At 44.0% G+C, this 141,484-nt stretch overlaps 5 protein-coding genes across 8 annotated transcripts in view; 3 read left to right on the forward strand and 2 right to left on the reverse strand.

The window, feature by feature from the left end:
- Positions 1-3,183, reverse strand: part of slc25a22a (solute carrier family 25 member 22a) — a 27,473-nt gene extending 24,290 nt beyond the window's left edge. Inside the window, exon 1 of one of the 2 annotated variants that reach the window (XM_084334685.1) lies at positions 3,056-3,183. The gene's annotated coding sequence lies outside the window, so the exon portion shown is untranslated. Of the gene's footprint in view, positions 1-3,051 lie in introns of both variants that reach the window. The other variant, XM_084334686.1, reaches the window with a different exon arrangement.
- Positions 3,184-3,647: 464 nt separating this feature from the next.
- On the reverse strand, positions 3,648-56,262 carry pidd1 (p53-induced death domain protein 1). The gene is given in 16 exon segments (XM_084335356.1): positions 3,648-4,526; positions 10,602-10,798; positions 12,835-12,942; positions 16,735-16,850; positions 17,527-17,650; positions 24,971-25,121; positions 25,214-25,349; positions 34,691-34,838; positions 36,340-36,513; positions 39,340-39,489; positions 52,210-52,411; positions 52,510-52,561; positions 53,426-53,578; positions 54,663-55,057; positions 55,059-55,074; positions 55,312-56,262. Coding segments are annotated over 16 exon segments (3,072 nt in total). The 5' UTR covers positions 56,024-56,262; the 3' UTR covers positions 3,648-4,288.
- Positions 56,263-60,604: 4,342 nt separating this feature from the next.
- pnpla2 (patatin-like phospholipase domain containing 2) lies at positions 60,605-85,208 on the forward strand. Its single transcript, XM_084334421.1, is given in 10 exon segments — positions 60,605-61,045; positions 61,048-61,213; positions 62,166-62,398; positions 68,685-68,750; positions 72,009-72,218; positions 72,650-72,710; positions 73,358-73,555; positions 78,757-78,889; positions 80,735-80,857; positions 82,418-85,208. Coding segments are annotated over 10 exon segments (1,515 nt in total). The 5' UTR covers positions 60,605-61,012; the 3' UTR covers positions 82,710-85,208.
- Positions 85,209-85,689: 481 nt separating this feature from the next.
- On the forward strand, positions 85,690-121,001 carry LOC311245363 (protein phosphatase 1 regulatory subunit 12A). Its single transcript, XM_084335206.1, is given in 26 exon segments — positions 85,690-86,004; positions 96,028-96,158; positions 96,820-96,938; positions 97,644-97,800; positions 98,030-98,177; positions 98,511-98,585; positions 98,731-98,807; positions 102,031-102,281; positions 102,511-102,620; positions 102,754-102,954; positions 103,089-103,171; positions 103,277-103,366; positions 103,558-103,659; positions 103,802-103,906; positions 104,064-104,154; positions 104,285-104,458; positions 105,853-105,955; positions 109,787-109,799; positions 109,802-109,883; positions 110,195-110,221; positions 111,300-111,322; positions 111,424-111,487; positions 114,947-115,051; positions 117,274-117,324; positions 117,578-117,628; positions 119,547-121,001. Coding segments are annotated over 26 exon segments (2,796 nt in total). The 5' UTR covers positions 85,690-85,728; the 3' UTR covers positions 119,634-121,001.
- A 15,582-nt stretch (positions 121,002-136,583) lies between these two features.
- The window catches only part of pgghg (protein-glucosylgalactosylhydroxylysine glucosidase), a 12,028-nt gene continuing 7,127 nt past the window's right edge, over positions 136,584-141,484 (forward strand). Inside the window, exons 1-8 of one of the 3 annotated variants that reach the window (XM_084334416.1) lie at positions 136,623-136,722; positions 136,996-137,039; positions 137,288-137,547; positions 137,898-138,108; positions 138,230-138,665; positions 138,909-139,028; positions 139,165-139,296; positions 140,057-140,168. In XM_084334416.1, the coding sequence (XP_084190542.1) occupies positions 136,996-137,039; positions 137,288-137,547; positions 137,898-138,108; positions 138,230-138,665; positions 138,909-139,028; positions 139,165-139,296; positions 140,057-140,168 (1,315 nt within the window). In that variant the 5' untranslated portion in view covers positions 136,623-136,722. Of the gene's footprint in view, positions 137,040-137,287; positions 137,548-137,897; positions 138,109-138,229; positions 138,666-138,908; positions 139,029-139,164; positions 139,297-140,056; positions 140,169-141,484 lie in introns of all 3 variants that reach the window. The other 2 variants (XM_084334417.1, XM_084334415.1) reach the window with 2 other exon arrangements.

Below are 141,484 nucleotides of genomic sequence, written 5' to 3' on the forward strand. Positions count from 1 at the left end.
AACTTGTTCCTGTTTGCGGACGACTCAGCCCTGCTGGTCTCTGACAAGAACAAATTACAGGTTGAAAAAACCCTCAGCTCGGAACTAGGCAAAATCTGCATATGGCTCGCCGACAACAAACTATCATTACACATGGGCAAAACAGAGTCCATTCTCTTCGGTTCAAATAACAAACTCAGCAAAACAGACGGCTTCTCAGTTACAGTGGGTGACAATATTGTCACAAGGAAAGATGAAATTACCTACCTGGGTTCCATCCTAGAGGCTAATCTTTCCTGTGACAAAATGGCATCCAATGTAATAAAAAAAGTCAATCAACGAACTCGATTCTTGTACCGGATCTCCTCCCTGGTAAACAAGAATACCCTGAAGACTCTGGCAGGAGCACTCATTCAAGGGTACTACGACTATGCTTGCACCTCATGGTACCAAAGCACCTCAAAGGCACTAAAAACCAAATTACAAACATCTCAAAACAAACTAGTCAGACTACTGCTTGACCTGACACCTAGAACCCACCTCACCCCTGCACACTTTGCCAACCTAGGATGGCTTAGAGTAGACGACAGAGTACAGCAACTTGCAATGGGCCTGGTCTACAAGATACACTACACGACCAAGGTACCCATGTACATGTCAAAATACTTCCCAAAGGTCAGTGAATACCACGATCACAACACCAGAGGGAGCTCCACAAATCATGTAAAACCCAGATTCGGCACAAACAAGGGACTAAACACGTTTCGCAATTATGCCACAACAATGTGGAACGCCCTACCCAAAGCTGTAAAGGAATGTAAATCACTACCCACCTTCAAAAACTCTCTCAAAGAACACCTACGGGAGACTGCAATTCAAAACTGGCCCCTACAAATGTCCTAACCCAGTTGTACAATAAAGACCAAGCATGGCTTTGTCAGTATTCCAATGTACAGCCCCACCCAACCCAACACCTACCCAACCTCCTCCAATGTACAGTTTCCATGTCAAATGTATGTCAGTATTCCAATGTACAGTGTGTCCCCCCCCCCTACCCAACCCCCCCCCCCCCCCCCCCCCACCTCCAATGTACAGCCCCACCCCACCTACCCAACCTCCCCCAATGCACAGTTTCTATGTCAAATGTATATACTCTTCTTCTGGATTTTTTTAGTATCACAAACAGTACTGTATTTGAAAATCTGGTATGTCATAAATGTATAGATGTAGCAGTACTGTCTATCTGTATGTCATGTGTGTCATATGATGAATTGAAAATGGGGGACCCTGATGGAAACAAGACGAAAGTCTTTCTCAGGTCTGCATCCTCTTAACAATTGTATGTATTGAGCTGTACTGTACCCATTCTGCAATCTGTTAATAAACTTTTCAATCAATCAATCAATCAATCAATCAATCAATAGCAGATTGTGAGGCTACCAGCCCACAGCTTCATGTAATTTACATTCTGTGCACATGTTACGTGTATGTTGCTGAAATTTGTTTGTCCTTGCTTCAGGGGTTTTAATGGTTTTTACCAGGATTACTTGACCACAGGCATGTAGTCCTAGCATGCAGAGTAAATTAACATTCCACACAGACGAGCTAGAGATGACACATTTCTGTTGACTTATAGCTGTGTGCTGGGTTAACGTTTACTGTCTGAAAGGCTTCTTTCCATTCAAAGGTATAGGGTGTCTCTGCCCAAGGAAAGTTCACCTCATCAATTATTTCATGCCTGCAGGAATGCTTCATTACATGGGCTGCACTGAAGACATCAACCCTATCAATATCACTTCAATTGAAATGTTGCTAGGCAGTGTGTTGGGGAAGCTCTTATAACACAATAGGCTCAACACAAAATGAAGTGACATGATTTCAAAATATACCATTCAATTGAAAGTCTCACAGCTGTCTGCAAGCTATTAAATAACCATATTATGTGCATTGTGCACTAACCCAATTTTTGGTGAGGTTTTAACCAAAGACACTTGCAAATTATGTCAAACAAGTGGTATTATTTAAATATTAACTTGTTTATCCGAAACTGGTTTTTAGACAATTTACTAACATTACCATGGTCTTGTCTGTTAGCTTGTTGTCAGTACAGATAACTTGTACAACAGGGAGAGAGAAGGGGGTTGGTCAGGGGGGGGGTTATTATAGTGCCATATGTCAACACTTTGGTACAATAAATAACACTTAGCAAGCTACTGCAAAAACATTTAGTTTACTCTCCCCATCACTGTTGCTTGGTGCATAACTGTGTGAACCCCGGCAGACAGCAGTTGAATGTGTCGAAAAATAAATAAATACAATTTAAATACATACAAATAATTAAAACAAAATTCATTGGATGCATGTGTCCTTATGTGCGCCCGTCTAAATCGAGGCCCCCGGCTACTAGGGGTTGAGGTTCATTGTGGACGGACCACTACTAGTATAAACGAGCCGGGCTCCGTGGAGGTCCGAGAGGAAAGGAAAACCAGAGCAGGTCCAGCTGACCAGTTAATCCGGGATAAACAGCACAGAAACACCAGCTAGAAAGCCAACCGTATTCACCCACAGCAGCCTGACAGTGTTTCGCCGTCACTCCACCTGAACCCACAACCCGTCGCTACTGAGGTACAAATACTACCGATCATCTCACATGCACGTCGCCGGCTGGAACGTCACACGCACGCCGACACCTAGCAATACGTTATAACGGCCATCGCCTCGAACGTGTCGGTGATGAATACGTTGTAAATTAGTCACTACACCCCGTGGTGACGAGGATGAAAACGCCAGGCTATAGTTACAGGGAACCGAACGGCCACATAACGGGAAATAATTCGCCCCTATCGTTACATCGAAGCAGCAATATTGTGTCGCTCCCCAAAAACACAATAAGTCAATAGTCTTAAATATGTCCTCACGTCACATTATTCTGACAAGCTGGTGTATGACTAATATAAGGTATCCACATTAATCTCAGGTGGCTTCAATGCAAATACCTTTTGTAAAGAATACAACCCGCTGCTACCCCAATGCACGCCAGTGAGCTATTCTGGGAGTCGGACAGTTACACACCTACCGTAGAGAGCCGTGTCCGTTATCCCAGAGTTATGGATGGTTTTCTGGGTTGAAATCGAGCGTTTGCGCCCAACGTCTTCAGCTGACACACCGTTAATAGCTAACCTACCGGTGTTAGTAGCGTTTGTGTCCCTTGAAGGGAGTTCGAGAGGGTGGGGAGAGAGGAGAAGCACGGAGGGAGGGAGGGAGGCAGGCAGGCTAGGAGGAGGAGTTGCCTAGTGATGGAGAATGATAAAGGCCCTCTAGTGGTTTGTAGCGGGACGTGCAGCCACAATTTACAGTAACAGTGCGACTGTAAAGGTGTGCGTGCATGTGTTTGTATGTGGGGTGGGGGGGGGGGGGGGTACAGCGTCATCGTGACGATTTCTCTCAACCCAATGATGACCTTGAGCACAAAAATAGAAAAATGGTAGATGATGTATCAGGGGGGATGCTGGCATGAATAAAAAAAACGGATTAAAAGGTTACAGGTGACTATAAATCTCTTAGTAACAGAATCTACATCACATGAGACATATTTCTTTGCATCTGTGTGATTTACTTAAAATTTACATTTCATTGAAACATTTAAAATAAAAATTTCACAGGCAGCACAGGCCCATTTCACTGAGATGATGCTGCAGCTAAGATGGCTGCCGAGAGAATGAAGGCACACAAGAGATCAATCGACTATAAATACAGCTGCATCCTGAATTGATCCTTGAATGGTAAGAAGAGGACGGTTCACAGCCTCACAGTTTGTGAGCGCAGGAAGACAACTCTACACCTTACGGTGCCATTCGTCTCCCAGCGTGACGAGGGAAGACATCTTCAAATGTTTTACGACGCCGCTGATCCATCCTCTTCATATAATCCTAGGATCGATCCTCCTGTCAAATCCCACAGTGTTCTGTCCACCTCCTCTTTGTCTAAAGAGAGTGGATGTTGATGTCTGGATACCCTTGCACCACAGGACGGGTATGAGAAAGGTTTAACGCCGTCATCTTCGAGTCATGTGAGAAGACTTTTCAGCATGTAGATAACTACCCTGACCATGTGTCTACTGCCAACTCTCAGTGTGAATGGAGGAGGTCTGACCTTCCAGACCCACTACCCTGACCATGTGTCTACTGCCGACTCTCAGTGTGGACGGTCTGACCTTCCAGACCCACTACCCTGACCATGTGTCTACTGCCGACTCTCAGTGTGGACGGAGGAGGTCTGACCTTCCAGACCCACTACCCTGACCATGTGTCTACTGCCGACTCTCAGTGTGGACGGAGGAGGTCTGACCTTCCAGACCCACTCTCCTCAAGGATTCTGTGTACTTCTTCCTTCCCAGGCTGACTATGTCCTCGATCTCCTCTGCCAGATCCTTCCTGCCACTCTCCACCATGGCCTCCACCAGCCTGGGTACTGCCCCTGGCCCCGCCCCCTTCTGCGCTCGGGCCCAGTGGAACAACATGTCCATCACCAAGGCTCCCAGGTTGTCCCTGGAGGAGAGAGAGAAGATGCATTAGATCACCTCAAGTGGCACTCAAGAGATTCCGATGTTGTCACATTGTGAGGACAAGGCTTAGAACTCACATACTATGCTCCAATAATACACCTTAACCCATTGACTGCCACGCTGTTTTCCCATCTTTACTCAATGGCGCCATTTTCAAAATGGCTAAACATTTTGACCATTTTCGCGATGTTTGCAGACCCATCGTGTGTTCTGTATTATAGCTATGGAGACAATAGTATGGCTAATTTGACAGGCATTGTTTATAGTCCAACGCTGACAAACCAGTTCATTTCTACATACTTTAGTTTGTGCGCTATTCCACGCTAAACATCGCCCCTTTTCAAAATAATCCAGTCTTTTTCTAGATCGCAAGATATGACGTGTTATATGCATATGCCCAAATCGTTCGGGTTGCTCGCCTGAAACCTATATTATTTCCAAATCAAAAAGGTATATACCATATATATGTTTCTTCACAAAATCATCAAGGGGGGGGGGGGGGGGGGGTTACCTCGAAGCAGCTATCGTTACCAAAAGCATGTTTTAGGTTCGGTAAAATACGACACTGATCAATACCAGTGGGACTAGTCAGCAACAATGACGAGTCGGCGTACAGAGAGGAGGTCCAGTACCTAGCTCTGTGGTGTGCTAACAACAACCTGGCCCTCAACACCAAAAAAACGAAGGAGATAGTGGTGGACTTCAGGAAAAATAAAACAGGCACGCAGAGCCCCATCCACATCAATGGAGAGGAGGTTGAGCGGGTCTGTAGTTTCACATTCCTGGGAGTCCACATCTCCGAGGACCTGTCCTGGACCACCACCACCTCGACCCTGGTCAAGAAGGCCCACAAGCGCCTCTTTTTCCTGAGAAAGTTGACCAAACTCCACCTACCCCCTCCCGTGCTAGCAAACTTTTATCGCTGTACGATTGAGAGCATCCTCACCACCTGCATCTCAGTCTGGTACGGCAACTGCACCGTTAAGGACCAGAAATCACTGCAGAGGGTAGTGAAAATAGCCCAACGCATTACCAAGACCCCACTCCCCCCATCTCATCAATCTATGAGAAGTGGTGCACACGGAGAGCACGGAACATAATAAAAAACGCTTCCCACCCCAACCATGGACTGTTCACCCGCCTGCGGGGTACTCGCTCTGGGGCACGCTAGCGCAGCCTCCCAGGCAGAACCAACAGGACCACGAATAGTTTATTCCCCTCAGCTGTCAGACATCTGAATCAAAACTCTACTTAGCCCACTGCACCTCTCACTGTATACCTGTGTGTATATAGCCATAGTTTATGTAGACTTTATTCTAATGATTATTTTAATTATTATTTTGTATTCTCACCATTGCACATTGTGCTAACCATTGCACTTTACTGTACAGTTTTATTTATATGTGTCTTATATTGCAACTGACTGTTAATTGTCACATCCTGGTTGGACGTACACAATCTCGCTGCACTGTCTCTTGTACTGTGTAATGACAATAAAGTGAATCTAATCTTTTTTCTTTTATCTACTTTTCCCCCCTTTTTTCTGTATTTTTCTCCCATCCCAATTTTTTGTCGTTATGCCAATTCACTTCCCTCCCTTCCTGGTCGTTGTGCGCATTTGCCCCCCACTTGCCGGTCTATGGAGGGTTGATAGATACTATCACATGTCCCCTCCGATACATGTGGAGTCAGCCAGCCGCTTCTTTTCACCTGACAGCGAGGACTCTCACTGGGGGAGCGTAACGCGTGGGAGGCTCACACTACTTCCCCCAGTTCCCTTCCTTGCTGAGCAGGCCCCCCGACCGACCTGTAGGAGTTGCTGTTTACAACGACCAGGATACACACCCCACCGGCTTCCCACCCGCTAACACTGCCAATTGTGTTCGTATTGACGACCGACCAAGCCGGAGGTCTCGCTGACAGCTGGATTCGATACCAGTGTCTCTGCGGTGGTAGGCAGGTGCTTAGTCTCCGCTGCGCTACCCAGCCGCCTTAATCTAATCTAATACAATAGCATGTTTTAGGTTCGGTCAAATAGACCTAAAGCTGACCTTACCTTAGTCAGAAGGTACTCCAAAATGAATAATCCCAGTCATTCCATCGCGATCGCAATTACTTGTGTGCTTTGGGCATGGCTATCATACGGGAAACAATAGGTTTCAGCCGATCAAATCTCCGACAGATTGCCGTGTTCTGATTCACTGTTAGGGGGAGGGGTTCCTGCAGCCAGATGCACAGAGAGAGACCCAGAGACTAGAGACCCAATTCAAAAGGTAGGCGATACTGCCACCTGGCAGGATTCGATCGCCATTGCAATTTTTAACGTAGGCAGCGGTGCCAGGGAGACACAGGCAGGTCCGCGCGAGTGTTCAGAATGGGGACATCGAAAAAAAGATCAAAGGATCTAAAAACGTGAAAACAAGGGCTGAACAGTTGGATTTGAAACATGAGAATACTCGTATCTGTATGGTGATAGACCTACCTTGACTTTATATCTGGCCGTGCAAACAAAAATGTTGCCTCTTTTAATACGTACAAATTGTGAACAAGTCAGCAGGAAGGGTACATCTCAAGTTTATCACCACAACGGCAAAAAAAAAGAAAAAAAAAAAAAGTAAACAAAACAAACATTTTAAAATCTAAAACAGTAAACTATGCTCAGGAAAACGGTCTGGGTAAATGTAAAATATGTGTGCAGAGTAGCTAACGGGTTAAATGTCATATTTAGACCGATATACCGTAGTCCTTTAATTAATTAAAAAGGTCCATATAACATTTATGCAAATAGGGAAGCTTTAAAACATCAAAGGTGTATTGGACCATAGTGTGCAGGTATTATGCCCTGTTCTTACATCCATCTTCATACCGACCCAGCACTTAAAGGATCATGCCAACATTATGGGTAATGTGGTTACAGTCTTCTAGCTTAGCTTGAATGGAAGCGAATAAGGACCGCTAGCCGGGTGAGGTGTTTTTGGCCAACGGCTAGCTGGTCTGTATCCGCTTCCATTCATTTGTGCTAAGCTAGGCTAGCTTGCAGGCGGATATGTTTTCGACTGAATGCACAGAGAGGAAATTGGCATCTATCTTCTTGTCCGACTCTGGAGAAGACTGTAAGTCCCCTTCTCATAATGGTGATGTGTTCCTTTAAAGGGGAACTATTTTACTATTTCTTTCACTATTTGGGCACTTTTACACAATTCCTGTGAGTCTATGGAACACCTCTGTAATATATATATTTTTTTTATTCATTGTTTTGTATTTCTAATCAAGTCCTCAAAAACAGCATTTTTCTACCTCAAGATCTCGAGCCGTTTTGAGCTGACTGTGTGGAGTGGGTACAGAACTGTGTGCAGCTCATCTTGTATCTCTCCATTATCATGCAGCGGTGTCTCTCTGACATCACAAATCGCGCACATTTTCAAATGACTCAGTTCAGTGAGGGTGAATATTGTGAGAGGAGAATTGGAAGAATGCGCCAATATGAGAATTTTGAGACATAGATCATATTAATATAAGTTCACATAGCTAGGAAACAATGCTAAACACTCAAAAAGGCCATTTATAAGATAGTTCCCCTTTAAGATAATTACATATATGACTGATCAATCTTCAAGTTTTCAGTCAGAAGATAAAGGGAAGCATATAAACTTGTAATTTTCTGATGTTAAATGAAATAGTGGATGTATAGTCCAAGTGGGGGTCCTGAGGGGGGGGGGGGAAGGGGAAGGAAAGAAGAGCGAGCAAGAGCACATGTATTGTATTTAAAAATTGTATGTCTTTTAATCTACATTCATTTTGATTTAATTACTGGACTTGGTTGTTATTATTATTGTTATTATTATTTATGTCATTGTCCTGTGATTTATCATTGATTATTACTGTTACTGTATTGTTTGTCTAGTTTCATGTTAAAAAGGGGAAAATAGGGAGCTCCAGTAGCTCACCACGTACCGCGAGTGCTATTTCAGCGCCGTGGACAACCGCGCTCGCGCGGATCTGGGGCTGAGCGCGTTCGAATCCCGGACGGCAGCCGTGCCTTTCCCAGAGTGTCTTTCCCCCCCATCTGAACCCTTTCAGCCTGCTCTGTCGGTCGAACTTGACCAAGTATGAATGCGAAGAAAAAGCGATAAACGCTAAAAGAACCAGGTGACTGGTCAAAAGTTTAAAAAAAAAAAAGGGGAAAATAAAAAACATTTGTTCAAAAAAAAAAAGTTTTCAGTTACATCGTTCCCATTTAGACCTGCCATTAAAATCCCAACGTAAACTGAAGATATATCTTAAGATTCTCTGCGTTGCTACCGGCTTGGCCGGCCGTCATACTAACACAATTGGCAGTGTTAGAGGGTGGGAAAGCCGGTGGGTGGGGATTGGACGTTGTGGACAGCGACTCCTACAGGTCGGTTGGGTGACGCCGGTGCGGCGGAAACAGGAAGTATTGGGGGCAGCGTGAGCCTCCCACGCGTTACTCCTCGCCACTGAGAGTTCGAGCTGCTGCGGTGAAAAGATGCGACAGGCTGCCTCCTCGTGTACCGGAGGGGACACGTGATGCAAGGCTTCTATTCTCACTACAGCCGACCAGTGGGTGGCATAGTCTAGCAACGTTCAAGACAGGGGAGGGAAGAATTGGAAATACGAAATTGGGATGGGAGAAAAATAGAAAATGGGGAGAAAAGGTGGAGAAAAAAATAAAAATAAAGATATATCTTAAGATGGGAGCATGAGTCCCATAACTAAGATTTATGGTGTGAGCACTGGTTTTCATGTGGAAAATTCCCCTGTGCGTTAAATCTGTTAGCACCAAGGTTGTCGTTTGTATTTTGCGTCTATGCGTCGATACATCCAAATCTGACACAGTAAACTGCCTACTTGACAAGTATAATATCACATAATCCAGTGTTTCTTCTCTCCATCTCCAGCGAGCCTCATGAGGAGAGCAAGCGTGAGTGGTTTTCTGAGCGAGAGGAGAGGAGGGAGAGGAGGGAGGGAGGGAGGGCCAGCGGTTGTCTGTGTGTGTTAATCTCCTGCAGTATCCCAGATGGCTTAGTGACGGCTGACAGAAAAAAAGAAAAAAAAGATTAAAACAATCAGAATTCTCCACCAGCCTTCTGCCTCCAGTCACGTCACATCTCACTTCCATCTTTGATTATGCTAATACACATGTGGCCATGAATTGAGCCACTCGTCCCGGAAATACACACAGACAAAGAAAAGTAATTTGCATCCAAATCTCTTTTGCTGGTTCGCTCATTTCCTCTGCCTTTGAACAAAAATCCCTCATTTGATCTCTAAAAAGGAGAAGAGCTACGTATATTAAGGTCAAGACATAACTAGGTTGGCCGGCTCTATTCGTTTAAGCTTTATTGTGTTTTTTGACATTTCCCCTCATGAATCCAAGTGCTCCACCCTACTCTGCATAATGATGTAGCTCAGGCAATATCAAAAGGACAGTGTGCGAGGCGGCTGGGTGGCGCAGTGGACATTGCGCTCGTCACCAACGCAAGGGACACCGGGTTCAAATCCGGCTGTCGGCGTTGCCTCCGGCTTGGGCCGGACGTCATACTGGCTCAATTGGCGATGGGTGGTAATCTGGACGTTGTGGACAGCGACTCCTACAGGTCGGTTGGGGGACACCTGCACAGCAGAGACAGGAAATAGCAAGGGTAGTGTGAGCCTCCCACACATTACACCTCGCCAATGAGAGTCCGCGCTGGCAGGTGAAAAGATGCGACAGGCTGCCTCCTCGTGTACCGGAGGGGACACGTGATGCAAGGCTTCTATCCTCCCTACGACCGACCTGTGGGGGGCATATGCGAGCAACGTTCAAGACAGGGAAGGGGAGAATTGGAAACAGCGAAATTGGGATGGGAGAAAAATAAGGAGAAAAGTGGATAAAAAAAAGGGAAAAAAAAGGACAGTGTGGCACTCAGATCTAATGCTCAACAATATGAGATATTCTAACAGCCCACTGCTTGCCTGAGCTGTGAATATCCCATATAGGCAGACTCAGACTCAGAATGCTAAAAAACTTTAATTCAACCTGGCTTATTGTGCCCACCTGTATTTGTACTGGATGCGGTCCAGCTCCTGGTAGCTTAGGCCCAGACAGATGCCAATGGAGCGCCAGTCCTGTCCTATCTGTAGAGAGATGGACCGCAGGTTGACCTCAGTCAGGTAGCCGCTCTCTGGGTCGCCCAGGTTCAGAGGAGGGTGCTGGTAGTCCTCCATGACATAGCTATTCTCAGAGTCCAGCGCCTGAGTAAAACAGAATGGACATGTGTAGAATGGTAAGAAGAGTCAGTATCTGCAGATACGCGTCTATAGATGAGATGCATGTCTGTAGATGAGATGCATGTCTATAGATGAGATGCATGTCTGTAGATGAGATGCACATCTATAGATGAGATACACGTCTATAGATAAGATGCATGTCTGTAGATGAGATGCATGTCTATAGATAAGATGCATGTCTGTAGATGAGATGCATGTCTATTAAGGGTGTAACGGTACATGTATTCGTCCTGCGACTTCACGGTACAGACGTCACGGCTCGGTACATCCAGCCATATGAATAATAATAAAAATAATAATAATAATAATAATAAAACGGTAAACGTTTATGTTGTACATTATCTAACGTTAACACGAACCTAAACTAACGTTACAACTAACCTAAAGTTAGTTTAGGTTCGTGTTAACGTTCGATAATGTACAAAATAAACGTTTTCCGCTGCTATAAACGTCGCACTTTTATTTTGAAAACCCCAGAAAGGAAGTAATTATATATGCTTTACCATCCTGTTCTGTGTTAGCTCCGGTTAGCTCAGAGCGTCCAGTAGTTAGTAGTAGGTATATTATCAATACCAGCCATTGGATTACTGTTTTCTAAATTGGGGAGGCTTTTAATAGTCAAGGTACGAGGATTTTAAGTCATGGTATCCATAAACTTCGGTTCGGATCCTTTGAATGAATGAGAATGTCAACAACCCTGAAGAAGGCCATGTAGGCCGAAACATGTCGGTTTTTTTTAAAAAGATTTTTCTAAATAATGTAAGCCAATAAATAAACGTTTTTAAAAAAAATTTAGAGCCGCCTTGGATCTCAACCTTTCTTTTATAAGCGAATCCTACCCCGGATTTAATCCAAAGAGCACCTACCTGAAACAAAATAAGAACGCTGAAGCCCTCTCCATATCCTCGGTTTTGTTTTTAATCACGACGACACGTTGAAATCACTGACTGCGCTCAGAGAGGAGTGGTTAGGCAAAAAATTGTTCAGAGTATATTTGCTTATAAAACGTAATTGTCTAATTCAATTATTTTTTATTTCTCCACGTGGTGAATACACAGGTCACAACATGTTTACATGAACGTTTTGGAGTTGTATTTGGAGTGTATTTCGTGACTGTATACAGTGTAAGGGAACGTCAGGCTCCGGATCTCCCCCACTTCCAGTGATGAAGCTCCGGATCTCCCCCACTTCCAGTGATGAAGCTAAGCTACGCTAACGGAGCGACTGTTCCCAAAGCTAAATGCACGCACAGAGACAAAAAAGGTATGTATCTTCTTGTCTAACTCCAGGGAAGATGTTAAATAAGCTAATTTCCCAAAATGTTGGAGTTTTCCTTTAATAAAAAAGTATTATATTTAATAATAATTTATAAATATATAATAATTATTACAAATATTTTTTTCCTGTTGTACCGAACTCGTACCGAACCGTGACACCAAAACCGAGGTACTTACCGAACCGTGGCTTCTGTGTACCATTACCGTTACACCCCTAATGTCTATAGATGAAATGCATGTCTATAGATGAGATGCACATATATAGATGAGATGCACGTCTATAGATGAGATGCATGTCTATAGATGAGATGCGGGTCTATATACTGTAGATGAGATGCATGTCTATAGATGAGATACACGTTTATAGATGAGATGCACGTCTATAGATGAGATGCAGGTCTATAGATTAGATGCATGTCTATAAATGAGACACATGTCTATAGATTAGATACATGTCTATAGGCTGCCCGTCTAAAGCGTCCCTGTTTGCTGACTGTAAAGTTTCCTGGTTTGCTCAGAACCGACCATGGGACTGTGTAAGTAAGCCAACAGCTTTACATCCACTATAATACTGGAGTATTTTATACCACTATGCAAATCTATGCTGCTATTTTATGCTACCTCTATTGGTTTCTTTTATTGCTTGCTGTTCAGAGAATTTCCCTCTCGTGTACTGGTGTATGAAGATGTGACAGTGCTGAATGTGAAGGTGTTGTCACTCACAGGAAGCTTCAGTGGTAAACTTGCCAGCCACTGGCTGTCATGTCCTTTCCTCTTTTTTGCCACTTCCTCTGGCAGGTCACTGGGAATCTCCCCTCTATAAAAAGACACCTGTAAGATGGGATATGAAACATATACTTTTACTAGTCATACATACCACTAGTGTCTTTATACCTGTATCACTGTACATAATAATACTATAACACTGTATATACTTCTGATTAGCACTATTACTCATTTATATATTTTATACCCAGATTACTTGCCTGTACATTGTATATTAGTATTGTACTTTACTGTTACATTTGCACTCTGGTTGGATCCCAAACTTCTTCTCGTTGTACTGTACTTGTGCTGTATGACAATACATTTCTAACTAATCTAATCTACCGTAATATTCTCAACTCACATTTGACAAATTATGACATTTGTAACCGTCTGTCCTCCATCTCCTCTCTTCACTGTGTCTCTCCTACCTGTCCTCTCATCACGTGTCTCTCCTACCTGTCCTCTCTTCACGTGTCTCTCCTACCTGTCCTCTCATCACGTGTCTCTCCTACCTGTCCTCTCATCACGTGTCTCTACTACCTGTCCTCTCTTCACCGTGTCTCTCCTACCTGTCCTCTCTTCACGTGTCTCTCCTACCTGTCCTCTCTTCACCATGTCTCTCCTACCTGTCCTCTCTTCACCGTGTCTGTCCTACCTGTCCTCTCTTCACTGTGTCTCTCCTACCTGTCCTCTCTTCAGTGTCTCTCCTACCTGTCCTCTCTTCACTGTGTCTCTCCTACCTGTCCTCTCTTCACTGTGTCTCTCCTACCTGTCCTCTCTTCACCATGTCTCTCCTACCTGTCCTCTCTTCACGTGTCTCTCCTACCTGTCCTCTCTTCACCATGTCTCTCCTACCTGTCCTCTCTTCACCGTGTCTCTCCTACCTGTCCTCTCTTCAGTGTCTCTCCTACCTGTCCTCTCTTCACCGTGTCTGTCCTACCTGTCCTCTCTTCACTGTGTCTCTCCTACCTGTCCTCTCTTCACGTGTCTCTCCTACCTGTCCTCTCTTCACTGTGTCTCTCCTACCTGTCCTCTCTTCACTGTGTCTCCTACCTGTCCTCTCTTCAGTGTCTCTCCTACCTGTCCTATCTTCACTGTGTCTGTCCTACCTGTCCTCTCTTCACTGTGTCTCTCCTACCTGTCCTCTCTTCACCGTGTCTGTCCTACCTGTCCTCTCTTCACCGTGTCTCTCCTACCTGTCCTCTCTTCACCGTGTCTCTCCTACCTGTCCTCTCTTCACTGTGTCTCTCCTACCTGTCCTCTCTTCACCGTGTCTCTCCTACCTGTCCTCTCTTCACTGTGTCTCTCCTACCTGTCCTCTCTTCACCGTGTCTCTCCTACCTGTCCTCTCTTCACCGTGTCTCTACCTGTCCTCTCTTCACCGTGTCTCTCCTACCTGTCCTCTCTTCACAGTGTCTCTCCTACCTGTCCTCTCTTCACTGTGTCTCTCCTACCTGTCCTCTCTTCACCGTCTCTCCTACCTGTCCTCTCTTCACCGTGTCTCTCCTACCTGTCCTCTCTTCACCGTGTCTCTCCTACCTGTCCTCTCTTCACCGTGTCTCTCCTACCTGTCCTCTCTTCACTGTGTCTCTCCTACCTGTCCTCTCTTCACTGTGTCTCTCCTACCTGTCCTCTCTTCACCGTGTCTCTCCTACCTGTCCTCTCTTCACCGTGTCTCTCCTACCTGTCCTCTCTTCACCGTGTCTCTCCTACCTGTCCTCTCTTCACCGTGTCTCTCCTACCTGTCCTCTCTTCACCGTGTCTCTCCTACCTGTCCTCTCTTCAGTGTCTCTCCTACCTGTCCTCTCTTCACTGTGTCTCTCCTACCCGTGTCTCTCCTACCTGTCCTCTCTTCACCGTGTCTCTCCTACCTGTCCTCTCTTCACCGTGTCTCTCCTACCTGTCCTCTCTTCACCGTGTCTCTCCTACCTGTCCTCTCTTCACTGTGTCTCTCCTACCTGTCCTCTCTTCACTGTGTCTCTCCTACCTGTCCTCTCTTCACCGTGTCTCTCCTACCTGTCCTCTCTTCACCGTGTCTCTCCTACCTGTCCTCTCTTCACCGTGTCTGTCCTACCTGTCCTCTCTTCACCGTGTCTCTCCTACCTGTCCTCTCTTCACTGTGTCTCTCCTACCTGTCCTCTCTTCACCGTGTCTCTCCTACCTGTCCTCTCTTCAGTGTCTCTCCTACCTGTCCTCTCTTCAGTGTCTCTCCTACCTGTCCTCTCTTCAGTGTCTCTCCTACCTGTCCTCTCTTCAGTGTCTCTCCTACCTGTCCTCTCTTCAGTGTCTCTCCTACCTGTCCTCTCTTCACTGTGTCTCTCCTACCTGTCCTCTCTTCAGTGTCTCTCCTACCTGTCCTATCTTCACTGTGTCTGTCCTACCTGTCCTCTCTTCACTGTGTCTCTCCTACCTGTCCTCTCTTCACCGTGTCTGTCCTACCTGTCCTCTCTTCACCGTGTCTCTCCTACCTGTCCTCTCTTCACCGTGTCTCTCCTACCTGTCCTCTCTTCACTGTGTCTCTCCTACCTGTCCTCTCTTCACCGTGTCTCTCCTACCTGTCCTCTCTTCAGTGTCTCTCCTACCTGTCCTCTCTTCAGTGTCTCTCCTACCTGTCCTCTCTTCAGTGTCTCTCCTACCTGTCCTCTCTTCAGTGTCTCTCCTACCTGTCCTCTCTTCAGTGTCTCTCCTACCTGTCCTCTCTTCACTGTGTCTCTCCTACCTGTCCTCTCTTCACCGTGTCTCTCCTACCTGTCCTCTCTTCACTGTGTCTCTCCTACCTGTCCTCTCTTCACTGTGTCTCTCCTACCTGTCCTCTCTTCACAGTGTCTCTCCTACCTGTCCTCTCTTCACTGTGTCTCTCCTACCTGTCCTCTCTTCACCGTGTCTCTCCTACCTGTCCTCTCTTCACTGTGTCTCTCCTACCTGTCCTCTCTTCACTGTGTCTCTCCTACCTGTCCTCTCTTCACTGTGTCTCTCCTACCTGTCCTCTCTTCACTGTGTCTCTCCTACCTGTCCCCTCTTCATGTGTCTCTCCTACCTGTCCTCTATCTTCACAGTGTCTCTCCTACCTGTCCTCTCTTCAGTGTCTCTCCTACCTGTCCTCTCTTCACTGTGTCTGTCCTACCTGTCCTCTCTTCAGTGTCTCTCCTACCTGTCCTCTCTTCACGTGTCTCTCCTACCTGTCCTCTCTTCACGTGTCTCTCCTACCTGTCCTCTCTTCACGTGTCTCTCCTACCTGTCCTCTCTTCACCGTCTCTCCTACCTGTCCTCTCTTCAGTGTCTCTCCTACCTGTCCTCTCTTCACTGTGTCTCTCCTACCTGTCCTCTCTTCACCGTGTCTCTCCTACCTGTCCTCTCTTCACCATGTCTCTCCTACCTGTCCTCTCTTCACGTGTCTCTCCTACCTGTCTTCTCTTCACCGTGTCTCTCCTACCTGTCCTCTCTTCAGTGTCTCTCCTACCTGTCCTCTCTTCACCGTGTCTCTCCTACCTGTCCTCTCTTCACTGTGTCTCTCCTACCTGTCCTCTCTTCAGTGTCTCTCCTACCTGTCCTATCTTCACTGTGTCTCTCCTACCTGTCCTCTCTTCACCGTGTCTCTCCTACCTGTCCTCTCTTCAGTGTCTCTCCTACCTGTCCTCTCTTCAGTGTCTCTCCTACCTGTCCTCTCTTCAGTGTCTCTCCTACCTGTCCTCTCTTCACCGTGTCTCTCCTACCTGTCCTCTCTTCACCGTGTCTCTCCTACCTGTCTCTTCACCGTGTCTCTCCTACCTGTCCTCTCTTCACCGTGTCTCTCCTACCTGTCCTCTCTTCACCGTGTCTCTCCTACCTGTCCTCTCTTCACCGTGTCTCTCCTACCTGTCCTCTCACCGGCGCCTCCTGGCCTTGGGCTGGACAGATGTAGACCTCCTTGAGATTCTTAAGACTGGAGTAGAACACAAAAGAAAGTCTTCCTGCCACGCAGTCCGGTCTGTCTGGAGGAAGTAGTACCACATCAGCTCAAAAACTATTTGAAGTACAGTACTTTAAGAAAAATACTTAAGTTACTTCCCACCACAAAAGAATTTAGCACTGCACAAACACGTCGCAAGATCTTGATTTGTGTTTTAAAGAGGACAGAGCTCTCTCTCTCACATTATGTATGTCAACAACACTCCTTGTTTTATTTACTATCATGTATGATTCACTTTGTTAGCTCGCCATTCTACAGAGAACTAGGCTATAGCTCCATTGTTGTAACCTAAGTCTCTCCATGTTGCAACATGTCAAATTCTTCAAATTCCTCTGGGTCATAACCTGACCTATAAGAAACACAAAGAAAGTGAGGAACACCATCAACTTCAACATTTCCAACTTCAAACTAATACGGCCCTCCCTAACACTTGAAGCCGCAAAGACATACCTACACTGTATGGTCTTCTCCCACATTGAATATTGCCTTCTAAACTGGTCATTTACTGGGGCCACAGCCATGAAACCCATAGAACAGCTTTACAACAGAGCATTGAATAATTTGCATTGTCCTTAATAAACAAATCTTAAATGTCATTCTGTTAGTAAACTCCATCTTTTATCAGACAGTTTTCTCAGCCTCAGTGAATAAACTGTTCCACATCTTAAGAGAAAAGCCTTGTAGAGCTGACTCCAGACCTGCGCTGATATCCAGGCCCCTCTCAAAGCCAGCGAAGAACTGCTCTCCTTCCAGCAGATCAATCAGGTCTGAAGGCTGGGGTCCGTCATACTGCTCTGACAGGGACTGCACTCTGCTCTCCATCTAGGGAAGGGACATCGTTTAAGCAACCCAATGTGAGGGAGCGGTGCGCCAAGGTCAACACTAGCCTCCAGAGCAGACGGCCCTGTGGATCAGGGGTTCTCAAAGTGGGGCTCTAGGAACACCCAGGGGTCCTTGGAGGGGTCCCAGGGGGTCCCCAACTAAACAATTATAAACTTTATTTGCAGTCCGATATTGGCATTAAAATGTGATATCGAAAATTATCGGTATTGGTTTAAAAAAGAATAAAAAAAAAATACATTTATTTCACCTTTATTTACCCAGGCAAGCAAGTAAGAACAAATTCTGATTTTATTTATTGTCAAAAGTATGCATAATGTTGTGTTAATTCCATGACAAGATATATGTAATGTTAATTACCTGAAATTATTCAGTTTTTGGGGGGGGGAAACCTTGCATATATCAGTATCGGTTGATATCGGTATCGGAAATTAAGAGTTGGACAATATCGGTATCGGTAAAAAAGCCAATATCGAGCATCCCTAGCCCAAAGTGCTTCACAGCGGTAAAAACAGACATACAATTAGCATAAAATAGATGACGAATAAAAGCAATGCAGAGAATAAGAAAAAGGGTAAAAGCAATCCGGGTAATAACAATACAAATATTGACTCACCTGAGTCTTCACCGTTAGATGGTCATAAAACACTTTAGTTTGAAGTTACTTGATTTATTTAGTCTGTTTTGATTATCTTGTCATTCATTTAGTATATTATTACCCTGTCTTTTTGTCTTGTTGTATTTCTTATATTGTAATTTATTTTTTTACTCTTTCTGCGCCAAACCCGACTTTACTCGATGTAGGAGCCAAAGCTATATATTTAGGTTATTGTATTGTATGAATGTTTATATGTTTATTTTTATAACCTTACATTGAAACGGCATTAGGAATATTGATTGGATTTAGATAAAGTCATTGAACCGGCTTATTTTTGTCATAATAGAACATTCTAGAACATTTGTGATGTCACAGTATGATGTCATGACCGAACGTTCTAGAACATTTGTGATGTCACAGTATGTCATAACCAAACATTCTAGAACATTTGTGTCTCTATATATAGTCCACAATTCTACTCTGCCGGAAATTCAAATAAGAAGAAGAAGAAGAAGGCCAGTATTGATCAGTGGGCCAGGTAGTTGAGATTGCATCAGGGGGGAGTGGCGGAGCACACTCGGTGGCTATCAGTGCCATTTTGGCTAGTGCCTGATCGAGTCATTGAACTTAGGTTCTTGAAGGAGGAGGATGAGGGCGAGATTGTGGAAGAAATAGAGAGGTTCCTTCTGGACTCAGGGTCTCTGGAGGTGTACACTGATGGCTCTGTGGATCCTGAAAGTGGGAGGGCAGGTTTTGGGTGGTGGGTGCCTCGGTTAGGGATCGGTAAGGGACAAAGAATATCCGATGGCAGCTCTGTATTTGTGACAGAGTTGCTTGCCATCCTCTGGGCATTGTGGTGGGTGGAGGAAGTGGGACCAAGCCAGGTGATTATATGCTCTGACTCGGCTGCTGCACTGATGGCTCCGAGTGCAGGTGGGTCTAAAGCTCGCCCTGATCTCATTCAGGAAATAATGTTGGTTTTATATAGGATTGCGAAGGCAGGCTGGTCAGTGGAGTTTTGTTGGGTCCGGGGGCACGCTGGGATTGCGGGAAATGAGATGGCTGACTCCCTTGCCAAACAGAGCCTGGGAAGGGAGGAAGAGATAGGCATTTCAATGGGAAGAGTAGAACTCAGAGAGAAGATAAAGAAAGGAGTTGAGGCTGAGTGGCAGGCTGAGTGGGAAAGGGGGACCAAGGGAAGGCACTATTTCTCTCTGCAGCCTCGGGTCAAAATCAAGGTGGATGGATATGGGTCAAGGAGTGATAGGGTGAAGATGTGTAGACTGAGGCTGGGACACTGTGGGTTGAACAGTACCTTGTGCATTGTGGGCAAACATCCAGATGGGGTGTGTGAATGTGGAGAGACTGAAACTGTCGGGCATGTCTTCCTAAAATGTGAAAGGTATAGGAAAGAGAGGGAAATCTTTTATAAAAGTCTGGTAGAGTTGGGAGTCTCTTCCTTCTCTCTTAAATCATTCTTTGGCATGGATAATGAGAACCACCAGCTGATCACAGAGGCAGTGCTGACATTTCTGCATGCTTCAGAGTTGTACCAGAGGATATAGCGTTAGTGTATGTATTAGTATTGGACAGGCAAGAGGAGCAGAGAAGAAGGAGAAAGTGTGTGTTGAAGAGGCCTAAAGATGGCACACCGCTAGTGTAGTATAAGAACTGAGGAGGGAAGAAATACGCCAAGAAAGAAGAAGAAGAAGAGACCATCAAAAGAAGTGCGGAGGGCAGTAATACGCCACGATGCGTCTACACTGCCGGAAACTCTAAAGAAGAAGAAGAAGAAGAACAGAGTGTGTAGCTTGAAACAGGACTGAACAGGACTGAATGGATAGACTCAACAATAAAGACTGAAGCCTGCATTTCTCAACCAAGGTGCCAAGCCTTCCGGTTTGCTGTGGAAAGAGCCGGCAAGTGGATTTACGGCTTTCCAGTGTGGAGGAATTTTCATGTGTCGAGTCGGCTGTGATTTTGTAGACTGGGAAAATACAGTTTTCTTATCTTGTAGTAGTGACGTGAATATTTAGGAAAATTACTTAGGACCACTTCTGTAAAGAAAGACTTCGCTGTGGAAAAGAAATAAACCATTTGGATATCTTTGTTTTACACTGGAGCGGCTGTGGACATTATTTTTCTTTATCAACGAACGTACTACTCACGAGTAAGCAACTTTAACCAGTAGAGTGGAACGTCGGCCCTCATACTCTGGTTTCGTCGCCAACCGTTGAGTGTCAAACCCGACTATACTCGGGTTTTAATCCTTTGATCTTTTTCCTCTGATCCCCATTCTAACCACTCGCGCAGACCTCCCTGTATCTCCCTTGCACCGCTGCCTACGTTAAAATTGCAATGACGATCAAATCCTGCCAGGTGGCAGTATCGCCTATCTTTTGAACTAGGATAGTTTAGTGTGGGGAGTGTCTGCAAGAACTCCTCCCCCGATCACAGTGTCGTATTTTACCGGACCTAAAACATGCTTTTGGTAACAATCGCAGTTTCGAGTTAAAACGACCCCCCCCCTTGATGATTTTGTGAAGACACATATGTACACGTTATATACCTTTGATTTGGAGTTTCAGGCGAGCAACCAAAACGATTTGGGCATAATGCATTTAACGCGTCATATCTCGCGATCTATGAAAAAAGACTGGATTATTTTGGAAAGGGGCGATGTTTAGCGTGTAATAGCACACAAACTAAAGTATGTAGAAATTAACTGGTTCATCAATGTTGGACTATAAACAATGCCCGTCAAATGAGCCATACTATTGTCTCCATAGCTATAATCAGTGTTGGGACTAACGTGTTACAAACACGTTACAGTAACGCCGTTACTTTTGGCGGTAACTAGTACTCTACACATTGCTTTTGAAATTCAGTAACGCAGTTACCGTTACTGAATGGTTCGTTACTGCGTTATTATTTTTTTTTATCCACTTTTTCTCCTCTTTTCTATTTTTCTCCCATCCCAATTTCGCTGTGGCAATTCTCCCCTCCCCTGTCTTGAAAGTTGCTCGCATATGCCCCCCACTGTCTGGTTGTAGGGAGGATAGAAGCCTTGCATCACGTGTCCCCTACGATACATGTGGAGGCAGCCTGTCACATCTTTTCACCTGCCAGCGCGGACTCTCATTGGCGAGGTGTAACGTGTGGGAGGCTCACACTACCCCCGCCATTTCCTGTCTCTGCTGTGCAGGCGTCCCCCAACCGACCTGCAGGAGTCGCTGTCCACAACGTCCAGATTACCACCCATCGACTTCCACCCGCTAACTCTGCCAATTGAATTAGTATGATGGCCGGCCAAAGCCGGAGGCAACGCCGACAGCCGGAGTCGTTACTGCGTTATTTTTATGTAGATTGGTAGCGAGCAGTAGCGATCCAGCGCAGTCCTCCTCTCCTGTCTGTGTGTCACCTCACCAGCGGGGACACGCTGTGCTGTGGGCGTGTTTTGTTTACTATAGACTAGACTGTCATGGCGGCTCCCACTACTCGCGTTTCTACACATGGATATTCTCACTATTTCTATTTTGTCGAGCACAAAGAAAAGAATGTTTTAGTTAAATGTAATTTGTGTTTTGGCTCAAAGATCCTATCTACTGCCCATGCTTCAACGAAGCTAGTAGCTGAGTCTAATGTTAACGACCAGGATTCATCCGAAGCCACTCGCCACTCGTTTTCAGGGATCTACTAGTTAGCATGATACCAGGCGGCACACGGCAAATGGGACGGAACACTTTTTCCAACTACTTGGAGAGAGAATACAAAATGGAAATGAGATAAAGAAAATGTTTGAGGGGCTGGACTGAGTGCAGCGATGTGCAAATTAATGGAAACTGTCAAGTTGATCAACAGATTTTGACTGTAAGAATCTGCAAGGGAATCTCATCAATACTAATCAAACAATATAAATATAGTCCTTTCATGCACAATTGATATCCTAACTATTCTAACGTTGCAATGCACGATTGATATCTTAAACAACGTTGCAAGAACAGACATCAAGGCTGTTCCTTCAACCTAAGCGGTGATACAATTAGGCACGGCGCATTTCTTATTACGTCGGGACTCTGTGTCTGACATTTGTGTTTGTGTCAGATTTGTGTTTGTATAGATCACATTGCTTAGCAGAGTTCAGTGATGTGAATGGAAACTGTCAAGTTGATCAACAGATTTTGAGTATCTGTAAGGGCGTGGGAGAATCTTTTTTTTTTAAGTAACTAAATAGTTACTTTTCACAGTAACGCATTACTTTTGGGTGTAAGTAACTAGTAAAGTAACAGAGTTACTTTTGAAATTAAGTAACTAGTAAAGTAACTGAGCTACTATTTTTCAGTAACTAGCACAACACTGGCTATAATACAGAACACGCGATGGGTCCGCAAACATCGATAAAATTGTCAATAACGCTGGCACCATTGAGTAGAGATGAGAAAACAGTGTGGCGGTCAATGAGTTAAGATATATTTTTTGTAGGCAATTTTTTTAAGTGCATTTTTATTGATAGGACAGTTTGGAAATTGGGAGAGAGATAGAGATGGGGAGAACATGCAAAATGTTTCATGTCCTGGGCCGGATTCGAACCCAGGACGTTGCGATTACGCTGTGTGTATATACGTGGTGTGCCACCGGGGCGCCCCAGTATTTTGCACTTGTGTCGTTATCAGTCTCTGTGTTCAACACGTAATAAATCACCAACAAGGGGAACAAAATTGCACTAATATTTGATTCACTAGAAGTTATAAGAATGACTGATCATAAATTTTATCCAAAAAAAAGAATGACTCTGATCATAGGTATCACTCTCTCCACTGCGATCTCCCCGCCTACAGACGGTATTGGAATTCTGGTCTAAATCACATCTAACAACAAACATCTTCTCAGATAGGGTCCCCAGAGAAAAGGTATTATCAAGCCCACCCTATTTTCTTGATCCGCCAATCACAACTGTTGCTTCCCTCTGACAAACTCTGAATAATAATAATAATAATAATAATAATAATAATAATAATAATAATAATAATAATAATAATAATAATAATAATAATTGTAACTGAGGGGTACAATTCCCTGACTGTATTGATAAGTATGGTATCATTAAACCACTACCGCTTTATGTACTTTAATTACTGGCCATACAGTACATGATATATAAATATGATGAACACTTCCCACAATAAATCGGTTCCACACAAAGTTATAATTAAGTATTTATTGCAGCAAAAGGTACATAATATACTTCTCTATTATACTTTGAATGCACTTGTAAGGCAAAGGAATGTGCGTAGGCAAATCAATAATGAATGTCCATTCTCTGGTTACGCAGGAGGTAATTATACGACCTGAATCTTAGGGAATTATATCTATGGTGCACTGGTAATATATATAGCGGGAGATACTGAAGGGTCCCCCCGGTTGTAAGCCAGCAGGGGTAGAGGATCTGTCGGTAGTAGAGAGTCTGGTCAACGATGACTAAGGAGACTCCAAGTACAGGAGACGGTGCAATAGTCTCTTGATCCACAGACGAATACAGCTGTTCTCCGTAGACTGTAGCTCCACAGTGAAGAAAGCTAGCCTGCCTTAGGCTCTCTGAGGCGCAGACTCGACGTGGCTCCTCACAGGGTAAATCCCACACACGTGTAGGCGTCGGCGATTCTCCGCTCCATAAATCACAGGACCAAAACAAATATAATCCAGCCGTAAATGGCTATGCAGTCGTCGGGTAGATTAATCCAGTGTACATGTCCACACGATCCTCGTCTAGGTCTCCTCGGGTGAAAGCGCCATGAAAGCAGCCCAGCCTGGATAAGCACTCTAGCTGGTACGAGGAAGCGTTGGTGATGCTGGTCACTGTAGAACTTTAGCCGCACGATACACTATACACAAATAGACTATTACTGACTTAATAGAAATATGTCGCACTCGACGGTATAGCGCCAAACTCTGACAATTCAGTTATTAATTCGCACGCGGTCTCAATGCTCTCTTTGGGGCCAAACAGGCCATACTTCACCGCACGGAGTATCGTGGGTGAGGCTTCAACTTATTGGTAACTCTACTTCTGTATTCACCTGCGCCATATTTATATGCACAGCGAACAATCTAGTGCCAACCGCATTTCTGTCTCGTATTCTTGGGCAAGGCCGGGCATGTACAGACATGTCTTGACGGTGGCTTTGAACCCGACTCTGGAGGCATGGCCCTGGCGCCTGTGGACCGCTGTCCAATAGGAGAATGAAATATTATGGTCTGTACTAGGCTAAAGGGATATTCCGTGTATATGTACAAGGAATATACAAGGGATATCAAACGATATACAAATACTATGCAATATATATCAATCAATAAATATATATATTCGGTTTAATCTGATCCTTTGTAACAATAATACTCAATCTGACAATAGCTACAGTATGCAACATTTCAACTGTAGGGAGTCTCACAGACTATACTGTTCAAATGTAAACAAGGATATCTGAAATTGATCGTGAAAAGCAACGTAGAGTAACACAGTGATGGGGCACCGGTGATGTCACTACAAATAACCTCACAGCTGGACCATCTCTCGGCCAATCATATTCCTTGGTTTCAAGACATGTACTCTTTACAAATACAGTAGTCACAGTCATTCACAAAATATATTTCACATTTTACTCATTTGTTTCACAATATATACATATTTGAGACCTAGAACCCACCTTGTTAGAAGGTACACACTGTACAAGAACTTGTGTGCGGTCAGTCTTCCTTTGGAGAGCCAGGAACTGGACTCTGAATTGTTTCAGCCTTTGATAGATCCTCCTGGCGGCTCCACTGACACAGCGCTGAGTCGTGTACCACAGCCAGTACCTGGAAAATGGAGAACAATGTCAACAGTCAGACAAACTGTAGATACGTAGATGTAGATGATAAACGTAACGATTGTAGGAACTCAAACTCACCAGGAGAAATGTGTGATGTAGAAAATGGCGTAGAGATGTGTGACGCAGAGAGAGACCTGCGAGGTGATGTCGGTCCAGGTGTGGGCACTGGGGTCTCCATGGAGCAAGTGAAGACAGGACATGTCCACTGTGTGGCCTGCAGGAGCACCAGATATGCTGAGTATTAGGGACACACAGATACCGACCGTTGTGGGACTTGTACAGCACTTTGCTCAACTATGTCAGTGCTGTAAAGTTTAAACCTTTTTAAATCTTAGACAAACAAAACACTTTGCTTTCATGAAATATTGTAAGCCGTCATTTGAGGCTTTATAAAAGCAGCACAATGAACACAAATAGTCAGTGCCGAGTCCGACCTCATCTTAAATAACAAACAGCATTGCTTGTTGTAGTTGACAAAGAGAGGCAGAGTTGATTTTGCAAAAATATTAAAAATAAATAGATTTAATTTTTTTATCCACTTTTTCTCCCATTTTCTATATTTTTCTCCCATCCCAATTTCGTATCATCCAATTCAACCCTCCCCTGTCACGAACGCTGTTTCTTGCCTCCCACAAGCCGGCTGCAATGTGGACTAAGTCATACATAGCACAAGTCCCCTCCGGTACTTGAGGTAACAGCAGTCGCATCTTTTCACCTGCGCAGCTCGATCTCTCAGTGGCGAGGAGTAACGCATGGGAGGCTCACGCTGCCCCCGACACTTCCTGATTCTACTGCGCAGGCGCACCAACCGACCTGTAGGAGTCGCTGTCCACAACGCCCGATCCCCACCCATCAGTTTCCCACCCCCTAATACGGCCAATGTGTATTAGTATGAACGACCAGCTAAACTGAAAGCAATGTGGAGTGCTGGGCTCGAACAGGCGAGCCCAGCGTCTCTGCATTCGTGGCAAGCGCCTTGCCCACTACGCCACGTAGCCGCCCCAAATAGATTTTCTTTTTATATATATATATTCAAATTTTATTTTCCCATTCGAATCCCATGCCCATCGAACGAAGCTTCGAAGCTTCGAAGTATTTAAGACAGCCCTAGTATCGGGACTGAAAAAGTTGCATCGGTGCATCCCTACTGACTACTAACTACATGCAAATAGAATCCTGTACTAAACATGTACTGGTATCAGATTATTCGCCTTATACGCCCCTCCCACTTCTGGCGTTGTTGGGTTATTAGCTGAACTTCGTGACAAAGATGCTAGCTCTCCCTGAAGCATGCAGGTAAGATGGTGGCCGACACCTACCACCCCGGTCACAATCTGTTTCAAACACTCCCCTCTGGCACAAGAATAGCTTCTACCCCTCTGCAGTGAGCCTCATCAACAAGAACAGCTTCTACCCCTCTGCAGTGAGCGGCGACCTCATCAACAAGAACAGCTTCTACCCCTCTGCAGTGAGCCTAGTCAACAAGAACAGCTTCCTCTGCAGTGAGCCTCATCAACAAGAACAGCTTCTATCCCTCTGCAGTGAGCCTCGTCAACAAGAACAGCTTCTACCCCTCTGCAGTGAGCCTCGTCAACAAGAACAGCTTCTACCCCTCTGCAGTGAGCCTCGTCAACAAGAACAGCTTCTACCCCTCTGCAGTGAGCCTCGTCAACAAGAACAGCTTCTACCCCTCTGCAGTGAGCCTCGTCAACAAGAACAGCTTCTACCCCTCTGCAGTGAGCCTCATCAACAAGAACAGCTTCTACCCAGGGCGGCTACGTGGCGTAGTGGGCAAGGCGCTCGCCACGAAATCTGGAGACGCTGGGCTCGCCTGTTCGAGCCCAGCGCTCCACATTTGCTTTCAGTTTAGCTGGTCGTCCGTACTAATACACATTGGCCGTATTAGGGGGTGGGAAACTGATGGGTGGGGATCGGGCGTTGTGGACAGCGACTCCTACAGGTCGGTTGGTGCGCCTGCGCAGTGGAATCAGGAAGTGTCGGGGGCAGCGTGAGCCTCCCACGCGTTACTCCTCACCACTGAGAGATCGAGCTGCGCAGGTGAAAAGATGCGACTGCTGTTACCTCAAGTACCGGAGGGGACTTGTGCTATGTATGACTTAGTCCACATTGCAGCCGGCTTGTGGGAGGCAAGAAACAGCGTTCGTGACAGGGGAGGGTTGAATTGGATGATACGAAATTGGGATGGGAGAAAATATAGAAAATGGGAGAAAAAGTGGATATAAAAAAAAAAAAAAAAAAAAAAAAAAACGTCTACCCCTCTGCAGTGAGCCTCATCAACAAGAACAGCTTCTAACCCTCTGCGGTGAGCCTCATCAACAAGAACAGCTTCTACCCCTCTGCAGTGAGCCTCATCAACAAGAACAGCTTCTACCCCTCTGCAGTGAGCCTCATCAACAAGAACAGCTTCTACCCCTCTGCAGTGAGCCTCGTCAACAAGAACAGCTTCTACCCCTCTGCAGTGAGCCTCGTCAACAAGAACAGCTTCTACCCCTCTGCAGTGAGCCTCGTCAACAAGAACAGCTTCTACCCCTCTGCAGTGAGCCTCGTCAACAAGAACAGCTTCTACCCCTCTGCAGTGAGCCTCGTCAACAAGAACAGCTTCTACCCCTCTGCAGTGAGCCTCATCAACAAGAACAGCTTCTACCCCTCTGCAGTGAGCCTCGTCAACAAGAACAGCTTCTACCCCTCTGCAGCCTCATCATACTACATCCTGCACAATTGTACAGCCCTGTCCTATATTCTATTGTATTTTTTATTCTAATTTAGATTATATATTCCATTTTATTTTATTATACTTGTCTGTTAACACATTAGGCTCCGGGGGTTGTGCGGCTGCCCATCATTGTACCCAGTCTGCCACCGTTGAAAGCCTATGGAGATGTTTACCTTCTTTGCAGGGCTATACCTTTTTAAATTGTATTGCTATATTGACATTACTATGGCCCATTCAACATCGATTATCTATCGTTCAGGATGTGGGAACGTTATATTTTTTCATTCATACATTGTTGTGTTAATACCATCTAGAATATAAGTATGTTTTTAAGGTTTTCTGCTGTAATTCCAAAAACGAGAGTTATAGGCCCTGACGCATATGATAGATTATCGATTGGCGTTTCTTTCCTATACACGCTATATTAAAAAATTCAAATGTATATGATCGGTATACATTATGCTTCATCATGCGTGAAGGAAAGGGGGGGGGGGGGTCGTTTATAATTCCTTGATAGTCAGTAACGGCTTTATTTAGTATGGGTTGATATATTGATCCGATGGTTTGCAGTGAAATGAATAAACAAATCGGGCTGAAAATAACGTTAGTGTCTCTCTTACCGTTCGCCGATAAGACTGGAGGAAAAAGATCCCAATTATTTGACACCGATCTCCTAGATCCATTTCCGGTTTGTATGGCGCAATAAACGCCGAAATCATATCGATTATTGAGTTTAGAAAGCGATCCAAATGCACTATAGTGTTTGTCTGGATCCACGTAACAAGATATTACTGCCGGAGGGATTTCCTCGATGCACCAACGGCACTTCCGGTTTTGGCGAGAGTGTAACTCGCCCGACCATCCACCAGGCGGTAGGGATGGGAATCGAAAACCGGTTCCCATTGGGAACCGGTTCCTAATTGGCCGATGCCTGGAACCGTGTGGCTCCCGTGACTTTCGATTCCATTATCGCTGCCAGGTCCTACAGTTGCGCAATAACGTTAGCACGTAGCCATGGCAGACTCTATTTGATTCCTTAAGGGCTCGAAATTGCCTGGGTTTTGGTAATATGCTCCCGAAATGCTCCCGCTGTTTGGCTACTTCTATGTGCAGTGAAAACTACTTGAATGCTTTAGAACCTAGTCATTGATTTAGTTGAGGGTGAGCTAAAATTAGCCGCGGAGCTAACGCTATCTAACGTGAGCTAACGCTATTTAACCCTTAGGGGTCACGCTGGAGCTTTGAACCCGTCGGCGGACAACAAAAGAAATTAGAATCCCTCTTAAATGCTCAAAAAGGACATCTTTTCAGAAATCGATAAAAATAGAAAAATTGCCATTTCTAGTGCTTTGACATGTAAGGTATACGTCCCCCAACTTGCTAAACCTAATACGAATTGTAAATACATTTAATTCTTGCTAGATGGCATGATTGTAATAATCTCCATTTGCGATAAGAACTACAATCGCGTCACGAAACGCACATACATGGACGCGCGCACACACACAATAGCGGCGTGTGCGCTGTGAATAGGTGTTACACTTACACCCCCGCAGAGGCGTGAGACTGGTATCAGAGCCTACCCCCCCATCCAAATTCTAAACATAATAATGTATGAATTATCTGTTGCAATAATATCCACGGGACTCGACTTTTTGCAGTCGTTTCTCCTCTCCTGCGTGAGGAGTCTGAGGACATTCGCGGACATTCTCTCAGATAAAAAAAAAAAAGCTTACATACACATACTGTACACACACTCTCGCTCTCTCTCAATTCAAATGGGCTTTATTTAACATTAACTACTGTATGGCAGAGTGCGTCTGTGTATACGAGGTATGAATGATCACTGGCTGCTGTGTGACGAGTTTGCTCATCCGCGCTGTCGCGCTATATAAATCCAAGTCATTATTATTATTATTATTAAACACGGACCGCTTTAGTTGACAAAATTACATACATTTCGGGTCATTTCATAATAGCAGTGTGGACCAGCTCTGTAACCAGCTCTGTAACAAGTACAACGCATCTCGCTAGTTGACAGCTTACGCATGCACCCGCGCTGTAGTAAACACGGTGCTTTAGTTGACAGCGTTCGATGCGCTTTGTGAAGGAAAGATGACGTCGCCTCTCTCTCTCTCTCTGTCTGTCTGTCTGTCTGTCTGTCTGTCTGTCTGTCTGTCTGTCTGTCTGTCTGTCTGTCTGTCTGTCTGTCTGAGAACCCAGGTTGCTTTCTAACCTATATATATATCTCTCCCTCTCTCTCTCCCTCTCTCTATCTATATCTCCCTATCTCCCTCTCTCTCCCTCCATCTCTCCTCTGTATCTCCCTCTCTGAGACTACTCCCGGTCTGAGTCATGTAAATCACAAATCATGTAAAACACAGATTCGGCTCAAACAAGGGACTAAACACGTTTCGCAATTATGCCACAACAATGTGGAACGCCCTACCCAAAGCTGTAAAGGAATGTAAATCACTACCCACCTTCAAAAACACTCTCAAAGAACACCTACGGGAGACTGCAATTCAAAACTGGCCCCTACAAATGTCCTAACCCAGTTGTACAATAAAGACCAAGCATGGCTATTCCAATGTACAGCCCCACCCAACCCCACCCCACCTACCCAACCTCCTCCAATGTACAGTTTCCATGTCAAATGTATGTCAGTACTCCAATGTACAGTGTCCCCCCCCCCTACCCAACCCCCCCACCTCCAATGTACAGCCCCACCCCACCTACCCAACCTCCCCCAATGCACAGTTTCTATGGCAAATTTGTAATGACAGTACCAGAATGTTTGATAGGACATTGATTGAAAACTATCGTCTCAAATTTGACAATTGATGGCTTATTTTGAAGGTATGAATCTGTAATTTTATATTATGTAACAAAAAAAAGGGGGAAATTCTCAGGAGGAGGAGCTATTTAGATTAGACTATTTGTTGGGGTGTTGCTAATTGGGCAATTCAGTTAATTCTCCTCAGATCATTCATGATGGAACATAACGTGATGAAATCATGATATTGTGATACACAATTATATCTGAATTGGTAATAACAAGCACATAACTCGCATTTCTCAAAATATCTGATATATTGGAGGCTGTCGTGTCACAAGTGTTAATAATCTGGTAGATCCTGATGCCCATTTGGCCCAGTGCAGTTTCTAACAACCCACATGTCTGTTTCCATCAAGGCAGCCTACCTTCTGTAAGAGAATCGGCTGGGTTTTCATGGAAAAGCCATCCATTCTGGCTGCTCAGTCCTGATCCAGCTATAAAGACCACAACATATCTAAAGGCTCACTGTGCATTACACCTCATAGTCCACTGTCCATGTGCCTGACATTTAAGGTGTGTATGTGTGTGTGTGTGTGTGTGTGTGTGTGTGTTTTCAAAATATATATCATTTGAATATTCATATAATATGTACACTTAAGTAAACACATTTAGATGGTAAATCAGACTACAGCTTTGCTATTATGGAACGAAATGTAAAATATTGTAATGTAATGTATCAACAAGCTTAACAAAATAACTAATACTGTCTCATTCGCTAAATGCATCATGTAAAAGAGTTCAGTTTTATCAAAAGCCTTCTCACTATCTTTTTTTACCCCAGGAGGTGAAGAAATTCAAGCTATTGCGATGCTATAGCAATATAATAGTGCTAGCAATTGTTTTATCATTATAATACTTTTTAAACCGATGTAATACAGTTCTTAGCATAGCTATTGTGTTATTTTGTTAGATGATAGTTTACTTTCTCAGAAATCTAACATTAGCTACTAGCTAGGCTTAGTCTATTCAAAATCATTAGATGTCTGTGGGGGGCGTATTACCCCAAAACAGGAGAGGCATCTTCCCTCAAAGGTCCTATTCTTACACTTTCATGGATGACAGTATGTCGGTTAGTATGTTGGGAGTTGGATGTGTGTCTGAAATCTTATACACCAGAAGGTCTTACAAGAGGGTACTACCAAAGTCTGTCTAGAGAGAAGATGGTTCACTCTGCTTCATTGTTGATAACAGGGACTAACAAGATGAACAAGATCTGTGCCCTATCTCTTTGAATGGGGAGTACTCCATATTTAGTGATAGAAAAATGCCTTTTCCCCCAAAGTAGACCAGCTTCTATGCATGCGCCACCTTCCTTGTGTGATATTCTATTCCAGTTGTCTTTGATCTTGTTTTCTCTGGTTATGATCATGTTATTAGTGTGTGTGTGTAAAAAAACTAATAATATAATTATTATAAATGTCGCTCTCTCTCTCTCTCTCTCTCTCTTGAAATCTACAGTTACACATTTAGTATGTATTTAGTGAGGTAAATGAGTACAAGACATGTTTCACAGACACACACACACACATACACACACACACATACACAGACAGACAGACAGACACACACACAGACAGACACTGCGCACTTACCCCCCAGTCGGTCTGGGAGAGTGGAGGCTATCACGTGCTTCCTCCGACACACGTCCAGCCAATCAACCGCTTCTTTTCACCTGGCAGCGCGGATTCTCATTGAGAGGGCGTAGCGTGTGGAAGGATCACACTATCCCACTCAAGTCCTATCCGCGCTTAGCAGGCGCCAGTGCATGTGAGCGGATCGGAGCGTGAGCGGCGCGGGGCGCGGAGCGGCCGGTTTTGACGTGAGCGAGGAGTGGGTTTTAAAATGAGTCGGCGCGACGTCCGGAGCGAGAGTTCTCCTCCGCTCCAATCCACTCCAGGCCGCTCACAGTGGTTTAACACTGATGTAATATATACATGCAGTACAATGCCAAAGCAACAGATGGCGATGTACAAACATGAAGGCCATTTTCAACCAATGAGAAGGGTGAACCTGTGATAGGCTGTTCGTTCAGGCTTTGTCACTGTAGAGACGCCCACACTCACTCCAGTTAGAAAAAGTATATCGACGCCATTGTTGTTGACGTTAGCTTACATGCTAACGTTAATGGCAGCGACCATAGCATTGTGGCTCGGCTAGCCTATCATCGCTTAATAGAGATAGTGAATGGATAAACAACGTTATTTAACATTGCAGAATGGCTACAATTACAATGCGGCTCAATACAAACAATTGTTAAGGGGCCCAGGGGGTGTAGACTGTTGTAGTTTGAGCTCATTTACACCATGCTCCAAAAAAAGAAGAAAAAAAACTGCCGAGCGATCTGGCGCGGGGAGCGCTCGATTCAAGGTGAGCGGGGAGCGAGCGGAGAGCGACTTGGGGGCGGGGTCAACATGAGTGATTAGCGGAGCGGACCAAGCTTTAAAGAGCGAAGAGCGGATTTCTCGGCCGCGCCGATCCGCTCACGTGGTCTGGCAGGCGCCCCGACCGAACTGTAGGAGTCGGACCCACCCCGCCAGCTTCTCCCACCCTCTAATACTGCCAATTGTATTAGTGTGAACGGCCAGCCAAGCTGGTGACAACCCCGGAGCTGTGAGCTGGATTCGAACAGGCGAATCTAGCCGCTCCGGGGTTTGGTGACGAACGCAATCTCCGTTACGCCACCTGACCGCCCGCAATAAATTCTGGGCTAATGTGGATATTCACCAACCGAATAAATAATGCTTCTATAAAACACAAAATAGTTTCACTAGCTCAAGAATTATCCTTGAAACAAAGACATTTGTAAAGAAATGGAACAATGGGCTTGACATTTATTTTTATTTTTTGAATTATCTTTTTCCACCTTTTTCCGTTTTTTCTCCCATCCCAATGTTAGTCGTTATGCCAATTCCCAATCCCCCTCCTGGTCGTTGCGCACTCTACCCCCTACCGTCGGTCTGGGAGGGCGGAGACTATCACATGCTTCCTCCGACACATGTGTAGCCAGCCCACAGCTTCTTTTCACCTGGCAGCGCGGACTCTCACTGGGAGAGTGTAACGTGTGGAAGGTCACACTAACTCTCCTAGATCCTTCCCTTGCTGTGCAGGCGCCCCGACCGAACTGTAGGAGTCGCTGTTTACAACTACCAGGACCCACCCTCGCTGGGTTTCCCACCCGCTAACACTGCCAATTGTGTTAGTATGGACGGTCGGCCAACCCGGAAGCACCACAGCTGGATTCGATCCCACTGTCTCTGTGGTGGTAGACAGACGCTTAGTCCGCTGCGCTACTCGGCCACCCCGGGCTTGAGATTTTTCATTACAAACGCATAGGTCAATGAAAGGTCAAACTGAAACACAAGGCGACTACATGATGTCCTGTACTAGGGGTGGGAATCGCCAGAGACCGCACGATCCGATACTATCGCGATACTTGCGTCACGATACGATAGTATCGCGATACTAAATATATCGCGATACGCCGAGTATTGCGGAATCTTTTTTTCTTTTTTTGTATCAAATTTAATTTATTACCTTTTTTCAACTGCAAAGTAAAACTGTCAACATGTTTTATCTAATAAAATAAAGTTCAGTCTGTTCATCTCACTGCAATAATTTTTATTGCAGAACATGGTATTTTCTCAAGCAGACAGATGTAAACACTGTAATCTGTGTTGCATGTACCTGACAAACTGAACTGTTTGTATTACAGTCATATTCCAACTTAACTGAATGCACATGTGTGCGTGTGTGTGTGTGGACTACTGTACTATTACAGGTATTGAAATTAACAATGCAACTTCCTTATACAAAAAGAAAAAAACAAACACTTTTTGTTTGTATGAATAATTAAATATCGATACTTGGCGTCCCTGTATCGATACAGTATCGCCACGCAAAGTATCGCGATACTACTACGTATCGATTTTTTCCCCCACCCCTATCCTGTACCCTTGTTGCTTAGAAACATGATGCCCTGTACCCGTGATTCCGGACGGCAGAGGGACCTGGACCTTGATGGGCAGCAGGAAGTGCATGCTGGGAGTCTGGGAGAGGCAGAGGAGGGGGCTGACGCTGGCCTGGGGGTCACCACACAGCACCTGGACCTCCGACACAGACACCTGCAACACCTGGAGAGAGTGGAGACGAGCTGTGGTGTTGCACCATACTGGTTGGCAAAACGACATCACGAGACATGCTATATGAATATTAGGGGTGCGACGGTACACAAAAACCACGGTTCGGTTTTGAAGTCACGGTTCACGGTTAATTTCGGTACAGTGGGGGAAAGTTTGCAGAACGTGGCTTTCCATGTTCCACTCGGCGGTGACGTAGTGTGCAGCTATTGTTAAGTAGAGCGGTCAACAAACATTCATATTCAAATAAAAAATAGGTAGGTCTTCTAGCTCAGGCTTGTCGTTCGCCATACTATGAGGCTATGCTAAATGACAGGTAATCAGTGGTGTGCGTAGGCTGAACGAACAACATTTTAATGAAGTTCCGCAAGCTAAAAATGGTTCTGCACGTGCGTTCCTTTAGTGTTTAAACTAAACTAACTAAAGTAACGTTGCATTCGTTTGGTACACAGCGCGTACTGAACCGAAGGTCCCGTACTGAAACAGTTTGGTACCAATACCTGTACCGTTACACCCCTAATGAAAAGAACAATAACGGTTATGAGACTGGCACAAATGTTGGTTAGCATCACTACCATGATCACCGTTGACGTAAGACATGGTGGAGAGGGTGCACATAAGGCTACGTTCACACTGCAAGCCTTAGTGCTCAATTCTGATATATTACTCGGAAAAAAATTTAAAAAAATTTGCGTGGCTGTTTACATTCCTTTTTAAATAAAAATAATAATAAATGTGGCCAATGTGAGATTCCAGTGTGAACTGGTCACACTCCTGAACTGACCCACATGCGCAAATGAACAATAACGAAGACAGACGTAAACATGGAGGACTAACATGAAGTTTCATTAAGTTGATGTGCAGTGGAGCTAATTCAGATGATAATGGGGGGGGGGGGTGTAAGAGCCATTTCTTCTTTCAATATGCTTTCAAACACAGAGCGGTTATGATAAAGAATCTGGTTTTGCTTGTACAGAAGTATCACCCCAAATACTTATAAGGTAAACACCTCACTGTCCCTCCACTGACCACCTCTATCACAGCTGTCTTCCATGTTTGTATTCACTGAGTGACTCTCGCCACAGAATTATGATGAGTGTCAATCTAGAGTGACATGAATTTTGATATGCCTGTTCAGACTGAGGTCTGTGGAAGAAGTGGCCCAATTCTGAATTTAAAAGATCAGATTCAATGTGATTTGTGCTGTTCACACTGTCATGAAAAAAAACAGATCCGAGTCACATATGAGCAAAAAAATTCTGATTCGGGCCACTTCCGTCTTCAGTGTGAACGTAGCCTAGAGAATTGTTCTGAGTGATACAATAAAATGTGTTTCCTTCAATGCAAAATGTGGTGCATTGATTGCAGTCTATTTTAGTGCCATTTTGTCCAAGACATTTGGCACGTGCCTACAGGAGACCAAACCACAGCTCTGACAGCTTGAGCTGGAAACAGGGAATCTGCTGGTCATTTCCACACACCGTCCTCCTCGTACCTGTAAAGTAATGGTGCGGGTTTGCAGAGTAGAGTCTGGAGGGAAGTGCAGTTTGATTCCAGGGTCACAGCTGGACACCAACAGCGCCCCCTCTGGGGTGACAGAACAGCTGTCCCTCACTGGGCGAGAAACTGCCACAAACCAGGAGAACTGGCCCACAGAGCAGCAGGCCAGCTATAGGGAGACAGATGAGGACATATCAGTGACCTACAGAGCAGCAGGCCAGCTTTGCAATCCTCCCCACGTCGCATTAAAGACGTTAGCATAAGCTGTACTGTACCCATTCTGCAATCTGTTAAAGTTTTCAATCAATCAATAAATAAGCTAACAAGCTAACCCTGATCAGAGCCGAGAGAACAGCAGAGTGGGGACTGGGGAAGGTCATTCTCTAGACCCTTTCGTGACTGCTGATGCACGCCTTGCTTTGAATACAGCAGTCACTGGCTCGAGCTAACTAGCATGGGAACATTCACTCTGAAGCACTGGTTATTTACGAACTGTTCGTTCTAAATTGATCACAGAGAGATGTCAAAGGTACTCACAGTTGCACAAGGGTTTCACACACAAAACCGGGGTGGTTTGAAAGCTTGGCGTTGCTAATAAACATTTTAAATATTTTTTATAAACTGATCAACACTGCATTATTTCCGGCGTTGGGTGCATGATGCGCATTTTACTTGAAGTTTAAAGCTCAATATATCAAAACGTGGCACTTTACAGTGAACAGGAGGTCTATTTGTATTAAAAACAATAGATTGTTTTTAATTTAAATGTCTGGAAGAGCTAAAAAAAAAAAGTCAAATGATATTTCCGTTGCCTTTTTTGAGTTGATCTAAATGTTACTGATTGTGTTAAATGGGCATATAATATCGTCTCATATCGATTGCAGGCACCTGAATCTAATCGTATCGTGGCAGACTTTGTGATATCGGCAAATATCGTATCGTTGTCCAAAGAATCGATATCGTATCGTGCCGTGATGAAACTGGTGATTCCCACCCTACAGAGCAGCAGACTGCAAAATGAGAATTCTTACAAATCCAGCAAATGTCACAATACAGGTATCATTGTATTGATATAATCACTGAGGATAGATTGTGATATTAACCAATACTGTATAAATATTTTGCCCTAAAACACGAGATACACAATGTTTTTCAGTGCCTTAATAATAATAATAATAATAATAATAATTAATTACATTTATATAGCGCTTTTCTAGACACTCAAAACGCTCCCCACAATGTAAGGTGGAAATGGCCTCCTTCACCACCACTGGTAGCACCCAACCTTGGGCTACGCAGGCTCAATGGCTGCCATACACTGGCACCAGGCACACATCACACTACACAGTGGCTGAACGGCTCAGGAGACAGGGTGTGATATCAGCCAATTAAGGGGAAGGGATGATTAGGTGGCCTTGATGTCAGAGACCTGATTGGGAATTTGAAGGGAACCCCCTACTCTTTGTGATGGGCATCCTGGGTTCTTTAGCGACCGAGATTCAGTCAGGACCTCGGTTTAGCGTCTCATCTGAAGGACGGCACTCACAGCTATACAGTGTCCCCATCACCGTAACAGGGGCATTATTACTGACTAGTCCAGAGGACAGAGTGCCCCCTGCTGGACAACAACACCACTTTCCAACAACGGCCTTGATCGGGGCTCAAACCGGTGATCTTCCGATCACGATTCCGGAGCTCTACTCATGTAGCCATTCTGCCGGACAAATCCGGCATAATCCCTACCACTGTAATCTGGATTAAGGAAAACAGGACAGGGTTCCCACTCCCAATAATTTTCCAGGACATTTCCAGTAGTTGACAATCTTGACAATCCAAAGGACAGCACTTGCTCACAAACGGTCATATAATTTACCATTATGCCCAGTACACATTTATCCTCAGTTTAATTCCTACTTTTTTAATGATGCAGGGTTCATGATGAAGTGGCTCACGTTCATTACAGGTGACTGCTACACCCATCACAGAATGTAAGTTTTGTAGTCAATACTGATGTTACAGCACTTAAAAAAAAGAAATAAAAAAAAGGAGGATAAGCATGAGCTTGTCAAATGACATGGCGGCATAAACAAAGGGAGCGTGGATCAAACTTGGCCTGCAGGCTACAAATTGCAGCAGTGCTGCTATGATCAAAATACACACCCATGTTTACATAGGCGATCCGAGTGAGGTGCTAAAATACTATTCAAATCTTCCAGAACATAGATTTTTTTTGCTCTAGGATATTTGGTCATTTTAGTAGATTTTCCATGACTGGAAATCTAGTCTCTGAATTTCCAGGGATTCCAGGACGAGTGGAAACCCTGCAGGAGGAAGCATGTAGAATAATGTGACATTGGGCGCTTATTGTGATTTGATGAAATTCAAGGCATGTCAGACTCCTATGACCATGATAATTTTACACATCTTCCTACAGAACCCCTACCATTGTTATTTCAGCACAATCTCGCTTAAAATATGTAAATAAAGTACTAATTGACCACAGGAAATAAATTACATATTGTAGTATATGTACATATTTTATAGAAAATATACAATGTGTACATAATATTACAAATAAGTACATCAATACATTACAGAAAATGTACGCTTTTACCGTTTTCAGAAAACTCTTTCAGAAGACTGTATTTGTATCAGGGTGGGTGGGTGGCTTAATCTAGTGGTGAGAGCACTCACGCAACCACAATCATTGCTGGTTTGACTCCCGGTTGCAGTTTTTATTTTTTTACTTTTGCGGATACAAAACATATATAATAATATGACTTATACAAGAACATGTAAATATATTACTTCTGGCTATAACATAACGTACATCATATACATTGTTTGCTGTGGTCAATTAGTACTTTATTTACGTTTTATTTACCAGACTTTGTTGGTTATTTTGGATTAGGAAGATAGGTAGGCTTGGAAATCATGCAGAATGATGTGCAACCGGAAGCATTTGCAGTTTTACCAGTATTATTTTTAGACATACTCTGGCTGAATGTCCCCCAGGGTGGCTGCTGTGATTCTGGCTTCCGCTCCTGAGGACAGTAGTCAGTGTGCTCCATGACTGCCCGTCAAACCTTCGCACAACTACCTGTCTTCTTCTGCTCCGGTGGTAAGGCACGCACACTTCCACTGGCTGCAGGGGATGTCAAAGGCAGAAATTAAGTAGTTAAGGTTATGTATTTAATGTAGTCTTTAACATGTATGTGTTATGTAGAAATCCCTGCCAAGGTAGAGATTTGACTCTACTGGATGTACCGGTAGCTACTTTTAGACCTTTTCACATTTACAAATGTAACACATAAAGCTAACGAACTGCACATTGCTATTAAAATATAACAACCCCCGCCCCCCCTTCCCTTGGTTTCCCTTACTTACTTCCCGACTGTCTCCCCTACTGGCTCCTGTATTTGTTGTCTGTTACTCATGGTTTTATGTTCTTGTGTGTATTCATATTGTTCCCGGTGGTTCTGTTTCTTTGTTTCTTTGTTTTTTGCCTATTGTACAGCGACTTTGGGTCATTGAAAATCGCTATACAGGGGTGCCAGAGTGGCGCACCACGTTACTGCACAGCAGACCTACGCGGTCGACCCGGGTTCGTCTCCCGAACCCAACGTACATTTGCCGCATGTCTTTCCCCCCCATATCTTCTCCCGACGGTCCTCTCTCTGCTCTGTCGGTCATGTCTGACCTGAAAAAGCTGTAAAAATGCAAAAAATAAATCTTAAAAAAAAGAAAAGCGCTATACAAAATGTATTCTTATTATTAACTTCTTAACTCATTCAGCGCCATACCCGAGAAAAGTCAAGTTATCTCGCCATGCGTTGAGCGCCAGAAACCAGAGTATTCTCGGGTTTTGATCCTTTGGTCTTTTCCTTTGATCCCCGTTCTATACGGTCAACTGGAGCCCTCTAGGTGTCTCTGATTCATCTCCCTACATTGGAATTGCAATGACGATCGAATCTCACCAGGTGGCAGTATCGCCTACCTTTTGAACTCGGATTGTCTGGACTAAACTGTCTCTGTCCTGATCCCTTTCTTTCCTGACTCACTCTGAGGAGGAGGAGCTCTTGCAGAGCAATCGCTAGGAGATCTCCTCGCCTCAAAACCTATAGTTTCCCGTATACACAAGTAATTACATATAAACGAGTAATCGCGATCGCCGATGGGATCATTGGAATTATTCTTTTTGGAGTACCTTCTGGCTAAGGTAAGGTATATTCTATGTCTATTTTACCGAACCTGAAACATGTTTCTGTAACGATCAGTGTTGTATCTTACCGGACCTAAACCAAGCTTTTTGTAACGATCGCATTTTCGGGGTAAGACTAATAGGGCGATGTTTAGCGTGTAACAAACTATAGTGTGTAGAAATGAACTGATTAGTCAGTAATGGACTATGAACAATGCCTGTAAAATGATACTACTATACGATGGGTCTGCAAACATCGCTAAAATGGTCAATAACGCTGGCGCCATTTAGTAAAGATGGCGAAAGCTGGTGGCAGTGTGACGGATACGTCTGTGCACCGCACCCGCACATGTTAACCGTATTGTTTGTACACGTTTACATTCATGATACACATACACAATTTCTATTTCACATAATGACACACGACACATAGACTTGCGTACTGATATCATATCCATTCTTTATTATTTGACTTACATGGTTAAGTGCATGCATGTTGTTCATTGTTTGTTTTCTCCAACTCTGCAGCCAGCCATCCCCACTCTGGGCAAACAGAGCAGCTGTGACTGATCGGTCCTAAATGGCCGGATGGGGGGGGGTGGACCAAACCATGTTGCGGGAGATGCCGGGGGGGTTTATTGTATTGTAATTTAGTTTGCTTATATGTATTTCCTTATTAATTAAGATTATTAGTTGTGCAGTTTGGTAGTTGTGTTGTGTGTTGTGTGTGTATTGTTTGTTAGATTCATTAGAAGTGTAAGATATTATTTAGTAAAATATTAATTATCAATTAGCCCACTTAGATTAGATGTATCTGGCCAGGGCCTATATATAGTTTTGAGTTCTTAGTTGTCATGGTCTTCCGTTCTGTTCAGGTCTGGTTTTGTCCTGCTGTATTATTTTGACCATTTATGTTATATTTAAATTATGTTTTTGCATGGGTAAATAAAACCCTTATTCTTTGGCTGTTTTTGAAATGGGTAAAATAAAACCCTTATTTTTTGGCAAAACCACTGTGTCCTCCTTGTCTGGCTGCTTGGTCCCTTACAAATGGTGACAGCGGTGGGATCAGCACGCCGAGGACGGTGTTTTTTTTTGGAATGACTATTTACATTTTTTTTCTCCCTTGCTTCCCTGAAGAAAATGCCACAAGGAAGGGGAAGGGGGAACCCCGGGCAGCGGTCGGCTGTACCAGAAGACAATGTGGAAAACGACGATGGGGAAGAACCTGGAGCAACTGGAGGGGCCGGTGAGCCACCTGGAGGTGTCAGTGGAGAACCCACCCTAACAGACCTATCCAACATCCTCCGAGCCTTTATGGGCCAGCAACAGGTCAGGGAGACCCGAATGGAGGAAGAAGCGGCAAGGCAAGGGCAGTGGGTTAAAGACATCCAGTACCAGTTCTCTCTACTTCAGTTGGAAGTCACAGCACGTACCTTCCCAGCCACGTTACCACCCCCAGAGGACTCACCTACAGGCGTGGAACCACAGCGTGACTCCTCACAGGCAGAGTTACTGTTTGGAGCCAGCCAACACACGGGCAGCCTCTCTGGTCAGTATCGAGTTCCCCAGGAACCCAGACTGGAAAAATTGACTGATTCAGATGATATTGAACATTTTCTAGTAACTTTTGAGCGCATTGCAGGTGCCTGTAGGTGGCATAAAGCAGATTGGACCTTTCGACTGGTTCCTCTACTCACTGGTAAGGCCAGGAGTGCCTATGTAAACATGGATGCTGATGACTCACTTGATTATGACCAAGTCAAAACAGCCATTCTCCAGAAGTATGATATTAACCCAGAAACATACAGACAGAGGTTTCGATCATGGGAGGTGCAGTCCAACGAGACCCCTAAAGAGCTTTATGTAAGGCTAAAAGAATTGTATGACAAATGGGTCCAGCCTAAAGGCAAGACTGTGAAGGACATTGGAGAAACCATGATATTGGAACAGTTTCTGAGAATGTTGTCCCCTGAGCTACAGGTGTGGATCCGGGAACATGACCCTGGCACGGCAGCAGAAGCAGCTCGTCTGGCTGACATCTTTGTGGCCGCCAGACGGAATAACCAACCGTGGACCAATGCTGCATGGAAGGTAGCCAAGGAGCCGTGGCGACCGGGTTCATTCCCGCAGGCCACTCGCCAAGCATCCACCGATGTGGGTAAGTTTCCCCAAAGGGGAAACCCGCCAATGACTGTCAGATACTCCAGCCCAAAAGTGCCTGTTTGTTATCTGTGTGGGCAGGAGGGGCATACCAAGCCCATGTGCCCTAAAAACCCTGTCAAGCTGACCCAGTTATGCTATGCTCCACGATACAGGACTGAGCCCGAGTGGAAGTATGAGCAGCCCACAAGGGAGATCACAGTGGAAATCAATGGCCAGGAGCTCAGGGCGTTGATTGACACGGGTAGTGCACAAACTCTGGTTCATCAGCAGTATGTACCACTCCATCAAGTGCGCACCTCAGAAACCGTTCCCATATGTTGTGTGCACGGGGATGAAAAGGCATACCCCACTGCTGATCTGTATATTAAGGTACAGGGACAAGCTTACCTGCTCACTGTTGGCATTTCCAATAACCTACCCTTTCCTGTCATATTAGGAAACGACTTGCCGGTGCTGTTTGATTTGCTGCAGTCCCGTCAGACCTGCAATGCTGCCCTCACCCGAGCTCAGGCTAAGCAGACGACCGAACCTGATCAGACACTTGCGGTGCTGCCATTCTATGATGTAGAGGTGGGGGCAGAACCAGGTAAACCACGGAAACCCCGCAAGCAAAGGAGAGGAGAGAAGTTTCAAGGTACTGTTGTCCATCCCCAAGGTGAACCAAACCCAGAGCTTCCCCTAGGCTTTAGAATACCGACCAACATTATTGACATGCAACAAGCAGACCCCAGCCTAGTTGGCTGTTTATCCAAGGCTAAAGGGAGAGGGAAAGTTGAGGCTGGACTTGAGAGTGGCCCTGATAACTACTTTTTACAGCGAGGTATCCTTTATCGCCAGACTAAGTCCACTGAGCAGATGGTGGTTCCAAAAGCAACCCGGGAAGTAATACTTGATCTGGGACATTCCATTCCCTGGGCTGGCCACCTAGGAAAGCATAGAACCACTGCCCGCATACAGAGACAATTTTTTTGGCCTGGCCTACGTAGAGATATCGCTGCCTACTGTCGGAGCTGCCCTCAATGCCAGTTGACCGCAAAGCGGGACTATGCCAAAGCACCTCTCCAGCCATTACCAGTTATAGGCACTCCATTCGAACGACTAGGTATGGATGTGGTCGGTCCACTAGAAAAGAGCAAGTCTGGTAACCGGTTTCTGCTAGTCATTACAGATTATGCCACAAAATATCCTGAAGTGTTCCCCCTCAAGTCAGTCAAAGCCAAGACTGTTGCATTCTGTCTGGTGCAGTTCTTCTCCAGGGTAGGGTTCCCCCGGGAAATACTTACGGACCAGGGCACAAATTTCATGTCCAAGCTCCTGAAGGATGTATACCAGCTGTTGGGCATCAGAAGCTTAAGAACAACACCATATCATCCACAGACCGATGGTCTAACCGAGCGTTTCAATCAGACCTTAAAACAGATGCTCCGCAAGTTTGTCAGTGACTCTGGTTCTGATTGGGACCAGTGGCTCCCCTATCTGATGTTTGCTTACAGAGAAGTACCACAGGCCTCTACCAGCTATTCACCTTTTGAGTTGATGTATGGACATGAGGTAAGGGGGCCTCTTTCACTCCTGAAGGATGTCTGGCAGAGGGACCAGGAGGTAAACGAACCCTGTGATGTTGTCTCTTATGTGATTCAGATGCGGGAGAAGCTGACAAGGATGTCTGCTCTGGCCCAGGAGAGTATGGTGGTGGCCCAGCGACGGCAAAAGACCTTGTATGATCGGTCTGCCGGGGAGAGGAGCTTTGAAACAGGCCAGGAAGTGCTGGTCATGCTACCTACTGAGGAAAGCAAGCTGCTGGCAAAATGGCAAGGGCCCTTCAAGGTAATCAAGAAACTTGGTTCCACCACTTACCAAATCTCCACCCCAGGTCGTGGCCGTTCTACCAAGAACCTACATGTCAACCTACTGAGAGAGTGGGTCCCCCGACCAAAGCCACCAGACAGTCTACCAGTGCTGCTGATCCGGAGGGTAGAGGAGGATGATGCTGGAGAGCAGTACTTACCGGAGCCTACCTCGCCTGTCCTCGATCTACACCATCTGTCGCCAGAACGACAGGCTCAGGTACAAGCTGTATGTGATCCAGCGGTGGTCCAGGAGAACCCTGGCCGTACACAGGTAGTAGAACATGAGATTGTGCTGAAGGACAATGCTGCTGTTAAACGCATGAGTTATCGCATTCCTGAACGCTTGCTAGAGTCCCTCAAGAAGGAGATTGACCTCATGCTGTCCCTTGGCATCATCGAGCAGTCCCGAAGTGAGTGGTGCAATCCCATTGTTCTTGTTCCAAAGAAGGATGCATCGATCAGGTTCTGTATTGACTTTCGTTATTTGAATTCAGTGTCAAAATTTGATTCTTACCCAACACCCCGTATCGATGACCTGATTGACCGTCTGGGTCAAGCCAAATATTTGACTACCATTGATCTATGTAAAGGATATTGGCAGGTTCCCCTTTCCCACAAGTCCCGTGAGCTTACTGCTTTCCGGACACAGTGGGGCCTGTTCCACTTCACAGTGATGCCCTTTGGATTGCATGGTGCGCCGGCCACCTTCCAGCGGCTCATGGATGGGGTCATCAGTGGATTGTCAGAGTTTGCCTCAGCCTATCTGGATGACATTGTTGTTTATAGCAACACCTGGACAGATCACATGGGACACCTGAAGAGAGTCTTTCAGTGTCTCAAGGAGGCTGGCCTCACCATCAACCCCTCCAAATGTGCATTCGCCAGAGTCGAGACCGAGTACCTGGGATATGTCATCGGGAACGGGGTCTGCCGGCCTCAGGTCCACAAGGTCCAAGCCATTCAGCAGTGTCCCCTGCCACAAACCAGGAAGCAGTTGAGGTCGTTTTTGGGCATGTCAGGTTGGTACCATAGATTTGTGCCCAACTACTCTGCCAGGGCTGCCCTCCTCACTGACATGCTCAGCCAGAACTGTCCTAACCCGTTGAGGTGGACAGAAGAGGCTGTTTTGGCCTTTAAAGACCTTCAGCAAGCTCTAAGGAGTGACCCTGTGTTGTGTTGCCCAGATTTCACTAAGACTTTCTTTCTACAGACTGATGCCTCAGATCGGGGTGTAGGGGCCGTCCTTCTGCAGGGCCCGCCTGATGACCGACACCCCGTGGTTTTCATCAGTAGGAAGCTGTTTCCTAGAGAGACGAGGTACTCCACCATCGAGAAGGAGTGTCTGGCAGTCAAATGGGCCATTTCCTCTCTGAAGTACTATCTTCTGGGACGCGAGTTCATTCTGGAGACTGACCACAAGGCGCTGACATGGATGGAGAGGATGAGAGATTCCAACAGCCGGATCACTCGCTGGTATCTCGACCTGCAGCCCTACAGATTTCGTGTCCTCCACATCCCGGGCAAGGACAATGTGACTGCTGACTACCTGTCCCGCTGTGCCAGCGGGCTTCCAGAGGAGGGGGAGTATGTGACGGATACGTCTGTGCACCGCACCCGCACATGTTAACCGTATTGTTTGTACACGTTTACATTCATGATACACATACACAATTTCTATTTCACATAATGACACACGACACATAGACTTGCGTACTGATATCATATCCATTCTTTATTATTTGACTTACATGGTTAAGTGCATGCATGTTGTTCATTGTTTGTTTTCTCCAACTCTGCAGCCAGCCATCCCCACTCTGGGCAAACAGAGCAGCTGTGACTGATCGGTCCTAAATGGCCGGATGGGGGGGGGTGGACCAAACCATGTTGCGGGAGATGCCGGGGGGGTTTATTGTATTGTAATTTAGTTTCCTTATATGTATTTCCTTATTAATTAAGATTATTAGTTGTGCAGTTTGGTAGTTGTGTTGTGTGTTGTGTGTGTATTGTTTGTTAGATTCATTAGAAGTGTAAGATATTATTTAGTAAAATATTAATTATCAATTAGCCCACTTAGATTAGATGTATCTGGCCAGGGCCTATATATAGTTTTGAGTTCTTAGTTGTCATGGTCTTCCGTTCTGTTCAGGTCTGGTTTTGTCCTGCTGTATTATTTTGACCATTTATGTTATATTTAAATTATGTTTTTGCATGGGTAAATAAAACCCTTATTCTTTGGCTGTTTTTGAAATGGGTAAAATAAAACCCTTATTTTTTGGCAAAACCACTGTGTCCTCCTTGTCTGGCTGCTTGGTCCCTTACAGGCAGTCAAAGAGTTAACAGGTGGGCAGAAAAGTGAAATATATTTTACTTGATTTTGAGGACTGCATACTTTTTTTTGCAAAGCTCATCTTTATACTTTATGCTTATAGCACATGCATACGCCTGGTCTCTTTTGAAAGATAACATTCTGAAGTTACTAATGCAAAAAAGGAAAATCACTTTTAGTGCTAATGAAATGTAACATAGGGCTGAACTTGAATTGAACTTGAGTACTCACATTTTCTGTAGCAGTTGCAAAACAATATATAAAAAAATTATAATAGGCATAAACTGGAAAACACAGCGGATCCATAGCCTGAAGTCTTATGTAGTACAAGTCCAAATTTTATAAAGATCCGTTCAGAAATGAGTCTTCTAGAGAGATCCGGGCAAACCGTGTGCCAAAAAAGTTCTCCGGTATTCCATTTCCTCATCCACAGCCATTAATTCAGAATGTTTTTTCACTTCTGGTTTTCACTTGTCAACTTTCACCTAGATCCCTTATTCACACACCCCCACGTGGGGTATCATTGGAAAGCTACACTCATTGGCTACAACCCTGTCCAATCATTTTCGCAAATCGGCGGAGTTAGAGCGTCGGAAGTCCGGGGTGGTAATCTGACACTTTCGCGTAAAAAGTTGCACGCCTGACATATCGTCATGTAACTCGAGAACCGAGGCACAGATTTTGTCGAGTGAGGTGGCGTTCGAACGGCAATTCGGTAATTTATATGTTCGGCGAAAAATGCAGCCCGAGCCGTTAGATGCTCGCAAAGTGCCGTGACTTTCGTCTGTTCCGACGGCGGGCCGTTGCATGTTAACTATTTGACTGCCATGCTGTTTTTCCATCTTTTCTCCCTGACCATTTTCACGATGTTTGCAGACCCATCGTATATTCTATATTATAGCTATGGAGACAATAGTATGGCTAATTTGACAGGCACTATTTATACCAGCGTTTCCGTTAGCCGGTAATTACCGGTATTTGACCGGCAAAATCTGTTGAAGTCCGACATATTTAATCTCTCCGGTCTTAATGTCCGGTGAAAATAATTCCCTCTAAGCACAATTTGATTGAATTGTATTAAAATAGGATAAAATTAAATAGCCTATGCGATGAACGAAACAATCATTACATTTGTTTCATCGTTGCTTCACCAAGCAGGTATAATAATGACACCGCTGTGTCAGCGGGAGATTGCTGCTAGATTTGCGACTGCATGCAGCTGCAGAGCCACAGAATCCACCATAACCCACCCATTTGTACTGGCACAGTGCAGTACTCCAATTCAGCCATTGGCAATTCAGCTGTTGGGTGGGGGGCGCTGTTGAGCGGTCCCCAGATAGAGCCTTAAAACAGCTGAATCTGCTGCTTTGCAGCGACATACTCTTTGCAAATAAGTCGTTGCGAGGTGGAGAGTCATCACGCAAACCCACGATAATGTTGCCGTCTCTCTCTGCCAAATTTCTCAGTTCTTCGCTTGATATAATTAATACAAATGTCCAATATAACGGAATTCGTTAGCTCATAAAAATGTGATTATAACAGACTGCTGTTTATTAATGTCGGGCGACTGCCCACAGACACCTATTTGATTTAAAGTCGGCAGCAGCACGGAGTCTCTGGACTTATTTTATTTGGAATATAATGACTGTATACCCAAAAGTAGCCTAGTTTTAAGTTAAAATATTATAAATCTACATGCCTTAAGGATAAATTGGGATGGGAGAAATATAGAAAGAGAAAAAGTGGATACAAAAAGATAAAGGAAACTCGACCATATAGATGTTTCTATTCCGAAAGGGGGGGGGGGGGGGGCGTTTTCTGAGACTGGGATCGTTAAAAAAGCATGTTTTATGATGGGGTACGGTCAAATAGACGTAAAGTAGACGTTACCTTTGTCAGCAAGTACTAGGGGTGGGAATCATCAGTTTCATCACGATACGATACGATATCGATTCTTTGGACAACGATACGATATTTGCCGATATCACAAAGTCTGCCACGATACGATACGATACGATTCAATTCAGGTGCCTGCGATCGATATGAGGCGATATTATGTGCCCATTTAACACAATCAGTCACATTTAGATCAACTAAAAAAAGGCTACGGAAATATCAATTGATGTATTTATTTTTGAGCTCTTCCAGACATTTAAATGAAAAACAATCTATTGTTTTTAATACAAATAGACCTCCCGTTCACTTTTGTTTTTATATATTGAGCTTTAACACACACACAGACACACACAGACACACACACACACACACACACACACACACACACACGCAGTCCCCCACAGCCCCCACCCCTCCTCCTTCCAAGTCCCCTCTTCACTCTCCTGTTCTCTCTCACGGTTAGCTGCTTAGCTTTTAAGCAGCCAACGCGACGTTCATTTAGATATTTAACGCGACGTTGGCATAAAGGAATGCCTGTTATATGCATTTGACCCGTTGCGGGGAAAAAACTGCACAGACTTATATCTGCTCGCAAAATAGACGCTCTGTAGTGCTTTACAGCAGACGCAAACACTGCTGTAATGTGTACACGGAGTTTCACAATATTATACTGGGCGCCGGCGGATATGACTCGCGGGGATTTTCAAAATAAGAGTATCGCAATATGAATCGATCTTTTTACGTTGCGTCGATCCTATTTGATTATTGATAATAGATCGATATATCGATCTGGATCGATGTATTGTCCCACCCCTAGCAAGTACTCCACTCTTGCTCCAAGTGTCTTGGATCAGAACAGGATCAATAACTATAACGTTAGATGGCCCGCCAGCAGCGCCAGGGTAACGATCCAGATAACAGCCAGGTATCGTTACATCCAAACAGCCCGTCTGAAAATACTAGAATCCAACATACCGGTAGTCTGGTGAAAACGCACCTTATCATACATAAGTGCGATTGTTTTGTCTTCTTCATAGTTCTCCAATAGTTCCAATAACGGTCGCCATTACCGGTAAAGTCCTCAAGCCTCGGAGTGCTCAGGCCCGGTGCCGACTATAACACGGAACAGAATAGGTTACAGACTATAGTATTTCTATGATTTACCAGAAGTGCTGAGTCCAATGTAGTCCGGTGAAAACGCACGTTATCATCCATAAGTGTGATCTCTTGAATCTTGAAAAGTGTGATCGTTTTGTCCTCTAATAGTCACCACAAGTCGTGATCACCATAGCTCAGTGCTGCTCGCTCTCTCTACTTTGAGTGCTAGACACTCCCCACACTAAAGTGGCCCCACACTAGCCCAGTTCAAAAGGTAGGCGATACTGCCACCTGTCGGGATTCAATCGTCATTTCAACTTTTCTAACTTACATAGAGGTCTCTAGAACACACAGCAAGGTCCGCGCAACTGTTTAGAATAAGAAAATCGAGCGGCTAGGTGGCGCAGTGGGCAAGGCGCTCGCCACCAACGCAGGAGATGCTGGGTTCGAGCCCAGCTCTCGGCGTTGCTACCAGCTTGGCTGGTCGTTCATACTAATACAATTGGCAGTATTAGGGGGTGGGAAGCTGGTGGGTGGGGATCGGACGTTGTGGACAGCGACTCGGTCGTTTGGTGCGCCTGCGCAGTAGAATCAGGAAGCAACGGGGGCAGCGTGAGCCTCCCGCGTGCTACTCCTCGCCGCTGAGAGATCACGCTGTGCAGATGAAAAGATGCGACGGCTGCCTCCTCGAGTTCCGGAGGGGACACGTGATGCAAGGCTTCGTCCACATTGCAGCCGGCTTGTGGGAGGCATGGCCTAACAGCGTTCGAGACAGGGGGAGAAGAAGTAGATAAAAAGTAGATAAAAAAAACAAAAGAATAAGAAAATCGAGAAAAAAAATGATCTAAAAACGAGATATCTCAGGTTTGGCGCTCAACGCTTGGATTTGAAACACGAGAAATCTCGTGTTTGGCGCTGAATGAGTTAAGAGGTTTTAAACTAGTTTGTGGAAAAAGACACGTCACAAAGTTGGTCCATTATTGGCTAACAAAAAACACATGAGTAGTGCAAGATAACCCTCGACATAAACAAATGTATGCTTTCTGAAATAGAGGGTAGCAAAGGTGATGTGGGAAAACATTACCTCCACTCAGTCTGCACTGTTGGGTCCATGTTAGCACAACTCAGTTTAGTTAGCCACAACTTCAGCATGTCCATCCGTATCAAATAGTAATAATTAACATTACTTTACCTCCACTTTGTCTGCACTGCAACAGCTCTCTCCATTTATTGAATGGCAGATTTCTTCAGTAAAAAGTATTTTGGTGTAGCACAACAGCTAGACACAACTTAAGCGTGTCAGTCCGTATTAATAGTCTATGAACGTTATGCGAAGTATGTAACATGGTTGACATAATTTGGAAACGTACAAACACAAATCATTGTCATCTTAGATGATGCTAAGGTAGCTGTATACCAACACAACAAATGTTACTCCAGTCCTCTGTTTCCTGGTTCACACATGTACGCACGCACACACACATCTCGCGGATCCAAGGTAAATACACACACACACACACACACCTCAAGGGATTCCAGAACAGACTTCTTTTTAGATAGATTTGTTTCAGTGGCAAAAACAACCACTTTTAGTGGACGTACGCTACGCTACTTGGTAACTAAATAAAAACAAGAGTGAATATTTTCACAGGACATTATGACCACTTGGAACCACATTAAGTAAAATATTTTTCTAAAGTTAAGTCTTGTACTGCTCCTAAACCATTTGTTACTATTATTATAAGAAAAACAAATATACAGTGATATAGATTTTAGGCCATACCGCCCACCCCTACCTTCACCACTAATTTCATCTTCCCAAGCAAATGTGTTTGCACAGCTATGGACTAGCTACTACAAGTGTGCAGAGGAGAAAACATAATCACTTATATAGTCTTATTAACACATAATACTGTTATGTTAAGCATTGTACAAGGGCCGTATTACCTATTAACTAACACTTATTACAAGGACCTTAATATAACGCGTTTCCTAATTTCTATATTTCACTGTAAAGTACATGTATTTGACTAATAAACAAACTTGAAACTAATTCTGCTTCCACTTTTCCATGTTGAGCAAAACAGTGGTCTTGGTGGATAGAAATCAACTAAAAGTGTTCTAATTTGTACTTTGCAATTGTTTTTTTCTGCGTTGCTCGGTACAGAACAAAAGCGGAAACAATATTGTGTTTGATCTTCTTTCCACCATAGAAGCTAGTTGTCATTTGTATATTCATGTGTATGTCTGAGGATATGAAATTGGTAACACGTAACAAGACGTATTTCATGCAATGAATGGACATCAATCACACCCCTCTTGTCGTACCTTTAAAAACCTAACTCCGTGTGGAAGAAGTTCCAACGGTCGACTCAACAGGATGTCATGCTCCTCTAGCCACACCCACTTCCTATCTAGCCTCCTCTCGAGCCACTTCAGCCTTGTTGTTATCGCCAAGCAACCGGGGGGGAACAGTAGCTCCGCCCCCCCAGGGAGGAACGCATGACACCCAGCAGATGACACGCAGAAACTAAAGAGCAGAAAGATGGGGGGGAAATGGCAGAATTTATATCACTATGTATATGAAAATATATGAGAATGTTTGCATAATGTTAAGTGAAACTGTACCTGTGCTGATTGAACCCAAGATGCAACTCTGGAATTTTTGTTTCTGTACGATCTGAGAGAAGAGGCAGTGGTGCAACTTAAAGGAACATGTCAACATTACAGGAAACACGGTTACCGTCTCCTCCAGAGTCAGACAGGAAGATAGCTTAGCACAAATTAATGGAAGTGGAGACGGATCAGCTAGCCTAGCTGTTGGCCAAAAACACCCCTCCCAGAGTTTTAAGCTAGGTTAGTGATCCGTATCCGCTTCCATCCATTTGTGCTAAGCTAGGCTAGCTTGCAGCCAGATAGCTTTCTACTGAATGCACAGAGAGGAAATTGGTATCCATCTACTCTGGAGAAGAGGGTAATAATAATAACTACCGTAATATCAAATCAACTACGGCAGTGGTTCTCAAACTTTTTACACCAAGTACCACCTGAGAACGTAGCTGGCTCTCCAAGTACCACCATATGACCGGCGTTAAAATACAGTCTATTCAGCTATGCACAGTTCACGCAGGAGGCAAATGTATTCCTAATACCATTATTTATTGTTAACTTTTGTCAGACACAGCCATTTGATTTGATTTAGCAAGTGAGAAAATTAAGAACAACTGTATTTCAGCAAATGTACTTAATTCTCTCTCTATCTCTCTCTCTCTCACACAGCAAGCAATTGTCCGTCATTCTCTCTCTCTCACTCAACCAGAAACACTGGCCTGCCTGGCCTGCTTCTAAGTTCAGTGGCCTGACTGCAAAAAGAAAAAAAAAAAAAGAAAAGGGTTTTTTGTGCTTTTTTGTAAATGTTTTCAAGTACCACCAGCAGTACCACCAAGTACCACTAGTGGTACGCGTACCAGTTTGAGAACCACTGAACTACGGTATTCAACTCTGAAGGGAACTGGAGTTAAAAGACTCTTGTTTCCATGCTCACCAGGCGTAGGGGGGAGTGGAGGAGGTGTTGGAGGTCGTCCCAGAGGATTGTTACGGACATCCATCTTGAGCAGAGGCAAGGTGCTCAGGCACTGCGGAATGTGGCGAAGGTCATTGCTGTGGACAAACAGCTCCCTGAGTGAGAGGAGAGAGCCTGTGAGACAAAGAGGACAAAATTAAAGGTGCTATAGATAAAAAAAATTATGAAATCATTAAAACAAAAACATCCAGAGCTTTTAGAAAGTAAGTAAAATAAAAAATAAAAGATGTGCGAGTCCAAAATGAATGTTGTTGTTTACATGTTGTGTGTATGTATCCAGTCCCTAATTCCCATTTCCCCACGTGGAATGCACCCGATTGGGTAAACGACATGCTGGTGCTCTAGTGCGATATCTAGTGGCTGAATCTTATCTATAGCACCTTTAAGCTTTCTCTTGTTACCATTCCTTTTGATTCAAACACTCATTTTAAAAAGGAGCACACAGTGAGATTTCCAGTCATTTGGAATGAGGAGTGTGTATGCTCAACCACCTACAATTCACAGGAATAAGCACAGAATGTAGGCCATCAGTGCAAGGACTGTGTAGACTCAACTATTAAATTACGTGCTTATTCCATGCAATAGAGGCCTTTCACAGAATGTTTGTGTAGTTATTTTTCTTCCAGGATGGCTGCCTGTAACCATTGATAACCCCTTTCAAAATAAAATGCCTGTGCAGTGGTAAAGTAGGTAAAACACTGGAAAAGCACAATATTACTATTCTACTGTGATTATTTTACAAGATCCAGTAATAAGACACCAAATTATGTTTTTGTTGATATATTTCTCATATTATCAACATGTAGCAAGTCAACCGTTGTTTTGCACATAGCAACCGTTGCCATGTACAAAACAATGGTTGCTATGTTACAGGCAGCCATGTTGGAAGACAGAGATCTACACAAACATTCTGTGCAAGGCCTCTATTGTATGTGTTTGAGTCTACTACTACACTACACTATCTTCATTCCAAATGATTGAAAAGCTTACAGAGTGCAAATTTAAATTGGAGAGCCATTGTGGTGTATATGTCACATTAGTGGCATTTCAAAGACTGTGTCCCAACATCTTTTTGGGGACGGTCTGGTCTAACTGGGGGCGGTGAGTTCATCTTTCACTCACCCTCGTGCTCTTAACCATGGTCTCTCACCCTCGTGCTCTTACCCATGGTCTCTTACCCATGGTCTCTTACTCTTACCCATGGTCTCGGGAAGCTGCCTCAGCTCGTTGTGGGACAGCTCCAGCTTAACGAGAGCTCCCAGGGTGCCGATCTCCTCGGGCACGCTCCGGAGGGAGTTGTGCGAGACGTCCAGCGTCTCCAGAGCTTTCAACCGGCCCAGACTCTGGGGGAGAGAGATCAGCCGGTTCCCCAGGAGAGAGAGGTAGCTGAGGGAGGACACGTGGCCAATGTCAGGTGGCAGAGCGGAGAGGCAATTGTGGCAGAGGAGCAAGGAGGACAGTGCGGGCAGGCCAAGCAGGCAGCGGGGCAGGCAGGAGAGGCGGTTGAAGGATAGGTCCACGTGGACCAGGAGAGAAAGGGAGGAAAAGCAGGTGGGTAGAGCAGTGAGGAGGCCAGGCAGTGGGGCACCTTGAGTCGTAAAAACGGTGCCCTTGAGACAGAAGGATGAGGCGTGGAGAGCAGCAGGGGGGGGGGGGGGGGGGGGTTAAGAATGACAATGAGGGGAAACAGAGAATAACAACAGGGGTTATAATAGATCGTAGACACTATTATCCACTGCTTACATTATCCACTGCTGCATAACTGCTAAGACGGAGAAACCGAGACACATCTCTTAAACACATGAAAGTAGTCTAGGTCAACAACTCAAGTGTATATTAGGAAGTACCTCGAACAGCCAGCGAGCGCAGCTGTGTGAGGTGAGGTAGGGCCTCCAGCGCTCCCTCCAGCGCCACCTCGTCCTCAGAGCCCAGCCTGAGGTACTGGAGGCCCCTCAGCCGCCCCGGGACGGACCCCCACAGTATCGGCAGAGCGGCTGCACCTCCCCGGTAGACGTCCAGGGTGAGGCGAGTGCCGGCTAACACAGCCGAGAGCTCCACAGAGGGGGGGAGGGGAGGAGTGAGGGACAAGATTGGAGAGGATGAAGAGGAAGAGGAGACAGAAGGGGCATGGTGGATGGTGGGAGAGGGAGAGGAGAGGTTTGAGATAGAGGAGGAAGCCCAGGAGTCCATGAAGCCAACCGACGGGGAGATGGTCCTCGGCTCCCAATCTCTCATGGGTTGTTTCTCTGTTGTTTCCGTCTGACCTTCAGGCATTTCATCACCTGTATTGCTCAGTCCTCCTGTGTCAATGTCCTGGTCATTTTTTAGAACTGACACAGTTGTAATTCCGGAGTTCCTCTGTTCTTGACCTTGAAGTCCTCCCCAGAGCTTGAGGGCCATCATGTTCATAGACAGGTCTCTTGTTGGTCTGTCTGTGGACATTGTCCTTGATTGATCACGTGTCATTTCCATCTCATCCTCCCATCCTCGCCCCGTCCTATTGGCAGCTTGATGTCCGCTCCCTTTCTCTTCACTTTCCCCTTTGCTCCTTCTCTCCATTTTAAACCACAGTAGAAAGTCCAGTGCTGTCCCGTGCTACGGGTTTTCCTCTGCATAACTCCAGCGCTAAATGTGTACATGCGACATGTTGATATGAGTTCATCATGATCATCACAACTAACGTTACGTTAGCATAGTTAGAACTTCGTAAACTAACTAACTCGACCCGGTTAGCTAAACAATAACTAATAATGCAACTTTCTCTCTGTACAAAACATTAACGCTTCGTCTAACATTACATTACGTTAACTGGCGTGACGTTAACGTTACTGTTTTTAGTATAATTAAAGATAGCTACTTGTTAGTTTCTCCTAGTTCTGTATCGATCCATGTTTCCTGTCCAAGTCCCAGCAGCTACTGTTGTTGTTGTCCGAGAGACCTTTTTCAAACGAGAGATTTCTCGATTTACGCCACAGACAGCCTTTCGATTTTCCTCACAGGGCCGTCCCGTTGATGGGGGTTTCCTGTTTTTCTGCGCCACGTTTGAAAACCCGGTCTATTGCGGTGTGTAAAACGAGCGCCTCCATACTCACCCCGCCAAAGTGTCAATTGAAGGCGGGACATGGTTCTGCGTTCACGTTGCCCACCTGGTGGCGCTAAAGGAACATTTTCCCTTCGCTCACAGAACTCAGAGAGATTTGGTCCTCATCAACAGTCTATATGAATTGGAAATGGGGGACCCTGATGGAAACAAGACTAACGTCTTTCTCAGGTCTGCATCCCCTTAACAATTGTGTGTATTGAGCCGTACTGTATTGTACCCATTCTGCAATCTGTTAAATAAAGTTTTCATTCATTCATTCATTCATTCATCTGAGCAACCTCCTCTGCCTCAACCACATGTTTTCCCCTATGGTGACAGATTCAGATTCAGATTCCTTTATTGTCACGTATTTTCAGTACCTTACAGCAAAGAAAGAGTGAAATTCAATTTCGACCATAGCAGCTTCCAATAATATAAATACAGTAAAATTAGCATAGAATAAGAATAAAATATGACTAAAATAAAGATGCCTATATAAAGTTATAAAAAGTGTGCAGTGCAGATAACAGGATGTAGATATTATACTATATACAATTTAAATAACAATGGGATACAGAAAAACTGAAGCAGGAAAAAAAAGTTAATGACTCAGTGAATATGTTTCAACATAAAATAAAAGTGTATACGTAAAAATAAATAGGGCCCTGTGTATTTCAAGGGTGTCCAGAAATAGCTCCATGGTGTCCAGGGGGACATAAGAACATGCCTGGATAACTGACGGGACAAAACAGGCAAATACCCATTCTCTCCCAGGGTTATAATCCAACCAGGCTTCAGACAATTATAATTTCCAGAGCTAAATAGTTTAATTTGCAATTTAACGAAAGTATGAATAAGAATGACTATTTTGATCCACTCTGTGTTAATCATTTCATAATTAATCATCTAATCACCTAATTGTTTTCATAAGTGGGTCCCTGGAACAAATTCTTGTCAAAAAGCTGTGGTCCATATCTATTTTGGCATCTGTAAGGTTGTGAGAAGCGGACTCCAGCAGACAGAGCATTTTTCAGGCAAATATGAAACAAAGAGATGAGACGACCCAGGGTTCTTGAAACTTGAACTTGAACTTGAACTTGTTCTGGGAGGATAGTGGGTGAGGTTTATTCCTGCCAAGTTCCAAGGAGCAGGTGAAAAGATGGTAGAATCTCTTTGGGCATAACCTTTTTATAGGAAGACATTGTCTCAAATATTTATAGGGCTATGCAAAGTAGCAAGATATTGTCCAATGAAAATACAAATAAGTCAGGTAATCTTGACACATAAGGGAGTCAGGTCTGACCCTGAACTCATTGAACCTGTCAATCAAAGTCTAGCGGAGGAGAGAGACTAGCAGTGAACATGCTTATCATTACACAGCAGTGTGGGGGGGGGGGGGGGGGGGGGGGGGCGGTCTGACACATGAGGTCAACAGACACAGACAGTGCTTCTTGTCGCAGAGGACAGTATCGGTGAACATGACCAACTCTCTCACAAAACTCTCACAAAACTCTCAATCAAGACTGCCCTGAAGAAATGTGAATCTGGCTCTTTAGTTTACAGTGTCTGTGTTGAAAAATAAACGTTTACAGGATGCATAGAAAAGCCCATCAGACATATTTTTTGTATTGCTTCCTGCTCCTCCTTGCTTAAATAAGGTTTGCTTGATCTGAGAGGGGCACTTGCATGGGCAAAGTATATAAAAAAGGGCAGTTGCCCCCCCACCGCCCTCTGCACTCGACTACCTCTAAGCACAACATGTCCTCAAGAGATTTTGGGAACATTGCCAGTTAAATGATGCTGTTGACAGGAACATAATTCGTTGGAAGAGCTTTTGGAGAGAATTCCCAGAAAAGGGCATAATAGAATTGCACATGTGCCGTCATGCATCAGTGGTGGCGTTTTACACTCTTTGACATCGGATTTGTCATTTGAGGATACTGCTTTCAAAATATTTTTGTATTTTGTAACCACTACTTAGGAAACATTTTAAACTTTGCACATACTTTATTGACTATAGCCTATCATGACTCAATTCCACTATCTATTCTCTGAACAAAGTCCCTCATAGATAATAAGGCAGATTATTGTCGATATGTTATTGAATATATTGAAAAGGCCTTTCAGGCGTTTGTGTGCTTTAGGGATAATCTATTATAGCTGTTATTTGTCACACATACATCATGTCTTCAGAGTGTTTTGTCTCTGTAAATCAGATAACATGAATACATGAAGGAACATATACAAACAAATACGAGTGCAAAGACAAATAATAACATAATAACCAACTCTCGTGTCTTTGGAAATCAATACAATAATACAGTCTGTACCTCTCTGATATTGGTAATACTACATGTGAAACACTACAGTACATGTGAAACACTAGATGTGAATCACTAGATGTAAATCACTAGATGTTAAACATTACATATAAAACATTTTATGTGCAACACTACACCAAATAATAACCAACTCTCGTGTCTTTGGAAATCAATACAATACTAGTGTAACTCTCTGATATTGATAAGAGTAGATGTGAAACAGTAGATGTGAAACAAATACTAGATGTGAAACACTATGTTACCATATGACTCCTTGGAATCATATTCCTGACAATATTAAACTGAGTAAAAATGTCACAGTTCAAAATGAAATACAAAAGAGCAATTCTTGAAATGTACAGTAAAGAAGAGGGAGGTTGTAACTTATTAATGACTTAGTTCAAGTTTAAGTTCAAGTTCTTTATTTGTCAAATACACAACAATACAGGGGCATTGCAGGTAATGACACTTTTGTGTTTCAAGCTCAGACTCAACAGTGCACAATTAAGAAACAACAATGAATACAAGAATTGTAACAATAATGAACTTAATGAATGAATGATTACTACCATATATATGTCACTGTATATATTATACTGTACATACATCTGATTAGCACTACACTCAGTAATACTCATTTGTATATTTTGTAACCAGTTTAATCCCCTGTACATTGTATATTGCTGTTGCACTTTACTGTTACATTTGCACTCTGGTTGGATGCCAAACTTATTTTCGCTGTACTGTACTTATGCTGTATAATGACAATACATTTTAATCTAATCTAATGAGGATGTTGAAATTAAAGACTTGTTAATTTGTTTGTTTTGGTTTTTGTTCTGATCTACTATAGTCAGTATAGAATACAATAGAATAGATCGAATAGAATAGAAATACTTTATTTATCCCGAGGGAAATTCGGCACAGATCGCTCACAGTACCTTCTGACAGTAGCCTATTGATTGTCCAATAACTTATTATTCATTAACAGTAATGATTGAATATTAACTTGAGTGATCTTGTTTGAAGATTCATTTGTTGGAAGACATTTGAAGATTGTGTTTATGTATCTCAGGACTAATGATGATGTGGTTGATATTATCGAAAGACTGAAAAAAATATATAATTTTGTTATGGGTTTATTGCAATAAGGGGTAGGACCTTCTTTTTTATTGCTTCTTCCTATTCCTTTTTATTTTATGTGACTTCACAGCAAATTATGTTTGTATTTGTATTTATTGATTATTTTTAATAGTTCGAAATAACTATTCATTCATTCACTTCCTCTTACTTCTAAAAAATGACAGTCAGACAGGTATCAATTAAGAAAGAAAGAAAGAAAGAAAGAAAGAAAGAAAGAAAGAAAGAAAGAAAGAAAGAAAGAAAGAAAGAAAGAAAGAAAGAAAGAAAGAAAGAAAGAAAGAAAGAAAGAAAGAAAGAAAGAAAGAAAGAAAGAAAGAAAGAAAGAAAGAAAGAGGTGGGTTCAGCCTTAATTCAGGCCAACAACATGTTTGTCTTTTAAACAAAAATGTGACCATAACATACTGCCATGGGAAATAAGGGACAAAACAAGTGTTCTAGTCAAGGCATCCCCTCTGAGAAGTGGGGGTGACGAGGAGGTCGCCTCCACGCCGGGAACGTCACATGTTCAACGATGGAACGCCGCCCAACTCTCTGTGTAGGAGTGTGGCTCTCGGGTATAAACCCTCCTCCTTCCTTATTCCAAACAAATGGACAGAAGCAGACTGAGAGTACATGGATGGAGCTTCGTACCAGTTCAACCAGCGCATATTTGACTAACACACGTTCTATTTTAAAAGCAGTTTTTTGTCCTCGACATCAGTAAACAACTTTAAAGTAATGGAACGCCAGCTTTTTTAGCCAGCCCGACGCAGCCAAGCGGACAAAAGTGCCCAGGAGGAGATTGGTACATCTAGTTAACATACCTGCTGGCTGACCACATCACCTAACGCTATTTGGGTGGGACAGCATGGGAACAAAAAACAAGCGACGTGGAATTCAAGAAAAACAGACACATTGTTGAGCCTAGCCGTCAATGTTTGTTTGCAGCGTCACTATCAACAAACCCAAGACCCAATCCACAAGTTTGCGCCTCAGGACTTGCCAGTCGGCCACAACACCAGTATGTTTCCTTTAGACTCGCCATGGAACATCTCCTTTGCAGGCTGTGGTTTGCAGGCTGTGGCTTTTTGGGAATCTACCACGTCGGTGTTGCAAGTTGTCTGCTGGAACAGGCTCCTTTTCTTGTGCACAATGCTCGGCACATATACGGGGCATCTGCGGGGGCTCTTACTGCCACCACCCTGGTCTCTGGAGTGTGTCTAGGTAGGTCGCTGGCTCCTGGGTCAGCTGCTCACTATAGCCGTGTGGACCCGACTCTGTGCTACAGGGACTGTACAGTCGGGAACCGGTTCACCCCAAACACGGGAGAGACCCGCCTGGAGGCACTTATTTGTTTGATTTGTTCATCTATTCCAATATACTCCAAAAACGCACCACGGATAGTCCAAAGCCTAATTTCCATAAAAACAGTCACGTTTTAGTCCATAATTAATGGTTTGTTCACCATGTTTGTTCACAATGTCAATATCATATATGTCATATATGTCCTGATGAATTGAAAATGGGGGACCCTGATCATGTAAACAAGACGAAAGTCTTTCTCTGGTCTGCATCCCCGTAACAATTGTGTGTATTGAGCTGTACTGTATTGTACCCATTCTGCAATCTGTTAATAAAGTTTTCAATCAATCAATCAATCAATCAGCTCGGCGTTTTCTCTGACCACCTGCTGTGTATAAATTGAGAACAACACTTGAAATACACACAGCCGAGGTCTAGCTACATTATCCTCTTCTCCTATCCAACGAGTCCTTCTTCTGAGGGCGTCTATAGGGTTCCCACATCGCTTGAAAATACTGGAAAAGTTATGGAATTTGAAAATGTGTTTACCAGGCCTGGAAATGTTCTGGAAAATTATTATATATACCCATACACTTTTGGACATTTGAAATAATGTTCATACAGTCATAATTCATTTACATTTAAAGGTGGGGGTTACAAGGTGAAAATAGGTCAGGTTGTTTTTGTGTAATTCCCATCTATCTACAGTAAAGCTTTTATAACAGGTTTATAATAGCAGTAAAGTAATGTGTTTTTTGTTTGCTTATTGTCATTCATTACTCTTAAATAGTCATGGTAAATTGGTAAATAAATATATATATGTGGAAATGAGCACAGGAACCCTGTGTCTAAATCTTTCATCTTGTCTTCACAGGAGCAACTGGTGCAGGGATCATTGATGTGGCGAAAGAGGCCAGGAAGCGGTTCCTCGGCCCCTTGCACCCCTCGTTCAACCTGGTGAAGATGATGCGGACGATGCTGCTCCGCGTGTTACCAGACGATGCCCACCACAGAGCCACGGGCCGGCTGGGCATCTCCCTCACCCGCGTGACAGACGGAGAGAATGTGCTGGTGTCTCAGTTCAACAGCAGGGAGGAGCTGGCACAGGTGAGCATATATAGGCCTACAAGGTTTGTGTGTGTGTGTGTGTGACTGATTCGCCTTTCCCCCCTCAAAACACTGCAGACTCCCTCAGAACCTTCGGATGACAATGAGGTGGATGCCCTCTTGACTCTAGCTAGAATTTGTCGTTGTTGAACTGGTGTTCAAATACGTTTTCTTTTTGGTGGCACCTTTTATTTTATTTTTTTTTATCTACTTTTTCTCCCATTTTCTATTATTCTCCCATCCCAATTTCGTATCGTCCAATTCTACCCTCCCCTGTCTCGAACGCTGTTAGACCATGCCTCCCACAAGCCGGCTGCAATGTGGACGAAGCCTTACATCTCGAACTCGAGGAAGCAGCCGTCGCATCTTTTCACCTGCACAGCGCGATCTCTCAGCGTCGGGGGTCTGCGTGGGAGGGCACACCGCCCCCGTCTCTTCCTGATTCTGCTGCGCAGGCGCACCAACCGACCTGTAGGAGTCGCTGTCCACAACGTCCGATCCCCACCCATCAGCTTCCCACCCCCTAATACTGCCAATTGTATTAGTATGAACGACCAGCCAAGCTGATAGCAACCTAGCCGCCCCCTGGCACTTTTTTTTTGTATGATTTTTTTTTTAGCGTTTATCGCTTTTTGCTACTGGGCAGTCCAGTAGAGAGAGAGAGAGAGAGAGAGAGGAGGAACGGGAGACAGAGTGGGGGGAAGACATTCGGCAAATAACGACAGGTCCGGGAATCGAACCCGGGTCGGCCGTGCCGCGACTCAGCGCGTTATGTGGTTCGCCACTGGGGCGCCCTTTTTGGTGGCACTTTTAACAAAATGTAGAATGTTTTTTTTTCTTCAGTTTTTATATAAACCAGAATTAGTTTTTAATTCAAACACTATTTATCCAAGTTATTAGGTTAGTCCCATAGAGATTGGAAATCTCTTGCGAGAAAGATCCAGCCAAGAAGGCAGCAGCACACACAGACTGTACTATACAACATTATCATATGGAAATTGCGATCTCAAATACCTCTATGAAAAGTCAGTGAGAATGAATGTGTGAGTGAGTCCAAGAGAACGAGTTGTAGTGAGCAGCTCCACAGACAAGAAGAAGCCAGAGAGGTTATTCATAGCGCTGACGTTTGAACTCAGTGAGAGAAACTAGGCCCTGTTTCAGCAGCTCCTGTGTGGTCTCAACTCCAGACAAGGGTGCAGGGGCCACAAAGCCCTTCTAGTCCATCGTGATACAAGCTTTGGGGCCAGCCAGCAGAGCAGAGTCTTGGGATCGTGAACGCTATTGACCTCCACATGTTTCTGTCTTATTATATCAGGACTCTGGTGCTGCAAATTTTCCAGGCCATACATAACACATGAAAATAAACGATATATAGAGGCTTTTGATTGATCACCTAACATACAGAAAGTTCAGATGGCCCGTGCACTTTCTATTCTCTAGTTTTCCTGTGGAAGTCAATTGACCTTATTCACACAGGTGGAAAGGAATCCCAACGTGAGAATGACATAGGCTTTGACTATTTTCGCTTTTGGGGAAAACACAGACTGTTCCTATTGACCGCCATTGTATTTGGCCTGTATTAAAAACTTGTCAGCACAACACTTACATTGTTGGAAACATTTTGTTTTGTTAGTGCATCATGTTAAGTCAAGGTAAAGGTTTGTTTAGTTTGTGCATCATGTTAAGTCAAGCAATTACTTACCAACACTGGCCGTGTTCGTGCCATTGTGTAAAGTTAGGTTTTGTTTTGTGTCTATTTCCCCAGTCAGCTGCAGGATATTTCCTCATTTCCCTACATGGACATTTAATATTATGCTTAGTTATGAGTCTCCAAGTGACCTAAAACTAAGAAGTAATGACTATTTCTGGGCCTTGATGGTCTTTGGCGTGATTTATATCTATGTATTTTTTCCTAAAGTTGTAGTTCATGAACAAACGCCATCTAATCTCTGTTCATTCCCTGAGTTGTGCCGATGACGTATTGCTAGTCTGATTAATTCTCTTGTATTTAACTAAATTATTCCATATATCAGACCAGATAGAAACATGTATACACATTTATCTATATCTGTATATACTGTATATCCATAGTACCTAACTCATATAAGTTATTGAGAGTTAATGAGTTTGAATATGGCCACCAGTGATGTCATCGGGGGTATTGAATCCTTGTGTCGTGTTAATTACAGCTTGATGAAATTATAAGGTGCCAGTCCATATAAGACAAGAGGTGTTGCTATTTGTTCATGGAGCTGTAATTAACAATGCAAGCCATTTTCTGAAGAAGGTGTGTTTCACACATAAACGTCATGATTTCAGGCTGCCAATACATTTGAAAAACCTGAGTGCGTGCCTGGGCTTGTTTCCCTATTTTTTATGTAATTAACACAACACAAGGATTCAATGGGTCTCATTCACCAACTGATTTAGGACAACAGATCTATTAATTCATCATAATTTAAATAAATATGACAATATTTGTACGATAAAAAAATTACACATTTGATGTCGGAAAAATAAATAATAGCACTACAAACACTGCAAATGACTTTGAATAAATAAATAAATCAGATAATTGTTGTTATTATTTATTGTTGTTCTTATTTATTGTTTTGGACATTGCTTATTGTATACATTGTAAGAGCCAGTGGATAAACATTCCACTGCTCATCTTACCGGTATGATGTTGCGTGTGAAAAATTAAACCTTGACCTTGTAGGTGGACTTGAACAGCAATCATGTACATGATTGAACCCTGCCATCCAATTAACAGTGAGCAATCGCGCTATTTAAATGGTCAACTCTGCACCCTAGGCTTACACAATCCGGGTGAAGACGGAATTCTATGGCATTGAAATGACAGTGGATAAATAAATAAGAACTAAAGCTAATCGCGTGGATATATCTAATAGTGGAATAGACTATTAATATTCCATATTTATACCGTCTTGTTCCCTCCTGCCTGGCCACCTGTTCAGCGCACGCGCACACACACACATTGTGGGCATCACAGCTGGGATCGTTTTGGCCACTTAAGACAGGCTCTCAACGCATTGGTGAATCCGGGTGTAATTGTCGGCAGTTTTGTCTTAGGTGGTTCCAAGGTGGTTGCTGTAAGAGAAATCTTATGGCAATGTTGGTGAATGAGACCCAATGTCCCTGATGACATGTGAATGAATAGTTTATTTCAAACAATATAAAACAATCAAAAAACAATAATGAAAAAATTCAAAGATAATTTGATGTGGAAAAAAAGGATAATAATAAACAAAACAGTCTCTTGTCCAAAAAGGAATAGGAAGAATAATAATTTTTACAATCAATGGGCTACTGTCCATCCAGTATCTTTAAGAAGCAAAACGTATCTGCGGACTAGATCAGAACAAAAACTGTAACAAACTAATATAAGACACGTCATTCATTTCAACATCTCCATTAATGAGTTACAACCTCCCTCCTCTTTACTGTACCTTCCAACAATTGCTCTTTTGTATTTCATTTTGAACTTTTTTACTTTTAGTTTAATTTCGTCATCTACCGTAATCTATTCCAGAGAGTCACCCCACAAACGGAAATACACATGCTTTTAAGAGTAGTGCGAACACACGGCTGTTTTAAATAAAATGTCCCTCTTAAATCATAGCCCCCCTCTCTATCCAAGAACATTTCTTCGATGTTGCCAGGAAGAAAAAGTTTCTTGCTAAGCTTGCTTTGTACATTATTTGTGCTGTTTTAAAATCAACCAAGTCCATGAATTTCAGAGCATATGGATTTAGAAACAGTGCATTGGTGTGGTCATGGTAACCTACATTAAATACTATCCTTATAGTTTTCTTTTTTAAGTGTGCATATTGTTTGTAGGGTGCTTCTGTAGGTGTTTCCCAGACCTCCACACAGTAATTCAGATATGGTAATATGAGAGAACAGTTCTCTGTATAATGTTTTATGGTTCAGGACTGGTTTATGGTTCAGAACCACATCACTGTTCTGGCTCGTACCATATTCTCAACTCTCTTTTAAGTGGACTGTTTTGCACCATCTACCCTGTTCCTCTGTGCTGGAGGGCCCATTTGAAAGCCACTTAGTGCCACTAAGCGAGAAAGAGGGAATTAGGAACAGTTTTGAATGGGAACTCTTATTCAAAACCCCACAACTACAACCTGAAGAGAAAATCTGAGTAGAGTCAAATGGGAAATAAATTGCTGCTGAAATGTTTGTTATGCAATTAAGCCGTTGAGAAACTTTAAAAAAAACAAGTTTTTCTGTTATTCGTTCCTTTTTATATACATTTCTGAAATGTCCTTTACAATTTGATGAGCTAAATTGAATACCTTTTGTAGATGTCAGACAAAAAAAACACAGACTTTAATAGCGCAAGAAGAAGTGGGTTTCTCCTGTTAACTCTTTCCCTACCACACTACAGAAGGTTAACTCTTTCCCTACCACACTACAGAAGGTTAACCTTTCACTACCACATTACAGAAGGTTAACCTTCCACTACCACATGACTACAGACAGTTAACACTAGAGACAACACTAGAGACATCATCACCAAGTCTCTCAGGGGATCGATGCGGCAGAGCTCTCTACACTAAACATGTTGGTGATGTTTATGTCCAATTATCACATCCCCCTTGCAACACAACAATTCAGTTAAAAAATCTGTGACATGTGCCTTTTTATAGGGTAAGCTCAGAAGTTTGGACCTCTAGCCCTATTTCCTATTCATCAGTGATGTTATCAATGAGTCCTTTCTCAGCACAATCTGTGCTGTTCTTCATACTGGATACTCAGCTCTTGTATGTAGTGTAATGTCCAGTGATGAACAGCATGGACTGTGCTGAGAAAGGACTCTACCGATTAAAATCATCACTGATATTTACCTGCACATATCATCCATTCATTTATTCACATCTTCAATCATATTTGTATACGCACATTTATATGTACTGATAATATGTTGAATCTGTTTATTTACACCAGGGTAGACTGAGACTTAGTATGGAGTATTGTATATTTATTTGTACAGGGTAGACTCAGGTTAGCTATATTTGTACCTGGGGTTGACTTAGGATAGAGTATGTCTATTATACCAGGCTGGGCTGTACATACGTGCATAGTGATATTATTGATAGAGTTAATATGTCTCACCTGTTCAGTGATCACATAGTGATATTATTGATAGAGTTAATATGTCTCACCTGTTCAGTGATCACATAGTGATATTATTGATAGAGTTAATATGTCTCACCTGTTCAGTGATCACATAGTGATATTATTGATAGAGTTACATATGTCTCATCTGTTCAAGTGATCACATACTAGTGATATTATTGATAGAGTTACATATGTCTCACCTGTTCAGTGATCGTGATATTATTGATAGATTAACATTATGTCTCACTTGTTCAGTGATCACACAGTGATATTATTGATAGAGTTACCTGTTCAGTGATCCAGTGCAGATCAGACCTTTATTTTTATTTATTTATTTATTATCATTATATTATATATTATATCTTATTCTTATGTCCTTCCTCTACATCTCCTCTCCTGTTGCTGCTATGACACCCACATTTCTCCACAAGGATAAATATAGATAATGATCTTATCTTAATTACCACCTCATATCATAATGGTGTTGGAGTGGAACTCTGGTCCCTGTCTACCTGCTCAAATGACTGGCTTATGCTTAAGGTCTGAACTTGTAAAGTCAACCTTTCGTTTTGATCTCCCAGCTTCTTGGAATGACCTTCAGCACACACAAAAAATCAATACTCCACTATCCTATGGACAATTTAAAAACATGATTACAAACCCCCCTGCATCCGTATGCAACAATCTGAGCTGACTGAACTTGCTTCCCCCCCCCCATCTGTGTATCTGTGTTTTGTTCTGTTTATTCAATGTGTAACTATTTCATTGATCTCTTTCCTTGTATTTATCTGTGTTTATTTGAACTTGCTTTTAATCTCGACCTCACTGCAAACGAGGGCAACTTCCAGTTTAGATAAAGGTTGAATGAAGGAATGAATGAATGAATGAAATAATAAAGTAATAAATAGGGCTAGGGGTCCAATATTCTGAACTTACTCTTTAAGACTGTGCAACATAAACATGAGCTGTAAAATATATTTATGTAGCCGTACTTTTTCAAATTTGATATGTAATTGCTGTATTGCGGAGAAAAGGCGATGACATCATGCACATGCTTCTGACTATTTTCATTCCTAGTCATTCTGTTATCAGTGCCATGCTGCTCGTCATCATGGTTTTTATTTCACAGGCGATCGTCTGCAGTGCATACATCCCTGTGTACTCTGGCCTGATTCCTCCGACGCTTCAGGGTGTGGTGAGTATTAAATGTTGTGCCAGCAGCACGAGTGCAAGTGGCAGAATGAGCGCATCACATATCACCGCACATGAGTGCACTTTCTTTGTTCCCAATTTACCTATCTCAAGCCCCGCCCCCTTTTATTGATCCTCCAATCAAAACTGTCATGGGGGCTTGATAAGTACATTTCTTATTTGCATACATTTTGGTTAATTGGAATAATTGACTTTCATGATCTGAAACATAATGTAGCTTTGCTCTGTCAGACACATGGACCTCTCACACACATTTCTGAACGCTTTTTGAATCCACCAAATAAATATAAATATAAAATACAAAATATATTATACTGTACATGAAGATTTAAATACTCAAGAGGTTCAAAATGGTTTTAAGGATATTTAAACATATTTCTCTTTGGTTCACATTATTTTATAAATGTGGCCAATATCAGATTCCAGCGTGAACTAGTTATGCTCCTGAAATGACCCGTATGCGCAAAAGTTTTGCTTGTACAGAAGTATCACCCCAAATAATATGGTAAACTCCTCACTGTCCATCCACTGACCACCTCCATCACAGCTGTCCTCCATGTTTGTATTCACAGAGTGATTCCCACCCAAAAAATCTGACCTGTATCTGATACTACTGTATCGGTCCCTATCCCTTACTTACTCTTACTAGTTACCACTGGCCAGTATGACTTACTACCATAGTGTCTTTATACCTTTATCACTGTACATAATAATACTATAACACTGTACATACATCTGATTAGCACTATTACTCAATAGTACTCGTTTATATATTTTATACCCAGTTTAATCACCTGTACATTGTATATTGCTATTGCACTTTACTTTTACATTTGCACTCTGGTTAGATGCCAAACATATTTTCCTTCTTACTGTATTTGTGCTTTATGACAATACATTTGAATTAGGGATGTCCGATATTATCGGCCTACCGATATTATCGGCCTACCGATATTATCGGCCGATATTGGCATTAAAATGTGATATGGGAAAATATCGGTATCGGTTTAGAATTTCTTTATTTATTTTTTGACATTTTTATAACCTTTATTTACCCAGGCAAGCAAGTAAGAACAAATTCTGATTAAATGTATTGTCAAAAGTATGCATAATGTTGTGTTAATTCCACAACAAGAGATATGTAATGTTAATTACCTGAAATTATTCAGTTTTTTGGGGGGGGAAACCCTGCATATATCGGTATCGGTTGATATCAGTTGATATCGGTATCGGAAATTAAGAGTTGGACAATATCGGTATATCGGTATCGGTAAAAAAGCCAATATCGAGCATCCCTAATTTGAATCTAATCTAATCTAATCTAATCAAATCAAATTTAGGACATATGATAGTGGCGGCCTGAATCAGAATTGATTCCATGTGATCTGTGTGTTATGAAAAAATCTGATCTAAGTCACATATTAGCAAAGAAAAGTCTGATTTGGGCCTCTTTCCCCTGCAGTGTGAACTCAGTAGGCTATGAAGTCACTGACCTTTCATCTAGTGTTTCCCTCCCTTGCGTCCTGGTGTTGTTGCTCTTGGCACAGTGTTTTCCAAACATCGCTCACCCATATCATACCCCCCCCCCCCCCCCTTTCTCAAGAATGTGTTTATTTTGCATAAGCAAGATTGGGCAAGATTAGTGATGAATCTTCTCAGAGGAGATCATTACGATGACTCATGGTATGAAGTTAGAACACGTATAACTGCACTCGACTCGTCTCTTGGCACAAAGCTGCGTTCTAAGAAATGTCATTGAAAAAATGTCAAAGTCTCCACCTCATCTCTGTGGTCTTTGTGACAGATTTGTGTGCATACGGTATATAAACAGGAGTGTGTGTTTGTGCTGAGCCTGTGACCCAGGCCTGGACTGGCTATCTGGAGCCCTGGGAGTTTTCCTGGTGGCCTGGCCTGCTAAGTGGCCTGCATGCCCCTCTGTCAGGCCACGTTTCAAGTTTGAAGTTTTGTTTTTATTTGTCACATATAAGGTACAGGTATATTACAGTGAAATGCTTGGTTCTGTATGAGCCTCCTGAGATTGTGCTTCATACAGTAACAAAAAGTAAAAAGAATAAAGACCAAACACTATACAAAATATACAATATACAAAACTAAAGTACAAAATGCAAAGAATATGTAGAGATGTAGTGCAAATCTTTTAGTAATAAATAGATAAAACAGATAAAATATTGTGTAGTGTTAAAAGTGTTTCTAGTTGCGATGGCTGATAGTAAAGATGAGTTGGTGGGCCTCTCAGTGTATTATTCAATAAATATTAGTTACATGTTAGTTCTTGTGTCGTCTCCCTCCTTAATAATATACCTTTAAGTTTTATTTGAGGCTTATAACAGTAGATTGTACTAAGAAGTTGTTGGCTCATTCGTTTGTGATTCACATGCATTCAAATGAACTAGAATGCAGGAAATTAAGTCTTTGTAACTAACATTTTCCTAGTGGGGGACCCCAGACCCACAGACTAGACCCCTGCTTAGTGTCCTGACTGGGGCTGTATTACACATTATATTTCCCGGCCTGAACGTACAGTCCAGCCCTGGTGTGCCCAGAGAGTGATGTGCCAGTGGGCAGTGGCAGATTAAACTACATTGGCCCAGGGCTTCAAGATTCAGTTTCTGTTTTATTCGTAGGAGATTAAAAACACAATGTCAATACACAGGGTTCCCTCGCGTCCTGAGAACCCTTGAGGGCAGAAAACCTGGAAATCATATACTGTACACTAATACAGTCCTGGAGATGTCCTTCTCAAACTAAAGGCTCCTAGAAATGAGAAATTAAAACTTTTTTTTCTTTTTTTAACAACAACAAAAAAAACGACCCCATTACCCAGGAAATTTGAAGGATATTATCGATCCATTTGTGAATGAATAACGTGGGAGCACCTGATACAGTTATGCTGCTTCAGATATTCCAAAACAGCATAAGGTGAATTAATTTGGAAATGTTGTTAGGATCAGGTGCTTCCACGTTATTCACTCACAAATGGATCGATAATTTTCTTGAAATTTCCTGGCAGGTGATTCCTTGAAAAGAGTGGGATATCAGCATAAAGAATACGGGTGAATGCTATTAACACAAATAAAGAAATGTGCTTAAACTGAGTTTAGACTTTACTCTCTACTACGTGCCTGATGTCAAGCCTATGTGTTACTGGCCTGTGTGAGTCTTGACAAAAGGATTCCTACTGGTAGTTAGTAACATGTCTTTATCTTGGATTATCGCCCAGCGCTACGTAGACGGAGGGATTTCAGACAACCTGCCACAGTACGTGCTGAAGAACACCATCACTGTGTCGCCCTTCTGCGGCGAGAGCGACATCTGTCCCAGAGACACGTCGACCAACCTGCACGAGCTGCGCTTCACTAACACCAGCATCCAGTTCACCCTCACCAACCTCTACCGGGTCTCCAGGGCTCTCTTCCCCCCAGACCCCATGGTGAGACCTGGCCTGGTGCCCCACTGACGCACACACACCCACCACATGAAGAGAAGAGACATACTGTACATTCAAATATTACAGAGGTTCACACACACACACAGCTTAACCCTTTCACTGCCACACACACCAAAGGGTTAACCCTTTCACAACCGCACTACAGAAGGTTAACCCGTTCACTACCACCATCTGTAGTGTGGTAGTGAAAGGGTTAACTGATTGGTAATTTGCAGGATGGACTTCAGTGAACTGTCTGGACATGTCTGAGTAAAGGAAGGTGTGTGTGTGTGTGTGTGTGTGTGTGTGTGTGTGTGTGTGTGTGTGTGTGTGTGTGTGTGTGCGTGTGTGTGTGTGTGCGTGTGTGTGTGTGTGTGTGTGTGTGTGTGTGTGTGTGTGTGTGTGTGTGTGTGCGCGTGTATGTGTGTCCATAGGTTATGAAGGCCATGTGTAAACAGGGATATAAAGATGGTCTTCGCTTCCTAAAGAAGAATGGTAAGAAACATTAGCTATACTATATATGAAGCGGCTTATATTATATATGAAGTGGCTTATATACTATATATGAAGCAGCTTATATACTATATATGAAGCAGCTTATATACTATATATGAACTAAGCACTTTATTTGTTGGTGATAGAGAATCTGGTGATTGGTCAGAAATAAGTGTATTTTGTAGACAGGTTTGTGATTTAGGCAAACTTAGTTAGTGGGGTTTTCTGTTGCTGTAATTTGTGTTTCACATATTGTAAAATATGCCATAAAATAGTATAAAAGTATAAATGTGAATTACATTTTTAAGGCTTGTACTGCCCCCCTGTGACTACCTAGCATATTTCATGACCAACCTCAGTTTGATCTTTCAACTTTAAATGATGACTATAATAATAATAATAATAATAATAATAATAATAATAATAATAATAATAATAATAATAATAATAATAATAATAATAATAATAATAATAATAATAATAATAATAATAATAATAATAATAACAATAACAAATTGATACATTTTAAAGGCATGCTTTAATGGAAATATGTTTAATTAATTCAGTGAGTTCATTATCCAACATAACTGGTCTGTAATGTAATAACTTAATCAAACAGAAAAAAAAACTTTCATATTTACTTTCAGGATTGCTTGATTACAATGGACCTCACAGACCCAGACCCCTGCTGGTAATTGGGGATGAATACGAGGATGATGACTGTATGGATGAGGAATACGAGAGAGAAGAGCAGCCGCGTCTAGAAAACAGAGCAGTAATGGTTGACTGCAGTTCCTCAGCAGAAGAAAATATCTTTGAACACCTTCCACCCAGACTACATGAAGGTAACATTAGAGTTAAACACCCTCCACCCAGACTACATGAATGTACCATTAGAGTTAAACACCCTCCACCCAGACTACATGAAGGTACCATTAGAGTTAAACACCCTCCACCCAGACTACATGACGGTAACATTAGAGTTAAACACCCTCCACCCAGACTACATGAAGGTACCATTAGAGTTAAACACCCTCCACCCAGACTACATGAAGGTACCATTAGAGTTAAACACCCTCCACCCAGACTACATGAAGGTACCATTAGAGTTAAACACCCTCCACCCAGACTACATGACGGTAACATTAGAGTTAAACACCCTCCACCCAGACTACATAACGGTAACATTGGAGTTAAACACCCTCCACCCAGACTACATGAAGGTAACATTGGAGTTAAACACCCTCCACCCAGACTACATGAAGGTACCATTAGAGTTAAACACCCTCCACCCAGACTACATGAAGGTACCATTAGAGTTAAACACCCTCCACCCAGACTACATGACGGTAACATTAGAGTTAAACACCCTCCACCCAGACTACATGACGGTAACATTAGAGTTAAACACCCTCCACCCAGACTACATAACGGTAACATTGGAGTTAAACACCCTCCACCCAGACTACATGAAGGTACCATTAGAGTTAAACACCCTCCACCCAGACTACATGACGGTAACATTAGAGTTAAACACCCTCCACCCAGACTACATGATGGTAACACTGGAACACCCTCCACCCAGACTACATGACGGTAACACTGGAACACCCTTCACCCAGACTACATGACGGTAACATTAGAGCTGGATGCATCCAGGGTTCCTGCAGTCATGACAAGCTTGTAAAAGTCATATTCTATGTTAAAAATAGAATCCTTCTCGACTTGGGGTGTTCAGGTTGCTCCTCCAAAAATGCAAGAGCCTTGATTGATAAAACAAGATAAGATATTATTTTATTGATCCCATTGGGGAAATTCAGGCATCATAGAAGCATGGGGGAGGGGAGGTACAGGTATGGGCAGGGTAAAAGAAGAAAGACATAAATATACAGTAGGCAATCAAATGTAATCTGAATATAGAAATATGAGAAAAATAAACAGCGTAAAAAAGGTGTAGATGAGGGTCTGTATGGCCTATCGGTTATAATATACGCTACAATAAATATAGGCAATAGAAATTGTTGTTACCTTATTTAAAGAGGTGTATGTAATGTATGTACAATATGTGTACATTTTCTGTGGAGCTTTTTACCTACTTCCTCCTGAATAGATAGTGTTTCCCTGATGTCTGTTGTCTACTCAACTCAAACACAGATTTGAACTTTGGAACAGATTCGATTTTAACATCCAAGCATTTTAATTATAGCCCGCCAATCATTGGACGCCAACAACGAGTATACTCGTTATTATGGTTGTTATTTATTTTATTAGCTATTTCCATTCATGATTCATCCTGCTGTGCTGTAGGACTGTGTGGCACTCTGTCTGAGACCGCAACGGTCCAATACCGCCGCCTAACGCCTTGCGGCCGCTATTGCACTCCATTTGTAACTGTGGTTTGTTTTCCTGGCAACGTTGGACACACGACCGCGACCAGTATTTGGAATGGCGATCAGATCATTGGATTATTCTTTTTGCAGTACATCATAGACAAGGTAAGGACTATATATTATCAATCTTGCGTTGATCCGATAATTTTTTTCCCGCGATCGCAGCATGTGTCTGTGGTGTGTGTGTGGGCCGTGTCTCGTTGGCTGCGATCAAAGCACGGTATAAAACGGAAATGGATGGATGAAAAAATAATCAGTTTTTTGCATGTTGATCGGAAGAAACTCACTGACAATCGACGTTGTTATTAGATCCATAGCTATAATATTTAATATAGTTTTAGCACTACAAACACCGGCATCTACCCCCATTGCATTACAGCGCTGGCACAAACGGCCAGCGCCATCTGGCACTCAATGTGTTAAGCATAGTGATATATTGAGGAAAACGGTTTCATTTAATTTCAAACCTTTATTTAGACTCAAAGAGATTGAGGTTTCCCTTATTTCCAATGCTGTCGAAATTACAGGCATATTTATTTCCCCAAGGGGATCAATAAAGGAATATTGTATCCTATCTTAAATAACAATAAGGAAAAGAAAACATGTTTAGATAATTAGACATTGAATAAATAGGAAAAAACACAGATGAAGAAAGAAAGAAAGAAAAAAAATTGTTACAAACTGAAGCAGGGATATTTGTAATCATGTTTTTAAATTGTCTATAAGATAGTGTAGTGTTGATTATTAGTGTGAGTTGAAGATCATTCTAAAAAGCTGGGGCATTAAAGAAAAGGCTGACTTTCAATGTTCAGTCTGTGCTCATGGGACCTCAAGCATCGTCATTTGAGCAGGTCCATAGTTCCAGTCTAGCAACGTTGTGATATAAGGTGGTAATTTACCGGCAATGGCCTTTAAATATGAACAGATACCAATGTAAAACATATACCAAAATAATAAATCTGTGATCAGAATGATAGACCTGTCTAGAGGTTTCAGAGTGGAAGGAGCAGCATGTCTATAAATCACATCTCCATAATCCAAGAGAGAAGAACTGCTTCAACGACCCTCTTCCTACTAATCATTGCCTGTTGCCTTGTGAAAACCACTGTACTGAAATAACCCAGGTATCACTGGGTGGACACATTTTTATAAGGACGTATTTTATAATCTGTAGGATATAATAGTAGGAAATGAGTCAAATGACTTACTCACTCTGTGGGTCCGGTTAATAATAAGGTTTATTAGCCAGATAGATCAAATATATACAAGATAGTTAGAGAAAATGGCTGAGGCTTCGGCCCAGGTAATCAGCTGAAATGACCCAGGTGAAGAAGAGTGAATCTTGTGAGGAGGGGGTCTTTATAGTGTGAAGGGGGAGGGGGGGACCCAGGAGAGGGGACAAAGGAGAAGGAAGGGGGATGTCTTTACATGAAAGTTAGGGGCTCCTCACAATATATTATTCCACAGTTAGTCCCTTCTTTCTCTTTATAATGTGGGTGAGACCAATATACGTATATAATATACCAGGATTATTAGGAACAAGTAAAATAATGAAAAGTGAATAGAAATGGTAAAATTTTGAAAGAATGAGATCGCTGTATTTAGTCATCATTTTCGTTGACAAAATGAACACTGTGAGTAGGACTATTGTTCCCAGACATTTGTCCAGAAGATGTATTCACAGAAAAGGTTGGAGGTTGGCATGTGCCTTCATAATAATAATAATAAGGGGGAAAAAGCATAAAAACATATTTTTCAGAAACATCTTCTTCTTCTTTGAGAAGCTGACGTGTATTGTTCATCAACTGATACTGTCCATTTGGTGTTTGGGAAGCAGGAACCAGGGTTGGGGGTTAGAAGGGAAACGGTAGGTTGATGGAGACAAGGTTGAAGGTCAGAGGTTATCAGCACGTGACCCCTACCAGAGGACAGTCTTTGTCACTGTCACGTCTCGTCCTCTGAATATCTCTGCATCGTTGTTTGTTGTACTGTGTAGCAGGAAGTTGGGTTAGGAGGGGAGGCGTCCGTAGCCGCATTTCTGCAGGACGCTCTCTGATTGGCCGACGACAGTTTCTACACTGGTTAGGCTTAGGCACTCTTTCGAAGTAGGTTAAGGTTAGAGTTTGTCTTAGAGCGTGACGGCAAGTTCTTTCGACGGTTAAGCTTAGGCACTCTTTCGAAGTTGGTTAAGGTTAGAGTTTGTCTTAGAGCATGGCGATAGAACGCCAGGTAGTTTGCAGGCTGTTCGACGCGGAAATGGGCAAAGACACAGCTCGTCACGCGATTGGGCAAACATGTCAGTGGCCAATCAGAGAGCGTCAGTCAGTGGCCAATCAGAGAGCGTCCTGCAGAAATGCGGCTACGGAAAGTATAGACGCGGAGGGGAGTCAAGGTTGGAGGTCAGAGGTTACCATCACGTTACCCCCACCAGAGGGCAGTATCTTTACTCGGTTGTAGAGAAGGTGGCATCTTCACCCTCTCCTTCTCTGGTGTGTGGTTTCCTTCTAACCCCAGGTGATCGAAGGTGCATGTCGTCCGTGGGGTAGTGTGGCCACTGTTCCAGGCTTTGTAGATGAGCTGTTCATATTTGGCACTCAAGGCCACACCACGTATCATTTGCCAATAAGGATTCAATTAACTTGAGCATGATATCATCCCGAAATAGTTACCAATTGTCAATACCAGCCGGGCTGGAGTTTAAGGGCAGATGGTTCCAACCTTATAATAAAAATTACCACACACACGCTCCTGTCCACAGCTAACAATGAATAGGTCATCTATTCCTTTGATGGATAAAACGTATAGCTAGGAGAAAAGTATGCATAGCCATAGACCATTCAGGAATGGTTTATGATCAAAGGATTAACCATGTGAATATAGAATTTGTCTATATGCTATCGCTACAGACTAATCACATGGTTTAAAAATGATGAAGCTAGGTCTACTTCACGTGATGGTGTAATAATAGTCATTAGAAATGTTGATTAAACAAAGGGGTGAAGTCTATTTCGACCTGTGGTGGTGTGTAGACCATAAAAACTGGACATCACCCTAAGATGTTCTGTCTCACGTCGTCTTGTCCTCAGCTGAGGGGATAGACAATTGCACCATTTGGTTAGGATGAGTAGTCTACCCAAACTCTTGATCAAGCAAAAACAAACATATGATTTGGCATTATAAACTCATCACTGTCTCCTTCTAGGAACATGGGTCGTTCACCAAATTGTAGGATATATCAATAGTAGGAAATTAGTCAAATGACTTACTCACTCTGTGGGTCCGGTTAATAACGAGGTTTATTAGCCAGATAGATCAAATATATACAAGATAGTTAGAGAAAATGGCTGAGGCTTCCGCCCAGGTTATCAGCTGAAATGACCCAGGTGAAGAAGAGTGAATCTTGTGAGGAGGGGGTCTTTATAGTGTGAAATGAGAAGGGAGGGGGATGTCTTTACATGAAAGTTAGGGGCTCCTCACAATATATTATTCCACAAATCCATATAGGTTGTGTTGTGTGTTTGTATTATGTCATTAATGTGTGTGAAGGTGTGGAATGTATATGTGTTTTGTATACATGTATAGTGTAACTGTTTCTGGTCATCTGTATTATTAAATGTGTGGGTTTTCAGTCACAGTGTCTTTGTCTCCCTCTGCAGCTCTTCTGGAGGCTTGCCAGGAGAGGAGGAGCCTGGGCCAGTCGCTAAGCAACCTGCTGCCTGTCAGGATGGCCTCGGCCATGATGCTCCCCTACACCCTCCCCTTGGAATCTGTCATGTCCATGAGTGTCAGGTAGGACTACACCATTACGTCTGTGTCCAAGGGGCCCTGCCGCTTCCATGTGCAGTGGACAACCCAACGCAGCACCTCGTCTACATGCATTTAGATTAGATTATACTCGGATCTATTGTCATTATACAGCACATGTACAGTATTTTGGCATCCAACCAGAGTGCATATGTAACAGTAAAGGGCAGTAGTAATATACAATGTACAGGTGATTAACTCATTCAGCACCAGTCACGATGATAGTCGGGTTAACTCTGGTAGAAAAAGGGGGTAACCACTGCGCTCAGACAGGTGCGTAGTCCAACATTAATTATGCAAAAAAGGGAGGTAGGGACCGCACTCGGAATATCGTTGTTTTTTATTTTACAAGTTGTTTAAAGGGCACAAAACGTTTTCAGCCATCCGGCCTTCATCAGTGTAACTCGCCATCACTTGAGCGCCAATCCAGAGTATAGTCGGGTTTTAATCGTTATTTCTTTTATTAGCGATATCCATTCATTTTCATCCATCCAGCCTGATGTTATCGTTGGGAATGGGTCTGAGCTCGCAAAAGGGCAAACACAGCCGCCTACGCCTTCCAGCGGGTATTGCACTCCACTGGGAATGGTGTAGTTTCTTTTCTGGCACAATCCGAGCCGTGCGGGCCCGCCCCTTATTGTGAAACGGTCGGTAATGTGGTACGGACCTCCGCGAGCAGTATTTGGAATGGCGATCAGATAATTGGATTATTTCTTTTGCATTACATCAGATACAAGGTAAGAACACTATATATAAATTTGATCGTTGATCTGATATTTATTTCTACCCCGATCGACGCTGTCTCTGTGTCTGTATGTGTGGCTGTTTTCCGTTGGGTGCAGGAGGGGGGGGGGCGCCGGTCTAAACCACATTGCATGCTTGCACGAGGAAGGATAATAATGATCTAGCGTTGATTTCAGGAAGATTCGATAATCAGGCGAAAAATTACAACGTGTTTAGTGTATTCCACTAAAACGCTATTATCGCGTCTTTCTCTGGAATGACTCAGAAGCACTCAAAGTTATACTCATATTCAAAAGGCTATAAAACGGAAATGTACAGATGAAAAAACAATCCGTTTTGTACATGTTGACTGGATGCAACTAACTGATAATCGACGGGTGTATTAGACCCATAGCTATAATTTAAGATATCTTTTAAGGACTCACAAATCTCACAGTCCCCCCATTGACTTACAGCGGTGGCGTACTAGCGCCATCTCGTGGATTAAGCGATGGCGCAGAATGAGTTAAACTGGATATAACATATATAAATTAATACTACTGAGTAATCGTGCTAATCAGATGTATGTACAGTGTTATAGTATTATTATATTATTATGTACGGTGATAAAGGTATAAAGACACTGGTAGTAAGTCATACTGGCCAGTGGTATGACCAGTAAGAGAAGGTAAGGGATATATACAGATATAGATATAGTATCTACTAGGGCTGACCTCGAATAGTCGAATAGTCGACTAATCGATCGAAAGGATCCATAGCAAAGCAAAGAGGCCTAGAAGCGTGGCTAACGCTAATGGTGCGCATACAGGAGAGGCTAACTGCCTAAGAAAACAGGCACAGAGGCACTGAAAGAGGATTTCACCCGTCTAATGAACTACCAGTCGACTATCGGCAAATTTTGGCCAATCAAAGTTGACTATACAAATCCTTAGTCGGGGACAGGCCTAGTATCTACAGAAATGTAGAAAGGATTATATGCAGGTATATACAGACAGATGTTTAAGTCAATGGGTTTAGCCTACTGTGACACAGCAGCACAGGGACTCATTTCAGCCTGTCCTGCTGTGTGTCCTGCTGTGTCCACAGACTGCTGGAGTGGATGCCGGATGTGCAGGAGGACATGGGTTGGATTCGAGAGCAGATGGCTAAGATGCTGCAGTGTGTTTTACGTCAGGCCTCCAAAAGCATTTCCCAGCATGTATCTGCCAGGTGAGGGGTCATACAGACACACACACATGTGCACACACACACACACACACACACACACACACACACACACACACACACACACACACACACACACACACACACACACACACACACACACACACACACACACACACACACACACACACACACTGGTCTGCATCCCCTTACAATTGTGTGTATTGAGCCGTACTGTATTGTACCCATTCTGCAATCTGTTAAATAAAGTTTTCATTCATTCATTCACACACACACACACACAGATACATGCACACACACACACACACACACACACACACACACACACACACACACACACACACACACACACACACACACACACACACACACACACACACACACACACACACACACCTCTGCCGTCGGTGTGTGAATGTGTGAGTAAATGCGTGAATGTGAGCCTGAGGAACAAAATTGTAAAGCGCTTTGGCTAAAAGCTGTTATATAAATACACCATTTGCCACAAACATGTATAGATGTATATATCACATTTTCATTATTTCACTTACTTCTAGGTATAGATTGCTCTTCCTTTAAAGCTAGAATCCTGAATGTTTAGATCTAAATATTGGGTCAATATGGTCATATGATCTTGAAGAGGTTTGACCTGTAGATGAGAACATAAGCTTGTGATGAATTTTTTTGGCCATCACAACGGCTCTGTTGTTGTTTACAAATATTACCATCACAACGGCTCTGTTGTTGTTTACAAATATTACCATCATCAGGGCGGTTAGGTGGCATAGCGGAGATTGCGTTCGTCACCAACCCCGGAGCTGTGAGCTGGATTTGTCACCAGCTTGGCTGGCCGTTCACACTAATACAATTGGCTGTATTAGAGGGTGGGAGAAGCTGGCGGGGTGGGTCCGGGTCGTTGTAAACAGCGACTCCTACAGTTCGGTCGGGGCGCCTGCTAAGCGCGGATAGGACCTGAGTGGGATAGTGTGATCCTTCCACACGCTATGCCCTCTCAGGGAGGATCCGCGCTGCCAGGTGAAAAGAAGCGGTTGATTGGCTGGACGTGTGTCGGAGGAAGCACGTGATAGCCTCCACTCTCCCAGATGATCTGACTGTGGGGGGTAAGTGCGCAGCGACCAGGAAGGGGATTGGGAATTGGCATACGACTAACATTGGGATGGGAGAAAATCGGAGGAAAATGGAGGGGGAAAAAGATCAATAAAAAATATATATATATATATATATATTACCATCAAAACGGCTCTGTTGTTGTTTACAAATACTACCATCACAACAGCGCTGTTGTTGTTTACAAATGTGAATACATATTTACAGCCTCAAAAACCATGTTTAGCTGCCTCTCACGCTGTCAGTTCTGCTGTCAGACAGACTCAGACAATAATTGTGTAATAATAATAATAATAATAATAATAATAATTATTTGATGATAATAATAATTTCAGACTGAGAAAAATTATTTTGAATCTAACAACTCACAGAGGTAAATTAAGCCAGCAGTGGTCTGTCCTCCAATCGCAGACTGAGCCTCTAAAAGCGTGTGCATGCTGGTGGTCTTTGCTCCAGGTTCTCCTATCAGCTGGAGCTGCACCACTGCCATCCGCTCCCTGCTCAGAGCAGCTCTTCCTGTCTGTTCTCCAGCTGGGTGGACGAGGGCGGCTCCTCCGTGATGGACGTCATGGCCCGTCTGGACCAGTACCAGAGGCAGCTGGTGCAGCATGGCTTCTTCCGCATCAACATGGCCCTGCAGGGCTCCTTCAGAACCGGGCCTCCGTTGGGGGAGGAGGAGCGCACGGACCCGGTCTGCCTCAACACTCCAGCCGTTCCCGTCTTGCAGGAGGCCATTAGAGGCCTGTAGAGCCACAGGGTGTGAGGATGAGGATCAGAGACTCTGAAGCTGGTCTTAAGGCACTTTTCTTTTTTCTTTTTTTAAAGACCTTGTATGAATTTGCAACATCTCTTCACACAGTCCTTTAAATGCTCTTTAAGATGATGTTTGCACTCTATAATCCACCTCTTCTTTTATATGCTCTTTTTAATAGTCATCAAGATGATGTTTGCACTCTATAATCCACCTCTTCTTTTATATTCTCTTTTTAATAGTCATCAAGATGATGTTTGCACTCTATAATCCACCTCTTCTTTTATATGCTCTTTTTAATAGTCATCAAGATGATGTTTGCACTCTATAATCCACCTCTCCTTATAACAGAGGTTGGAGATGAACCTGTTTACTATATTCTTTTTACCCTTGCTTTGTCTTAAATATCCTTCCTGTCTATATATATATATATATACACACATTAGGGACGCACAGATACTGATACTGGTATCGGATATTGGTCCAATACCAGGTTAAAGTGGAATATCAGAATCAGAGAATTTCCCCAATACTAAAATCCAATACCAAGAATCTTGATTGCGTTTTTGACACGTTAACTCTAATGGAGAAACATGTATTATATATCTCAATACTTTTTGTCCAATGACCCCAAAAAGATGGTCCAAGTCTATACTGTTCAGTAAAACGGATGGTCCAAGTCTTTACTGTTCAGTAAAAGTAATGGATCGGTACTCGATACTCAAAGCCCAGGTATTAGTCCGATCAGTGCATCTCTAATATATATAAAATGAACAGTAACTTTAACTATAGTTGGACAGTGTGGTAGTCCCTTTAGTTACTGTACATTTGGTTTTCTTTCAAATAATGTATTCTTGCAGCCATGTGTGAGGAATCATGCTAAAACGTCATTACTGCGTCAGACTAATCAATCTTTTTATTTTTTGTTTATATGTACATAAACAACTATGTACTAACTTGCAATACAGGGGAGGTCAAACAAACAGTTCACACTTGGAAGTGGCGTGTTTTTTGTTTTTCTTATCAAAGCAGGTGTTTGTGTTCTGGTGGAATGTAGTCGGACCAGTTAAGCAGAGTGTTTCTGCTGCATGTAGTTATTATCAGCTGCTTCCAGTCCATCTCGTACAGGGAGAAACTGGACGATAGAAAAACGGAGAACGTGGACGAGTTCTGAACTGTGTGTGTGGTCACACAGGCCACAGATAATAAGAGGAGGACGGGTCAGTGTCGTCATAGAAACATTTGAAAATTGTTACCACTAGGAGACATATTAGATTAGATAAATTAAAATGTATTGTCATTATATAGCACACTAACCAGAGTGCAAATGTAACAGTAAAGTGCAGTAGCAATATACAATGTACAGGTGATTAAACTGGATATAAAATATATAAATGAGTACTACTGAGTAATAGTACTAATCAGATGTATGTACAGTGTTATAGTATTATGTACAGTGATAAAGGTATGAAGACACTATGGTAGTAAGTCATACTGGCCAGCGGTATGACTAGTAAGAGAAGGTAAGGGATATGTACAGATATAGATATAGTATCTACAGGTATGTAAAAAGGATTATATGTAGGTATACAGTATACAGACACATGTGTGGATACAAATATATAAGATAAATATAATGATATGTATACAGCATTATTGTACATGCTATCATACAGAGTTATATGGTGAAGTCTCCTGGTGCTGAATAGCCTGTGTGAAAAGGCTGTGCCTGTGACCCGTCCTCTTCTTGTGATTCTACTAGGTCACAGATAGATCAGTGGACCTGTATTCATGCAGTGTGTCAATGCAGTATTATAAAGCGGATACAGTGTTCAGATGTTCTGTCTGTGTTTGTACTGTTATTATTTATATGAAATAGCTTTTTTTTGTCAAAATTATCAACACTTTGTCCTATCGTTTTATTGTTTTGATTTTTTTTCAGGACGATGACTTAGTCCTGTCTACTAACTGACAGGTTCTTCTAGCTGAAGAAGGAAACCTATTTATCCAACTTTAAACTCTATTGGATTGTAGTAGCTCGAGTTTCTGTTGACCAGTGATTTATATTGCAATTAATCAATCAAAACCAAAATGTGTATCTGATAAATAGTATGTAGTATTATCCTATTTGATCCTAATCTCGTGAATTCTTTGTAAAATAATTATCTAATTTGTAAAATGACAATTTATTCTACCGGTTGTTTTAAAGATTTTCTCTTTCTTTTGACACCCACAAAGTGACCCCCCCTGGAACAGTGATGTCGCTCACACTGTTGTAGTGGTGTTTTTTTGGAAGTGGGGAGCCTGCCTACTGTCATACTGTGAGGTCCTGCCTGCCACTACCGCTAGGTGGCACCACTGGCTTTTGATCAAATATTTACTGTCTGTTGGATCAGAAACTATGTGATTTGAGTCCTGCATTGCACTTGATAAGGTGGCTCACTACTTCACTAACTTAAAATGTTAGGTTGTAATAAAGTGCCTTGATCACAATAATCAACATCGAGTCTGTTCTTATTTCATATGGTAATGCCTATGATATAGGTGTATAAAGGAACTGCAAATTGTGTTGAACATTGCAGGGACTAATATTTGGCTATCATAAAATAAGTCATTTACAATAAACATTGTGTAGAAAATGTAATCAGTGTTTTATCATGTTGCAAACACTCGTGTTTATAATATAAATAATGGGGAACTGTACTTAAAGTGGCTATGATTTTGGAGACAAAAAATCTGCATTCAGAATGGGAATAACATAGGAAACAGCCTAAAACATGTCCCCCTCCTATAAGCAGTATGCTAGGCGTCCAGGATGATAATCATCTCATCTCAGCCAGTGTTTGAAGTCCATGCCTCTCAGACAGTAAACAGAAGTCCATGTCCCAGCCGCTGTGCTCGTTCTCTCCACCAGGGGGCGCAGCGCAGGGAAACACCGATCCTAAATGCTCCCAACAGTCTCTCCCAGTGCCGTGAGCTGAATCTGCGCCCTGCGCCCGGGACAGACCAGGGAAAGATGGCGGCGACTGACCGTTCCCGGTCCGAAGCTGCTAAACAGCGGCGGCAGGATCAGCTGCAGCGATGGCTCGGATCAGACACCGATCAAACGGGACCGGAGACTCGGGAGACTTCGACGGGATTGGGGGCCCGACGGGCCAAAGTTCGATTCGCCCAAGGGGCCGTGTTTATGGCCGCCTGCTCCGCCGGAGACCGGGAGGAGGTGGCCGCGCTGCTCCGACAGGGAGCTGACATCAACCACGCCAACATAGACGGCTTGACAGCTCTGCATCAGGTATGAGGTTCATTTTCTCAACTTGATCGTCATCTAAAAAGTTGCTACATTGTTACAAACTATCACAGGCCGGTCGCCGCAGTGGTAACAATGTAGCCCCACATCTCCTGACATAATGAAAACATGACTTGAACACAGCGAGTTGGTTAGTGGAAAGAAACAGACTTTCAACCCCCCCTTTCACGTATAGGCTCATCTAGGGCCACGTTTTATTTACAATTGTATCATTTGGGATTGTTTTAAAAACTTAACGGTTCTCATGGATTGTAGACTAGCCTGTTGGAAGCCTATACTAAAGTTGGCAGGGTCGTTAGCACTGTTCCATACAAGTATGGGTTTTCCTCTCTGATGGGTGAACTCTACTGTAAATAGTCCACCCAAAAGGCTTGCAAGCCTAGGAGGCTATATGCTCCATTCTTAGACATGGTGGGCAGTGGACACACTGACTGACAGGTCCGCGGACAGACCGTTCACCCTAGAATCTCTCGAGAGTTTGTAGGATATTGAATTAAGGGACTCTTTTTCATCATCTGATGAATACTATTACTACATGTATGTGGTCCCGTGATATCTTCTCTCAAGTTAAGAGGACAAAGACAACATTGTAAGCTAGACCCGATGAAAACATACATGTCTGTTCAGAGACAGTGAGTTAGGCCTTATTAATAATATCACCACTTCACTTATCAATGTTGAAGTTGTGTGCACTGATGATAGCTGTGGTCTGAAAACAAAGGGGTTTTATAATGCAATATAAGGAGCGTTGCTTATTGTTAGTGTTAGTGAGAAGCATTGTGCACATGCAATACTTAAATAGGCTCCACTTCTTCCACCCTGGAGCCTAATGTAGCTCAACCTGTGCTCACTGCTCCCTCCTCTCAGCTTCACTCATAACACGAGAGAGAGGCAGCGCTCATCTGGACAACATCACTGTCACACTAGTCCTCAGTGATGCACCGTTTCCTCCGCCTTTATGATACTGCCTGTCATAAACACACCACCGGTCTCTTGTACATACAGTAGATGCTGCAGCAGGGCTGACCTTCTGACTGAGAGATATCTAAACGTAGTCAAATTAGGCTGTAACTTATTGTGTGGATCTACTTTTCAGTGAGTCAGTGTTGGAATTTAGCGAAAGCTGTTGTTGGAAAGTCAAGTTTTCCACCGTCACACGATGACCTCATGTTTTAATTATATATAGATTTTTTTTCTTCTTTTTCCTTGGAAGCAGCTGAGCCTGTAACGGATAGTTATGGAGCTGAGGTGTTTATTCTGATGACTGACTGGCTGACTGACCATGTCTTAGTATGGCTAATATTCTATGCACGCTGCCTCTGCATCTGTCCTATACATCGTCCTGTCACCCGGTGTGGTCGACCCCCCCCCCCCCCCTGCCGTCCACCCCCCCCCCCCCCTGTTGCTTACCAGTCGCCTGGCAACCAGAATTAAATATAGGCCTACGCTCTCCAAACTTTCCATCCTTTCCATCCAAAGCCTCTCCGTCTTCTCGCTCTCTCTTCTCTCTCTCTCTCTCTCTCTCTCCTCTCTCTCTCTATATATTCTCGCTCTCTCTCTCTTTCTCTCTCTTCTCGCTCTCTCTTCTCTCCCCCTCTCTCTCTGTCATCCCTTTCTTCTCTCCCTTTCACTCCCTCTTTCTCTCGTCTCTCCCCCTCTCTCTGTCATCCCTTTCTCTTCTCTCCCTTTCACCACCCTCTTGCTCTCTCTCTCCTCTGTCTCTCTTTCTCTCTCTTTTCTCCACCTCTCTCTGTCACCCCTCTCTCTCTCTCTCTCTCTCTCTCTCTCTCTCTCTCTCTCTCTCTCTCTCTCTCTCTCTCTCTCTCTCTCTCTCTCTCTCTCTCTCTCTCTCTCTCTCTCTCTCTCTCTCTGTCTCTCCTCTGTCTCTCTCTCTCTTTGCCAAATCCCCATGGTAGGGACTACAGGGATTGTCGATGAAGAAATGGAAAACATTCCTCCAAACTGCACAAGCTGCTGTTGTCAAAACGGCGATTTCCACAATGACTCACTTGATGACCCGGCGAAGGCCGCGTGCCCCTCCGTAACGCAGAAGGGTGGGGGGTAAGAGAAGCACCCTCTGTTCCTGCATCCCGAGCGCGCCCACTTGTCAAGAAGGGGTCTCCTCTCTGGTGCAAATTAGCCCCAGAGTTTACGAGTCTTTGGCTTCAGGAGAATGGCAGCAGCCTCGGCCTGGCTTTTTTATATATCCCATAAAACCATCTTAGTTGACTAATTATCTCACGTTATGATGGAGGGCGGGGACCCTAAATAGCTTGATGATTAGTTGATGTAGCCCAAAAGGAAAAGCCTCTTAGGTGGCTTAGGACGAGGTCCTCTCAGGCTATGGAGCAGACGGTCAGTTCTTAGAGAATAGCCGCCGTCAAGTGAATAAACACATTTGGGGATGGTGTTCTATTTGGAGAAACTGCCAATTCATGAGCTAATGGTAAACACAAAAAACAGATAGGGAAATCACCCTCTCTCTGTTACGTCAGCACTTTCAGGCATGTCTGTGTAAAAAATAAAAGAAACATTGAGAAACACATCAGAGACGGCGAAATATGTAGGCCCATTTTCTGAAAATTATATGGGTGCTCAGTTCCCTCAAATGGTTTCCTATACTTCCTCAGAAGCCACACACAGTGTTGTGTTAATAGAATACCCAGATTGGTCCTAATTATTTATAATAAAATATATATGGCACGGGCCTAGAGATCCTCTTTGGTTGTCTTTATACGCAGACTGTTTCAACTTGACAATATAAACATTCTAAATGGACTACATTTGATTTCCTGTCCACTATCGATATTAGCAAACGCTACAACAGAATCTTGGACCCGGGCCATTCCCTAGCAGTGCATTACCCACTGAAACTCCCTATAGTTATTGTGGCGGGGACACGATTCTTGAACCTCTCGGACTCTCAATTAAATTAATTAAAATTGATTTACTGACGGAGGTGAAATGGTTGGCCATTATTGATTTAAACTGACCAATGGATACTAAAATATTGAGTTTTAAGGTGCTTTGCAAAGCACTTTTCTGGGCTATACAACTCAGTAAGTAAAATCAAGTGATGTTTATTTGTATAGCCCAGCTTGACAAATGCATGACTCAACAGGCTGCACAAGCCCATGGAATAACAACACCTGACCTTTAATCCTCAACCAAGATAAGGAAACGCCTTAATAGGATAATCGTTAATGAAGGGAGGAAATCTCAGAATGATCCCCCGAAGATGCATGGCTAGGCGTTGAAGTGGGCGACTGGCGATTGATAACATGATACAAGGAAAATAGAGTGGTATAACGGGTAAGTGGAGGCAACAGGACATCAACACGTCCATAGCCTCAAAGACGTCCGGGGTCTCCCAGGACGGTCACAAGGCACCGCCATGAACTAGGGCTGCTTGATTATGGTTTATGGCATAAATCATAATCACGGGCGGCTGGGTAGCGTAGAGATCTAAGCACTCGCCTACCACCACAGAGATTCTGGGTTCGAATCCAGCTGTCGGCACTACCTCCAGCTTGGTCAGTCGTCCCTACTCCCTACGAACACAATTCGCAGTGTTCGTGGGTGGGAAGCCAGTGGTGTATGAGTCCTGGTCATTGCAAACAGCGACTCCTACTGGTTGAAGGAAGGGTGCTCTTGTTTTCATGATCATGTGAAGCCAAAGTTGTAAATTAAATTGAAACCCGATTAATCAGCCTGCCCTATGATGAACGCAGTGTTATATTGTTTGATCCAAACATTGCGTAAAACTATCGGTTGTGTCGGCAGCGTGTCGTCATGGCATCCGTCGGGTATCACTATTCATCTCTGGACTTGTGTTTACTTGAGTCACAACGTTGATGACGTCACAATCATCCTGAGGGAAAGTGGCTACATGTTCTTTCTCTGCTGCCGTTATCCACCAAAATAACCTTTTTGGAAGGAAGTCTTGGGGCATTTAACAACAGAGAATCATTATAGTTCGGAGTGGCCTTTTTTAATCCAACTACCCCAGTGAAAGTCTGGAGATTTTATAGCTCTGGATGTGCAGAATTCAAACAGACCATGAAAACAACTAAAACAACTTTACAACTTCACCCACAAAGCAGGAGATTTCTTCTATACACAGGCCCCAGTGTTCTTAGTATGTCTATTATGTGTTGTTTATATATGACGCTAGATGTATTGACCTAATAAGAAACATGCATACTGGTGTGTGTGTGTGTGTGCGCTCTGACACATAATACGGATTATGTGGGTATTAGGGGGGGTCTTAGCCCCCCTGAAAGAAACAATAATCCATAGTCTAGTACTGGGTCACTAATGACTGGCTTTAACAAAAAGAAGGCCACTCTAAATGACTTGGTATAACCTGTGCACACTGCTCTGACAGGCCTGTATCGACGACAATGACTTGGTATAACATGTAGACACTGCTCTGACAGGCTTGTATCGATGACAATGACTCTAAATGGTATAATGACTTAGTATAATGTGTATATTCTGCTCTGACATTCTTGTATTGATGAGTGACTGTAAATGACTTGGTATAATGACTTAGTATAACATGTACATACTGCTCTGATAGGCTTGTATTGATGAGAATGACTGATTTACTTGGTATAATGTGTATATTATGCTCTGACAGTCTTGTATAGATGATAATTACTCTAAATCACATAATGACTTGGTATAACATGTAGACACTGCTTTGACAGGTGTGTATTGATGAGAATGACTCTAAATGACTTGGTATAACATGTACACACTGCTCTGACAGGCTTGTATCGCTGATAATGACTCTAAATTACTTGGTATAATGCCTTAGTATAATGTGTATATTCTGCTCTGACAGTCTTGTATTGATGAGAATGACTGTAAATTACTTGGTATAATGACTTGGTATAACATGTACATACTGGTCTGACAGGTGTGTATTGATGATAATGACTAATTTACTCTGTATAATGTGTATATTCTGCTCTGACAGGCTTGTATTGATGAGAATGACTCTAAATCACATAATGACTTGGTATAACATGTACACACTGCTCTGACAGGTGTGTATTGATGAGAATGACTAAATGACTTGGTATAATGACTTGGTATAACATGTACACACTGCTCTAACAGGCTTGTATTGATGAGAATGCGTCTCATTCACCAACGGACTTAAGACAAAAGATCATTTTGTCCTAGCTCCACGACATTTTCGGGACGATTTTGGGATTCACGAACGGTCCCTTCTTCTGGATTCGGTCTTAACTAAGAGCAGGATTTAGGAGCAGTCGTAAGTCAGACAGACTGGTGTGCGCTGTGTTCTTAAGGGTTTTATTTGGGAGGAATCATGGTGATTGCGTTCATGTCAACTCTACAGACATCCTTGGAATTAAGTAATCATAATAATAATAAATATGACATTTGTTTTTTTTCCGATCAAATCTTTATTCATTTTCTTTTTTCAAAACAAGACGAGACACAACACCATACAGTAATAATAAACAACAATAATAGACAGGACTTCACATGACAATAACAGTAGTAATAATAACAAAATGATAATAATTGGACTAACAAAATAATAAAGTATAAATTAAATAAGTCGCCACTTAAATTCTAGGTAAGGAGTAGGAATTAACCCCTTTCTGTATAGTGAACCTCCTGAGCACCCTCCCGCAGAGACCCCGAACCGCGGCCCCCCCCGGCCCGAGCCCACAGCCACAAGATCCACAGCCAGAGGGACCCGAAACATATATATAATTAAATATATAGGCAAAAACAAAATCAAATACATAAACCAAAAAGAGAAATAACAGACATGAACACTCGCTCGTTCCCCCCCCCCACCCCCCCTCTCACCCCAGGACCCCAACGTGAGACATTCATATAATACCTTATTCGATACTCCAAAATTCCAAAGTTATATGCGTTCCTTTAACTTTTCCACCGCAGCCAACCAGATTGCGATATTAGCTTCATTAACACCTATAACACGTGCAGTGGATATCTCTAGATAAATGACATCAAGATAGGTGAGAATCCATACCTTCGGTTCGGACATAACTTATCTGGTTGTATCCAGCGTGAAGCAATACATTTTTTTGGCTGCTGTAAGGCCGGCCAAAATGAGTCTCTTTACATGTATAGAGGTCGGCAATTGAGAAACATCATTTAACAATAATACAGAAGGCAAGGTCGTTATGGTCAAAGAGAAAATCTCTGATAGTTGAGAGGTAACATTTTCCCAGAAGATCTCAACAGGAGGGCACTCGTCTCCCAGTACATATGCATAAATGTTCCAATGGCACCGTTTGGACATAAGGTACATCGAGAGTCAGGTCTGAGACCCATTAGGTTCAATCGCCTGGGGGTCAAATAAGTCCTATGAACAAAATTTGTATGAATCTGTTGGTGATCTGGGTTGCGTGATGATAGCCGAACATTTTCCCATACTGCATCCCATCAAAATCTACATCCAACTCAGGGATATCCTTTCTCCAAATCGTATCTAGGGGTAGGTCCTTATATGAGGACATAAGTAAGTGGCGATAAAAGTCAGAGACGAAGCCTCTCGATGTCTCTCTGTCATAAAAGAATTTGTGAAACCGGTGACGCTCTAGTGGAACATCCCATGGAACGCCATGAGCCTTCAGAGCTGCTCTCATTTGTAAATAAAAGAAAAAGGAGGTTCTGGGGAGATCATATCCGTTGGATAGATCCTGGAAAGAGCGGAGACCAGAGTTATCGAAGATATCCCCCAATGTATGGATGCCTTTCTTTTCCCATCTAGGGTACCTAATAGGTTGTTGTCCAATAAGGAGTAAATTGTTATTAAATAGGGCGGCTAGGTGGTGTAGTGGGCAAGGCACTCGCCACCAATGTGGAGACGCTGGGTTCGCGTGTTCGAATCCAGCTCCACATTGTTTTCAGTTTGGCTGGTCGTCCGTACTAATACAATTGGCAGTATTAGAGGGTGGGAAACTGATGGGTGGGGATCGGGCGTTGTGGACAGCGACTCCTACAGGTCGGTTGGTGCGCCTGCGCAGTAGAATCAGGAAGTGTCGTGGGCAGCGTGAGCCTCCCACGCGTTACTCCTCGCCACTGAGAGATCGAGCTGCGCAGGTGAAAAGATGCGACTGCTGTTACCTCAAGTACCGGAGGGGACTTGTGCTATGTATGACTTAGTCCACATTGCAGCCGGCTTGTGGGAGGCAAGAAACAGCGTTCGTGACAGGGGAGGGTTGAATTGGATGATACGAAATTGGGATGGGAGAAAATATAGAAAATGGGAGAAAAAGTGGATAAAAAAAAAATTGTTATTAAATAGTGGGGAATGCGTGTGCCATTTATGGCGGTTAGTGCACGCTTTCTGGGTGTCACGCCAAATCTGGATCACATGTGTGATAAGAGGGCCAAATCGTAATTTGCATTGCTTAATTGAAATGTTGGTATACACAATATCCTGAAGTCTATAAGGGGTCACTATCTTCTCCTCCAATGGTCGCCAGGACACAGCTGCTTGAGCGTCAAACCAAGTGATGAGATATGACAATATTTGTATGATGAGAAAATTATTTACATTTACAGTCATGCCTCAAGAGGCATCGTGATGTCCGAAAATAAATAAAAACACTTACTACACCAACACTGCAAATGATAGTGGATAGATAAATAAATAAGAACTAAAGCTAATCGCGTGGATATACTATAGTGGAATAGACTGTATTAATATTCCATATTTATACCGTCTTGTTGCGCACTCCTGGCCACCTGTTCAGCGCACACACACACTGTATAGTCTACGTGTGTAATGAATGAACAGGAGGCTTATATTATAATAAAAAAAAAATGTTATCTACTTTTTTCTCCCATTTTCTATTTTTCTCCCATCCCAATTTCGTATCGTCCAATTCTACCCTCCCCTGTCTCGAACGCTGTTAGGCCATGCCTCCCACAAGCCGGCTGCAATGTGGACGAAGCCTTACATCACGTGTCCCCTCCGGTACTCGAGGAAGCAGCCGTCGCATCTTTTCACCTGCACAGCGCGATCTCTCAGCGGCGGGGGTCTGCGTTTGGAGGGCACGCCGCCCCCGTCGCTTCCTGATTCTGCTGCGCAGGCGCACCAACCGTCCTGTAGGAGTCGCTGTCCACAACGTCCGATCCCCACCCATCAGCTTTCCCACCCCTAACACTGCCAATTGTGTTAGTATGAACGACCAGCCAAGCTGATAGCAATGCGGAGAGCTGGGCTCGAACCCAGCGTCTCCTGCATTGGTGGCGAGCGCCTTGCCCACTACACCACCTAGCCGCCCCTTTATTATAATTACTTGTTTCATTAGGAGATAGATACTGTATGCACTTCCCTATAGTAGTATGTACTAAGGCTGTCCCCGAAGCCTGTTTTTGGGATTCGAACTTCGTCAGGGTTTTACGAATGAACGTTCGAACCTTTGTTTTTCATTAAAAAATAAAATAAAAATTTTAAATAAAAAATTTAAAGTTTTCAATAAAAAAAAAAAAATCCTCAACTAAATCCTCAATTTGAATAAAGTGATTAATCTGATTAAATTAGTCTCTTTTTTATTAAATCAACTTTCTTTAATGAATAATGTTTTTTTTAATACTATAATATTAGTGTAGCCTAATCTTTATCTGCAACTGTGAAGAAAAACCACATTGGTTCAAACAGAATGAATAGACACATAAAAGAAACATAATAAAAAAAAAATATATATATACCGGTATATATTTTCTTTTATAAAAAATGTAAAATTCTAATTTTGATTTAGAATTCGAATGTTAACATAACGAACGAACGTTCGAACATTCGGGTTCAGCCTTAGTATGTACAGTACACATCTTAGCATGACATCTTAAGGCTGCCACAGAGTCTGGCGTACTGTGAGCGGACCGGACTCTGTGTGGCATGTCCGCAATCGTTTGAGGTTTCAGTCAAGCGTACCACCGCTTACCAATTTCCTACATTTCTCATGCCAGTTTACTACATTTAATGCAGGTTGATGTCAACCAACACGCCGAGCAGCCTTTAGTGTGACACCGGTGCGCGACACCTCTGTTAGAGTCTGGTCCGCCCACGCCCCCGACTCTGTGGCGGCCTTAAGATGTCACGCTAAGATGTGTACTGTACTGTAGTAGAACTACAGCATGACTACTATAGGGCAGCACAGTATCTGCGATCTCCTAATAAAACAAGTCATTCGAATAATATAAGCCTACTGTTCATTCATTACGCACATAGACTATACAGTACACGTGTGTGTGTGTGTGTGTGTGTGTGTGTGTGTGTGTGTGTGTGTGTGTGTGTGTGTGTGTGTGTGTGTGTGTGTGTGTGTGTGTGTGTGTGTGTGTGTGTGTGTGTGTGTGTGTGTGTGTGTGTGTGTGTGTGTGTGTGTGTGTGTGTGTGTGTGTGTGTGTGTGTGTGGCACGCACGCACGCACGCACGCCACGCACGCTGCGGCAGGTAGCCAGGAGCGTGCAACAAGACAGTATAAATATGGAATATTAATACAGTCTACATTCCATTATAGGTATAGTGTGCTGTATGATGACAATACATTTGAATCTAATAAAACTTTGATCCGTCGCAAAGCACTTCCTCGCTACCTGCTGAATACCAAGCAATGCTGACCCTTGTTTTGCGCACGGCCCTCGCATTATAATGCTTATATCTGTATGCAAATGAAGTAAACGGGAACATGCTCCCCAGTTTGTGAATGAGTGACGTACGATCATTCAGGGGTTTGCATCTGTGATCATTTGGCAAGTTAAGACAACTTCTCTATGCGTTGGTGAATCCGGGGGTAATTGTCGTCGGCTTTCTCTTACATCCTTCCAAGGAGTTTGTCGTAAGAGAAATATTAAGACAATGTTGGTGAATGAGGTCCAATGACTCTAAATGACTTGGTATAATGTGTATACTCTGCTCTGACAGGCATGTATTGATGAGAATGACTGTAAATTACTTGGTATAACATGTAGACACTGCTCTGACAGGCGTGTATTGATGAGAATTCTGAGATGGTGGAGTTCCTGGTGGAAAGCGGGAGTGATGTCAACCGAGGGGACAATGAGGGCTGGACTCCCCTCCATGCTTCGGCCTCCTGTGGCTTCATCCAGATCACTAAGTGAGTGGTTGTTGTCACTGCTCCCCCCCTGAGATGATGATGTCATTATTAGATTGTTCTACTGCGTATATTGTTGGGAGCATGCAGTCAGTCATGCACAGAGGCTAAAGGGAGGAGAGGACATGAGAGGATTTTGGGGTGTAACGCAGGGATTTGGGGGTGTAACACAAGGATTTTGAGGTATAACACATATATATTGAGGTATAACACATGGATTTTGAGGTATAACACATGCACATTTGAAATTGGTCCGCTAATGTTTGCACACTCCACCAGTTCAGTCTGAGCATGTGCAGTACCCCCATCTCCTATTGGGTGACTTCGCCTCCGGGGTACTTGTGAAGGAATACGTCAGGCCTACATGTGTTTTTCTGTGTGCAAATAAACAAAAATAGTATGCTGTCGCCGAATGCCCACACTGTGTGTGTGTGTGTGTGTGTGTGTGTGTGTGTGTGTGTGTGTGTGTGTGTGTGTGTGTGTGTGTGTGTGTGTGTGTGTGTGTGTGTGTGTGTGTGTGTGTGTGTGTGTGTGTGTGTGTGTGTGTGTGTGTGTGTGTGTGTGTGTGTGTGTGTGTGTGTGTGTGTGTGTGTGTGTGTGTGTGTGTGTGTGTGTGTGTGTGTGTGTGTGTGTGTGTGTGTGTGTGTGTGTGTGTGTTTTACAGGTACCTGATAGAGCATGGCGCTCGTGTGGAGGCTGTGAACAGCGAAGGAGAGCTTCCTCTGGACGTGGCCACAGAGGACGTCATGGAGAGACTCCTCAAAGCTGAGATCAAGAAACAAGGTAAAGAGATCCCTGTGTCATATGACATACGTATGTATTGTGTAATTAGTATAGGAAGCCCAATGTGTTGGGACTAAGAGAGCATATGTACTGCTGCTGCTCAAATACTTTGGTGTAAAGGTTTTAATTGCATAATATTCACTTGTCGCCGACTGAATCTGTCCTGTCATATTTGTGTACACTTAAAAAAAGATCAATCAAAATGAGTCGAATCAGATCAAAATGAATCAAATCATAGTTCAACTGTAAGAAGAAGAAGAAGAAAAAGAGATTTTATGATACGTAGAATCTTTACCTAATAAGAATGGAATCGATGTTTGATTGCACGTGTGTTACCTACTGTAACGGTTGTTACTCCATCAGAGCGGCGCTGCAACTTAATTTAAACACTGGCTTATATTACAAATCTGACTTGTAGGTGTTCTTCACACTTAAAGCCATCTAGGGGCATGAGCTGCTCAAGAGAGCTTGGGCACATAACATTGTCATGTGACCCCCCCTCCTCCACCCCCCTCTCCACCTTTCCTGTATCCTGTTAACTTTCACTGTATACTCTCTCAATGAAGCAGAAATTGGTTTAAAAAAAAAAATAATAATAATAATAACAAGACATTTAGCAAATGTTTGTTCTAATCTCTTCAACCTGTCTAATCCCTCTTTGTGTGTGTGTGTGTGTGTGTATGTGTGTCCGTCCGTCCCTCCCAGGCATCGATGTGGACAGGGCGCGCAGGGAGGAGGAGCGGGTCATGCTCCAGGATGCCACGGCGGTGTTGGCAGGGAGTGGCTCTCTCACACCTCACCCAAACACCAAGGCCACCGCTCTGCATGTAGCCGCTGCCAAGGGCTACATAGAGGTCCTGAAGTAAGTGCCACTACACACACACACACACGCACACACGCACACACACACACACACACACACACACACACACACACACACACACACACACAGTCCTCTATTTGTTATCAAACCAGGCCAACCAGGGTCCCCTTTTTACTCTTCTCTCTCTCTCTCTCTCTCTCTCTCTCTCTCTCTCTCTCTCTCTCTCTCTCTCTGTGTCCTCTCGTTGTCCCCCCCCCCCCCCCCCCAGGGTGCTGTTGCAGTGTGGGATGATAGATGTGGACAGTACCGACTGTGACGGCTGGACGGCGCTGCATGGCGCGGCTCACTGGGGCCAGGAGGAGGTGTGCACCCTGCTGGCTGAGGGCATGTGCAACATGGCCGCCGTCAATATCGTGGTGAGAGGGATACCCAGAAATATACATACACATTTTAATACTTTATTTGGTTCTACAAATTATATTACATAAACAGGGAATCAAATGTATCAGGGCCAAGCAGCACTGAACACTTAAGGGTACACATAGCACCTCCTTCTCCACGTGGCTAAGCTGCCAATAATAGCTGAGACAGAGCAATATTTGGCAATTTGTTTGGCTTTTCTTTTAGACATTGCAGCAATTCTCACACCCTCCGTTTCACAATAAGTCCTTGTTGGGAGGTTTCGCAGTAGCAGTAATCATGTGCTCCTCTGCGTCAAATGGTGCTCTGTGGTCGTCCTTTTTCCTCAGGGCCAAACCCCTCTTGATGTGGCTGACGAGCACCTGTTGGACTCGCTGGAGGAGCTCCAGAAGAAGCAGAACGCTGTGAGTAGACCTGCCGTCGCCCCGGGTCACCCGGCAGGACCACATCCTAGCTCACCCACCTGCTCCAAACGTGATGTGATTGACGGCGTTGCAGGGTTAAAGAGTGACGCAAATGTTCTATGTTGTGTTTATGTTCCTCTTTAAGTTACGCACTGAGAGAGAGAAGCGGGCTCCTGTGATTGAGACCAGCCCGCCCATCCCTGTGGCACGCGCAGCGCGCAGGTCAGTGCAGACGTGTTTTTGGTCGTGTTGCGCTTGTGTGTGTGCGCATGCGCATGCATGTGTGTGAGCGCGTCGTCAGCCAGTGCAACACCTAAGCCGAATCCCAGACACAGTTTACCGGTACTTTGCATGCAGGTATGGTGTTACCAGAGCCAGCATTCCTCTGCACCCTTGTTACCTCTATTTGCTGACACTGCAGTGTGATATAGATGGACTGCAAAATAATTTGCCGTTATTTTAAATGTATTTATTAATTTTTTGCCTGGATGGTTTGTTGCTATTAGCCAAACATTTGATCCAGTTTAGCTGAATGTGAAATTGTTTTATTGCACAATCACAATGTCCACTATTATTATGATGCCTTTACAGGAAGTGTGAATAAGTATTAAAAAACCTGCAGGCGTCTGGGTAGTGTAGAGGTCTAAGCACTCGCCTACCACCGCAGAGACCCGGGGTTCGATCCCTGCCAGCGGTACCTCAGGCTTGGTCAGATATTCCACCGGACACATAGTTGTCAGTGTTCACGGGTGGGAAGCTGGTGGGGTATGAGTCCTAGTCGTTACGACTCCTCCTGCCCATTCAGCAGGGAGGAGATCCGGGGGAGATGGCGTGAACCTCTGTGTGCGTTACGCTCTCCCATTGAAACTCCTCACTGTCGGGTGAAAAGAAGCGGCTGGTGACTCCATGTGTATTGGAGGAGGCATGTGGTAGTCTACACCTTCCACAGACCGACAAAGGAGGCATGTGGTAGTCTACACCTTCCACAGACCGACAAAGGAGGCATGTGGTAGTCTACACCTTTCACAGACCGACAAAGGAGGCATGTGGTAGTCTACACCTTTCACAGACAGACAAAGGAGGCATGTGGTAGTCTACACCTTTCACAGACCGACAAAGGAGGCATGTGGTAGTCTACACCCTCCACAGACCGACAGAGGAGGCATGTGGTAGTCTACACCCTCCACAGATAACAAAGGAGGCATGTGGTAGTCTACACCTTTCACAGACCGACAAAGGAGGCATGTGGTAGTCTACACCCTCCACAGACCGACAGAGGAGGCATGTGGTAGTCTACACCCTCCACAGACCGACAGAGGAGGCATGTGGTAGTCTACACCCTCCACAGATAACAGAGGAGGCATGTGGTAGTCTACACCCTCCACAGACCAACAGAGGAGGCATGTGGTAGTCTACACCCTCCACAGACCGACAGAGGAGGCATGTGGTAGTCTACACCCTCCACAGATAACATTTACATTTACATTTAGTCATTTAGCTGACGCTTTTATCCAAAGCGACTTACAAGTTCTGTACGACAAGCCATCAGGAAGGGCACAACTCTATCAGCTGAGTAACAATGTTCATCAAAGTGTTGAGTGCTACAGTGTAGGTTAGTTTATTAGGACAAGTGCATGACAGTATGGTTAGTTAGGGTTAGATTTTCTTTATTTTTTTCTTTTTTTAATTCAGATAATGGTTGAAGAAGTGCGTCTTTAGTCGACAGCGAAAGATTGGACGTGTTTCGGCTGTCCTAACTGGGGTGGGTAGTTCATTCCACCATTGTGGGGCAAGGACTGAGAATAGGCGACTTCTCTTTGATGACCCTCCCGGAGCTTGGATAGGAGTAGGTCTGAGGCGGCCAGAAGATGCAGAGCGTAGGGGTCTTGAGGGTGTGTAGTTAGAGACCATTGACCGGAGGTAGGCGGGAGCAGTTCCCTTTGCCGCACGGTATGCTAGGTCGAGGGCCTTGAAGCGAATTCGTGCAGCAATGGGGAGCCAGTGCAGGTGCCTAAGAAGTGGGGTGACATGGGCCGACTTCGGTAGGTTTGAGATCAGGCGGGCCGCTGCGTTCTGAATGAGTTGAAGAGGCTTAGTGGCAGTGGCCGGGAGGCCAGCGAGCAGTGCGTTGCAGTAGTCGAGGCGGGAGATGACTGTTGATTGGACGAGGAGTTGGGTGGCTTCTTTTGTCAGGAAGGGGCGGATCCTTCTGACGTTGCTCAGGAGGAATCGGCAGGTTCTGGTTGTCGCTGCGATGTGAGCAGAGAAGTTCAACTGGTCGTCGAGGACAACACCAAGGTTCTTGGCGGTCGGGGACGCGGTCACAGCTGCATTCTCGACTGTGATGGAAAGGTCGGTCAGGGGGGAGGATTTGGCCGGCAGGTGGAGCAATTCTGTTTTGCTTAGGTTCAGTTTGAGGTGGTTGGTCGTCATCCAGGCGGAGATGTCGGACAGACATGTGGTAGTCTACACCCTCCACAGACCAACAGAGGAGGCATGTGGTAGTCTACACCCTCCACAGACCAACAGAGGAGGCATGTGGTAGTCTACACCCTCCACAGACCAACAGAGGAGGCATGTAGTAGTCTACACCCTCCACAGACCGACAGAGGAGGCATGTGGTAGTCTACACCCTCCACAGACCAACAGGAGTCATGTGGTAGTCTACACCCTCCACAGATAACATAGGAGGCATGTGGTAGTCTACACCCTCCACAGACCAACAGGAGTCATGTGGTAGTCTACACCCTCCACAGATAACAGAGGAGGCATGTGGTAGTCTACACCCTCCACAGACCAACAGGAGTCATGTGGTAGTCTACACCCTCCACAGATAACAGAGGAGGCGTGTGGTAGTCTACACCCTCCACAGACCGACAGAGGAGGCATGTGGTAGTCTACACCCTCCACAGACCAACAGAGGAGGCATGTGGTAGTCTACACCCTCCACAGACCGACAGAGGAGGCATGTCGTAGTCTACACCCTCCACAGACCAACAGGAGGCATGTGGTAGTCTACACCCTCCACAGACCAACAGGAGTCATGTGGTAGTCTACACCCTCCACAGATAACAGAGGAGGCATGTGGTAGTCTACACACTCCACAGACCAACAGGAGTCATGTGGTAGTCTACACCCTCCACAGATAACAGAGGAGGCATGTGGTACTGTGGTAGTCTACACCCTCCACAGACCAACAGGAGGCATGTGGTAGTCTACACCCTCCACAGATAACAGAGGAGGCATGTGGTAGTCTACACCCTCCACAGACCGACAGAGGAGGCATGTGGTAGTCTACACAACTGAAAAACGACCCACACTGTTCCACCCCAGTTTGTCGACCCCATACTCACTCTAATTGGCTGCCTCATGGAATGATCACTCTCACTGATTGGCTCCTGCATGCCACCTGTTGTTCTGCTCCACCGTGGCCCCCACCCTGCAGGACCTCAATCTCTCGTATGAGCAGCAAGGAGAAAATCTGCCTCCACGAACGGGAGAAGCACCCCCCTCCGGCCCTGCAGAGCAGCCCTGCAGAGGAGGAGGAGGACGAGACCCAGGCGGGACAGACCCAGGCGGGACAGACCCAGCCCCAGACCCAGCCCCAGACCCAGCCCCAGACCCAGCCCCAGGCCAAGGCCTCCAGCAGCTCCAGCTCAGAGGAGGAGAGCGAGTCTGAGAGTGACGCAGAGTCAGGTGAGAGGAGGCGCCGGAGTCTTGACCACGATTAAAATCCAACAAGCCAATTTATTTATTTATTTTTACATCTGAAAGGGGCTGCCATGAAAGGGGCTGCTATGCCGTTACTAATAGGCAGTAGCTGAGAGTGAGATATAAGTCATATTGTGAAACATATATGTTTGTAGGATGGATGGTGGAGATAATCGGGTGTATTTTATTAAATGCTGGTTTTGCTCCACCACAGAAAAGGCCAAAAACCGAGAGATCATCAATAACTTGAACAACAAACGCAACAGCTCCGCCCTCCTTGCTACCTCCCTGTCAACCAGTACGGCAGGAAACCAGGTTAAAAAGGTGAGTAAATATACTTTGCACGACTACATCAGGAGTGGGGATAATACACTGAGAATGTACTATTTTCAGTGGATGTGACCGTAAGGATGGATTCCAAATGAGAGCGCCTGCCCGTCCGTTTTCTGGTTTTCAGCAGGAACCCAGCAAGCCGCCGGCCACCACGGAGGCTCCGGGCTCCTGGAGGACGTCCCTGCGGAAGGCGGGCAGCTCACTGACTCTGGGCTCGGCCGGGGGGCCTGACTCCAGCCAGGAGACCTGCAGAGCTCCAGAGACGGTACTGGGTATGACCCGCTCTGCCTCCAGCCCCCGCCTCAGCTCTGACGCTGACGCCAAGGTAAAAGCACAGCACACAACAGGGCGACAGGGCCCCAATTTCTGCTCATTTTGAAGCTTTGATTGAAATAGTTCCATTGTGAAAAGGGTTTTCATGGAAAAGAACAATTAACCAAACTTCTCCCTCCCTCACAGGAACCCAGGCTCGCCCGAGTGCCGCCCACTCCCACACGGAGGCTTTTCAACATCCCAGACAGCAACCCAGACAGCTCTAGCAGGTGGGCCTGTGCTTCTTGTCTGTTCACATGCTAGCTGAAACCAGAATCTGCTTTTCCCATGTCACCGCATCTGTGCCCTTGTCACCCTGTGTGCCTCTCTCTCAGCTGGCTAAGCCGTAGCTCCTCTTACACCCGGCGCCTCCATAGTCAATCAGGGAGTGATCTCACTAGCTCCAACCCCTCCTTACCTCGCAGGTCAGTCACGCAGCCCACCGCCCCCTTCTGCATGATCCTGCTCTCCCGTGTGTGTGTGTGTGTGTGTGTTCCACAAAAAAAGTGTTCCACAGCTTATTCCATTGTCCTCTTAAAGGAATACTTATTTGCGCATGGCTGTAAATAGAAGTCTTTCTCTCTGCTATGTTTAGTGGGTTGTGTCTTGTTTCCAGCTCATCTTACGGAAGGAGACTGGATGACCCCACGGTGACCTCAGCTACCACGGGAACAAGCTCTGCTGGACTCAGCCGCCTCAACAGTCTAATGGGACAGAGGTACTGGATGCATGTCGTGTGGACCTGTGGGAATGCACAGTGGGACACTTTCCTCATTTTGTCGTACGTGATTGAAAGACACTTGTCCTCAAACCCCACCCCACCCCACACCCCTTTCACTCTCTCCATTCTCTCCCCCCAGACTTGCTCAGGAACAGGAGGAGAAGAAGGAGCAACCCTCCGCCACTCTCACCACCAACTCTGGGACCACGACTACGGGCGAGTCGGAGATCAAACAGAGGCGCAAGTGAGTTGAGACCGACTGGCTGCGTTCCGGCATTTTACCATCACTCTGTTACCGTCTGTTTTATGGGTGTTTTACAGGCTGACCTTTAAACGGCAGGCCCTGTCTGCCCACGCTGGGCTGTGACGTCAACTGAGAGTCTTATCTGTGTCCTGGGCAGGTCCTACCTGACGCCCGTGCGGGACGAGGAGGCCGAGGCCCAGAGGAAGGCTCGCTCCCGACACGCGCGGCAGTCCCGCCGCTCAACTCAGGTACATACGCAGACCGCTAGGAGGAGGAGCAGCATCTCCAGGTCATAGTTTGTTTGTGGACCTCAGAGTATGTGTGTGTGTGTGTGTGTCGGCCTGATGTGTAAGTATCTCATTTGTGCTTCATAACCAGGGCGTAACGCTAACAGACCTGCAGGAGGCGGAGAAAACCATGAAGACGGACAACAAGGGGAGGGAAAAGATGAAGGAGGAGGAGGAGAAGGAGAAAGAGAAGGAGAAAGAGAAGGAGAAAGAGAAGGAGAATGAGAAGGAGAAGGAGGCGAAACAGAAGAAGGGGGAGGAGGGGGTGAGAAATGTATTCAAAAGCCTACGATGGCTGCACTGTTCACACAACTGTTCACGCAACTGTTCATCACTGTTGGAATCTCCTTTTATTCCCCAATTACCATAAATGTGTTAGTGGTGTTAATACAGTAATGTAATATTAGGTATATAGATGTATATAATATCATGGTGTTGTAACAGAGCAACGATACAGTACATACAAGGACGGCAAGACCTCACGTACAGAGCAAAGAGACATACAATAGACCTCTCACACGTACACATCATTATGACAAGACCTCACGTACAGAGCAAAGAGACATACAATAGACCTCTCACGTACACATCATTATGACAAGACCTCACGTACAGAGCAAAGAGACATACAATAGACCTCTCCACGCGTACACAATACACATCATTATGACAATAGCGCATGTACAAAGCAAAGAGACATACAATAGACCTCTCACGCGGCCACAATACACATCATTATGATAAGACCTCACATACAGAGCAAAGAGACATACAATAGACCTATCACGCGGCCACGTCTTTATGACATCATTATGATGATCATTTCCTCCCGCCTATGGCAGAAATTAACGGTCTTTTTCTTTCCCGTTTACCACTAACTTTGTCCTTGAAACTGCATTTGGAGTTAGTGGGAAAATTGCGTTTCACCAAAGGACATGTTTTGTTAGCATAAAAATTTGTTAAAGCCATATTGCTAACCTTAACCCTTTCACTACCACACTACAGAAGGTTAACCTTTCACTACCACACTACAGACGGTTAAACATCTGTAGTGTGGTAGTGAAAGGGTTCACCTTCTGTAGTGTGGTAGTGAAAGGGTTAACCCTTTGTCGTGTGGCAGTGAAAGGGTTATCCTTCTGTAGTGTCGCAGTGAAAGGGTTAAACATTTGGTAGTGTGGTAGTGAAAGGATCAAATTACCGGATGTTGCAGAGAATGCACTGACGTCAGGTGACTTGATCTGCGATGCTAAACTAGTTTTTGCAAATACATTTTTTTTTAACTGTCGCTTAAAATTTTTAAATGACCAGAGAGAGATGTATATCAGAAGGCTTTGTTCATGGGAACCACAGCTGCATGGACCACAGACGAAGCTAGGAGCCATCTATTAATAGTCCATTCATTTTCCTTTAGCTGCAGCAAAGACTGAAGACTCTGGAGAAACCAGAAAATACGTCACCCGTGAGAGGTCTATAGACTATACATAACACTCCACGTACCATATATACATAACACTCCACGTACCATATATATATATATGTGTGTGTGTACTGACACCCTTTTCACACCGTGGCACAGTGTACAGTTGCAGCTGTAGAGTAGATATACGTGATATGATGCTTTCACCACAGGGACTTAAACAGACTAAACCGTGTCAACAGGAAGTGAGCTGGAGGTCTCGTATCGCCAGCCTCCAGAAGTCTGACCTGCTGGGCCTCACCCAGCCTGCCGGCAGCACACGGCCTCAGACCTCCGACAGGAGAGGTGAGTGTCTCTCTCTCTCTCCCTCCCACCCTATCGATCGATCGATGCACCAATCAAGCTTAATTTATATAGCACATTTTATACAGTTACTTACAAGGCAATATGCTACCAAAAGAGAAGGTATTTAAAAGGATCTTAAAGGATCAATCTTTTTTTAATCTCGAAAGATCATTGAGAGCAAGCTCTCATTTACAATGACGTCGAGAGGTACAATACATAATACAAAAACAATTATAGAAACAGAAAAGTCAATCAATTAAACAATTTAAATGAATTCAAACAACTACAGACTGAGGTGAAATGGTTGGCTATTATAGATTTAAACTGACCAATGGATACTGAAGTATTGACTTTTAAGGTGCTTTGCAAAACAGTGATCAGTGATAATGAGGGTAATACAATTATGCAAAAAAAAGGGGAGGGGGCACGGCTAAAATGTCTTAAGCCTGTGTTTAGATCTCAACAGTCTGTCCTCCACTGTTCAGCAGGGCTTTGGGCCACAGCGACATGAGTCCATCAGTTTCACACGCTAACTATTGACATCTGAGTTCCACCCGTGTTGTGTGCTTGTTTCCACGCCTTCGACGCAGCGTCTTGGTGCCACAGCAGGCTAGCGTGCATACCGCATATTTGTGACATCACAGGTTCAAGGGGCAACTTGTGAACTTTGTCACACGCCCTCCCATCTGTCCTTTTCACTCCACCAAATACCTAACAACGTAGAGGCTTGAACCTACGACGTGAAGCCCCCAAAGCTAGTTCAGGCGGTCGACTCGAGTGGCGCGTCTGCTGGCCTATCACAGCGGTCGGCTCACACAACGTCACCTAATAGGGAGGTCTGTTTAAACGGCGAGTTCCTCGTCTCGTTCTCTTGGCCTCCCTGCCTCCTCTGTGCTTCGTGCTGCTGCTGCTGCTGCTGCTGCTTGCTCATGTGTTTGACTCCCACCACCCCAGCATCCACCTGTGGGCTCTGTTTCTCTGTGATCCAAGAAAGTCATGCCTTTATATGGTTCCCCCAAGGGGGGGGGGGTTGTAATTGATCACTCCCTGCTCTTATGTTTGGCTGGCTTTAAATGATTCTTCACAAGGAGTGATACATTTAAAAAAATATATATATATATTTAAACAGCCGTCTGACTCAACTGATATATATGCCTTTTAAGTAATATATATATATTGTAAAATACATGATTGGTTGTAAGGGCTTTAACAATGTAACCCAAGCGATTCATTTAGGCAACAATTCGGCGTCATATAGAATCTTATTAGTTAACAGCATCGTATTCATAAATACATTAAACAGATCAACATACATTAAATACAGTGAAAAAAGAGAGAGCTGTTTGGTGTTAAGTACATGGTGGAGGCAGTAAAACCCTGTACAGACTGTATTTTCTGATTCATAGTCATATTCTCCTGCCAGCTGCTGTTCCTAAGGATTGGGACGTGCAGGTTTCCTGTATTTCTTTCCATGCATAAATTACACCCGACCGTGCGTAAAAAGTACAAGGAGGTATTAATCACTTACTGTACTCTCTCGTTCCTATTTGATTTGCTCAAACCTGGTCGACCTGCGTTATTTAAATGTATTTTCCCTGATCGGTCAAAGATTGACGGTGCAGATCGAGATCAAAGTTTAAAGGAACACGCCAACATTATGGGAAGACAGAGTCAGACAAGAAGATAGATACCAATTTCCGCATTTGGTAGAAAAGTATCTGGCTGCGAGCTAGCCTAGCTTAGCACAAATTAATGGAAGCGGATACGGACCAGTTAGCCTAGCTTAAAACTTCAAACGCACAGAGAGGGAATTGGTATCTATCTTCTTGTCTGACTCTGGAGAAGACTGTAAGCACATTTCCCATGATGTTGGCGTGTTCCTTTAAGCCAGACCTGGGCATTGTACGGCCCGCGGGCCGTATCCGGCCTGCGGGATGATTCTGACCGGCCCGCGAAAGATTACATGATAATAAAAAGATCTTTTTTTTTTCTTTTTTTTTTCACTTTTTTCTTTTCATGTCAACGTTCACACGCACAATATACGCTTACCTAGGATTTTACTTGATTCAACAACAAAGCAGTCGGGGCAAGCCGAAAAAGGTGGAAAGTGTGGTTATTTGAAGTTTGGATTTCTTTTTTCACAACTGAGGTAGGTAGATTACATTTTTAGAGACTAAAGTACAGAAAAAAGGTACCGTTGGGTACCGGTATCAATTCACAGGTACCGGTACCGTATCGGTTCAAATGTGAACGGTACCCATCCCTACTGGACACACAACTGCAGGGCAAGGGCATTTTTGCTCATGAAATGCATAGCCATGTGAAAGCCTTCATGACAAAGTTGCAATTAATTTCAAGGCAACTAGGCAGCAACAATCTCAAACACATGAAAACCCTGAAAGAAGTCAAACCATCAGCTGATCACCGGCACAGGTACTCATCCATGTTGGGAGCACTGCATGATGAATTTTCAAGGCGTTTTCAAGATTTCAAAAAGGTTGAGGATGAAATGCATCCGGTTTCCTCTCCCTTTACCTGCAGTGTTGATAGTGCACCCACTGATGTTCAGCTTGAACTCATTGACCTGCAGTCTGATTCACTACTGAAAGAGCACTTTAAGTCAGCATCACTGCTAGAGTTCTACTCTGCTCTCAAGGAGGAGAACTTTCCAAACATGAGGAGACATGCTCAGAAGATGTTGGTTCTCTTTGGATCCACCTATATGTGAACAGACATTCTCAGTCATGACGTTTACCAAGCCCAGGTACAGATCCTCTCTCACTGATGAACATCTGGCAGCTGTGCTTCGCATCTCCACCTCAGACATGCAACCTGACTTTGATGGACTTGTCAAAGCTCAACAGAGACTGGATTTATCACACTGAATGAAAAAAAAAGAGCTGAAGAACACTAAAATGTGGAAATATAACTATAAATAATAAGTGAAATGGGACACTTGATCTTTTTTTTTTCTTTTTTTTTGCACAGTTCTGAAAACATTAAATGTTTAATATAGGCATGTAAAGTAAAAAAGGCTACTGGGACACTTTTCTTTACACAGTTCAGTGACATGTCTTGTTTATTTTGGCTATAAGATGATGTGATGTCTTTAGAAAGCTAAGAAAATCCTTGTTTCAATAGTATATGAAACTCAAAATAATAACTATTTGTATAGCACTTTTTCATACATGCCCTTTGTTATTAATGTTTCACATTTTGTTTATCATTTTGGAAATAAATTCTATTTGAATAAATGATATTTTTGAAAGCTAACCTCACCTTTTAATTGCCAAATAATAACATACACTCTTACCAGGGGTCAAAACAATGCCATTTACTGCTTTTTATATAGAAATAAAATGTATATTATGCATAAGTGAGTTTGGAATTTTGGCCCGGCCCTCCAACATATTTTCAGTTGCTCATTCGGCCCCCCGGGAAAAATAATTGCCCACCCCTGCTTTAAGCCATTGGTTTGTATTATACTAAGACCCAAGATGACGATCAAGAAGAGTTCTGCCTGACGCCAGGTCTCCTTGGACGACACGATATCATGACGCTTCTCCTCCATTTACTTGCTGTTCTCCTAAATATCTCTTGACCAGAGGGCTGTTTTACTGGTGTGTGCTGTGGTGCGAGAGTTGCGTCTCTACTGTAACATTCTACTCTCGATAAATATGATCAGTCTTATACAAGATTGTCAGTCTTTACAGACCGGCGCCGCAGGATTCACACATTATAATTGATCACAACAGAGTTATTTGCGTCCTCAGCTATTTTCTCCTTGGCCCTCGGAGTCGGGTAGTGATTTGTGGTCTACTGTTGTCCCAGACACCGACACAGGGAGAGTGAGACGGAGCGCTGGGCCAGGGAGAGCAGGGAGAGGAGACGAGCTCGAGCCAGGAGGAGATCTCAGAGAACCGGGGAGGTGAGGAGGACATGGGGACTGGCCGTGGTTTTAACCTGACATTGAAAGGTCTCTCTCCTTTTCATGTACTTGACTTGACTTGACTTGACTCTCTCTCGCTATCTCTCTCGCGCTCTCTCTCGCTATCTCTCTCGCTATCTCTCTTTCTCTCTCTCTCTCTCTCTCTCTCTCTCTCTCTCTCTCTCTCTCTTCTCTCTCTCTCTCTCTCTCTCTCTCTCTCTCCTCTCTCTCTCTCTCTCTCTCTCTCTCTCTCTCTCTCTCTCTCTCTCTCTCTCCTCTTCTCTCTCTCTCTCTCTCGCTCCATCAACGAGTATTCAGGCAGTGGGCTGGATCCACAGGTGTGTTTGTATACATATAGGTGTGCAATGCATGCTAAGGCTGTTTAGAGTTCAAAGTGAATTGACCTATCTCAAACCCTGCTCTCTTTTCTTGATCCTCCAATCACAACTGTTGCTTCCCCTGTTGTCGACATCTCTTGCATCAAATGCCGTTCATTTACTGTTTACCAGTGTAATATTTACAAATATGCTTTGGGTCGATAATAAGCGTGGTTGTCCTTCATCATAGTTGCATTCATTTCTAAGAGTAATGATGTGGGAAATGCAAATGTACAGTGAGCGTTCAATTAAATGGACTATTCCATTTAACAGATACAATTCTTATGACTAATGGGATGTGGAATATGGTAATCTATACTATCCCCAGACTGACAGAGGAGGCATGTGGTAGTCTACACCCTCCCCAGACTGACAGAGGAGGCATGTGGTAGTCTACACCCTCCCCAGACCGACAGAGGAGACATGTGGTAGTCTACACCCTCCCCAGACCGACAGAGGAGACATGTGGTAGTCTACACCCTCCCCAGACTGACAGAGGAGGCATGTGGTAGTCTACACCCTCCCAAGACCGACAGAGGAGACATGTGGTAGTCTATACTCTCCCCAGACTGACAAAGGAGGCATGTGGTATTCTACACCCTCCGCAGACTGACAGAGGAGGCATGTGGTAGTCTACACCCTCCCCAGACTGACAGTAGGGCATCATGTGGTAGTCTATACTCCCCAGACTGACAAAGGAGGCATGTGGTAGTCTACACCCTCCCCAGACTGACAGTAGGGCATCATGTGGTAGTCTATACTCCCCAGACTGACAGTAGGGCAACACGACAACCAGGATGGGAATTAAGAAAGGATGGAAGGGAGCTAAGAAAATGCATGTGTGTACGCATGTCTGTCTGTCTGTCTGTCTGTCTGTCTGTCTGTCTGTCTGTCTGTCTGTCTGTCTGTCTGTCTGTCTGTCTGTCTGTCTGTCTGTCTGTCTGTCTGTCTGTGTCTACTTGTCGTCTATATGGACTGTGACCTGGGATAGTGACTATTAGTTTAATAATGCATGTTTTTTTTTCTTTCCTGTGAACAGACCGACCGAAAAACGGGCTCCAGGTATGGATCCTTGCCTGTCTGTCTTGTGTGTGTTATTAGCTCATTCTGCATATTGGCTCTGATAGCAGTATCTCTGACCTCTGTTCCTCTGGGCCCCGCAGGTCTGATACATCCTGTAACGACTGTATCCTGGGAGGAGGCTCTGAGACCAAGGACTATAAGAAGGTAGGTTGACAGGACTGAACTGAGCCCATATTCATTTGATATGATTTTTGATTTAGGTGCTCGTTGCCAAGGCACAGCATATTCAGTGCTTTGTTAGTGGGCAGCCCCATACACACACCTTCTGCAGGAACCCCGTTCAGTGCTTTGTTAGTGGCCAGCCCCATACACACACACACACACACACACACACACACACACACACACACACACACACACACACACACACACTATTAGCGTTAGGTGAATGGAACTTCATTTAATAGGCAGTAGAAGGTATAGTGCTGGTGATGATTGTGTTTATGACACACACACACACACATGCACATACACACGCATACACATTTTCATAGCCCTATGCTCACAGCCGCACACACACACTCACAGCCACACACACACTCACCGCCCCATAATGCTATTTTCACTAGGAAGAGACTGCACCATTATGATTAGGTGAAATGTGATGTAATGGTGAGACAAATAATTGGTTACAGAATGGATCTGAATAATGACTGAATTAACTAAGCTGTAGAGCAGCGGTTCTCAAACTACGGGTCGCGACCCAAAGTGGTGTCGTGGGTAGGTGACAGTGGGATCGCATTGGCAACTCAAGAGAAAAGCCGACCCAACTCGGATCGAGTTTTCCACCTGGCAGCTGTGTGTATTTGCCATGCATCGCCCCTACATCAACGGAGGCCGACACACAGTATTCCAATACACATCTCACTACATCCTGCGCATGTAATCACGGAGGCCACGTCTGGTCTTTTGTGAGTCAATGTGTACTCAGATATTTGTGATCGGCACTGTCTCGTAGTCGTAATTAAAGCACTTCCAGGGGGGGTGGGGAGGGGGGGGACTTCCAGGCCAAGCATATAAAGCTGATTTGATTAATTTAGGACAGGTATTGTAACCTGGACACTCGCAATGGATACGTTTGTTGTCAGAAGCGGTGCCGGTTGGCCGTGTGTTCCAAATGCTGACGAAAGAAAGTTGGAATCTACAGTAGTAGCGACACCAGTACTACTAAAACGAAACGGAGTAAAAGACAAGTAAATTACAGCGTCACTTGGTAACTAGACATGCTGAATTTAAAATGGAACCGCTAGCTTTCTTTTAGAAGGAAGAAACGATTTTGGAGCAGAGAAAACTGTGCTGAAAATGGTCAAGAAAATAGGACTACATGCTTCGTTTATTATTATTATCTAGCCGACATCTTTGACCAACTCAATGCGTTGAATCTGGGACTACAAGGTCACGACACAGACCTGTTTGGACTGACGGTTCAAATGGAGAGCTGGGTGGCACTCCAGGATAATCAGCAGAGATTTTGGGGTATTTACTCTGCTTGATGGCTTTTTGGAGGAACAGAATGTTGCAAAAAATTATTTGAAGCCCATCATCTGTAGCCACATAGAAGGGCTCATTGAACAATTTCGGAACTATTTTCCTGAACAATTTGGACAACTTGATCCAAGATCCGTTCATTAGGCATGACGCAACAGGCTGTCAGACACAGATCATTTCGTGTGATGAGCTACTGAAAGTCAAGTTCACTGGAGAGGCCCTCGCAAAGTTCTGGATATCAGTCCAGAACAAGTAGGCTATCTAGTGTTGTGTAATGCTGCGCTGAGAAAGCTTGCCATGTATCATGGAACTGTTCAAATGTACAAGGTCACCCTTCCCATTAAGTCAAATTTTGTTTTATTCTTTTTATTCTTTATTCTTCATTATTAAAAAATATATATTTTCTTGAAAAGCACTTGTGAACGCATTTTCTTTTCTTTTTTATTATGTTCTGGCAACATATTTTGGCTAAATATGCCTTGTTTTATTAATGTGTATACCGAAACAATTCCATTGCTTTTGTTGATAATATTCATTAATTTAATTGATAACATAGTGCTGTAATTAAATGTTCTAATACATATGCATGATCAAGTTCAACAACGTGTGCTTTTATTTTGATACTCCTTATTTCCATGTTGAAATTACGCGATTTAGTGTGGGGTCGCCAACTTCCAAATTCCTAAATAAAATGGGGTCATGGTATAAAAAGGTTTGAGAACCCCTGCATAGAGGGTATGCTACTACTGGTGTAGATGTTGTTGATGTCTGATGGAGGAGGAGGCTGGAGGTCAGAGGAGAACCAGGGGTGGAGGAGACTCAGTGGGGGTTAGGTTTGTGTAGGGCTGGGCAGCTTCTTCAGATATAGAGTGGTAGAGATGGAACGGAGGTGTGGTAGAGGGGGAACGGTGGAATAGTTGAGGTGTGGTAGAGATAGAATGGAGGTGTAGCTGAGGTGTGGTAGAGATGGAACGGTGGTGTAGCTGAGGTGTGGTAGAGATGGAACATAGATGTACAGTAGCTGAGGTGTGGTAGAGATGGAACGGTGGTGTAGCTGAGGTGTGGTAGAAATGGAACAGTTGTGTAGCTGAGGTGTGGTAGAGATGGAACAGGAATGTACAGTAGGTGTGGTAGAGATGGAGCATAGATGTACAGTAGCTGAGGTGTGGTAGAGATGGAACATAGATGTACAGTAGCTGAGGTGTGGTAGAGATGGAACAGTTGTGTAGCTGAGGTGTGGTAGAGATGGAACAGTGGTGTACAGTAGCTGAGGTGTGGTAGAGATGGAACAGTGGTGTACAGTAGCTGAGGTGTGGTAGAGATGGAACAGTGGTGTACAGTAGCTGAGGTGTGGTAGAGATGGAACGGAGGTGTAATTAAGGTGTGGTAGAGATGGAACAGGAATGTACAGTAGGTGTGGTAGAGATGGAACATAGATGTACAGTAGCTGAGGTGTAGATGGAACAGTTGTGTAGCTGAGGTGTGGTAGAGATGGAACAGTGGTGTACAGTAGCTGATGTGTGGTAGAGATGGAACAGTGGTGTACAGTAGCTGAGGTGTGGTAGAGATGGAACAGTGGTGTACAGTAGCTGAGGTGTGGTAGAGATGGAACGGAGGTGTAGTTAAGGTGTAGCTGAGGTGTGGTAGATGTAGTATTTCCTCTTTACGGAGACAGTTGGAAGTTAAAGGGGGAGACAGAGTAAGGATCTGATCCCAGGTCAGCGAGGGTCTTAACCACTACACCTCCAGAACTAAGGTTAACTCCATATACAGGCAGAAAGTAACATAACTCATCAAATGGAGAAATGTCCAACTGTGCTACTGTACAGTATTCTATACATGGAGAGAGAGAGAAATTCCCCCAGCCAGCAAACTCATATTTCTTCACGGTAATATAGCATACAGTATTATTTATTTGGTGCTTTGAAGTCTCAACTCTAATAGAAGCTGCCTCGTGTTTTCAGTCGTGTTTTGGAGCTCACAAGTGTTTTTAAGTACTGCTGGCACACCTGTTATTTGTTACTTATCGCATTCATTCTGTTTGTGTGTGTGTGCCTGTGTGTGTGTGTGTGTGCCTGTGTGTGTGTGCCTGTGTGTGTTGTATGCACGTGCTAGCTGTTTGAGGAGGTGTCCAGAGAGAACAGCCAGCTCCAGTCTCAGCTCCAGGAGACCCAGAGGATCGTCTCTCAGACCAGGATGGACCTAGACAAGGCTACACAGGTGACACACACAAGAGATGTCCAACACACACACACACACACACACACACACACACACACACACACACACCACACACTGATACCATCCTTTCCCCTGAATCTAGTATTAGACTCGGAAGCACTTTATAGGACGAACGCGGTGACTTGCTAAAGAGCTGATGGTGGTGACAGTAGTGCGGAGGAATGTCAACAACTTAAGTCCCACTGTGTGAACGGCACACATGGTGCAGTGTGACCACAGGAGCTCATAAACCACTGTGACAGCGTGACTAAACAATAGACGGTAGACTATAGATATCACTCTCCATATATAGTATGCATTCAGGACCACGCACCGGCACATCAGCAGCACGGCAGCTGCTGGAGGAGTCGTAGTAGGGAGCGTCCTGTCGTGCGTCAGAGGAGATGAAGAGATGATGGAGAGGCAGCGAAGGCAAAGCTTTGGTTTTGATCATCCGACCTTCATAATTAACAGACGGGTCTTCTAGCGGCCATGTTAAAATGTATGTTAAAGTACAGTATTATTTATTCATTCATTTATAATTATTTTGTGCTTAATATTATTTGCTCTTCGTGTTTTGAAGGTGTGAGGGAAGTGGGTGTCCTGGGATTGGGGAGGTGGGTGGGAGATCTTGAGTGGGGAGGGTGGTTGAACTGGGGCAGTAGGGGGGTGGTAGGAAGGGGGAGGGTGGTAGGAAGGGGGAGGGTGGTGGGATGGGGGAGGGTGGTTGAACTGGGGCAGTAGGGGGGTGGTAGGATGGGGGAGGGTGGTTGAACTGGGGCAGTAGGGGGGTGGTAGGATGGGGGAGGGTGGTTGAACTGGGGCAGTAGGGGGTGGTAGGATGGGGGAGGGTGGTTGAACTGGGGCAGTATGGGGTGGTAGGATGGGGGAGGGTGGTTGAACTGGGGCAGTAGGGGGGTGGTAGGATGGGGGAGGGTGGTTGAACTGGGGCAGTAGGGGGGTGGTAGGATGGGGGAGGGTGGTTGAACTGGGGCAGTAGGGGGTGGTAGGATGGGGGAGGGTGGTTGAACTGGGTCAGTAGGGGGTGGTAGGATGGTTGAACTGGGGCAGTAGGGGGTGGTAGGATGGGGGAGGGTGGTTGAACTGGGGCAGTAGGGGGTGGTGGGATGGGAGTGTTGTGGGTGTACATGTTTAATTTTCTTAAAATGTATTATAAAGTACCGTATGTACATTAACAAAATATGTCAATAAACAGATTTATAAAATATATATATATATTCGAGGACCAGTCTGGTGTGGTGATTAACCTACCTTCAATCTATCTCCTTGTTAGCTTGCACTACCAAAAGAAAGTAAAATACATGTGCTGATTAATAAACAAGCTGAAACTCATATTTAGACGTGTATGGTCCTTTTATTAAATTGAGATAATTCAAGGCTCGACCATTGATTCCGGTCAATGGTCTCTAACTACATGTGACAGATCGTATGTTACTCCTTCTGCGTTGTGTTAAATGTCAATGCCCCGAGGGAGTTTCGAACACAGGTCTCCCACGCCGTGGGCGACAACATAGACCGCTGCACTAAGAGGTGAATTCACTCCTGGGTACCGTATCTGTGTCTATTAACCCTGTTATGGGGAAGTGAGTTTAACTCGCAGCCCGCTTACTGCCACAGTCACTTCACAACACACACGTTCATCGTGACTGTGGATATTACTCACGGACCTCCGTTACATACACACCCTCAAGACCCCTACGCTCTGCATCCCCTGGCCGCCTCAGACCCACTCCTATTCGAGCTCTGGGGGGTCATCAAAGCAAAGCAGGCTATTCTCTGTCCTCGCTCCATATGGTGGAATGAACTTCCCACCACAGTCAGGACAGCCTAAACCCGGCCAATTTTCAGCGGGCGAAAAACATTCAAACATGATCTGTAATTTTTAAATAAACGACTAACCTTCTTACAGTCTTTTGTTATTATGTGCTTTGCTACTAAGTAATCTACTGTGCCTATAGTCCTATACTACTACCTACTATGCTAATATGTCTATACTACTAGGCTCTCAGAGTGTAGCACTCAAGTTCGGCACTGTTTGATGAACAATATCACCCTTCCTGTACCCTTCCTGCTGACTTGTTGTACAGAACTTGCTTTGGATAAAAGTGTCAGCTAAAAGACTGTAAATTGTAAAAGATTATTACAGATGTTTATTGTCACTTGGGTTATACAAGTTATACAACCGTTGTTCGTCCCGACAGAGACAGGAGCGCTTCAGTGACTGCTCGGCCATGCTGGAGCTGGAGAAGAAGGTGAGTGTCACTACTTACCACTCCTAGAAATGACTGGGATGTGTTGCTTATACTGCTACTCCACCACCACCACCCCCACCTCCACCACCGCTTTCTGACTACACTCTCTCTCTCTCTCTTTCTGTCTTGTCTCTTCACTCACTCCACTTCTCTCTCTCTCTTCCCCCCCCCACCCCACTCCTCTCCTCTCCTCTTCTTTTACTACTTCATATTCTCTCTATCCACCCCACCGCCATGTCTTCCCGGGTGTTAGGAGCGGAGGATGTTAGAGCGGCGTGTGGCGGAGCTTGAAGAGGAGCTAAAGGTGAGAAGAGATCATGAGAGAGAGAGAGGGAGAGAGGGAGAGAGAGAGAGAGAGAGAGAGAGAGAGAGCTTAGAGAGAGAGAGAGCTTCCCAGCCACAGACACTTTGCATGCTCATGCTTGATTAGCCTGCTATAGCCTGGGCAGATCACCAGTGTTGTGGCACTACACCATAGCATCAGATTGGAAGCAGATGCTCTCATTACAAGTCCTCCATAGACCTCTCAAGGGGTGTGTGTTGGTGTTGTACTCTGTAGACGGTTTAACGCAATTCCACCGTCTATGATGTCACCCTCCTTCGTAGGGCCTTCTGCATGCCTGTATGTCACAGCCTGCTGAACGGCTCTGCCAGAGAGACGAAATGTTTACCAAATCTGGACATCCGCGACCAAATTAGTTTGAAAGATGATGCAGCTATAACTTTGAATTGGGTGTATGATCATGAATAACCAAAAATGAAGCGCGTCGGAACATTTATGAGTTATGCAGTAATGTAGTTATTAGTAAAGTAAACAGACTATAGTTTTATGTATTTTCTACATAAGGAAACCGTACCTTTATAGCCTATATTTATCGTTGTTTCAATGGACACAGTGAATAAACAAGGCTGTACAGACACTGTGAAATTCAATTATTTAACTTTTTATGAAAGAGACTAAAGAATATGGGGGGAACAATATTATAATATTATTTATTCAATATGTTAAGGGAAAATAATGAGTAAAGGTAGCACCGGTTAGTTTACTTCCTGTTTGGGTGGAGAGGTGGACAGTGTCCACCTCAGTGGAGCGCAAGTGGAACATCGTCCTACTCTCTGCGTAGGACAATACTATAATACTTTATCTTGTTTCCATAAGTTCTCATCCATATCCCTTCAGCTGTCAACCTTAATATTTGTTTGCTATATTAAACATACTTATTGACCTTCCTTTGGTTATTTGAGAAATACATTTGCAGTCAAATAAATACAGGTTAACAAAAAAGGAAGAAGAAGCTTTATCTTAAAGGTGCTGTAAGTGGTATTATTTTGTTAAAATAAGTGCTAAGTAGCTCTACATTCCGACAGCCACCAATAATATAGAGTGGTATAGAGCAGTGGTTCTCAAACTACGGGTCGCGACCCAAATTGGGGTCGCGGGTAGGTGACAGTGGGGTCGCGCATTGGCAAGTAAAAAATAAAATCATAATACAAATAAGATATTTGTTCTGGCAACATATTTTGGCTAAATATGCCTCGTTTTATAAATGTGTATGATAACATAGTGCTGTAATTAAATGTTCTAATAAATATGCATGATCAAGTTCAACAATGTGTGCTTTTATTTTGATATTTGTTAATTCCACGTTTGAAATTATGCGATACATTAAGTGTGGGGTCCCCAAAAAAATCCTAAATAAAATGGGGTCGCGGTATTAAAAAGTTTGAGAACCCCTGGTATAGAGTGTGAGGTCTCCCAGTCCCTCCACTCTGCAGTAAACGGAAAATCTATTTTCTGGTATCCTGTTCCCACTTTATCCAATCAGGAGAGAGAACCCTAGATATTTTTTACTTATTTGCTTACTGCACTGGCAGATTATTTTACTAGTTTCAAGCACATATTTGCTTAAAACTAGTTTTAATTTCTTATTTTTTAGTGGATATAGTGGGAACAGGATACCAGAAAATGTATTTTCTGTTTACTGTAGAGCGGAGGGACTGGGAGACCATGAACCAAACACTCTATATCAGTGATGGCTGTCAGAATGTAGAGATATTATTTTAACATGTAGACAAGTTATGTTAACAAAAAATACCACTTACAGCTCCTTTAAATGACAAATAAGAAAGCAAAACTGAAATTGAGATTCAACTTTAGTTATGTTTAAAAGGTGTTCTTCTTCATGCATCTGTTTCAAACTCACACTTTCTTTCACCACCAGGTCCTGGGTGACTTGAGAACCGACAACCAGCGTCTTAAAGATGAAAACGGAGCGCTGATCCGTGTCATCAGCAAGCTCTCCAAATAGACGGAAAGAGGGAGAGACGCAAAGAGTAAGCAGGGAACCCCCCTCCTTCCATCCCCCCGCACGCCCCTATCCCCCCCCCGGTCCCTCCCTCCACATTCTTCCCAGTGCCAAAGAGAGAGAGAGAGGGAGAGGAGGGGGGGACAAGAAGCAACAGAATGTCATACGCAAAATGAGCACCATAGCTTGACTTGATTGATGACCCTCTATAGTCCCGACCAATCGGAGAGTGGCTTACGTGTGCTTTTCTAATGCCCACTCCAGACCGCGAGACCTAGAGTACGGCGTGGAAGGCCTGGAGCTACGGTCCGAGGCTCCTGCAGTAGCAACATTGACACTTGACAACGGCCTAATGCCCACGGCTTGTGAGACACGGAGAAAAAACCACACAATCTACGACTGTGCACCGGGGGGATCACTAAACATGCACATACATTCCTACGCGTGCATCACACACATCCTCGATGCACATTCCACAAGCCCAAGGCAACTTGGCCCCTATAGTTCCCACTTATTTATTATTTTCTTTTGTTGTTGACCACATTCACGCAACATATTCACCAATTTACCCCCACCGACTAACTAACAACCCCATCCCCCACTGTAGTCTTGACCACAATGTATGCACTAAAAAGGTTTTGGTGTAGTTCATCACGTTAACTTGGGTTTCACACCGTTTCTTCTCAAAACAGTAAAGCGGGTTCTGAAAACACGTTTCCGCCTCTTTTTTTTGTCGTTACGTTCACCGATCGGTGTCGGTGAACTCGGGGGGAGGGAGACCATGAAGAGACCATGAAGCTCCGTCTGGTAGTTTCATTCCACACACCAGTGTTTGAACTCACCTACCTCTCCACCAACGCACTTCCCCACATTTTGAGTTTGTGACCACAGACACACTCCATGCTCTTCTAATGACCGCAGCACTTTACTCCGCAAAGCAATAACAGATCTGTGAGGCTTCGCCTGTTCCTCCGTACGAGTAATCCTGTTCAGAGCGGCGTCTCCTCCTCTCAGCCACCTGTCTCGAGGCAGGTAAGGGGGGTGGTCACTGCAGAGCTGAAGGTCAAAGGTCATTGCACAATATAGGAATTACTGTTCTGTAAAAGCCTATTATGCTATGCATTGTTTTTAATTATTACCATTGGTATCATGATAAAGATATTATTTTCGTATTTTTTCATTGTCTGATGTCAATCCCTCCCTTTTGCAAGGGAACACGGTTATGTGTATTATACATGTGTATAAATAATATTAGTCTTGAATAATAACCTTCTGAAATGAAGTTTCATGTAGTCCTCTTCCTTCACATGTTGGTTTTCTAATATATTAAATGGATGTCAGCACCTAATAAAGAAAGTGTGTGAGTTTGTAGCCACAGACTGGTTTTTATGTATGTGTGTGTGTGTATATTAGGGGTGTAACGATGCAACCTCACAACGATTAATTTCGATTACGATTATTCAGGCAACGATTCAATGCATCATGAAATCTCTTCATTTGACCACGATTCGATACATTTTCTATCAGTTAATTCCCCAAAAAATGTTGAATACACAAATGTGGCTGGGCGAACTGATTCACTCAGCATGAATGGACTATAGGTCAATAAAAACAATAAAACAAATATTTTTCTATTTAGATTATAATCGATTCTAACATTTTCAAATCGATGCAGTTGAATCGTCACATTAGAATCGATGCATTTCGATTAATCGATGCATCGTTACACCCCTAGTATGTGTGTGTGTGTATATTTTTTATTTATTTATTTGCTATGTAAACCAGTTCTTTGCAGCAGGTGTTGCATTGATAGTATTACATTCTTGTAGGGATGTGCCAATACTACCTTTATCTAATTCCTGTTTTAGCCTGGTTTAAGTTTGTTTGTTTGTTTATTTACCCAGGGACAGTGCACATTAATGAACATCTTCCGTTTTCCACATCAATGTAAATGTGCCAGATTTTTGCTAATTATCTAGTTTCCATCTGTAGTCCCTGCCTACCATGCATGTCTTTATGGTATCAGACTTATATACTTACCTCTAGTCTATATATACCTTATGTACTGGGGAATCTATACATGATTCTTATCCATCATCACCACATCATGCACACATGACTAATTGTGAATGCAATGCACAAGTTGAAGTTAAATATTATATACTCTATGTATTTTACCAGACGGTACCATATAACCATCCTAGGACATACTTGCTGCTCCTCGGAGTGTCTGAGAGAGTCATTAATCTGCTCGGTGTTGTGATTTGTGAGAATCTGAACCTTTTGACTCGTAGTTGCTTCTACTAAAAGTGAAAATGTTGAGATGCCCCTCCGTCCCACGTCTGTCAACCCCTGGTTACAGTCTTCTCTTCCTTCTAGTGTTTCTGCTAGCCAGATGTCCTGCATCACTGGGAGGGGGGGGGGGGCATACTGCAGGAAAGAAACAGCTGCAATACTGTCCACAACATTCTCACACTGAATGAGCTCAACAGGGGAAGAGGGTTAACATGGATGAAGTTTCTGTTTGTTTAGGTTATTCTGTTGATCCGTATACTTGTCATTACATTACATTGGTGCATGTCTATCGGTTTGAGTGGAGAGATAATTGTGTGTCCTTGTGTCTTCTGGACTCCCAGCTAAGTGTGTGCAATAGACTTGGGTGAGGTTTGCGAGAACTTTGGTTTGTCTTTGTAGTTCAGTCCATATGCGCCCAGACTGTAGTAACACCACTCTCCCATCTGCTTGTCTCATCTGAATGAGCAGAGATAGACCACTGTCCTGACAACAAGCTCAGCTCCTAATATGGTAGGCCAAGCTGGCCGAGGCACTCTCTCTGTAAATATCCCTTAGGTCTGAGAAAGACGGAGGAAGGGAGCTGGGGAGGAAGGGGGAAGCGGATGGATTGCAGCCTTATATGGGCAAAGCACTGCTTTTCCCAGGGTTTGTGGTCCTGACTGCCGGCAGGCTGCCAGGAGGAGCCCAAACAGCCCAGCAGCACCACCAAGAGGTAAAGCTACTGTATTACACCAGAGCCCATAAACTTTTAGACGACTTAACTAAAATGGAAGCAATCTCTATGTCCTTAGAGCGCCATTCACCCGGTCGAGGACCCAAGGAAGTGCAGGGTCAAGTGTGAAGTTGATTGGATGAGCAAGTCCGCACCAGTGGCTAAGCAATAGGATAAATGCAGGCCCCAGAGAAGGTGAGGCAAAGAAATAACCGGCAAGGGGTTGCCAACTGTAATCAATAATTCTAGATCATATATTTAGTAGAATAGCTAAAGCATGCGTTCAGTTCATGCAACATCACAAATTTCCTCAGCCAGTCCAGAGACCCAACCAGGCCTATGAGAGACCTCAAGTTTCTTTATTAGTTGTCATACTTACAGAATACTTTTATATGAAATGCTTCTTTCTGTTCTATGTGCTAGATAAAAATAGATAAGTATAAAATAGAAAGTCAAAAGTACGTAAACGAGTGTAAACAAAACACAATACATATAGGGTATACAATATACAACTTGTTACATAGTGTTATTGTCGTTGAGCATCCTGATGGCCTGGGGATAGAAGCTCCTTCTGAGTCTCTCTGTGCTTGCCATGAGACTCTGGTATCGCTTGCCTGACCGCAGCAGTTCAAAGAGGCAGTTTGGGTGGCGAGAGTCTTTGATTATTCTCTTTTGTATCCATGCAGTTTAAAACCTGACAGTTACCCACTTTGACCCTTCGAACGGTCCTCCCACTCAGGGCAAACCTCCCTCTCAGGGCGCAGTTCCCTCTCTCAAGGCGCAGTTCTAGGCCTGGGTCCTACACAGTTTTAAAGCCTGACAGTCTTTCTTGTTTGATACCCACAGTTTAATATCTGACCGCTTTGTAAAATTATGCGACAGTGCAGTGCAATAAAAAGTAAAGTAAAATGATGAGTGCAATAAAATAGTGCTACAGTACAATCAACAGCGGAGTGTATTAAAAGGCTATGGTGAAGAGGTACGTTTTTTCTTTTTTTATATTAAGAGATCTAGCTTCCCTTAATGTCCATAGTGTGTTCCATAACTTTGGTGCATAGTTTGCAAAGGCTGCATCCCCGATTCTCTTTAGGCTGTTGTTTGGAACCTTCAATAAACCAGTAGATGATCGCAATGTTCGAATCTAGAAGGTACGTAGTTGACTAGAGCATTTGCAATGTAGCTTGGTCCTGTTCCATTTAGTGCTTTGTATATAAGGAGGAGGACCTTGAAATCCATTCTAGCCAGTGTAGGTTAGCTAATACTGGACTGATGTGGTCTGGTCTCTCCTCTTGGTTCTAGTTAGTAGCCTAGCGGCTGAGTTTTCAATGAGTTGGAGTCGTTCTGTGTTTTCTTTTGGGAGGCCGGTGAGGAGTACATTACAGTAGTCAAGTCAGCTTGTGATAAAGGCATGGATCAGTTTTTCGGCGTCTTTTTTATTTATAAACGGCTGTACCTTAGCTATGTTTCTAAGGTGAAAAAATTATATGTGATTTAAAGCGTAGGTCTGAATCTATTATAACACCAAGGCTTGTAACTTCGGGTAATCCAAGGAGTACTTTGCCCCATATTTCTTTGTAATATATATTTTTTTGTTATAGGACTGACTAGTAGGATTTCAGTTTTCTCCTCAATTAATTTTAGGAAGTTGTTCGTCATCCAATTTGTTTATTGCTAAGAGACAGGCGGAATAGCTTTGTGATCATCTGTGTAACTATGGAAACATACATTGGGTCTCATTCTCCAATATTTTCCAAAGACAATTCTCTTAGGGCAACCATCTTGGAACCGACTGAGACAGAATCGACGACAAGTTCACTCTGATTCCCCAACGCGTGGGGAAGATGTCTTAAGTGGCTCAAACAATCACAGCTGGGATACCGGCGTTGAGGAATGTCACCATTCTGAAACGTGAACGCGCGTCCCCGTCCAGGTCATTTGCATACAAACCACGCCTCCGAAGCTCCTTATAAGGCAGCCAATTAGGCAGTGTGCAAATGAAATCGCAAAAAGTCAATAGTTAGACACACCTGTCCAGCTCATTAGAATGCAACTGATGATGCAGCCGTGTGAAAATGGTGGCCGATATGCGGAAGTGCGTTGCGACCAATAATGTATTGTTATCATATATAATACAGCTTGTGGTGCACCTGCCGCAGCGCGCCCACACACACACACACACACGCGTGCAGTACTGTATAGCCTACGTGCGTAATGAATGAACGCAGTATAGGCTTATATTATTCAAATTACTTGTTTTATTAGGAGAGCAGCACAGATACTGCGCTGCCCGTAGTACAGTCCACCATGCAGTCCGCTCATGGTACGCCCGACTGCCAGCCATAATATGTGTACTGTACGTATAGGGCAGAGCATATATATATATATAGTATCTACTAAATCCTAATGAAACAAGTAATTGGAATAATATAAGCCTACTGTTCATTCATTAGATACATAGGCTATACTGTGTGCATGTGTGTGGCGCACACAACAAGACTTATGGGATATTAATGCAGTGTATTTCCACGCGATTAGCTTTAGTTCTTATTTATTTATCCACTTATTTGCAGTGTTGGTGTAGTAGGCTACATAGTGTATTTCAATATCTGTTTTATTGATTAATGATATATTTGAAGGAATGCAGGTTATAGCTATATCAAACAAATGTCTGTCCCATTGTACCAATCAATGGGATATATTGCATGTTGGCTATAACCTGCATTCTTTCAAATGTATAATTAATCAATAAAACGTATGTAACAAATAAGAAATACAAATTCCACAGAAGGCATTAAATAATTATTATTTTCAATCATTTCACAATAATTGTGTTTGAATATCTGAGTAATTAAAGTAATTATACATTTGTCCAAAATAGCTGGTTCAGATATGGTTAATCGAGCTGCCCTGTGATCAGATTAATCCATATTATTTATTTTTCCGACATCAAATGCGTAATTTTTTATCGTACCAATATTGTAATATTTATTGAAATTATAATTAATTAATTCCAAGGAGGCCTGTAGGGTTGACATGAAGGAATCACTATGATTCCTGCCAAATAAAGCCATTAAGAACACGGAGCACACAGTGTGTCAAGTTAAGTGTGCTCCTCAGCACTCGTAAATCCTGCTCTCAGCCACGGCCAAATCCAATCTTAGGGACGGTTAGGGAATCCCACAACCGGCCCTAATATGTCTCAAATCGGCCTGAGAGCAAATTTCTTGTCGTAAATCCGTTGGAGAATGAGACCCATTGTGTTTTCTAATGATGTCTCCAAGTGGCAGCATGTATAGTGAGAATAATAATGGACCAAGGCAGCTCCCCTGTGGAACTCCGAAGTAGGTGTCATGTTTCTCAGAAGAATGAACCTAAGCAAAACAGAATTGCTTCACCTGCCGGTCAAATCCTCCCCCCTGACCGACCTTTCCATCACAGTCGAGAATTCAACTGTGACCCCGACCGCCAAGAACCTTGGTGTTGTCCTTGACGACCAGTTGAACTTCTCCGCTCACATCGCAGCGACAACCAGAACCTGCAGATTCCTCCTGAGCAACGTCAGAAGGATCCGCCCCTTCCTGACAAAAGAAGCCACCCAACTCCTCGTCCAATCAACAGTCATCTCCCGCCTCGACTACTGCAATGCACTGCTTGCTGGCCTTCCGACCACTGCCACCAAGCCTCTTCAACTCATTCAGAACGCAGCGGCCCGCCTGATCTCAAACCTACCGAAGTCAGCCCATGTCACCCCACTTCTCAGGGACCTTCACCTGTGCGGCGAAGGGAACGGCTCCCCCCTACCTCCGGTCAATGGTCTCTAACTACACACCCTCAAGACCCCTATGCTCTGCATCCTCAGACCTACTCCTATCCGAGCTCCGGGAGGGTCATCAAAGAGAAGTCGCCTATTCTCGGTCCTTGCCCCACAATGGTGGAACGAACTTCCCACCACAGTTAGGACAGCCGAAACCCGTCCAATCTTTCGCCGTCGACTAAAGACGCATTTCTTCAATCATTATCTGAAATGAAAAAAATTAAGAAAACTCTAACCCTAACTAACCTTACTGTCATGCACTTGTCCTAATATACTCACCAACACTATAGCACTCAACACTTTGATGAACATGGTTACTCAGCTGATAGAGCTGTCTTGTTGTACAAAACTTGTAAGTCGCTTTGGATAAAAGCTACAGCTAAATGACAACATTTTAATGTAAATGAATGATCTCCAATCCTGGTGTAATATTTTCTCCCTTTGATATATGTTCTGAACCAGTTTAATACATAGTCAGAAAGACCAACTAACTTTTCTAGACGATTTATTAGGATATCATGGTCGATCGTGTCAAACACTGCTCTTAGATATAATAGGACGAGAATTGAGACTTTGTTTGCATCAGTTTTTATTCTGAGGTCAGGTCACTAATTATTTTAGTAAGAGCAGTTTCAGTGCTATGGTGCGTTCTGAAGCCTGATTGAAAAAAAAGGCTTCATGAAGAAAAAAATTTAAACATGAAGAAAATAACCATAGCTAAAATTGTATACAGTAACAGGAAAATAGCGTTGGTAGCGGCATATGCCCCAAATCTTTACGAGGCTAACTTCTACGCTACACTTACCAGAACAATGTTAAACTTTCCTGAATGGCGGATTTTAATGCCATTTGGGATCCCGGGATGGATAAATCTTATCCCACCATTTCCAATGATCAGAAAAATTCATCTAATGCACTAAAGGATTGGTCTAAGAATACAGGTGTAAATGACCTGTATGGCGATCACTCAACCCAACGGCCCGAAAGTACTCTTGTCGATCTGCAAGACACAATACATTCTCCAGAATAGATTATGTTTTTGCATCCCCTAGACTATTTGATAACTATGACGTGGAAATGGTACCCAATGCACTATCAGATCACTGTTATTTACTCCTAAAAGGATCATTTGGTATACTGTCATCCCGAGCCCCAAGATGGCGATTTAACTCGATATTGCTGAAAAACAAGGAATTCAATACACAATTTAAAGAAGCTCTTGTTGAATTCCTGCTGGAGAATGCGCAATCGGTACATGACCCCAGAATATTATGTATGGCGGTGAAGGGATTTATCAAGGATTTCACCGGGGTCTTTTCCTCCAAAATACGCAAGAATCGTTGTTCAAAACTGGCAGAGCTGGAAACGCTTTACTCTACGTTATTTTCCTCTTTACAATACAACTACTCGGTTCGATTGGAATCTCAAATTAATGTGTTAAAAAAAGAGAGATTAATGCCATTTTAAAACAACAATCTGAAGTTCAAATACGTAGCACAAGACAACAGTATTACTTTCATGGTTCTAAACCAAGTCACCTACTAGCTATGCAGATACGAGCCAACGCAAAATTTGCAGATATCCCTACTATTAAGGCACAGCAAGGACTTATTACAGACCCTAAAAAAATCAACGAGACATTCAAAAAGTTTTACTCCAACTTGTACAAATCAGAAATGGCCTTCGATCAAAACAAAATGGACATATATCTTAATCAAATTAACCTTCCTAAACTATCAGAGGATGACGCTAAACAGTTAGAAACACCCATCACACTAGATGAACTTAGGGAGGCTATATCTGAAATGCAAAGTGGTAAGGCTCCTGGAAGGGACGGTATCCCACCAGAAATGTACCTCTCATGCTGGGATGTAATTGGACCCCTATTACTTAATATGATTTTATACTCAATCAAGGAGGGGAATTTTCATAAGATCGACAATATTGCACTCATAACAGTCCTCCTTAAAAAGGACAAAGACCCCACCGATTGCGGTAGTTATAGACCCTTGAGCCTCCTCGGAACCGATATCAAGCTGTATTCCAAGGTATTAGCCATCAGACTTCAAAAGCATATGACGTCTTTAGTTCATCCTGATCAGACTGGCTTCATAAGAGGCCGCTTGATCACGGATAATATAAGACGGTTATTACATGTGCTAGATGCCAGCAAGGATGACACCCCACCTATAGCGATGCTGTCCCTGGATGCGATGAAAGCCTTTGATAGGTTGGAATGGTCTTATTTATGGGCAGTACTAGAAAGGATGGGGTTAGGAAAAGGATTCATTGATATGATAAAAGTATTATACAAAGACCCATCGGCCATGATTACAACAGGTATAATCACCTCCGAAATCTTTCCGGTATCGCGCTCTTCCAGACAGGGTTGCCCTCTTAGTCCCGGACTATTCGCTTTATCATTAGAGCCTTTAGCACAATATATAAGACAATCCCAATCCATAGAACCAATCGCAATTAAGGGCACACAACATCATATTAGTTTATATGCGGACGACGTAATATTGTTCATGCAAAACCCTACCACCTCAATGCCTCATCTTCTCAAGTTGATTGATGACTTTGGCAATCTATCGGGATTTAGGATAAATTGGCCAAAGTCGGCCTTCCTACCACTTAATGCCCCTGCAAAGAATATACTCCTTCCAGAAAAAACACCAATGGTAAAACACTTCAGATGTTTAGGAGTTGAGGTATTCCCTACTATAAGCCAAACGGTGAAGTACAATTACACAAAATTCCAAGATAAGATCAAATACGACTTTGACAGGTGGTCCAAACTTAAAAACTCAGTACAGGCACGAGTATCAATAGTTAAGATGGATGTTTTACCTAGAATCAACTTCATTAGCTCAATGTTACCGTTACCCCCTCCTGATGGTTACTGGAAAAAATTACACTCCACTGCATATAAATTTATTTGGAATAACAAACCTCCACGAATAAAAAGATCCACCGCACAGAGAAACAAAGCCGACGGAGGTTTAGCATTTCCAGACTTTTACCACTATTTTAAAGCGTACTCTTTAAGACCACTGACAACCTGGTTTGACTCCCAAGCATCTGTATCCTGGAGAAACTTAGAAGAAAATATAGTAGCACCACATAGACTGCAGGACATAGTATACACCATATTATCAATTAAGCAATGCAAATTGAAATTTGGCCCCCTTATTACACATGTGATCCGAATATGGCGTGAAACACAAAAAAAATATTCTAACCAACATAAATGGCATAGCCATACTCCCCTATTCAATAACAATGCACTCCTTATTGGAAAACGACCTATCAGATATCCCAAATGGGAAAAGCAGGGCATACACACATTGGGAGATGTTTTCAACAAACAGGTTTTTTGTAGCTATCAAGATATACATAACAAATTTAACCTCACCAGTTCCACATATTATTTTTACGCACAGTTATTGGATTGTTTGAAGGCTCATGGAGTCCCATTAAGGATACCAATTGAGCACCACAGATATCACAAATTCTTCTATGAAAGAGAGACATCGAGAGGCTTCGTATCTGATTTTTATCATCACTTACTAACGTCTTCGTATGGAATCCTTCCCCTAGACTCAGTCTGGAGGAGGGATATACCAGACTTGGAAATAGATTTTGATTGGCAAGAAGTCTGGGCAAACGTTCGAATTGCGTCACGCAACCCGGACCATCAAAAATTAATCTTAATTATATTCATAGGACATACTTGACTCCTATAAGATTGAACAGAATGGGACTTAAACAAGATTCTCTATGTTCCTTATGTTCAAATGGGGATGAGGGTACATTTATGCACATGTATTGGGATTGCCCACCGGTTAAAATATTCTGGGAAGAAGTGACCCAGCAATTATCAGAATTCTTATTTCTGAACATACCTGTACATCCCTCTGTTTTGCTGTTGAATGATGTTTTTCAGTTTGCAGCCCCTATACAGCTAAAGAGACTAGTTTTATCCGGTCTCACAGCTGCTAAAAAGCTGATAGCATCACGATGGATTCAACCGGATAAAATGTGCCGGAAGGTATGGGTTCTTACCTATCTCGATGTGATTTATCTAGAGATATCTACAGCAAGAATTTTAGGTGTCAGTGAAACCAACATTGCAATCTGGTTAGAAGTGGTGAAGAGAATAAAAGCTAGCATATGAATTGTAATGCCTGGTTAGAAGCGAATGAAAATGGATGGATTATCCAAGTGGGGGTCCGGGGGGGGGGAGAGCGAGCAAGAGAGCATATGTATGTATTGTATTAGATAGCAAGTATTAGGTATATATCTCGTAAACAAATTTATTTGTTTTTTTTGTATCCACTTTTTCTCCCATTTTCTATATTTTCTCCCATCCCAATTTCGTATCATCCAATTCAACCCTCCCCTGTCACGAACGCTGTTTCTTGCCTCCCACAAGCCGGCTGCAATGTGGACTAAGTCATACATAGCACACGTCCCCTCCGGTACTTGAGGTAACAGCAGTCGCATCTTTTCACCTGCGCAGCTCGATCTCTCAGTGGCGAGGGGTAACGCGTGGGAGGCTCACGCTGCCCCCGACACTTCCTGATTCTACTGCGCAGGCGCACCAACCGACCTGTAGGAGTCGCTGTCCACAACGCCCGATCCCCACCCATCAGTTTCCCACCCCCTAATACGGCCAATGTGTATTAGTATGAACGACCAGCTAAACTGAAAGCAATGTGGAGCGCTGGGCTCGAACAGGCAAGCCCAGCGTCTCCGTCATTCGTGGCGAGCGCCTTGCCCACTACGCCACGTAGCCGCCCATCGTAAACTACATTTATATTGATTCAAATGGTGATTTACATTGGATGTTTACTGTTAATGCTTGTGTGTCTAATTTTATGTTTAAAAAATAAAAATTTAAACACCCGTGAATGTCAAATCCCTTCCTCGTCCCTGTACCTCATGAAAATTATTTCTTTATAATTCTGTTTGAATTGTCTCATGTTTGGACATTGCTATAATAATATGTTTGTGTGATCACGATAACCTGCAATGTGAACGTAACGTTATCCTAAAACCCTAGTTATATGAGTATAGCGAGCGCTCTGCTCTTAGTGGAACTATCCCTTTATCCACTCTAATAATGAATTATTTTCTCCACATGCACACACCCATCCGCCTGGCCACACCCACATCTGCTCCTCTATATAAGCGGGGTCATGGCCACACCATCAGCTCCTTCCCAAGTCTTTCACCACCGAAGGCGAAGACCACGGGGTCCTCAGTGAGTCAGAGCAGATACTCATATAACTAGGGTTATAGGATAACCTTACGTTATAGATCGTATAGCTTATGCTCTGCTCTTAGTGGAACACAGGAGCTGAGCAGAGTGGAAGCTCGACAGATGTATGGGAGGGAATCGGATCCGACTGTGCGAAGAGGGTTTAGCACCTCAAAACGCACAGGGTGAGCAGACCGTGGGACTTACCTTCACTCAGAAGGACCCGCGACCACTCAGGCGTGCATCCCACATGCCACCAGGGAACGGACGGGAAGCAAAAACACCTCCGTCACAGCCCCCAACATCACGGGGTCGAAGGTCAATAACCCAACCCTGCGGCAAGGCCGTAGCAGCGGAGCGCGGAGGAGGTCCCAGCCCTAGGACAACCTGAGGGCCAGGACCCCCCGAAAAAAGGCCAATGATGCCGTAGCATCGGGGACCCCACCAGACGGTCATTGGTGACACCACCCCCCACATCGCCAGCGTATCGGACAGGGCCCAAATCAAGAGCAGGCCCTTCCCCCCTCGGCACGCCGCTCTGAAGCACTCTACAAGAGGCTACTCCCCCAAGGAGGTTTATCCCTCAATCCAGGCAACAGGCCCCAAGAGCAGAACTCGACCTGTGCCTGGAGCACTGTGGACTAGACAGCGCCTAAGGGATCTACTGTAAGAACAGTATCCCGGCGGAAGGGTTGTTCGGTTTGCTGTGCACCATGTCATAACCTCCACAAACCCGACCCCCCAATCCAGCGGGGTTGAGGTTCAAAGAAGAGGCTGACACAATTGGCAGACGTCATGAAAGATGCGGGGGCATACTCTCGGGCAGATGGGGTCAAGCCCGGCCTCAACCCGAGAGTCGACTCTGCTACCAACACACCGGAGAACCAACCACCCCCCTATGTTTAGTTTAAAAGGAGGCGGTTGTTCCCTTAACCCACAAAGAAAACTCAGAAACATACCTGCGTGTATATACAGGCTATACAAGCAGCACAAGTGTTTCAGTTTTCAAAGGGTTAACCCAGGCCAACAGGTCGACGAGAACGAGTTCGGACCTGGGCCCGGCGGACCGGGACCTACACAGGGATGCCTAGAGGAGTTGACAACAACCTCCCCGACAGCCCCCTCCCAGCCCCGTCCTAGCAGGAAGGGAGGGGTGAAACAAATGGAGAGGGACCAAGCCCCCTAACACAGCGCAAGGTACAACACAGTATGGACCAAGCACGTCGCTGTTAAGGGCAACCCGTGGTGGCATACATATGACACACACATCCACAACATCAATCCCCGCGACGCCCGGCCCGACCCGGCATTTCCCCCCCGGAAAAGCACAAAGTCGGGGTACCAGAACAGCAGATCTGCGCCCCGGTGGACAACGGGTTAACTGACCTGGTCCGGCGCGACCAGAACCAGTCCTGCGTCCTAGTCACGCCGCCATCCCCAGTCCTAAGAGGGGGGTAGGTACGCGTGTCGATCTAAAACATCACAGAGGGCGTCACCAAGACGGTCAGTACGCGAATGCACTGCTCCTGGTGGCCCACCTCATGGGCATGAGACCCCTCCGCCAATGTTTTGATCTACTCAGTCATCTCCCCCCGGAGATGCACGTGAGCCGTCGAGTCTAACCTAGTGCACTGGCGCTCGGTAGAGATAAAAACTCCTTCCCAGCCGCCCGCATAGAAAACGCCGTTTCTACTCCCTCCGCCAATTGGGCAACCAAGGCGCGCCAGCCATAAAGTGGTTCCACATGGAAAGCACCCAGGGACAGCGCTATATGCACGTCGAGAACCCGAAACACTCACCACCTCACCCCTGATATGACGCCAAAAGAAAAAACAGAGCCGTGACACCAGGTGCATGGCGCGGCAGATGAAGCACATACTCACCTGTAGAGTAAAGCTTTACATCATGCACGCCAGCCACAGCCGATAACCTTGTTTGAAAACAGGTTTTATCTACGGCTCTGCTTATGTGTGAAAACTTGCCACTCGTTATTTTTACCATTACCCTTAAGTAAAGAAAAACAAGCTAAGAGAGGGCTCAGGCCCTGGATCACATGCCACTATGTACAGCGCTGCAGGTTAACACCCAGCCAGTTGTGGACTCAGCCACGTTGTCTAAAGTAAACGTTACATGAACACACACACAACTTCTCATCATACAACAAAAAAACCCAGTTAATTTTTACTCGCGTAAAAATAACGCCGTTTTTAGGTAGAGAGAAAGACACAAGCCTTGGCAAATGCTAAAACCCAAGCTATACAAGACAGCGACCAAGAAAATGTTCACACAGCACACGTCGTATCTCCAAATGCAGTGAAGCAACATATGTTTTGTTAAACAAAGACATCGTTATTAATCAAAACATTCGGGAGGGGGAGGAAGGAAGAGTGGGGTAATGTCCAACGGACACCTTACCTGCACCTCGTACGCAGGACGAAAGGCCGCAAACACAGGTTGGTCTACCATGTTGACAAGGCCTCTCGCTGGCAGGGCCAGAAGCGGCGACAGCGGAGCCTCGCTCCGGCGCGACACCCCCCTCCTGCGGCAGGTCATGGCGCAGGCCCGACGACATCTTCTGCCAGAGATGACGCCGTAGTCAGAGTGCCAGGGCTCGCTACCTCATCACGGCTAGCGCCAATGGTTGTAGCATAAGCTAACAACTAACTCCAGGCTAACTGATAGCATCAAGCTAACGTTTCCAGCCAAGCGTAGCCGCCAGCTAACGACTTAGCCTAGGAGCTAACTGGCTAACAGTTAACTTCTACCGGCTATCGATAGCCACTAGCTAACGTAGTAGCAAGCTAAGCGGCTACTCTGAAGCTGCATAATGTGAGAAATAGCGATACAGGCCAACACTTCTGACAGCCGCTGTCTTTTCTTCTTCTTATCCGAAGAAAAAAGGGGAAAAGGCAACACACGTCTCTCTCACAGAACGGTGTTTACCAGACACAGCGGCATCGGCAGTAAGCCCCTCGTTGTACACGGGCTGCAGCTGACCTGAGCTCGGAGATATTCTCATAATGAAACACCAAGCTCACCCCCCTCACGCCGGGTGTTTTTCGTCTTGAAAAGCGGGGCCAGCGCGGCGGCAGAGGGTATCCGTTTGTCCAGAGACCCGGGGAATTGAACCGCAGATTCTGAATCACGGTCCCAGGAAAACAAAGCTACGACTTCACTGAGGAGGAGTCTATGTTATCGTGGGGCATCAGACTAGAACCCCCTCCACGCCGCTAAGGGGCAGTGAAAGGATTCTAGCCTGGAGCCGACCTTCGCAAGCTCGTACAGTTGTCCCCTCACAACTGACACACCCAAGGCTCGCGTCGCAAAAAACATCACCCACCCAAGGAGACCGTCATCTCTCACACAGCCGACCGCCTCCCGAGGCATAGTATCCAGCTGCAGAGCCGGAGGCAATGCCGGCGGGGACTGCTCAGCGATGCGTGCCCCAATGCAAAGCGCCGGTGGAGGTCAGAATGATCACCATCTTCTAGACTCTCCAGTGGTGAAGACATTATCGCTTTACTTTCTTGAAAAATAGTGAGAGAGAAAACAAAGATACAATGTCAACGCAGCTCCTCTTCTCCAATAACTATTTCGGCACTAAACTTAAAGTGGTGTTGTACAGACACTTTTCGGTGGTGAAAATAGGGAAGGAGCTGATGGTGTGGCCACGACCCCGCTTATATAGAGGAGCGGATGTGGGTGTGGCCAGGCGGATGGGTGTGTGCATGTGGAGAAAATTATTCATTATTAGAGTGGATAAAGGGATAGTTCCACTAAGAGCAGAGCATAAGCTATACGATCTATAACTATCCTTATGGCTCTTTTTTGGAGTATAAAAGGTGGTTGTAGTGTAGAATTATAAGTGTTTCCCCAGACTTCAGTGCAGTAATTTAAATATAGAACTAGTGAACAGTAGAGAGTGTAGAGTGATGGTCCACAATGTGCTTTGCTTTACTCGCGACTGAAATGCTTCTTGACATTTTAGTTTGGACATGTTTTATGTGAGGTTTCCAGCAGATTTTATGGTATATTATTACACCTAGACATTTTTTTCATAAACTCTTTCAATAATCACATCATTTATTTTAACTTGTACTTGAGTAATCTACAGTTTCCAAATAACATCATTTTAGTTTTGCAAAAATGTTATGATAATTTGTTTCTATCTAACCATATTTTTTATTTCTTCATTTCAGATGTGATGACCTCTAAAAGCTGCTGAATATTCTCACCAGAACAAAATATATTGTAAAATATATACAAATGTCACCTGAATTTCTCTGAGGGGATTGTCAATATCTGCTGAGCTAAATGGCATGTCTGATTTGGAAGGATTTGTGGTGGGGAGTGTATTTACAGGGAGAGAGGTTGTTTTTACCATTTCAAAGTGGGGAATATAGATTTGTGAGGAGTTTGATATATGGATGGAAAATAAGCTATTTAAATACCCTTAACCCAAGTGTACAAACACTAGCATACCTATTTAGACACGTATTTTACAGACACAAAATACAGCAAATTAAATGTAAAATTCTTATTTACCTGTTGTCTAGTGTTAGTATCAATCAACTCCAATCGATCAACTAAAGAATGAAAACATGTTTCAGTTTCTTGTTTTTGGTGGTGGTAGGCATGCTCTTTTCTTAAGGTTTGGATAGCATTAGTGCTTTTAGAAGGACCAGGCAAGCAGAGGGCGAGAGGGGTGAAAGTGACAACAAATACCAGTCAACTACATGATTCCTCCCCAAAGAAAAACCCGAACCATATTTTAGGACTGACCTGTTCTAGAGTCCAATCCGCACTCTAGCTGAGTCCGGTTCAGGCATATGAGTTGCCACGTGATTTGGTAACGCCTCTTTGCACTATTCGACTGCAATAACTTTGAGATCGGCCTACTGTTTATACTCACCTTTGGAGTTGTTTGTTCTGATAAAGAGAATTTGGAGGAGTTCGCTGTTTTTGCATTGCCTACGTGGTAACAAGGATATTTTGCTCCATCCATGTGAGAGCCTTTATATTAGTATTGTACTACATGTTTTTCCCTTCTTTTGAGCGTTTCTCGGGCATTCCTCTTTGTGTAGACAGATGCCTCCTCTTGACGATTAGCGACCATCCATCCCAACAGCCATTTGCAAAGAAATCGCAAAAAGTGAATTCGGCCCGTTTACAGCAACAGATTCCAGTTTGTCTTTCTGGCGCTAAGGTTGCTCACTGAGACGAAATGGATACCTCAAATATTAACTAACGTTGTCAGCTTTTCCTATTTTTTTTTTAGATGAAAATTCTTGTCCAATACATTGTGCATCTATCTGTGTTGTGGTGAGCCGCCCAGAGCATCTTACATTTAACACGTTTGTTGTTGTATGATTATATATCTGGTGTGATATCTTCAAATATCTCGTGACGTGAGTGATAGATAGATGTCAAAGTACAATGAGCAAGTTGTGTGTGTCTGCTTCTTTTCTCTTCTCGTACAAAAGGAAACACTACATGTGATTGTGCACGTGTGCTTTTTTTATTATTATTATTATTTTGCTCCATTCATTTAACCTTTTAATCTTTCAAAGTGGACACCACGTCGCCATGGCCGGTGAGCCAGACCCATACGTGTTCAGCACTGACGCGCTCCCCACAGACCCCCGCTTCCTCCCTCCACTGGCCAACGGGCTGCTGGGCTGGAGGGTCTACAACTCCATCATGCACATGGGGGGTGTGTATAACGGGGAGGGGGGAGACTGTCACCGGGCGGATGTTCCCTGTCCCCTCGACGTGACCATTGAACTGGAGCAGCCTGGGCAGCATACCTACAGCTTAGACACGAAAACAGGTGAGTTGAGCTTTCAGCAGGCATGACTGCGTTTTATCTGTCTGGCTAAGATAAGATATTCCTTTATCGATCAATGATCCCTTGGGGGAAATTCGGGCAGCATGGGGGGGGGGGGGGTACAGGTATGGGCAGGGTAATAGAAGAAAAACAATAAGTATAGGTAATATAATTAACCCTGAATATAAAAATATGAGACTGCAGGGTCTCAAAGAGTTTATTTATACAGAGTTTATTTATAATTTTTTTGCTTGTTTCCATGTCTTAGTTTTGCCATTTCTCTCGTCTTCCTCCGGGATTTTTACACACTCGTCTTCCTCAGGGGTTTTTACACACACTCTCGTCTTCCTCAGGGGTTTTTACACACACTCTAAGCATGGCCAAGGCGACGGCCTCGCAGTCCTTCTACGCACACAGATACCATTCCAACCTGATGGTAATGGAGGTTTTGCTGGAGCGTCGAGGGGCATCAGAGGAGCCAGTCACTCTGATGTTGACCAGTTCGTTCGAGCCTCACAGCAAAGACATTGATTTCCAGGTGGCTCCTGATTACAGAGGCGGAAGGTGAGTTTTAATGGCAGCGTGTGCTGAAAAAGGCCAAATCACAATATTAAGGCCCTACAGTTTTACTCTCAGTCTTTGGACCAGTGTCTGTTCTGAGTTCATGTTCACCACCTTCCCGTAGTCACATCCACGGGCAGACGACCACCGCCGAGGTCCCAGGAGGCGTCTGTCCCAGTGTGCACCTGATCTGGACGCCCATAACACCCAGTCTGACGCTGCTGCCGGACCAGAGCCAGTCTCGCTGGGGGTTCATCCTTGTGGCAGCCAACAGTGCAGAGAGCGCCACGGTCTATTTTGACGAGGGCCTGGATCTGATGGCTACCGGTGACCTGCGTCCCTCTCACCAGCAGGCTTGGAAGGAACTGTGGATAGAGAGCCAGGTGGAACTGACGGGGCATGAGACCCTCCAGAGGGCTCTGATTGGTTGCATGTTCTACCTCCTCAGTGCCTTCCCCTTTCCACTCGACACCTCCTACCCTTTTGGTGGAGTCAGTCCTGGGGGCCTGTCTAACGGTGGGGACGGCCAAGACTACTGGGGTCATGTTTTCTGGGACCAGGTAATGCTTATGCACTACTATGTCATTAATACTATGTAAGAGTGTGTATTAATTATGTCTATTGAGTTGTATGTTGGTGAGTTACTGTAGTAATGATGTTGTTATTATTATTATTATTATTATTATTATTAATTATTATTATTATTATTATTATTATTATTATTATTATTATTATTATTATTATTATTATTATTATTATTATTATTATAGCATAACCCACTTGGATCTTACCTTCCTTTACAGGACATATGGATGTATCCCAGTATCGCTCTCTTCTACCCTAAGCTAGCTCGTGCTGTGCTGGAGTACCGCGTGCGGACCATAGATGGCGCTAAGTACAATGCCCAGCAGCAGGGTTACAAGGTACAGTGATCGGTAGGTGATCACAGCAGCTGCTGAGGTCATATTGTTCGGGGTCACACCTTTTTCAGATTGTGTTTGGCTTTTGTGCGGATCGCCATCTAGTTCACCGCGTTTCAATAACATATTGTCTACACAGGGACTGAAATTCCCATGGGAGAGTGCTGTGTCCGGGAGGGAGATGTGTCCTGAGGACATTTATGGAGAACAAGAGATTCACATCAATGGAGACGTCACGCTAGCCTTTCAACATTATCTTTACCTCACCCAGGTATACCCTTTTATTCACACTCACTGTCACACGCATTGGATTGCGCACACGTGGGAGTGTACTTGTATAATATGACAGTGGCTCAGGAGGTAAAGCGGTCACCTGGTGATTGGAAGGTTCCCGGTTTGATTCCAGCTCCTCCTGGCAGCATGTTGAAGTGTCCTTGAGCAAGACACCTAACCCCTAACTGCTCCTGATGAGCAGGTTGGCACCTTGCATGGTTGCCTCCGCCGTTGGTGTGTGAATGCGTGAGTGAATGAGGCACGAGATGGAGTTGTAAGTGAGGCATACATTCTAAAGCGCTTCAGACAAAAGCGCTATATAAATGCAGTCTATTTACCATTTTAATATGTTTTTAATGCCATAACATTGGACTGCATTTGTATAGCGCTTTTATCCAAATCAATTTACAACTTATGCCTTACATTCACACATTTACACACCAACGGCAGAGATGCAAGGTGCTAACCTGCTCATCGGGAGCAATTAGGGGTTAAATGTCTTGCTCAAGGACACTTCAACACGCTGACAGGAGGAGCCGGAATTTAACCGGGAACCTTCCGATTAACAGGCGACGGTTCTACTTCCTGAGCCACTGTCGCCCCTGTAACACACAACTTTTTATTCATTTGTGTGCCAGTTGACCGATACATTTTATTGTATTGCATATTGCTTTGAATTGTAACACATCATGTTACAATGTTTTAGAATGTCTGTGCTAGGTGTATCTAGTTGAAACTGCGTTGTCTGACCCCTCCAGGACATGTCCATGTTCACAGAGGGCCGTGGCAGTGAGGTGATTTGGGGAGTGGCTGATTACTGGGTTTCCAGGGTAACCTGGAACTCTGAGGATCAGAGCTATCACCTTATAGGTAAAGACTAAAGACACACCCAGCACTCATCATTTTCATACTGCCATTGATCTTAGATATGCTTGCAACAGTGTCCCTAGCTTGCTGGCACATATTCCTAATACTGTGCTAGCAAACTGGCACGCTGTTGTGACTCAATGCCTAGCAACATGTAAAAGTTTAAAGAACTATTTGTTGGAGCATTACTTGACAAAAACCTTACAGTAAAAAAGTCACACTGGAGCCTGGAGGTCATGTTATACTGAATATCAGTATTACATTAATAGTATATACCTACTGCAACCACATCACAGCTGTGCTGATATACAGTATAACATACTCCCTATCATGTGATATTAGTTGACAGATTTATTAAGCTAGTTCTTATGACTACCACTATAAACAGGCACATTTATTAAGCATTTTTACACAAACACAGTTTTATAGATGATACAGTTTGATATACTGTAGGTACATGTGAAGGAACAATAAAAAGTATTACATTATAATATGAATGTGTTATTGTAGACAATGCATCAGAATGGCAATACTTCAAATATCAAAACATGCCTCTATTTTGGTCATGCCACGCCTTTTTGGGGGGAAACCACTCAGATATAAATCACGCTGAAGACCATCGTTGCCCAGAATTAGTCATTACCTATTTTTTTTTTTTTTCTTTTTTGTAACTTGGAGATTCCCGAGTGTAATAGTAAATGTCCAGGTAAGGAAATGAGGAAATTAATTAATGGAGAAATACCATAGGAGGAAGACTGAAGCACGCCTGAAAACGGATCAAACCTAACTTTACACAGTGGCAAACGCTCAATGTTGTGTGTGCCAGTGTTGAAATGTAATACAATGGCATGCAAATTTCTCGATTCTGATTGGCTGAAACAGTCAAGTTAGACGTATAACACACGCTTGTGATCCCAGAACCCGCCCACAACCGAATTACAATCACTCCGCCGTTCGTGGTTTTAGGAATTAAACCAAGATGGCGGACAATAATCTTTATGAATGGATGTATTGATAGCGTCATAACGACTCATTCAAAAACGATTCTGTCACGTGGAATGTGTTAGTTTCTTACACAATGTTGGATTATGTAATTGGTGGGTCATGAGTCATTGTGAAACAAAATAAAAATCGCGCAAAGTCTGTTGTTAGATGCCATTCGTCAAAAGGACACTCATTTCACTGTTAACACTTTGATCGCCATGGTTAAATTCATAATTTACCATCCCTAGCCAGCTCTATTTGTCTATGGAGAAGTTCCCCTTCTTTGCAGGGCTATAACTTTTTAAATTCTATTGTTAAATTGACATTATTATGGC

This window comes from Notolepis coatsorum, assembly GCF_963971535.1.
Source record: "Notolepis coatsorum genome assembly, chromosome: 18".
NCBI lineage: Eukaryota > Metazoa > Chordata > Actinopteri > Aulopiformes > Paralepididae > Notolepis > Notolepis coatsorum.